General features: G+C 44.9%; 12 protein-coding genes across 12 annotated transcripts in view; 5 read left to right on the top strand and 7 right to left on the bottom strand.

The window, feature by feature from the left end:
- The window catches only part of LOC137900108 (sodium/potassium/calcium exchanger 3), a 15,155-nt gene extending 10,393 nt beyond the window's left edge, over positions 1–4,762 (bottom strand). Inside the window, exon 1 of the mRNA XM_068744164.1 lies at positions 4,660–4,762. Within this exon, the coding sequence (XP_068600265.1) occupies positions 4,660–4,762 (103 nt within the window). The remainder of the gene's footprint in view (positions 1–4,659) is intronic.
- Positions 4,763–11,818: 7,056 nt separating this feature from the next.
- On the bottom strand, positions 11,819–22,973 carry sipa1 (signal-induced proliferation-associated 1). The gene is made up of 14 exons (XM_068744334.1): positions 21,860–22,973; positions 21,165–21,289; positions 20,909–21,097; positions 20,330–20,504; positions 19,949–20,052; positions 18,733–18,890; positions 17,814–18,426; positions 17,469–17,743; positions 16,867–17,038; positions 15,714–15,837; positions 14,525–14,653; positions 13,950–14,010; positions 13,067–13,145; positions 11,819–11,962 (listed from the first exon to the last, which is right to left on the bottom strand). The coding sequence occupies exons 1-14, from the start codon at positions 22,971–22,973 to the stop codon at positions 11,819–11,821; spliced, it is 3,462 nt and encodes a 1,153-aa protein (XP_068600435.1).
- Positions 22,974–35,076: 12,103 nt separating this feature from the next.
- Positions 35,077–42,428, bottom strand: LOC137900362 (histone acetyltransferase KAT5-like). The gene is made up of 15 exons (XM_068744433.1): positions 42,399–42,428; positions 42,252–42,318; positions 41,722–41,790; positions 40,893–41,029; positions 39,715–39,783; positions 38,933–39,103; positions 38,765–38,845; positions 38,206–38,268; positions 37,740–37,988; positions 37,568–37,657; positions 37,333–37,473; positions 37,158–37,251; positions 36,893–37,052; positions 36,725–36,806; positions 35,077–36,531 (listed from the first exon to the last, which is right to left on the bottom strand). Exons 1-15 carry the CDS (start codon positions 42,426–42,428, stop codon positions 36,397–36,399), a joined length of 1,638 nt encoding a protein of 545 aa, XP_068600534.1. The 3' UTR covers positions 35,077–36,396.
- A 3,669-nt stretch (positions 42,429–46,097) lies between these two features.
- abcg4a (ATP-binding cassette, sub-family G (WHITE), member 4a) lies at positions 46,098–52,621 on the bottom strand. The gene is made up of 14 exons (XM_068744040.1): positions 52,393–52,621; positions 49,560–49,677; positions 49,314–49,446; positions 49,188–49,238; positions 48,914–49,059; positions 48,699–48,822; positions 48,499–48,613; positions 48,283–48,422; positions 47,488–47,586; positions 47,180–47,348; positions 47,004–47,104; positions 46,753–46,911; positions 46,460–46,578; positions 46,098–46,323 (listed from the first exon to the last, which is right to left on the bottom strand). Exons 1-14 carry the CDS (start codon positions 52,619–52,621, stop codon positions 46,098–46,100), a joined length of 1,929 nt encoding a protein of 642 aa, XP_068600141.1.
- Positions 52,622–58,228: 5,607 nt separating this feature from the next.
- On the bottom strand, positions 58,229–62,318 carry hinfp (histone H4 transcription factor). Its single transcript, XM_068744041.1, has 9 exons — positions 62,174–62,318; positions 61,347–61,567; positions 60,500–60,611; positions 60,209–60,361; positions 60,055–60,132; positions 59,390–59,510; positions 59,162–59,300; positions 58,954–59,078; positions 58,229–58,857 (listed from the first exon to the last, which is right to left on the bottom strand). Exons 1-9 carry the CDS (start codon positions 62,316–62,318, stop codon positions 58,527–58,529), a joined length of 1,425 nt encoding a protein of 474 aa, XP_068600142.1. The 3' UTR covers positions 58,229–58,526.
- Positions 62,319–63,036: 718 nt separating this feature from the next.
- On the bottom strand, positions 63,037–66,796 carry dpagt1 (dolichyl-phosphate (UDP-N-acetylglucosamine) N-acetylglucosaminephosphotransferase 1 (GlcNAc-1-P transferase)). The gene is made up of 9 exons (XM_068744712.1): positions 66,386–66,796; positions 66,175–66,295; positions 65,884–66,097; positions 65,452–65,598; positions 65,236–65,320; positions 64,948–65,136; positions 64,773–64,860; positions 64,510–64,665; positions 63,037–63,866 (listed from the first exon to the last, which is right to left on the bottom strand). The coding sequence occupies exons 1-9, from the start codon at positions 66,538–66,540 to the stop codon at positions 63,801–63,803; spliced, it is 1,221 nt and encodes a 406-aa protein (XP_068600813.1). The 5' UTR covers positions 66,541–66,796; the 3' UTR covers positions 63,037–63,800.
- A 623-nt stretch (positions 66,797–67,419) lies between these two features.
- c2cd2l (c2cd2 like) lies at positions 67,420–80,510 on the top strand. The gene is made up of 14 exons (XM_068744503.1): positions 67,420–68,211; positions 74,027–74,122; positions 74,291–74,410; positions 74,768–74,878; positions 75,513–75,626; positions 75,751–75,850; positions 75,934–76,066; positions 76,225–76,289; positions 76,507–76,628; positions 76,803–76,974; positions 77,057–77,149; positions 77,404–77,537; positions 78,027–78,240; positions 78,838–80,510. The coding sequence occupies exons 1-14, from the start codon at positions 67,897–67,899 to the stop codon at positions 79,086–79,088; spliced, it is 2,040 nt and encodes a 679-aa protein (XP_068600604.1). The 5' UTR covers positions 67,420–67,896; the 3' UTR covers positions 79,089–80,510.
- A 500-nt stretch (positions 80,511–81,010) lies between these two features.
- On the top strand, positions 81,011–81,585 carry h2ax (H2A.X variant histone). The gene has a single exon (XM_068744030.1). It carries the CDS (start codon positions 81,038–81,040, stop codon positions 81,461–81,463), a length of 426 nt encoding a protein of 141 aa, XP_068600131.1. The 5' UTR covers positions 81,011–81,037; the 3' UTR covers positions 81,464–81,585.
- Positions 81,586–86,311: 4,726 nt separating this feature from the next.
- Positions 86,312–106,848, top strand: phldb1a (pleckstrin homology-like domain, family B, member 1a). Its single transcript, XM_068744332.1, has 24 exons — positions 86,312–86,548; positions 86,892–86,990; positions 87,299–87,422; positions 88,183–88,353; positions 89,728–89,850; positions 90,932–92,013; positions 94,101–94,472; positions 94,543–94,680; positions 95,164–95,292; positions 95,913–96,068; positions 96,142–96,252; positions 96,358–96,441; positions 96,547–96,699; positions 97,982–98,104; positions 98,246–98,413; positions 98,627–98,767; positions 99,388–99,495; positions 99,590–99,665; positions 99,861–100,005; positions 100,206–100,296; positions 101,440–101,586; positions 102,641–102,860; positions 106,088–106,173; positions 106,708–106,848. The coding sequence occupies exons 1-24, from the start codon at positions 86,312–86,314 to the stop codon at positions 106,846–106,848; spliced, it is 4,425 nt and encodes a 1,474-aa protein (XP_068600433.1).
- Positions 106,849–113,783: 6,935 nt separating this feature from the next.
- Positions 113,784–115,693, top strand: atf5a (activating transcription factor 5a). Its single transcript, XM_068744329.1, has 3 exons — positions 113,784–113,922; positions 114,226–115,405; positions 115,507–115,693. The coding sequence occupies exons 1-3, from the start codon at positions 113,784–113,786 to the stop codon at positions 115,691–115,693; spliced, it is 1,506 nt and encodes a 501-aa protein (XP_068600430.1).
- A 2,084-nt stretch (positions 115,694–117,777) lies between these two features.
- stk36 (serine/threonine kinase 36 (fused homolog, Drosophila)) lies at positions 117,778–123,986 on the bottom strand. The gene is made up of 19 exons (XM_068744328.1): positions 123,903–123,986; positions 123,680–123,820; positions 122,968–123,045; positions 122,752–122,882; positions 122,416–122,665; positions 122,192–122,285; positions 121,705–122,104; positions 121,559–121,628; positions 121,334–121,447; positions 121,074–121,250; positions 120,880–120,971; positions 120,729–120,792; positions 120,537–120,647; positions 120,367–120,441; positions 120,157–120,271; positions 119,948–120,074; positions 119,649–119,829; positions 118,583–119,437; positions 117,778–118,332 (listed from the first exon to the last, which is right to left on the bottom strand). The coding sequence occupies exons 1-19, from the start codon at positions 123,984–123,986 to the stop codon at positions 118,183–118,185; spliced, it is 3,309 nt and encodes a 1,102-aa protein (XP_068600429.1). The 3' UTR covers positions 117,778–118,182.
- A 1,946-nt stretch (positions 123,987–125,932) lies between these two features.
- On the top strand, positions 125,933–134,249 carry LOC137900238 (A disintegrin and metalloproteinase with thrombospondin motifs 15-like). Its single transcript, XM_068744299.1, has 8 exons — positions 125,933–126,859; positions 129,161–129,293; positions 129,404–129,571; positions 131,552–131,835; positions 131,948–132,125; positions 132,226–132,398; positions 133,206–133,381; positions 133,463–134,249. Exons 1-8 carry the CDS (start codon positions 125,933–125,935, stop codon positions 134,247–134,249), a joined length of 2,826 nt encoding a protein of 941 aa, XP_068600400.1.
- The last annotated feature ends 5,452 nt before the right edge of the window (positions 134,250–139,701 follow it).

The raw sequence follows: 139,701 nt of genomic DNA, 5'->3' as shown, positions 1-139,701 counted from the left end.
TCGAAGTCGTGGTAAAATATTTAAAAAAAATACGACACAGCTGAGTTTGTCCTCGAATGTGCCTATCCATGTGTTAGTTGGTAATTAAAATGATTAATTTTCTATCAGTGATCAGTAATTCAGCCCTTAATTCTTCCAGATATGAACAAGGGTTCTTATTCGATCATTTGCATTTTGGATTTTAAAAACGACCCTCAGGAAATCAACCAAGCCTTTTTTTCTCTGCAGCCTTTATTTCCATGCAGGGATTGTCCCCAGTTATTTTTGACTTCGGCGAGGGTCCCGCAGACTGTAGTGTCATGTTCCAGGCTCGTACAGATAACAGCATGTTCAGCGATGCAGGCCGCGCTGCCGTCAGCTGTCCCGAGCCATCAGCGCTGAAATCTTTATAGTGTGCATTTCATTCCTCGAGATCGCCGGGTGGGTTTCAGCTTTTAAGGTTTTACAGCAGCGGCTGAGGAACAGGCCAAAGATCAGTTTATCTCTGAACAGTAGATGAAACAAAGATATCCTCTCCACCACCCAGAGAGGACACGAGGCTGTTATTTCTGTCTCCACTGCACCCCATCCTTCTGTCAGTGAGGCAGCTTGGTGTGTGTTTGCAGGCGCTGTAGATGGATCTGCACTGTATTCACACTTACAACCGGGAGAAGGTTGCATCTAGTCTCAGGGAGAAATAAAAAAATATGACATGTATCTATTTTACTTCTTCAGATTTCTCAAGTCAATGACTGAGAACACGAGTGACCCAATGAATCCCTCCGTCACCTGAAGATGAAGCACCAATCGATTAATCACGTAAGACATTTGGGAAAGTTGGACAAGCTGAAGACATCACTTTGGAATTTGGAATGGGCTCGTTTAAAAAAACTCATTTTTTTTGGGCAATATATGCTCAAGTTATTCATAAATGAATTCAAAATCATGTGAAACACTCAATCATTATTGATAATAGCCAGTTGCAACCAAAACAGAGAAAAAGCAACAGCATAAAAAAAAAAACAAGATGCCACATAAATGACTTGCAGAAAGGTAAGATTTCCGTGTAACCTGAGGCGGATCTGACGGCAATGATTTCAGCCAAAAGACTCCTGCATGCAGTCTGGGAAGCCATTATTCCCGGTGCTTGCATTCATTAAGTCAGTACATGATCATTGCTCATCTCCGGAATGCTTGTGATTACACAAACGAGGCTCTTTGATTCCTGTCCAGGAATTCATACCTTCCAGTAAGTTTGAAGCTTCTGGTGTTGCCACATGTAAACAGGAAACCATTTACCCTTCGTAAAAGCTCCCAGATCCTGGTGCCGCAGTTTATTTAGAAACACATATACTTTAATATTTTGTATTTATCGCTGCAAAAAAGCACATTGGAATGAATCTCCATGCTCTGCTTCGATAATGTGAAATGACTCGTGATTATTTAAGGCAGTAAAGAAGATCAATTTGATCTCATTGCAACACACTAAACACGGGACGCATGACCAGCTATCTGATTATTGCTAGTAACAGAAGAATGACTTGAAATCGTGTTCCCTTCAGGAGAGACAAACCACTGTTGATTCCCAAAACAAGCCCAAACAAGACATTTGATTCTGTCAATCACACTTTGACTGGACAGACCGGCTTTCCTCGCGTCTCGCCCCAAACAGGTTGCTGCCTCCGCGGGGCAAGGCTGCAGGCAAGTGGCAGTAAATCTGTCTGGAGCGTTTTAAAAGCTCTGCATAAAAACTAGACAGGACTCACCTGACCTATTATAGTAGTAGTTTCATAAATAAAAGTACCTTTAACATTTCATTGAATCAAAACTGGTTAACTTACAACAATTTGATATTAGATCCAAGTCTGTTTACGATCATTTATCTTCCATCAGCCCCGCGCTTTAAATTTCATGGATCAGCAGATCTGGAAGATTACTCTGATTCAGATGAAACTCGTGGACTACCCCCCCCCCCAAACATTATAGGGATTATCCATGTAGTAATCCTTTTATTGACAGACAAACAAACAAACAAACAAACCAGAATGTCCTTGGCAGAGGTTCTGCACAGCAACACTGTGACATCAGACCACACACACACACACACACCGTACAGTAGACGTCTGACTGGTCCGTCTGTCTAACGGTCTGTTTTAGGACTCCATGATATTTTGCTTGCATTCTGATCAAAGCTCAAGTGATTAAAGTAAAAGGCTGCTAAATTAATAATCTTAGATTGTATGAGATTATTTTGTCATTTTAGCGACGGCTAACACGGCTTGGGTTCTGATGCTACACTCTGCATGTCAGCGGAGATTAGACGGCACTTAATCGTCTCTCTAATGTACAGTAGAGTTAGACTTTGATGTGACTTCCATTGATATATTTATTGAAGTATTACAGGTCTCATTACTCCATTCACATTTTTTTTTAATCTCAAGAATCACCTTTATAATTACAGTAACCCGTATTTTGCTCGAATCCCTTCTCCAAAACAATATAAATAAATGTGATTTTTTTTTGGTGTGTTCACACAGCCTTGAAAATTTAGATTTGTCATTTGTAAGCAAAAAATTATAAATTCTGCATAGTGATTTGGAGAATCTATAATAAATAAATCCTGACGACATGTGCATGTGAAAAGACTCAATAGTGATAAAACACGCACCGCAGGATCATCCAACTCCATAAATCCCAAACCTTTCAGCATCTTAGGTGTGAAAGTTCCAGTAAATAGAGCCAAAAAGAGAGGATACAAGCATGACTCGGCTTCATTCTCATGCTGTTTGTTTTACGTGTTCATAAGACACGGGCCGGTTCCCTCTGCTGCCATACGAGACCCAAAAGGTCTCCTAATATCAGAAGTGAAGTAGCGGCATGTTTAACTTTATGAAACTCTTTAACCTTTAGTCCAATAACTTAGTGCAATAACTCTGTCTATCCAGTGTCCTGTCCAGACGCTGTCATATTATGGGAGACACACAGGATTAATGAGTCTCCTGTCTCTCTCTCACACACACACACACACACATTTCTAAATGAAGCATCAAAACCTCACGATAATCGTCCGTCTGCAACGAAGACATTTGGTGAATTTGGTTAAATGACCACTTCCATCGTGTGGATTTCTGCTGCTGCAGGTGTTTGGTGTTTCTTCTGCAGCAGCATCATTTTTTTCTGAATGACGGTAGTTCCACTGTGATTGTAACAGATTTTTAAAGTGTCACGGTGCTCATTTTGCCAGACGCATACCGGGACGACGGTGTTGGAGCCGCCGCTGTCTTTAGAATCCATAAATGGTTGTAGAACATACTGTGATGTATTTTAAGTGTAACCCGCCTGTCACCGATACAGACAGCAGATCACATGCTTCTCCCGTGCCGTCATATGGTCCGAGTCGAGCGACCTCGGCCTTGGTTCCATCGAACCTCTTCTGGGTGATGGCGCCCTATCAGTTTAAAGGTGATAGGTGAATATTAATGAGACGGCTCGTTCACCAAGAAGCACAGCATAAACTATAGTACCTGCAGATCAAATGCTGCAGATAGAACAAAAGCAAAGTTCACTCATTCATATCAGTATAATCCACACGGGATTACAGGGGGGGGGGGGGCACTTGTGGTGCTGAAGCAGCTGTTGATTGTGATCTGTGGCCGCACCAGTGAAGGTGATGAGAGGATAATGAGCTGGATGGGTGTGTGTGTCAGATGCTTCCTGGTGAGACATTAAAGCACCCGCCTCACCCTCATTACTAGGAGAACAGACGTACTGCTCTAAGGAGGAGGTAACGCGCAGGCGACGCCATATAAAAAAAAAAAGTGATTTTAGTTTATTTTACTGTCACACAATCTGTTAAATTACCATTTACCGTCCTAATTTCCCAGTTTGGGATAAATAAAAATAAATATTTTATCTTATCAGGACCATCAATAAATGAGCTCATGGAAAAATCAGCAGATGTGCTGCAGATTCTGGGAAGCAGTTATGAATGTCATTTAATTATTCCTGTAAAACGGCCCACAACGACTTTATTATCCGCGTCTATTTTCCGACAATCCATTGCAGTGACAGCCTGGGAAAAGGCATAGATTAACGGAGAAGACGGTCTATTCTGAGATCAGGCAAATAGACCCAGAGGAATGAATCATTAACATCTGCAGTCAGAAACAGCTTATGAGATAAATCCAAAGAATGTGTGAAAGAATCTGCAGAAAGTCAGAACTAAACTCATAATCTGTGCCTGCTTCATGCAGTGTGGGGACAGATGGACAGAAGCTGGAAGACAAATATTGACCATTTACTAACAGAGCTGCAGACACACAGAGGACTGTGTGATGCCTGACACAATGTCCAGCACCAGAAAGGCACCTCCAACCCGCTCCACTTTAACTCAGCTCATGGGGAAACACCTGCATGCTCTAATCTAAGGGACCAGACCCTGCATGGTCATATTTATAGCCATAAAACAGAAGATTTGAGATAAGAAGGATGTTGGCCCTTTGCCCTAAACCATAAGAAAGTACTACGTAAAGCATTTTCCAATAGATTTAACTTAACAATTAAACTGATTATTATGTGGATACTTCATATATAAAATGTGTATTTGGCAAAGTCAATAGACTATAGAATCGTGCGCGCAAACGGACGCGCGCAGCCTCCGCGTCTATATTAAGGTCTCACCTGGTGCCTGAATGGCTTGCGTGAACCAAATGACAGCGACGAGCCCGACTGCACAGCAGCAGAACCGCTGGAAAGGCCGCCGGCGCCTCGCTGCTGCTCTCATTCCTCAGCCGGCCGCATGTCCACCAGAACGCATCTGTTGCTCTTCTTCTGACACTTTCTCTGCTCCCAACGAACCGCCGCCTCCTCCAACAGCAGGAGCAGCAGATGGCGACTTGTCTGCCAAGTTGTGTTCCACAAAAAAAAAAAAAAAAAAAAAAAGAAATCCCCGCAGACGAGCCCGATCTCGGAGCTGCCGCTGCCGCTGCGCCGCTTCACTCCGACAACCCTCCGGGGCGCGCAGACCGAGGAGACGCGGAAAAACGCACCGTGCGTAAAGTGCGCGGGCTGAAAGGTCGACAGGAGATCCCACAGTGAGCCGCTGCAACGGGAGCCGACATGGTTTGGAGCTCCGTGTGGGTTTTGTGTCTGTCGCTCCCTGCGCACGCTGCGCATGGCCACCAGGGGGCGACAGACTCAGGCAGTCCCGCGGACAAGCGCGTTTCTGCCCCCCCCATTCAACAAAAAATGATCTGCTGCTGGTTTTAAATAGGTCTAAAATGTTTGTTTAAAGGCTTGATTTTATTCTCAAAGACCTTCGAAACTAAAGACGCTGTCATTGATTGTCTCTGCTCTAATTACCTCCACCCTGCTGTTTGTCTGTTCGCAGGATTATTCGGAAGTTCTGGAATTTATGACACAATTTATGGGATGCATGGAAAATTCATTATTGTGCGATAACAGATAATAAAGATACAAACTTGTACCTGTAAGGTTAAACTGTAGCGGGAACAATTTTGCTCTGCATAAATAAATTTTCTGTTTATTGCAACCGGTCAGCAATTAATAAAATGACATTGTTTTGATGCCTGCATGCACATCAGCGAGGAAAAAACAGTCCTCCATTGCACTACAAGTGGTCAAAATCAACACAAGCTTTAAAGTGCAGCTCTAAACATAACTAATTGAGACCGAGGTCTTCATCAGTGAGAGAAATGGGAATAAACCTTTAAATAAGAGACTTTCTCAATCTCCCCTAATCCTGTGAGTACACAGAAAGTGCCCTCCATTGCAATTGATTAAAAATAGGAAAGGAAAATATATCAACACTGATATATTTTACTGTACGGGTGATTATAATTTTTTGTCTGTGTGTGTGGGGGGGGGGGGGGGCTGCCTGACTGTCTGATTTGGGAAACAAAGGCTGCTTGTCACAAGGAGACCTTCCAGAAACAGGGTGAAGATTATGAAAGACTGCTGCGGTGCTGTCTGCTAATAATCCACTTTAGCGGTTTCCCAGAAAGTACGAGAGAGCATCCAACTCCCTTTTGGGTAAAACTGAATGCAATGCACGGTGGAAGTAGTCTGGCTATTGTCATCCATTAAAAAGGAAGACTTTAAGTCAGATCTTAACGTCAGTAAAGTGAAAAAAAGAAAGTACAATCAGCAAGTAAGTAGTGCTCTGGTCCTTTTCATTCTTTAGTGTTTAACAGCAGAGTTTATGGCTCTGATTAGTTTATCATTGACGCTAACATGACTTGTTATATAAGGTGCATCACTTATTAACAGAGAGCTTGCTTTTCAAATAACGCTGCTGTGTTTTATTGCACAGAAACATGGTAGATATGTGTGTTTTATAACAGATGCACAGATCTGGAAGGTTTTTCATTTCGGTTAAAGTTTTCGAAACCCTTTTTTGTTTTCAAAACACCCATAATGATTTTGTAAAAAAAAAAAAAAGAAAAAAAGCATTGAATCCAAAACTTCCCCAGGGCTGAAATTTAATTAAAATTGCATAAACATTCATTCATTCATTCATTCGGCAACCGCTTATTCCGTCATCGGGTCGCGGGCCAAGCTGGAGCCAATCTCAGCAGTCAATGGGCGAGAGGCGGGGTACACCCTGGACAAGCCGCCAGTCCAATTGCATAAACAAACTATTGGATTTCTGATCTTTAGTTAAATCATTTAAGTCAATGGTTTGACTTATTTATGGCAAGAACAGAGCAGCCAGGCGTCGTCGTGTGAGGTCATGACCTCTTGTTTTGTGGGAAAACAGTGGCCATTTCAAATACGTCCACACACACACACACACACACACACACACACACACACCAGCAAATGGCCTCTGTATTTACAGAACACGGATGAGACAAACTGGTGTTAAGCCCTTGAGCTGTGTGTGACATGTAGCCCCTAGCGAAGACTGCTCTGTGCTCCAACCCCAAATAAAGACATAGGCCATTGTATTGTTGTCATCAGTCCTGCTCACGGTGTCAGGCCTGAGGAGATGAAGCATTTTTCTGTGGCTGGTGTTTAGGAAAGCCTTCCAGAGCACAGACTCCCTGGAAATATTTGTATGATGTTGTCGTGGTGTCTAATGATCATGGAACAAGCTTTGGAAGGTGTATTCGTCTGACTTGTCATGACACAACACAACCACCGCTGAATGGATCGGCAGTGTCAGGAGAGGTTTTCTGATCTGTTACTAAAGCGAAGGCAGCAATAATCTCAAAGCAAATAATCAAGTAACAAAATGTTATTGGAGGTATCAAATGTAAAAGTGGTCAACAGGAAGCTGAATGGCCCCTATCAGTGATTAATTTATGTATGACATGTATTCCATTAATTCCAGTCCAGTTCAGGTTATTAATTGTGATGTGTATGAATGCAGTATTTTAATGTGTGAAGGCCAGATAAATATGGAGTAAAAAGCCTAAGATTTAAATATAATGACTTTTTTTTTTAAAGCAGATGAAAGTCGGATGACATGGTGGCGCAGTGGTCGGCGCGTCGCCTGGCAGCAACAAGGTTCTGGATTGGAATGAGTACTTTTACCTTTACTTTTGCTGAGTTTACATATTCTCCCCACATCTGTGTGGGTTCCGTCCGTATCACCGTCCTCCCACAGACCATAAATACGCAGCAGGCTGTAGGCGAATGACTGTTATCGGCCGTTTATAAACTGGCGACCTGTGCAGGGTGTACTCCATCTGTGGGATAAATTTGATGTACCGGTATATTCAATTTACTGAGCTACATCCTGCAGAAAACCACCAGTGTTGAAATATTGTTTTTCAAACTGGTAATTTGGTAATTCCAAAGTCTCTAGATGTTGGTGATCAGGGTCAAAGAGTCATTTTATGAGGGTCAAACTATCATGGGATGAAAACTAACCGGCCTCGTCAGAGGTTTCCACTCTGATTAGCAAATGTTAGCACAATAACACTAAACCCAGATAGAGAACGTGATAAAGATGGCGCCTGTGTCTGGAAACGTTTTGCTGGTCACACGGTCTCATAAACCCAACCACCAAACCAGTTGGGGATTATTGTCTAATAATTACAACACAGCTTTTTATAGCTGACTGTCAGCATTTTTACATTCCCTGTTGTCGTGCAGCTGACATCAGTCTGGAGCTGAAGCCTCAAGGACGGGACGCGTCCCCTCACCGCATGCTCAGCTGATCCGAGAGACAAACAGGAAGTCAAGAGGGACGGTCACACACGTTTTAGCTCTGCGTGACTCCATTTTGAAAGTCGGAAGATTAAAGAAAGGTTTCTGACAACCTGATCTTCAATAGTAAAAGTGATCGCTCATTCATCTCACTGTCCTTCCTAAGCGAAGGCCATGCAGATGATTTATGAGTTCAGCTCTGCTGATGCATTTTCAAGTTAAAGACAATCCAAAGGCTTTTCCCCGTGTCGGGCAATGACGGCCAAATGAAGATTTAGAACACGAAGCAGCTGGATTGTGAAGGGATGAGTTTTATAATCTGTCCCGCCAGCGCCGCTGCGTTTCAGTTGGGCTGTGGGATTGATTTTCACCTGGAACAAATACCCAACAGATAAAAGAGAAATCCTGCAGCGCTCTGGGAGTCTAGAACCACCGATATATATATTTATTAGCTGTTGGCTGTATTTGGATATTCAATTTGCATAAATACAGAACTACAATGTAAATCAAATAATCCCTCAAAGTGCTTCCTCCTTAATCCAAAAGCCTTGTTTACTAGTTCGTTTTGAAGCAATAATTTCCTTTCTCCTGTCGAGTTACAGCGGAAGCTTCGTGTTTTAAGACTTCCTGTCACTGACAGTCTGTCAGATACACAGATCATGCATCTCCTGCTTCTCTCATTCCACCTCGTAGGCTTTTACTTTCTACGTCTCAGCCGATCTGATTTGGCTATGGCCGGCGTCTGAGACAAATCAACGGTGTCCTTGAAGCTGTTTCCTCCTTGGCTGCGTTCCTGATCCAGCTCGTCTTCAGGGCTCGACTCTGGAAGGAGGGATGTTTCCATGACTCCTTTTTGGGTTTTCACACTTTTAAATACATTTTTATTTTTTAGCACTCCCAGGCAAGCAAAAGCCGATGCCCAAAATATGAAATATTTTATGTCTGTTTTAGGCAATATTTTTCTATAACATGTCCGATATTCTTAGACAAGCTATTAAAGAAAAAATAAAATAAATAGCAAAATTACCATCCCTTAGTCAGTGGAAGCATATGCCAATTAACACACTCATTTTGACTTAAATGTAACATTCCAATGCATCATCATTCATCAGTCATTTGAAGCACCTTTGTCCTTTTAATTTGCTTTTTAAAAAATCATGTATTTGTAGGTTTGTGTGTTCAGACATCAGTGATGCCCACTGAGCTTCACACCAACATCACACATCTATTATTACTGTTATTTCAGATCCCGGGTCACATGTTGCCCTCTATGACTTTACCCTGCACGGCGGATGAAAGACCAGATGTTGTGACGGTCTTGTCGACAATCCTTTATCTGCCAATGAGAACGTCGGTCGGTGCAGCCAAAGACAAAGAAATGAGGTCACTGTGCTGGATTGACATACATTACATTTTCAGGTAGGCACAAAGTCAGAGAAATAAGCCTCCACAAAACACCAGTATGACCAGTCTGACTACCCATCCTGAAAGAAATGCTTCACTCATTAAGGCGCACCTAATGGTGTGTCAAGACCTTATTAAATGTGCAGGAGCTGTAGCTGAATAGCTCAACACTAGAATGATAGAAGAGTCACATTGAGATTTGCAGTCTTTTGTCATGTCGTAGCAAACCTAAATCCACGACTTTCACATTTTCTTTTTCCAACACATCCCTCCAGTTTAAACAGCTACAAGAAAATCCACATTTGCACGATTAATAAGTTACATTTTTATACATACACACATACAGAAGGGAGCTTGGAAGTCGCTTGGCACATTCTCATGCTTGACCGACCTCCTACAATCTAAATGACCATACGCGAGACGCAGTAAAACAGGCCTCCTCACGCCGACGGCTCCCTGTTCAGTCGTGAGGCTTCAGCGTGTACGGGAGACGAAGCAGGAGCCTGCAAGGATTACACCTGCCTGCATATCCATCCTGCAATAGGAGGGCAAACATGAACCCAGTGCACTAAATAACATGGAACACTTCAGCTGTGCATACAGCATCTTCACATACTGATAAAGTTTCATCTGTATATACTGTATCTTAATATGCTGGTACCAGGTATTCACAGTGACTCTATAATTAAATTACAAGAGGCTGTTTGTACAATAAACAACAGAGTCTGAGTGACTGGTGAACTTTTGGCATCCCTTCTTGTCGCTTGTCGTTTCGATGTCGGTGGGAGTCGCGAGAGCTGCCTGGGCTTTTTTTGTTGTTGTTGGCACTGAGGAGAAGCAGTCCAGCTCCTCTGGAAACATTTACTTATTGACGGCATCAGCAGCGGGACGCAAGAAGGTGAGGTAAGGCGGCGTCAGGTGTGGGGATGGGGCGGGGGGTGAGATCATGCCCACCTTCTTCACGTTGAGCGAGACACAACATGGGCAGGTTGAATAAAGTACAAGTGCCCCGTCCAGCGCTGACTTTACAAAATAAAAGTGCAAGAACGACACGGAAACACTCACAAACACACGTCAGGGTGGAATGATAAGATTTCACCGCTACCACTCATACAATTACCCAGAACGGTCACCGTCGACATCGGCCAAACACAAAACAGATTTAAATACAATATTCTGCTGTTAGATCAAGGTGTTTATCCAGACACCTAAAGCTATTCGAGCTGAAGGAAAGAGCTGCCTTTGGGCATGTTGTGGTTCAGGCCAGCAGGAGATCTTCTACAGTATGGCTGCTACAATAGTGAGGTTAGACGAGAACAGCTACGGGCCATCGTGGAAGGAAGCTGAAGCATCTCTTTCCTGCCATTGTTTGCATCTTCAGGAGAGGTATGGCCCTTTTCTGCATCACTGTAATATTCAGACTTCCAGGAGGAACAAACATGCTCAGTTCTATAGATATTTTTTCTTCTTCTTCCAGTTCCTTTTTCGTATTCTATTTTATTTGTTACAAATTTGTCTCATCTCGCCAATGCTCGCTCCCAAATATGCTACGACTGAGAAGTGAGGCGGGAAGCGATGCTCTTACGTAACAGACGCTGCGCTGAGGCGAGTCACGAGTCACAGCATCATCAGCCTGCAGGCTTTTTTACTTCTTGCTGCTTTGTCACAAAGCCTTCCACGCCATCAGCAGGCAGACACTTCATGTACAAGCAACACTACATACACCTGTGTGCATACACACACACACACACACACACACTTTTGGTCATTCCAGATAAGACGCCACCAAACCTACTGTACAGTGTCTCTCAGTCTTTGACAGCCACTTCTTATGCAGATGCATTTCACCCCAGCTTCTCAAGTTTATGAAGCAAGGTACAGTAAGAGATGCCAACACACACACACACACACACACACACACAGATCTACATCCACCCATACGCACATACATCACCACACATACACCAAGAGGAGCACACTGGCCGAGCAAGCCAACGCAGCAGCACGAGAGCTGCCTGTTGTTCGAGATGCTGAAGAGATGCTGAACATGTCTCGAGTTGATTTGCATACTCCTTCGCCATCCAGCAGGTCCGGGGTCAGGCTCAGGATTGACACTGTGGTGATACACAGACTTTAAAGGATGTGTGTGTGTGTGTGTCTGATTGAGCAAATATTCATGATCAAAATAAGAATACCGAGCGTACGAGTACGCCGCGTCTCTTTCTCCCTGACGCGTGTGTTTGCGCGTGCAGCAGCGAGGCTAACAGGGCTTGTTGACGTTGCACAGCAGCTCGGTGACTTTGATGAGGCGAGCCACCGTGCTCTGCGACTCCTCCTGCAGCCGCTGGTTATTCTGCCTGAGGCTCTGCACCTCAGCCTGCAGCACCGCCTTGTCCTCTTTCTCCTGAAAGACATCGGTACACAACAAAACAAAAGCCGTCGCTCAGATCGCTGTGGCAGGATTGGGGAGGGAGCGACAGGTTCAGCGGCGCGCTGGTGGGCGCGCATAAACACGGAGCTGGAAATAAAAGAACGTCTCACTGCAGCGCTGGAAGGCAGTTATTTACTGAATGTTGACAAATGAGAGTAGTTCAGACGCTAAATGGTGTTAGTCTCCGTTTCTTTGGGGGGTTTAGGCTACTGGTTGGATTGAGAAAGCAATTAATCACATTCAGCAGCAATAATTGATTATTTAACAGTACGATACAAAGACAAAAAACTGTAAATATGAGAAAAATAAAAGTCCCATCACACCTGCCCAAAGTACAAAGTCCAGCCAACAACCTAAACCTGGAAGATCCTCAACTTATAAATATATAAAACACTTTAAAAGCACATTTTAGAAGCTGGAACCATAAAGATTTATATTTAATGCTAATAAATTAAAAGTATGAATGAAAAATATAATCCTTCTCTTGATCAATGACTTCAAAACGAATAGAAAATGTTCCATATAATCAGGAGGAAATAATATACCGGCGTTTACACAGGAGTTTACATACACAGAAACGACTGAGCAAAAATCCTCAACACAACGTCCGCCTCTGTGCCGCCGACTGGATGCATGGGCTGAGAAAGGCCGTGAAAGGTGGTAGAAGGCTCCCGAAACACAAGAGGCACTTGATCGGAGAGGCTTCCGAGTTTGATATGATAATTTAACACATACAGTAGAGTAGACAGCCACATGGAAATAAACACAACACAGAAGAACGAGAAGAGGAAATACTGGCACATCATCGGAGGTGTCGTCACAAACACATCTTAGACGAATAGGGATATTGGAATATTCAAATTATATGAAGATATATCTTTTTTTTGTGTGTGTTAAATGCATCTACAGCGAGTCAAATGTACTTAAGGAAACTAAATGGACAGACGTTTTTGTAACAGCAAACAAAAGACTACATCAAAAATAAAAAAAGAGATCCTTTCTCCTCCCTGACGACACTCCAGCGGAGCTCAGTGAATAAACGATTGCAGACAAACACATTCACGAAAGTCAAAGCACCTTTTGCAGATCATCCTGCAGCCTCCTCAGCATGGCTTCCAGCTGCGACACCTTCTCCTCTAAGTGGCCTGGAGAGTCACTGCAACAAGGAGACGCAGCGGCACTCAGGCGAGAGGAAATACTCCACTTTGTAGACTGTAATTGAAACGTAACTGGAGACCAAAGTACTGGCTGGTTTGGATGTCTTCACAGCGTGAATTACTATGACTCACTAGCAGAGCAGTTCTGTGCGAGTGTAATTGTCCCATCATGCATTTCATCAGATGGCAGCAACACATAATGACTACATCCTGGAGATGTGAGACGCCGATATTCTTTTCAGGAAAGATGGTGCCTTGTATTTTTAGCCTTATTGATTGACGGTATGGTCAAGCGTTTTATATCTTTTTTATATTTAAAGCTTGTTTGTTAAAGTAATTAATAACATACCTAGTACTAGGTGTCTGGGGACAGAGATTGCTCTTTGTAAGGGTCACCAGCACATTTTGATTTCTCCTCCCGCCGCGCCAACAGCTCCGACAGCATTTTAGTTCAGTTTCACAAACATTATTTTCTGACTTCTTTGTTTGAACTTTGCTTGAAACAACACGGAGGAGAAAAATGGCGCAACCAAAAATGCTGGAAACAGCATAAATGTAAAATACAATGAAAAGGACTGAGCGTTGTTATTTGAAGACGTCAATGACGGCGTGTGTCTGCCGCCGAGTCAGCGGAGAAACGCCACCACATTGACTCAAACAGTTAGATGTAGCAGGTAAAGTCTAAATAATGGAGAGAGAATGGAGAATGAATGAATGTGTGCGATAAAAAGAAAACAATGGCGACTATCTGCAGAGACATCGAGCCGTCTGCTTCTTCCTGTATGCACCGCGAGACAACCCACCTCTCCTTTGAGTCTCTCAGCTTGCCGTCTCCTGCTTGGGAGGGGTCCCCAGCCTTATTGTCTGTGGGGAGAAATCATCTATATTATTACCATTAAAAATATTGATCATAGAATAATAGAAATACAGAAGATGCTCCCATCTGTGTTTAAAGGGCAGATCTATTAGACTCACACAGAAAAGTCCTCCCAGGTTATATATTGAATATATTATATTGCCAAATAATATATGCATAATAATATTCAGATGATTGGGCATGTCTAAAATGCTGCTTTCCACGTGATCTTGGTACAAGGAAAGACTTTCTTTCAACTCGTCGCCACTGTCTGACTTCTTTCAACAGTGAAGTCAGACAGTGGTGGTGGATGGATGAGGCCTGCTTCGCATTGCAGTTCAACCAGAATGAGTCAGATGTGGTTAAACCCAGCGGGCTGCGGCCACAAAGCTCGGAGCACAATCTTGTGGAAGTGAAGTCTGCAGATGGAAATTGGATCTCTAGCGGTATCTGTGATTATGCCAACTACTTAAACAGCTAGTTTATTACTTTGCATTAACACGCTAAGAAAAAGACACATACAAACACATGCATGAATTAGTGGTTGCTCACCCTCTCGAGACAAAGCCTCCAAAATGCTGCGGCAGGCTGTGGCCAAGTCGGCAATGGACTGCCATTCCTCCTCAGTCGAATCCGTCGTCTCTGAGAGAACTAAGGAGAATGAAGTGAAGATTGTTATTACTACTTAGCATTATTTAAATCAGGGATTATCATTGGTAGGAGGCTCCTTTTCGCAATGACTCCTGGATGATAATCAATTAGCTGTATAAATTAATAAATATAAAGACATCAATGAATGCACTCAAAAGATACATCAAGACAACAAACCGGTCAAGGACACGAGGGACGTCACAGAAAACTCATTCTCGTTCAGTCATTGAGGCCAGCCATTCTACAGTAGCATCAAACCGCCACTAGGGGGTGCTGCTGTATTGTTGAGCACAGATTCTTTTATTTAAGGTAATTTAAAAAAATGTTTTTATTTAAGGTCATTTTTGCATCAGTTAATATGACAAATATTAATACATCAAGACATCAAATATAATGTGTGTGTATTTATATATATATATATATATATATATACACACACATTATATTATGACCTGAGAGATGCTCCAGTAATTTCAAACATCTATTAAGGTCTTGAATTTAATATTTTAGTGTAAAAAAAACCTGCAACACTCTTTAAAGACCCCTTGACTTCCTATGAAAGAACATATTATAAAGCAATCAGAGGCCTCAAAAGCCCCTCGACAAGAATCAGAAGAATTTAACGGGAGGATGAGCAAGGTTGCTCTTACAGCAGTTAAATGATGAGTCGCATAGTCTCAGCGGAGGCAGAGCAGATGGTGTAAGAGGGGATCCTTGATTTGGGGCTGCCTAAAACTCCAACCCTCCCACTACCCATCTGTCCCTCTTTTATCCCAGGCCTGGCAGGGGGGGGTGGCAGCAGAGCAGGGGTGATATTAGATTAGCAGAACAGGGGGGCACAGTGGATGAAAGAGGACGGACAAAGGAGTTGCAGTGGGGAGCAGAGGGAGGAAAAGGAAGAGAGGGGTTTAAGGCAGAAACAAACAGGCAGAAATGATTTTCAAATTTTCATGTCCTGTCTTGAGTCAATAATCAGAATCAGGTCATACGTTAATGTTTAACTCAATTCCTTTCATGTTATTTCTATATTTTTTTAATATGGTTTATGAGAGCCCCTTACTCTTGGTGATGGAGTTATGAAGACTTAAGGCTCTTGAATTTCTTTCAGCTCGGTCCACGCACGACAGTCGAGGAGAAGAGTCACTCGCTGATGCTTTGTCGTCACCAAACGCAGCCCCCGTGAACTGAAGCCGCAGGGATGAAGACAGACTGTCAGAGTGAGACGGAGAGCTGTGGCGACGCCACTGACATTGTCTCACTCCGTCACCTGTTCGTCCTCCAGGGGAACCTCGGCTTTGACGGCCAGGATCAGATCGGGCGTGGCGTCTCTCAGCTCACCAGAGTTCTCGTGGATGCGGCGTTCTCCTTTCAGCCTCACGTTCTCGTACACGGGCCTGTTTGCCGGACAGGGAGGGGGAGAGAGGGACACGACTGCTGAAGCTTTGGGACATAAAAAAAAAAAAAAACAATCCAATCCAGAGGTCAAACCAGAAATTCAAGCACTTAGAGGAGCAATCTCCGAGAGGGCTTAGATTTTTAGATTTTGGTCTGACTGATGTTTGCTGTCCTGCACTCACAAAACCCATCTATCAGAAATGTCATATCCGACGTCTTGTTCCTTTCCGTTCCGCTTTGCCCGACATTAACAAGCAGTCAAATTCATTTTGGTGAGCGACAGAGTTTAAAATCATCCTCATGAATATTTCATCTCCAAGCTGCTCTTGGAAGTTGTCGGTGGAAAACAAAGCAGCATTGGTTTCAAATCCTTCATCAGCCAGACACAAAAATGTCCCGAAGTGTTTCCGCCTCCTTCTTAGAACAGGAAGGCCGTGACTCTCGAGCTCAGGAGGATGAAACAATATTCAAATGCAATTATAAGAAGAGAAACAAAAGCGCTGTTGTTGTTAGCTTGTGACTTATCTTATTATCTGTTTATTTATAATGCCTCCGCCTCCGTGATGCGTGAACACTCACCCATCGCATCTATCCCCAAAAGATGGCCGCCTCTCCAGAGAGCAGCTGCGCGTGAGCTGCGGGGCACTGCCCTCCTGGCTCTGATTGGTCGGTTGGTCCTGCAGAGAAGTGGCCCGTATCAAAGGTAAGCCGGGCGGCAGGAGCGAACCGTGTCTTCTCTCCCGTTCTCCTTTATCACATGACTTCCCGTCGCTCTCTTCGGCCTCCACCTGCACCTCCGTGATATCTTCCTCATCGACTCCATCCGCCTTCAGCTTTTCCTCCTCCCCCTCCTCCTCCCCTTCCCCCTCTTCCGCCTCCTCCTCCTCCTCGTCTTCCCTCTCGTCCAGCACCCAGGCCTCGCCGGACTGATCTTCGCCAGGCTTGCACTCTGCATCCTTTATGGCTTTCTGGTACAGCTCGGAGAAACTTCTGCAGAACACAAAAAAAACCCCCGCCGTCTCCGTGAATCGCTGAGTCATAAATTCATCAAAAAGGCAAAGAGGGTTATATTTATATAAACTTCTATTCTATTCCTTTGAAATCTAAGATCCTCCAGTTCCTGTGAAGAATTATGACATCTTTGTGACAATCGTTTCATTGTTGCAGCAAATAAACAAGTGGGGGGGGGGGGGGGCATCTTTGAACCCTCCAGTTGGATTCTGGTTGTAACTCATTTAAACACTTCTCTTCCTGTTTCTACCCTCTGACTCGACTCGCCGGTGAAAGCAGCGCATTAGAGGGATTGATTGGATTGATTGGTTGTTTTTATCAGCTGGTGTGTCAGTGAGCATCTGCTGCCCCCCCCAACCCCCCTGGGGATGCCCTCATTCATGTTCCATCGCTCCACTCCTCCGCCCACCTGCGAGGCTTCCCGTTCTCATCCGGCGGGATGACGGTGATGTGGATCTTGTGTGCGATGCGGAGCAGCCTGGTCCGCTCCTCTGGGCTCAGGTGGACCAAAGAGTGTCCACACAGCCGGACCACGCGAGCCCACAGCTGCAAGCCTCCGCTCTCGGCATAACCAAACCGCTGCAGCTCCGTCACGAAGCCCTCGTCGTTCATCAGGAAGCCGGGCTGGCCGACTCCGTCGCGCAAGGGCGTGACCTCAAAAGCCTCGCAGCCTCGGGTTACCAACTGCAGAAGAAGGGGAACGAATCAGAGGGTGACGGATGAAGCGCTCCCAAGCCTGGACAGAACCACCCACCTCTAGCCTCTGCACCACCTCTCGTATGTCCTCCGCCTGGCTCTCCGTCACACTGATCGACACCGAGTCTCCACGTTCATAGAAGATATCCAAACTGGGTGTCCCCTCTTTCGTCTCCGTCACCGCCTTCCAGCCGATGACGTCCCTGCAGGAGCAGTTAAACACCACCCTGCGAGTGCACCTCTCAATGAGCACCACCGACTCGGCCGAAACCCCGAGCAGGCACGGGAGCCTGAGTTCTCCCGAATCGCCGTGGCGCGCCCCCCCGCTGCTGACCGTCACCGCCCACACCAGCGCCCCAGCGCTGTGCAGCTCGGCCCCTTTGGCGCCCTTCAGCTTGTCTTTACGCTTGCCTCCCAGGGAAAGCAGGGGGAACTTGGTAGACGAGTCGATGGGCGTGGTGGTAACGTAGTTCTCAGCCAGATCCTTCAGGTATTCCTGCCGGGTGCGAGTTGCCATGGAGCGGAACTTTTCTGACTTCTCTGCAGCGTTTTCTGCATTCACCGCCTTCGCTAGGAGGAAGTCTCTGAAGGCGGGTGAGCGAGGGAAGCGGGCGCCCTTGGGGAACAGTGGGCCAAATAATGGGATGTCTTTCGAGCGTGTCACAGCCACCCTGAGAGATAGAAAGGAGACGTGGGATTATCACAGAGGCGCTCAATCTCTGGCTTGTTTCCCGCGCCGAGTGTTGATTTCCAAACATTTACACAGAATCTAGTGGGTCCACAGATTTGTATTTATATCTAGAGCTGTTCAACAAAGAATGCAGCAAGTAAACCATCTTTACTTTGACTTTTTGATGACACTTCTAAATACTCATAAGACCCACTGGCATTCATTTTGGAGGGGACATAAGACTGTAAAAGCAGCATAAGGTGGTAAAAGGATGCTTGTATTTTTGAGTACAAACAGGAAGTCCGACCTGTAACAGGTTTTGTCAGTGCAGGGCTCGTGAACCTGAACGATGATGAAAACATGCTGGAAATGGGAGCGGATGGACTTTGGAGTGAAGGGCAGGGCGCCTGGTTCTTGGAACACAATTGTCACGATGTCGTTACCGATGTGTCGCTTCCTCAGCAGCTGAAAGAGCAAAAACACAGCAAGGAAATCATTTAACCAGCAGACTGGAGCTAACTGCGTGCTGTGCTTGATATCTGCATGGAACGTAGATAAAAAAACAGATAATGTGTTACCACTATGAAGCAAAATAGGTGTTTAATTTAATAATTATTAATATTACTATTATTGTTATTATGGTAAACCAGCTAATTTGAATGGTTCTAATATTTTTTTTATGACTTTCATTTTTTCTATCTTTTAGATATACATTTATTTTTATGTTGGATGCTTTGGTGTCTTGATTACATTTCAGCCTGGAAACTCATGTTTGACATGTTTACTGCAGGAACAGAACATAATCTCAGTTTGGCATCTGGGCTCAAACCTCATCACTGCCCGCAGACGGCAACCGCCTCGAGGCGTCTGCGCAAACAAGCCTGCAGGTCTCGCTGCATCATTTACTGGATGCAAAGTGAAAACATTTCACTTCTACAAATAGAGAAGCCGCCAATTCATCAGCTAATGTGGAACAAAACAAGCAAAACTAATTCAAATCTAAGATGGAATACATTTAGAGACAGAGTAGCCGACGCGTTCAGTGGAGTAAAATATTTTTTTTATAAAATATATTACATGGCATAACCACACTGCTGCTATGAGCAGTTTAAAATACTGTACTGCATATGGGATGCTCTTGATTCAATATCAAGGAATTCCTACATGGCTTAAATGTAAAAAGAAAAACAAAAAGATTTCAGAAAGACGAAGAAGTTAAATAAAACTAACAAATTATAGCAGCTCCTGCCAGATTACCTGAAGAGTTTTCTCGCTCCCATGACTTGTTCTATTTAAGTCTTTAATCTTTATCATTATGTCCCGTCATCTTTCTTTGCAAGTGACAAAGCAAACAAGCTTAAACCACAGAACGCACCAAAAGCCGACAGCCATCTGATCGGGGCGGCTGCTGGGTAGGACGCCTCCCACGGTGGGAGCGCGTGCCGAGGGGCAGATTTCTTTATGCCATACTTCTTTTAGAAGAAAAGAAATGGTAGAACATGATTCAAATATCCATGCTTTACCTGCTGTGTGTTGTTGGCTGTGTAGGGCAGCATGGTGGACACATGAAACATAATCTCGTAGTCCTGGTAGCGCGTGTAGAGGGAGTGTGTCCCCGTTGAGTCCGCTGCACAAGAACGAGACACACACACACACACACACACACACACACAGATTTGGCTCAATGAGAGCGTCAGTCAGGGTGAAGTCGGTTGTGCTCGTCGAAGGGAAAGCAGGCCACAGATAATCAGCTGTGACTTTGCTGTTTTGCAGGCATTACTCAGATTACATGTGGCTAGATAGCAGTTATCTCGGGCCCTCAGTGGTGCCCTTCAGATAATGATCCTGCAACAAGGTGAGATCCAGCCAATGGGATTCGGGAATGGTGTGTGTTTTCGGCTCACTCTTGTTGTCCAGCTGAGCTCGGTACTTCTCCCAGCCTTTCAAGCGCACCCGCTCCCCGAGCAGGTCCAGAAACTCCTCGAACGCCGGTCCCGAACTCTCGTTGTTGTACATGTCTTCCTCTGAGCTCTGCCCAGCCCGGCAATACATCACCCCGACCTTCCGCTGGAAATTCAGCTGCATGGAGGAGACAGAGAAGCCAAGGTTCTAATCTCATCCTCGTCGTGCTGTTTGATGCACATTTGGTTATTCTAAACGTTTCTATCGTATATGGACAATTCCCATTATTAAAGCTGCCATCATTGCTGTTATCTGTTTCTCTCTCGCCCATCTTTATTTCCTCTCTCTCTCTCAACCCCAACGGTTTGAGGCAAATGGCTGCCCATTTAAATCTGTACACCTGTAAAGTGCCTTGAGATAACTTTCTGTTATGATCTGGCGACATGAAATAAAAGTTAATCAAATTGAATGTGAACCTCTGAGACCATGTGGAAAAAAAACCTGCAAATATTGGACATTTTAAATTCTGAATTCAATAAGTGATGGGTCCCAAACAGTCAGCCGACGCAGCCTTAACTCACCCCCTGTTCATCCAGCTTTAGCAGGGTGTCCCGGACCTTGGGTGAGTTTGAGGCCAAGCGGAGGCAGTGCAAATTCAACTCAGGCATGATGAACTCCAGGAGCCTCTTGGGAGACAAACCTCTGGGGGTCGTGTGCCGAGCGGCAGAAGGTACCGTCTCCTCCAAGATGGAGCCTCGCAGTGTCTTCATCTGAGGAGAGAACCCACGTTCGTCAGATCCACATTCGAACTCGAGTCGACCAATAATGTACGTTTACCTCCGTGGTGCGAAAGATGATTCTGCAATTATACTGCGCTCCGCTGGACCCTTCTTTCTCCTCCCGACGGAAGCTGATGGCCACTGGTCCGAGTCGATCGTCCATGCCAAAGAAATTCTGGTGTTCTGTGAAGACGGCGAATGATAGAACAAATAAAACAGTGACAGTCTTGGGGTGAGTGGACATGAGGGACCGTCTGAAAATCGTTTCCACAGCAAGGCAAGACAGAAAGAGAATTATTAAAGCTATCTCCTCCTAACATATGAAAGCAATACACTACTGTTCTGTGTAATTCTGAAGTAAAAGCTGGTAGACAAATGGTTCTGGCAGTAACTGAATTAGTGAACCGGTGCAGGTTGAGTTTGAGAGCCTTGTTTGCCGATTAAACGGCCTCTCCAGAAGGAAAGCGAACCCCTTTATTACTCATAAACGCTGATATAGTGATCTGTCCTCAAACAATACACCTTCACAAGGTTAAAATCCAGGCCCAAAGTTTGCTGCCCCCCCTCCCCCCCCGACATCTCAGCAAAGTCAGACTTTACCTATCCTGAGGGGTGAAGAGAATTCTCCGACCTCATCCTATTCAACATCTGGAGAACACCGCAGCGTGCTTCCACAATTCCACGTAAGCCGATTGCTGAAAACGCCTCTGCAGTGGCGCCTCATAAGAATATAAGTTGACGATCTTCACGTACCTTTCATGTAGAAATATTTGCGATAGTAATGGGCTCCCAAATCTGCGTACTCCACAAAGTAGTTGCTCTTGCCCTGCTGCTGGACATTGCTCTCTCTGGGCTCCTCCAGGACCGACGCTGCGTCATTGGGTGTTCGCAGGCTCGACCACAGTCCCCGCCTCCCCTGGGACTGACCCAGACCCACCTGCTCTTCTCCCCCCGTCTCGTTGCGAAAATGTGGGCAGCTCAGCAAGAGCTCATTGTCGTTGCCGTCACCTTCGTCCAGCAGCAACGACTGCTCGGGGTCGTCCGCGTTCCCACCGTTGCCTCCGCCTCCCTGAGCAGGCGATGACGGGGTGGCTTGGGAGAGTGGGCGCAGCTGGGAGGCGGCTGAAGCCCCTGAGGTGATGTTCTTTTTGCGTCCGATGCTGTCTCTGTTTGTGGCGGCCTCTGTGAGGTCAAATAGGATGCTCTGGACATCGTAGTGGGCAAAGTGTCGGACCCAGGCTCCACCGCCGATGTTGTCGTATGGGCCTGGTTGAGGGATCGGAGGAGGAACAGGTTTGGTCTTCTTACTTAGACCTTCAGGCTTTGGCGGCTTGGCAGGTTTTGGCGAGTCCCCAGTGGAAAGAGACAGACCGCGAAAGAATCCGTCAGGCTCTGGCGGGTTGCCCTGCAGTCCGAGAAGCAAGAATGGGTCTTTGAAGCGGAGGGCGTTTGGACTCAGGGGTCCCCGGTCATCCGTGCTCGGACCCTGGGCTTGGGTCTGTCTCTCGAGCGAGGACAGGCTGCCATATTCCCTGTGGAGCAGCGAACCGGAGTCTCCCTGTGACCCCCCACCCGCCTTGTCACCGACGGCCCGAGCTGCTTTGCCCCCTGCCTTCCCAGAGGAGTCCAGGTCTCCTAAGGTAACATCACTGTTACTCCTCTGCATGACGTGCCCCCTGCCCACCGACCTCAGTGTCAGACCCACGCGGCTCGGAGCGAGGCCGTCTCCGTCACCTCTATCGCCCTCCCTCCTGGGCGGCCACTCGACTACACCGGCTTCCCTCTTGGGGTCAAAGTTGACCGTGGCAATAGGCGGTCTCATGTTCTGACGCCGAAACTTGCGAATGAAGAGATCATCCGACTGCATGGTGGCCGAGGAACTGACCTCCGCCCAGCCGTCTCGTCTCTGCTCCAGAGCGTCCGACTCTTAGTTAAATCTCTGTCTTGGACTCTGTGGAGTGAAGCTGAGCACAAAGATCAAAGGTTCCCTCTGAGCAAACGCCGTCCTCATTCACACTGCGTGCGACGGCCGGCCTTCCTCAACCATTGGCTTCACGTAGACACGTGTGGAGGTGCCATCATTTGTTTTGTGTCTCGCTGCAGGGGTGGGCTTTTTGGTGGTACTCGTGCTCCTTCCAGCGATTTAGCGGCGAGAGGATCATCACTGGAGCCGGACTCCCTGACCGCTGTTTAAGAGTCTCTCTAACATGGCATCCATTCGTCTGCACTCCTCAGCGCCGGCTGATTCCCTTTCAGTCTGGTCAACTGGCCACCTGCAGAAAAGAGAAGGGTGTCTTTTTCAGCGGAATCGTTCTCATTATCCTGACTGAAAGCTTCACGCCTACATAGAAGCTGAAAAGCAGCAGAGACATGCTTGATGGAGAAGAAAAGCAGGTATTGAATTCCAGCTTTAAAGCCACCAGCAGCTCTGACATTTGTTTTATTGTTGGGTAACCTCCATTATTTCATTATTATTCTTTCCTTTACACACTTTCCGTTCCAGAGTTTCCCTAAATAGTTCCAAACTAAATGCGCACCACATGCATGCTGCACACACTCACAATAGACAGCATTAACAAAGGGGAGGGGGCTTTCCTGGCTCACTGACAGTTTGCCAAGATACTGCACGACTTTATTCTAACCCTCGCATACAGACACACACAAACAGGCAATGCTAGTTTACCCCTGAATCAGAATTTTAAAAAAAAATGTTATTAACAACAAAGGGAGGAATATTGAAAATGACTCAGAGAAGATTTTGTAATAGTCACACATGTATTATTTTGAAAAAGTTGAGTTGATTTAGTGGTTGAAACCGCAACGCTTCCCTGCTAATGTCCGAATAACATTCATGCTTTTAAATTGAAACTGCAACTTACTGGCGGAGGTTCTTTTTCAGGTTCAGATCAGTCCGTTTCTGTCAAGATTTGTTGTCTAGACTTTAACCAAACTGTCGTCAATCTATTTCAGACAAACTGTTGGTGGCTGCAGAAACACACGAGGCCGTTTCCTGTCTCGTTTTTTGTTTTTTTCTTTCCACATGCGTCTCCTCTCTCATGCTCACAGCCGAAGGAACAGGTGATGCAGAGCTGCTACCCACGAAGTCTTACACACACACACACACACACACACAACCCCACACACATACATATACACAATGCAAAATGTATGTGTGTTTGTAAAACAATATTCTACTGATGCCGGTTTTCTTCAGGATCTGTCTCAGCAATGAAGACATGTCAAATTTACTTCAAACTGAATCAACACATTTAAAGCAACAATCTGATTTTAGGAGTAGATCTGTAGCATTCCCAATCTGGAATAGTACTTGGATCCAGATCTGATGACACAGATATCACTGTGCAAATTGTGTTTACAGGTAAAAAAAAAACAAAAACGAATCTGAATTGTTAAAGAATTATTTAAAAAATTTGGCTCCAAATTATAATCCAGGTTCCCACCAAGAGTTAATGTTTGTTCATTTTACCCCAAAGATATGATGAACAACATTCATCACATTTTGAGTGATTCTGCTCACTGACACAGAAGCGCAGGCAAAAGCATTTGGTGTAGTAATATTTTATGTTTGGTGGCTGTTTCATGCAGTGATCGGAAACAAGATGATGCAGATGGTCCCTGAGCTCATTCCCCCCCCCCCCCCCAGGCACTCCGCATTGGATGCAAATGAGCTCATATTGAAAGAAGGATTCAAACTCCACATAAATCTAATGCTACTACAGGATGGAGAGGAAAAGACAATATTATATTACTGGGAACAGGCATCTTTATGTGTGTATGGATTTCAGGATTTCTGAAGCTGTGAGCTCAAATTCCCTTTATTTTATTGACCTAGATTGATTGAGCTGAAAAAAGGGACTCAGAATCAGCCTCAATCAAATCAGATTATGCATGATTTCTGTGTAATTAGTGGAGAAGGTACATTTATTAGCTCATTTCATTCCGCAAATGTTAATATGGATGTTGAACGCAACCAATGGGGCTTCATTTGTGTGTTGTGTGACTTATTATCTCCTATGCGTCACCTGATGCTGTAAAACTAAATGGATTCATTACACACAAAAGCATCTTTTAAACACATCTGAATGGTCCAGGCTCCTCACCCCACCCTGAACTGGTTCCTATAAGAGCAGCCTCTGTGCAGCGCCTGAATCCTGCCAGGGCCGCCGACATTTAAAACTCCGCTCACGTTCCTGTCTGGAAACCTTTAAATGTTCGACATCATTACCCATGAGGGCACAAACGATGTTTCTCTCTCTTCAATCAATCAGTGCATGCATGTTTCACAATGCCCCGAAAGAGTGTGCGCAATCCATATTCTTCACAGCCTCTGAGTGCAGCTTATCAGAATCAGACTCGTTTTCCAAAATCACAAATTGGCATCACGCCGTTCCAAAAACAGAATAAACTTCTTCCAGGATCAGCCGGAAAAGAGGTTCCACCATAGAGACTGAATTTGGACACTCATCACTCACCAGCTTTGCCTACTTCTAGTTTTCAGATATACCTACCCTTGAATTAGTGCTTGTTTCCATAGCAACATGTCAGGTACTAGCCTCTTCCTATGTGGCATCCAATCCATCTTTGACATAAATTGAAATATAAATATATATACTCATCATCCACAGTTAACACGCTTCCTCTTCCATGTACAAAAACAAATTGCACCTCCTTTTCTTGTTAATTTTATGTTTTATTTGTTGATTTTATTTTATCTCTTGTTTTTTATACTCTTGTGCACTTTGAGGTTTGCTTTCAAATATAAAGTGCGTTCAACATAACATTTAGTGTTATGATGTTGCTCACATTTGTCCGAGGGTCTGCTCAGGGAGTTCGTGTGTTTGTTCCCTCTAATAAATGAAGAATTAGAGGGAACATTGATCACTGCAACAGAGAAGTGTGTGTTATAACTTAGAGAAGAAACCCTGAGGAGGAACTGAGAGGATTTTGTCCCGCCACCCTCAGGTTTCAGCCCAATGAATTTGGGAAGCCATTGAATTTTCCGGTGTGAACACTAGTCGCTGTTATTTTATATCCCAACTTAGAAGCAGTGACGCCTTGCATTTTAAACAACTGCAACAAAAACACATAAATGATTAATAAGCCTGATGTTTTCCCAGGATACTTCTTGCTGAACAGCCTCAGGAGATGCTTAAACCAAACCCTCATATAATCACAAAGGGATCATTTTGCAATAACAGGACTTAAGACATTGAGACAATAAACAGTGACGGGAAGCTCTTTTTTTTATTTATAAATAAAAAAAGCTTTCAATACAGCTGATTGTGCTCTGATAGCAAACCTGCATCACTTTTGGTCTGATGATGCTGTATCCCCCGATGGTTTCTAAACTATTCCCATTCTCCGGATCAATGCAAGAGAGATGCACCAAACATGCAGCTGATGCGCTCCATGATTTTATACCTACTATTTGGAGCAGCCTTATCTAAGAACATAAAGAAGACGCTCCTCCTCCGGGTACCAGAGCCAACCTCTCTCCCCAGGAAACTCAATAATGCATGCAGACACCAATGTTTAATCTTGCGTCTCGGAGCTTAAAACTCTCTTAGCAGTAATGATCTCTGCATTATACTCACTTGCTCCAGATAAGCTCGGCTATGTCTCCGTGCCCGAACAATGACTTGATTCACGTGCTGAGCTTCTGCGTCAAACAGCAGAGATGACACAGACGGGTCAGAGCAGAAAGTGAAATGTGACCACACCGTGGAAGCAGCGCCATTTGATCTATTTTAAGGATTGCAATTGCAACCACTGCTTCGTGCACCAGTTTATCTTTACAGTGCCATTATTACTCAGAGTAGATGCTTGGTTTTAAATGCTGGCAGTGCTGTTCACGCCATGTGAAGCCCAGGACAAGGTTGACGGCTCTCTGGTTTGCGCCGTCAGGATGCAAACTGAAGTCAGAGGAAAGCAGTATCATGCATGCACCAATTAAAAGGAAGTTGTGCGCGCTTTTCTTATTTTACACCCACTCTAGTGAATCTGTGTCCTGTGAAACAGGAAGAGATCTGACTTTTGACCCCCGCGAGAGGATGGGGTGTCGTCATTGCTTCCGCACCTACAGCCCCGCTGCAGCGCTCAATGGGCTGTTCTCTAGCAGCAACCCAGAAGTGAGGCTGATTTTGCTGCATTTACTAGTAAAAACAACAACAACAACACAGTCAATTGAGATTCGATCCGTCTCCTCTCCTCAGGTGAAGCTCTAGGAATCAGCTTAACAGCTTAGTGACAATTAGATGCAATCAGTGACGAAAGGTTCCGCGCTTCCTGCCACCCGATCAATGCCATCGTGCTGCAGTGACTCGTCTTTCTGACGACATTGGAAGGTTGGGAAATGCGCCGTGTGGCACCGCATATTAGGCGAGCAGACTGTAGACGAGATGTAGAAACCACCACCAACCTGCAATAATGTTTGTCACTGCTTTTCAGCAAACATTTAACCCAGCAAGTAAGACGCCAGCGCCGCAGACTGCAAGTCAGCTGCTGCAGCGTCATCGCCCCCCCCCGTAGTTAAAAGCTGCCTCAACCGCAAGGTCTCAATCAACTCCTAACAGTAATTGATTTTGTGAAATTTAAAGCCTGGCAGAGACTCACTGTCATTATTGATCCCATGCAAGCCTGTTACTTCTGGGATCAGATTGCATCCTTTCTTTGCTGCAGCATACAGTGCTGCTGTCGACACCGATCTGGAAAGAGTTCATGCGGCTGAATCTGATTTGCAGATTGCTTTCACGCCCCAATCCTCGCTCTTGGCATCCTCCAAACTGTTTGCGAATGTCAATCGGCGATATTCGGTTCCCAAAGGCGCGTAAGGAAGCGTCCGTAAATGCCTGGTACTCAACGGGCCAGTTTCCAAAAGAGGACAACAGTCAAGGTAGCAGGAAAAAGAGGAAGCTCCTGAAGAGGAATCTCGGCAAATGGCAGCCGTTCTTGAGGGTAACATTTGCCAGCGATCCAAATTGTTTTCTGGGACGCGACCGTGTCACAGATGCTGCCGTCACGATCACTTCCTGCTGCACAAGCAACTCCTCACGAATTCACGCCTTCAACATGCATCCTCAGAGCGAATGCCTTTGATCTGATGCTGACATATGAAGCTATTTCCGTTGCCATCCACTCCGCTCATACTTCACAGTTACGTTACAGCATATGGATGTTTCATCGTTATGTAATACCATGTTTACTTCTGATCCATTGGACTCAACAGAGATCTGAATTATCTCTGAGGGGAAAAGCTAAATTCCTCACACCAATCAGCGATCCGACTAAAAATGCCATCTCTGTTTGGCTCGGTTCTGATGTGTGGCGTCGTTGTTGTGGATGTATATTGAGGTCAACACTCCCTCCGGGCTGTGCATTGGGACAAATGATCATCTCCACATGATGTAAACGCTTCCTTTTCAAGGAGAACCGTCCTCTTTTAAACATTTTGCGCCATAAATTATGGATAAACCTCGGCAGACGGGGGCGAGGGCTACCGAGATGTTAGTAATTTATTGGCTGGTTGCTCCCTCGTCCACCAGGAATGCACGCAAACACACAAACCGATTTGTAATCATTTAAACGTTTACCTCTGCGTCCGTTGGTGCACCGATACAGGTGAGGTCACTGTGAGCATGTGACCTCACCGGGGTCTGGTTCTGTTTCAGTTCTTATATATATATATATATAAGGAAGGAGTTAGATAATGAGAGTTGGAGTAACAACCGTGGAACAATGCACAGACAATTTGTTCTGCATTTGACTCATGGCGGACGTATAATCAGTGAACTTCTCCCTTCAGTAGTCGGAAAAAAGGAAGTGCGCTCAGCTACGCTCCCTCTTTAGCATTGATATGTTAAAAGCATCGCTTCCTCTTGTAATAAATAGCACAACTCAAAGCTGATCCAAATGCAGAATTAAGCGCCATTGTTTTCGAACACGGCCTACGCAACCGAAAGCCGCCCCCAACCCATGCTGCTGCTTGACATGTTATTTGCCACGACATAAAGGCGGTGTGCTGCCAGAACATGCTGCTTCCTGTGCATCTGGAAACACACCTTGTGGCAGGCCACGCGTGTGAAGACTTGTGTCTGTCTTTGCTGACAGTATAAAAGCTCAATACATGTGGGACAGAGTGACAGGAAGCAGAGCTGTGACCGCCGTCTGTGTGTGTGGGTGTGTGTGTGTGTGTGTGCAGGACAGGAACTGATCTTCAGCTTCGTGGCTGCGTCTATTTTGTCGAGATAGCGTTTGCTGTTACGCCTCTGTCAAACGCGTTAGCATCTGTGAGGCGGCGGCTAAGAGAAGGCTCAATAATGCCTTTGCAGCAGTCTGAGTTTTTGACCCTCTCTCATCTGCCTCCCGGAGGAAGAGACGTTGACCTCCTCCGTTTCCTCGCTGTCCCCATTGTCTGCTAAAATACAACAAGAATGCACCAGAAGTAACTGCAACACCAACAATCGTCACACTTTGCATTTCTGAAATTAAAGTCTCGGTTTATGGGAGTGAATATTTCCTAATAGCTGCCTGCAGTATCTCCGCGTACGAGTTGCTCATGAGCCGGAGGGAGCAGCAGCGGGGAAAAGGCCACTTACAAATGGTGGCCATCAAACTTAGAAGCCAAATTAGTTCAGCTAATGTCCATTATGGCCTTGAAGGGCACATATCTTTGTCATTATTGTGCTGCAGAGGACCGTCTGTTGTTTTAAACAGCTGTAACGTCTCGCATCATCAACTCTCGTTTCTGCAAAAAAAATTAAAATAAAACATCACAATTTATGTAATTGTTTTCTACCTTTTCCCCACATATTTATTCTCATTTTATGTTTTTGTTTCGAACATACACAGATGTTCCAAAAATATCATCACATGGCATGTCTGCAAGTATAAAGTACATTTACATGGTACAAAAGGAAATTGAGTGATTTTTTTCAGGACTGATCCGGTTCTCTAAAACGTTAGCGTTCGCATGACCGCGTTGTTTTCGGGAGTTTGCTACATCTGAGGCCTTATCTGAGGCAGGCCTCGAGTCATTCTGCACCTTGTGACGTCGGTCAAACTGAGCGGTTTGTGCAGCACGTTAACTGCACAAACCGGTGATGCAGGATGTGGTTGAGAGAAGAAATAGCATCTCTACCTCCGTGTCCCCGTGTGTGTGAATGAAAAGTTTAACAGTTATTATTACTGATGCTGGGTTTTTTTTTTGTCATTGGGGTATAAAACTCCAATATAAATCCTGTAAATATTATTCTAACATAAATGTAGAAGCCCTAGAATAAGACAGCCTAATGTCAGAGGCCCTCTCCTCACCCTTCGGGCTCCCTTTCCTCTCACGGCGCTACGGTCACATCTCTGAGTGACTTTCTGTAGCGCTGCAGCCGTTTGGGATGGTAAGAGCAGACTGACAACGCAGAACCGACACGCGTCGCCTCAAACTGCCATCTCCTCTCACTTCTTCATCAGCCTCTGGCTTTAGCAGGCACAACAAACGGCTTTGTAACTTCCTCCTCAAAGTTGTGACAGAGTTCCCCCAGTCTCAAATGACATTTCGTGCATTAGAACTGAGATCTGAGCCCGTTGTCTTCATGGGGGATATTTTTACACTCGTCTCAGTTTGCGATGTTTTTCTGCCTTTTGTCTGCCAAGCATGGATGAAATGATGCGGTAAGAAGCAGGAAGGCTGCTGCTCGCCTGCCTCGACGCTACTTCTCCGTCAGCTCTGGCACGAGTCGATGGCTTAATAATATAATCATGGTTTTTTTCTGGTTAACGTCATTTCTTATTCTCTCTCTTTATCACTCTGCAGAAAGCAAAATTATTATCCAAAATAGTACAACGTAATTTATTTAAACCGGTGCAAAGCGTCACCCAGAGAACGCAGAATCGTATTTGTAATTAACGTGCCTATCTCCATTTTAAACTCTGAATGCGTCATTGTCTGGCATTTTACTTTTCTTAATCCTTCCGCTGGATGACTAAAGATGACAACAACCAGTGAGCCCTGATCCTCCATTAAGAGCAGCAGCCAATCAGGGACAGGTGACAACAGAGAAGGCGAGCTAAGAGGCTCGCCTCATCGGCAGTATCCCCCCCCCCCCCCCATCGTCTCCAAATGAGAGAGACGATACGATGCTGACTCAGAGCAGAACCAAATCTGTCTGGTAACCTTGCGACTTGTTTATCCAATTGACTGAAAGTCACTTTGTGTGGATTGTCAGACAACTTTTTGTTAAAACTCACACACACACACACACACACACACACACACACACAGGTTTCTGTTTCCTTGGGTTAAGGCCGTCTGACCGACTGTCAGCTCTTTGTTGTTGAGACACCGGGCTGGATCCGACAGATCCGACAGGATCGCAACCTCACCGCTCCAGCTGCGTGATGAAGCTGATAGTCATCCTCACTAGCCAGTGTAAGGCATTCAACGTTACGCACTTCTCTATGGGTCTTTGAAAGGGCGAGCAATGACAACATGGAGCTAATCCCGTGACTTTTAATGATAATGGCGTCTGCTGTCAGAGGTTAATGTCCGTCTGCTCAGGCGAGACCGCTGCCAGACTGACGATGCTGAAGACAGAATGTGTTCGCATCCCAGATTTCACGGCATTCAAACTGGAGCTGAAACAAACACTCAGTTGATAAACTGCAACAGCATTTGGTCCCTGGCTGGTTGAATACTTCACTGAGCGATCACTAAACACCAAACGTTCTTCCGGATCCAGCTTGTCAAATGGGAGTAGAATCAACATCTTTAGGTTTTAAACTATTGTCTAAATGGAAGGAGAAATCTCAGAATCGATCCAACATCTTGTCTCCTAACAGCAGATCCACACAGGAGATCTGGGGAGTCATAGAACTGTCACACAATGAATTGATTGAAGTGTTTAGATTATGCAAAATAATGAAAACAGGAATTATCTGTTGAGCTACTTCCGCAACTGAGTGACTTTCCATCAGCGTGACTTGGAAAAAAAATCTATTATCGCTTCATTAAAATGAGCGCTGAGGTTTAAGTGCTTCTGGAAATGGGAGCCTTTCAAATGGACTCGGTTGTTTTTGGTGATATATTTTGATGCTCGGTGTAAAACCAGAGCTGGAGATGGCGGCGGAACGAAAGTCGACAGCTGCTAAGTTGGGTGACAGGCGGCATAGTGTTGTAGCAGAGAGCATCCATCATTCACCAGAGAGAATAGCTGTAGCCACACACACACACACACACGCACACACACTGGATCAAACTCAGCCCCCATCCCTCCATCATGTCAGATCCAAGAGCATTTTACTGTTCAAAATGCTCTTGGACCGCATGAGGATGAAGAGACATGCGGGTCAGTATAAATTAAATGGGTCGTCCTTTGAGTGCACTGGCTTATGTAAGCTGCTGCTGCTTGTGTGCACCCCCCACCATTACCCCCCCCCCCACCACCACCACCACCAACCAGCTCGCCATCCCTGCCTTTCTTACCCTTCACCAGTCTCATCCACCCCCTGAAACCAGAGCGCCTCATAAACGCACCACCCCATCCTGAGTTAGAGAGCAGAGAGTGCATAGGGGGGGGGGTCCGATTCCGGCATATCTCATTTTCCTTGCCACCTTGAAAACAACCCCCCCGTCCCCCGTCCCCGTCCCCACCGTGACACTCCATTCCATCATTGTCCGTGCACATCACATGCAGCATCCTCAAAACCCTGCTCCCCTTTTTGTTCCTGCACCTCCTTTCTCTGTCGTTCATTCTCTCCCCCCCCCCCCCCATCTCTGAATCCTGCGGCCACAAGCGTTTTCCACAGCAAGGTTTCTCACAATGCAGTGACACCGTTTCCAAAGCGATGTCGGAGGACGCACAATGGAGAGAGACAGGAAAGATGACGGGCGGGTTTAGTGTCGGATGAGGAGGAGGGGATGAGGAGGAGGGGATGAGGAGGAGGGGAAGGGGAGCCGGCGATGAACTGCGACAAAGGTTGCAAACAGGATTCTACAGCGTTGCGTGCCAACGCCGGGGAGAAGGGGCCCGAGCCCACGGAGTGAAAGACATTTTTTAAAGAGATAACTGCACACTTGGTGGGGAGGAAGGGGGGGGGGGGGGGGGGGCGCTAAACTGGATCGTGCCGGGCCAGCGTTCCCCTACCCTCGGCTGCTCTTCCACTTTGTCTCCGGCTGGATTGAGTGAGGTGAAGAGCATGCCTATACAGAAGTATGGAGCACACACACACACACACACGGTGTGCAGAGCCGTCCGTCTGAAGTCATTACCATCAGCAAGAAGAGGGGGGGGGGGGGGGTAAATGGGACGTCTCCACAATCTCAACAGAGAAAAAGAAAAGGCTTACCTCCACATCTCAGCTCAGCTGGACCCTGCCTCGTTTCATCTTGTTCCTCTCGGATGATTCCCTCCCCTTCTCTCCCCATGACAGCATTTTTCTGCTATCCGTCTCCACGGCGAGGCTCTTTCCTCCTCCTCCTCCTCCTCCGTCAGTTCCTCCTGCGTGCTGTTCTCTTCCTCTTTCCAAAAATAAGATAAGGCAGCAGAACGGGCACACAGTTCCCGATCGCGGCGGCTATTCTCTTGTTTGAGTCGAGAGGCAGGTTGATTTGAGCCGTCCTCCTCCCTCTCGCGCTGATTCTATTCCATTCACATCACAGTGAAGCCAACCCCCTCTTTCTCCTCCTCCTCCTCCTCCTCCTCCTCTCTCACACCCACATACAGCCTTATCTGCCCCCCCCCCACCCTGCTCCTCATCTCCCTGTCAGAGAGCGGTTGAGGCAACGGCCCAGGAGCCGAGCTCAAAATGACACTGAGAATGCTTTAAACTGAGAAATGTGCCGAGTCAAGAACTGAAAATGATTTAATTAATCAATCAGAAATGTGACCGATCATATGCCAATGAATTAGCTGACTCAAGGTGACAATATCAATGTGTGTGTATTTATAAAGAGCTCTGTGTACTCCACAAACATCCTGAGTGGAGGATTGAGGCCACAACAAACAATCAACATGTGAGGGTGCAGGAGTTTAACCCCCCCCCCCCCCCTCGTACCTGTGAGTGTGAACGCACCATCCTGCCCCACCAACATTGCAGAAGAGCTGAGGTCTCATCCCGGCCGTGCCATATGGCTGAGTGTGTCATTAGGTCAGTGGCTCAGGTCTGGGGGGGGGGCAGGCAGCTGGGGGGGGCTGGGGAGATAAGGCAAATAAACAGAGACACCGGTTGACAGTTAAACACTTTTCTTAAAACCAAGCGGTGCCTCAACAAGGGTGACACACACACACACGCACACACACGCACACCTTTCTTATGAAGTATTATATTTAGAACTATGCAACTGAGAGACACTAAAAGCACGTGGAATGTGCCGCCAGACAGGAATCAGGATGAATAACGGGAGAGTGTTAGATTAGTGTGAAACTCGTGCGCCGTCGTGCGTGGGGACTGGTGCGTCTCTGCAGGTACACAACAGACGTGTGTGTGTGTGTGTGCGTGTGTGGGACGAACTGCGCTGCAGTTCCAATCAAATGTTGAAGCATGATCAATCACATCTGCCCTGCAGAGGGCGGACTCTTACGTGGTCGCGCATTCCAACTGCTTGCTTACCTTTTTCTGATCAGCCATGAAGGTGAGAGAAAATAAATCGATTGGCTTCCGGATCCTCCAGCAGTGATGCATCGATAAGCACATTTGATCCAGAGCAGTCCCGATCATTACGATGATCAGCTTGCTTCACATTTCTCTTTCTACAAGCACCCCCCCCTCGGCTAATCTTAGCCTGTGGCTTCAACTTTGGTAATTCGATTCTGCACAAACACGCACGCGCTCAGGCAGGAACATGTACAGCACCGCCCCCTTGTGGCTGATACACAAACCTGGTGGGAAATAGTATAGTAAATGCAAACGACATCGCACTGACGTCATTTTTACGCTCCAGGTGACGCAAGCTGCCACACTTTACTTTTCTGCGAGGGCATTTATTTTACAGGACCGATACAGTGACGTCACAGACTCCACACCGAACCAGGGATGATTTCCGTACCAGTTCTCCAGCCTCTCTCCCAGAAACAATATTGCATACAGAAAGTCTTACTTTATAGCCATGTTTTTTTTTTTATCAATTCAAATACCTTTTCATATCAAGCATTCGATCATACTCTCACTTATTGATACACTAAACCATCTCAACAAGGTGAATCTAGCATCCGTCATTTGTGACATGTAAACAGGAAACAAACTGAACTCCACATACCAACGTTCACTCTTCTCCTGCTAATATTGTGCGGCCACTTCACATCAAGTAAAAAAAAAAGACAGCTGTACACAAATGTTACATTCGTTTAACAGTTCGACATGGCTTCTGTAGTCTTTTTACAATCAGGTGAGTTAGATGAAATGTGTTAAACTTGGGGAACTGATTTGTCAGATGATAACTATCTGAGCAATAAATGCTGCCAGGGGAGGGGGGGGGGGGTAGTACAACTGTGGCTGATGGTTCTCAGGAAACACGTTTGTCTTCTTGTCTGGCGTAGAATTTGTTTTCGTCTGCATCCCAACTGTGATTCGACACAGCAGGAACTACAAGCACACGTCACGTTTCATTATCCACTCAGACAGGAACACAATAATAAACGTTGTGCCAAAAGCGGGGAAAACTAATTTGAAAAAAGCAGATTTCCTCGTATTCCTTTTCATATTAACGGTTAAACGGCTTAAAAGCAGCCAAATGTTCGTCCTCCTGTTTTCTTAACGAGGGCTACAATTTCAATCATTTCTCAAACATGAAAAATAAAAAGGAGTCTTGCCAGATGGAATCCAACAATGTCTAAAAATGTCTTTGAGATGCATATTTCTCAAATACTTTGTCACCAAAAAGACCCATGAGAAACCCTTCCATTTCCATCCTTTGTGGTGTTAGATATTTGAGCTGTAGAACTTAAATTATCTATAAATACGGTGTCTGTGTTTCCAGTTTACACAGACACCGTGTGTACTTCCAGCACACCGTCCGGTATAAACAGCGTCTTTTACACAGACGGCGTTTTGTTTTTTTTGGTGACGTCATTGACAGCCAGTCTCATTAGAAATTCACAATATTTAATGAATATTCACAATATGTATGCTTCTAAAGTTTAATCTGTCTCGCTCTTTATTTGAAGTCCTGGTTTCTCAGTCAAACAGCTTGTGGTGGTGGTGGGGGGGGCGTTGGGGGGGGTGATCCACTGTGCTTTCAGTCTGCAACCTGGCAGTCGAGGTGTCAGAACCAGGCCAGGATTTTACCACTTGCCCCTCTTGCTCCAGTCCTTAGGTGTGAAGTGAAGGCATTTTGCATCTATACGCAAGTGTCTCTTCTGCATCGCTCTTTCATGTCCATCCACAATGTCCTCTGAAAGAGTTAGGATGTACTGTCCCTGCAATGATGCCACAAAGACAACATTTTAGACTGGAATGCAACATGTTCGATGATTTGAATTGAAGCCACTGTAGCTTCGTGGTAAATACTGCGCATGTTTCCACACAACCAACAGCTAATAGCAAATGGTTAAAGTAAAAACAGAACGCTACATGCAGACTGTGGGGACGGATTTGGGGACGGCGGCTCACCTTGTAATAGTTGATAAGGTTGAGGTACTGAAGCGTTGAAATGACGTCTTCCTTCTTTACACTTGTGATCTCACTGATCTCACTGGAGGACAGAAGGTGGTCAGGAAACCAATCACTAAACCGCTGAACATTATTCTCTGCTGATGCAGCATCCACACAGTCACATACTTGATGGTGATCTGTGGTCTCTCGCCATTGTCAGGTTTAAGGTCCATTAGAATCTCCAGGATGGTCTGGGACCAATAAGAGCGATAAGACAGAAGACCGAGGTCAGAAAGTGGCTTCTCTGGGGTCCCCGTCTTGCCTTCTACTTTGGACAGCTCATAACCTGAGAAACGTAGCGAACAGACAATTAGAAGTTCAGGGCGGCAGAAAGTCCAAAAACACTGTGATTGGACGGGCAGCATCTGATTGTTCCCGAGTCTGTACTCACTGAACTCGATGAGCAGTTTGCCGTAGCCCCTCCGCTGATAGGGGGGGAGGGTCAGGATGCAGGCAACGTTATAATCTTCAGTAGACTCTTTTTCCTGCACATAGAAAACAACTCATTTAGCTGTCAGTGTAGCCCTTGCTTACATAGGGGACTTGTATTTGCTTCCTTTGTGTACCTTGGAGAAGTAGCCCACTATGTGGAAGCCTTTGGAATCATACTCCGTCATCACATAGAAGAGGAAAGGGTCCGTGTCGTAATACAACGTTTTGTGGTCCAGGAAACACTTTGCGAGTAAACACAGGTTCTGGGAATACATCTGGAAAGACATGAAGGGACACAAATTACAGCGAAGCAATAAAAATAAATACAAATAAAAAATAAATAAATATTGGGACGAGAGATAAACATACTTTGTTTTTCCTGCCGTCAATCTCAAAGAATGATATGGTGCCTTTCCGGTAGATCTCGTTGCCCGGCGGATGCCTGAGATTACATTTTGTCTGTAAAATATTAGACCGATTAGAATGAGAGCAAATCCCCCCCCCCCCCCGTGATCGAAGCGGCCAATAAACTGAATCTTACCAAATGTCTCTGCAGACATTTCAGGCTTTTGAGGTACTTGAGACAGAATTCACAGAGGTAGAGGATGGGCAATGTGGTGAGTTCCTGTGGGTACGGCGAGAAGTACCAGGGCTTCAGTCTGTGACGACCCAGCTCAATACACTCTATGTTCTTCATCCGGGTGACGATGTCGTCGTGACTGCGGTCGGACACCAGACTGCCAGTCATGCGGGGTGCAGACGGGATGCCATCGGAACTGTCCTGGGAATCCTGGTGGGAAACGATGTCCACATGAGACACTCTTGGTGGAGCTACGTGCTTTTACGCATTTAAATTAAAAGTAACGTGTACAATCAAACATGTTGCCAAACGCACTGAACGAGAGTCTGAGGGAAGCAACGCCTCCTTTTCATTGGACCCACTATGGCACGGCTGAATGTGGACAGCGACACACAATCAATGGGCAATAACAGGAAATGAAACCGACCTCTGGTGGCGGTAGGAAGACACTGGCACTTTGAGGGTTGTTGTACTGCAAAACCTTTATCATCTAGCAGAGAAAGACACACAAGTACAGACGTTTGGAAACTAAAGAGGGGAATGAATTGATTCTTATTTACACTGAGCCATGCCAAGAAATAAACATTCATTAGTTGCTTTAAAGAACTGAGAAATAGGAAACAAAAGTCTTTACAGAGCAAAACGTTCTGTTTTTTTTTACTTTTTCATTTACATTGATGTTAAATTTGAGATCGTCTTATGTTAAAGCCTTCAACCAACTCAAATCTAACTCATACGGGCTGAAGCTTTTTGGCTCGCAGTGCCTGCAGAGACAATGAGGAGATGAAAATCAAACACGTCCTTGAACAAAGCTGCTGCAGCTGCTGATGTCGAGTCAAATAACTCCACCCACTATTATTAGTATTACAAGTTGAATTGAAGAATGCTGCACACATTTATTTCAGTGTGTGGATCTCAAAATTAAAGGCATGCAGACTGACGTAAGGTATACATTTGAAACTATGAAGTATAGTGAGGCTATTTACCTCATCCGCCGGCCCACAGTTAGCTTTTCTCTTCCTCCCGGGCTGCGGCTGCGAGGGGACGAGTCGTCGGGCGGTGCCGTTCTATATTAACCAAAAAAAAAAAGAATCATGAGCCAACAATGAAGGATTTGAACTCTACTCTGATGATTACAAGATGATCGTCTCTACCGTCGTGAGGGAAGACAGCTGGTCATGGTCCTCGCGGGACTTGAAGGTGTTGGTCTCTCTCGCAGCAGGAAAAACAGACGCCTGAGAGGCTTCAGCTGAACTTGGCAGGGAGGGCACAGGGGTGGCCGGGGATACCTGAGTCGCCATGGGGACAGTCTCTACTTTCCTCTTCTGTAGCAAACACAAAGTGTCAGACATTTGGCTTAAAATGAGTACAGACAGCCCAAAAACCTTCAGAACATGTTTCCAAAAAAGGATTCTGTGACTCCAGACTGTTGTTCAAGTTTCAATGACACCAATCTAACGATTCAAGCCCAGGAATTCCTGTTCATGACGGAGTCCATCTTAATATTACCTTTGGTTTGTTCACAGATCTGAGGTAAAACTTTCTGTTTTAATACCACATGACATTAATTCAAGTAGGTCGTAATAAATTCTGCTCATCTCCAGATTAAATATAATCCTGGCACTGAGATGCGACAGACACAGATCAACCGAATCCACACGGGATTAATCCTTACAGCTATAAATGCATCTTCGGGGACGGGGTTATATCACACCTCAAATACCAACTGACATGCATAACGTTTAATATTAGCTGATATTTAACATTTGTTGTAGTCTAACTCTGAAATCGTCATATCTACACAACAGATTACAACATTAACACCATCCAGCTTTACAAGCTTGAAGCAGATATGTTTATGAATAGCTGTATGATCCACATACAAGCTAACACCAGGTTGTCCAGTCATTTGAAAATGGGTACATTTAAGTTGTACCGGCGTGGGGAGGGTTTTGCCTCTGGAAGGAGCTGCGGCAGGTTGTAGGTTGAGCTCGAGACTCTTCCTCTGAATGGACTTGAAGGGAAGAGAAGGAAGGGGTTAACTGACATTCATGTTAACCCTCAGGATAATTCTCGGGTTTTAACTGCGTCTCATTAAACAACGCAGAGTTAAAAATGAAGACTTTCTGTGTCTGCTCAGAAGTTTTGAATAAATAAAAGACTGAAAATGGATTGTTCCAAATACAGTAACGCTGTGATACATGAGTATAATTCGTTCCTGGACTGAGCTCGTTACTCAAATCACTCGTATGTCAAATCAATCTTTCCCATTTAAAATAACTGAAAACAATTGAATCCATTAAGGCCGTTGAAAACCCCTCAAATAATCGCTAATAACAACGGAAAGAAAACATTTGCAATTGCTATATCAGCACACACACACACACACAAGATGACACAATAAGTGACATTACAGTATTACTGTAATAAAATGTACTGTTATTATGCGTTTTACCTTCGACACAGATGATAGCGGCTAACGGCGGCGTGCCATGCGGGGAGGAGGGAGGGAGAGGGAGAGAGTTAGACGGCTTGGTACCTTAGATGTACACTTACATAAACCTAGACATACTATTCATTTCTTTAGACGTCTCTGTTTTCCTGATAGCATCCTTCTCTTTAAGGATTGTACATATCGTTGTTGTCCTCCGCTCGTACCGTCGTGCCCAACCCCTTACGCAGACACCGCGGTCACGTTGATCGATAATTTCATGCTTCATCTCCATCGTCATCGCAACTGTCAAAGCACTCGTATGTCGAGGTACTACTGTACTAGGATTCGAGGCTTGATAAAATGAATGTAAAATGTAAATGCCTAAAAAAGGAAGCATTGTTAAAGAAGCACGAAACAAACTTGTATTATTACTAAAGTGTGACCATGTAACATCCTCCTGAAACAGGAATGGCCACTTTAACAATATCCAACACCCGGTAATTAGCATTACCGCTTCAATTCTTGCAGCAATAAGAAATGCTAATGGACTTATGTCTCTCATCTAACAGAAATAGCACCCATTACTCTTCCTTTGGGCCATGATTTACTATTAATAGAAAAGAAATGCTGCCAAAGTTCAGGAGTCTGAGTTAACACTTGATGGTCAATCATCTACTCACCACCTCTCTCTCTGGAGAACTGGGACGGGAGCCTGGAAGGCCATTCTTAGTTGGTGTTTTAGCTTCTTTCTTAGGAAACTGAAGCTTCTTCATATCCAGCCGGTCCCCTGTGACCCACTCATCCAGGCGCTTGTTAACTTGAAGCACAAGCAAGTTTGTTACCAACAAGAACATATGTGCTGTGATTATTCCCTTTCATATATAGATTGTTATATGATTTGTATATTATCATGGATTATATGAGTCACCTTAGAACTGATGCATTTTCAAAGATAAAAAAAGAAGGTAACTAGAAAAGCACTCAGAGAGCGCAGACCTCCTCCGAGCAGCTCATTCCCCTCATAATTAGATTTACACCGTCCACATGGTGATCTGGATCATCACCAAAAGGTTCTAAATTGTTCTTGGTATCTTTATACACCAACCATGAAAAGTAAAAGTGAATCAGAGTTGATGTGTATTTTTTAACAGATTTTTGAATCCGTAAATGGGTTTTCAATGTTCAAATAAAATATTTTTTGCCAACTCCATTCTGGTTCCGATCCGGATGAAATTCGGTGGAGAGACAGATGCCCCCACCCTACATGATCGTGTCAAATTCCATAAACATTGGTCAATAATCAACCGAAATATTGAGGAACAAATTTTGAAGCTCCATTGACTGCAACGCTAACAAAAATTTCCAAAGCGATCCAGAATCCAGGATCTCTTCTGGATCTTCACCAAAATGTTATTAACTGTTCCTGGTAATATTCCCAACATTTCCTGAAAATTTCATCCAGATCCGTCCAGACAGAAGCCGGTGATTACATAACCAAACAATACTCACAGTCAATATAGTGAACATAGTAAAGCTTTCTTGAAGAGACTTCTTTCACACTGAGAATTTCTGCCAAAGCTGCAAGAAAACACGGCAATTAATGGACCTCCAGTAAAGCAGTGGGGATGATTCTGACTGTTGACCAACTGTCAACAGAGTTCCAGTAATTAATTAATACCTTTAATGAACCAAAGTCAAGGTTTCAGAACAATAGCACCAGAAAACGTATATTCTCGATATACATTTATGCTGATATCAGACGAGTTATACACATTTGTATAAATTTTAATGTCAATATTTCGCCTCGTCTTTTATTAAAAGTTCCCCTGAACATTTGCTAGTTTAATTCATGCTGATGAAACACTGGGAATAGCCAACACGTATTACCATCCTCCATAGTGTACAGCTTCATGTGTCCACCTTCGATCTAGTGTTTACGACGCTTCAATCAGAGGCCGTGCCATTTGACAACAACAGCTGAGGTGCGCTAGTTAGCGCTAGCTAGCTTAGCACTGCATAAACAACTGGACAATACTTACGCCATTCGTCCTCGTGTTCTTGGTTTTTACGTAGAACGGGGAGGCGACAGCCCTCAACGATCTCGACCTGTTGAAAATAATACGTTAATGAGCATCCGGACGCTGCACAATGTCAATAAACGGAAACTATATTTCCCGAATACCCACCGAAGATGAGTTATCCGCCATTTTCGTCATCCGTGAGAGCAGGAGCAGGGTGTTGTGGGAAAATGCCGGTCTCCAGCAAAGATGAAATAAACAACAAGATAGATCGCCTAAAGTGAATGTGGGAAGCGGAAACCGGGAAATCAACCCGGAATAAATAAGATAGTGATGGGAAATTCGGCTCTTTTGGCTCAGCTCTCAAAGAAGTACGGAAGCTTATTGCATTCGCTGAAGAAAAAAAACTTTCGGTTTTCCTGAATTTCTGAATTAATGAGATAAATCATTTATTTCCTGTTTTTAGAGGTGTTTTTTTCTGTTTTTCTGAAATAATGAGATACATTTTTGATAAATATTTTTTTAATGTTATTAGAGGTATTTATATCTGTTTATAGAGGTAATATTTTTCGGGTTTTAGAGGTCATTTATTTTCAGTTTTTTCTTAAAGTTATCTCATAAATTCAGGAAAAGCGATTTTTTTTTCTTCAGTGAATGCAATAAGCTTCCGTACTCAGCATATAGTTGAGCCTTTTCTTCTGCTGCTGTTTTTCAGTGTGAGGTCTCACCAGATATCCTGTGCCTTGTGCTCATCCTCTCACAAAGTAGCAGATACCATTCTGAGGCCTGAGGTTTAGTTTTCTTCATGTAATGACTGGTAAATAATGTCACTGAGCAGGTACAAAATGCAAATTGTCTTTATTATAATCCTTGGAACAGCGTTCAGTATATACAGAACTTGCATTTTTTGAGTTGAGAAAACATTAATGAAAATAAACAAATTATATCAGACCCCCCAAAAAAACAAGGAACGTTTTTTTTTTTGGTTGCTAATATTAAATTAGACAATCGCAGCCTTCTGTAGGGAAACACTGACCATTGTTTACCATGCATGATAGAGTGCATTGAAGTCTGGTGGCTCATTACGTCAAACATGAGTGATAAGGCTGAAACAAAAGTTGCAAAGAGAGTGAAAGAGACTTTGATAATAACATGCATTCATCAGCTGCATCACTTCCAGAATAGTGCTTACTCATAATTGCATTTGATAAATAATAAGTTATTTAGCATATCCACTGGAGCTAAATCATATCCGTCAGTAGTGATCGCTTTCATGACCTGAGAAGAGCCACTGGAAAATTGCTCCTAAGAGATGTGATTGGAAAAAGGAAACAAGATTATCCAGTAGGAAATTATTGTGAGTGCCTTTTCATACTGTTTGTAGGTTAGCTCTTTGACATTTTATAATACATCCTTGCTCAAATGATATTTCATATTTTGTAGAAACAATAATTTGTTTTCTTCTTTGGTACCACAGGCCTTTGGGGCTTTCCCATACTGGCTAATAACTTAAGCGCTGCGTTGTTTGGAGCTGTTTAATTACTTTGTGTAGGTTGTTTTGGGTTTTTTTTAGCCATAATAAGTAATTAGTCATACAGTACTCGCATGCCTGCAAAGAACCACTGGCTTTTGATAACACTTGGGGAAGATTAAGACACATAATCGATGTGTTGGAGATCAAACTGCAAGATTTTAGCCATGCTACACAACTGCCTGTTTATCTTTTCCAGAACCCTTCTACATCGGTACGAGGGTCACCTGGTGAACATGCCCACCAAGTAGGGCTACAGAACCCAAGTAACAACACGACGAAAATGAAAGTATTAAAATGATCACTGAAGCATCAGATTTTCCCTTCATTAGTTGGTTATTGCACATAAAACTGGTTAGTAAAATGAAGTTTTTAATGTAACACATCTGAACTGACTGATACCGCAGCAGCGAGAGGTATAACTATTAAACGTCATAATGTTAACTATTGCTATCAATGACAGAACCCAGAACCCCGTCAGAGATTACTGGTCAAGTTTCTGACAACGTTGTTCCTAAGGAGATTGTCAATCTCTTCAGCTGTACGATGATACATTTGGTTGTTTTTCCTCACTCCCTTCCATCCATTACCGTATTTTAATCTACACCGCTGATAATCTCGATTCGATATATTCTAAGATTGTTCAGCAGAAAAGAGAGGCGTTGCATCACCTCAAAAATGGCAGATATACATACAATCATTATGCTTGACGCTGAAATTCAATTTTTCATATATTTCATTCCTAAAGTGAACATGCAACATTCGTTTGCTCTTTTCCCATTATAATGTTAAGCAGCGCTCATCACGTAGATAAAAAATAAATTAAATTTAACTAAAAACACTGAAAAGTGCAAATGTACATTTGTTTACAGCATGACATTCACTGTACAATCATTGGTTATATACTCACACTAATTTATGCATTATAATAAGGATTACTAAGTAGCATAGTTTGAGTAGAAATATTTCATAGCAAGTCTATTGGAAAATATTTGCATTGCGTTGTGACAAGGAGCGACTTTTCTAAACTTGGATTTATATATATATATATATATATATATATATTGAGTGTATGTGTGTGTGTGTGTTTGTAATCATGTGTGTAAATAAATAGGCCTAAACAGAAAAAACTGAAATCATTAGATCAGAGGCACAAAAACTACCCAGCCTGCATTTCAAGTATCTAGCATTGTTTTCGACAACACACATCTGTCCGACATCAGCAAAGCAGAGAGAAAGAGACGGAGAGAGAACAAGAAGTTACTTCCTGTCGTAGATCGAGAAGGACGCAGCTAAAGAGATGCACAATGAGTGGAAACAAGCAGCACAAAGTGTCAAAAGAGAGACACCTATTAGACAAACATCGCTTCTAGAGCAGGATATTGCACTTTACCTAAAACACTCCTATTGCGACCAGTGCAGTTTGACACGGCCTTCTGCATCAGGCTGCTGACAGAAGTGACTTTCACTTTGTGCTCTGTCTTCACTGATCGCTTCCTCAGTTAAGGCAGGAACAAATGCACATAATACAGACATGAAAATAATAATATATCTCGTCACAAAGTGATCCACGCCACTGTTTGATACCTCTCTCAACATTCTCACAAGCATTTCACGGTTGTGTGAATCTTCCTCCGCCATTAGTGGTAGGGCAGAAGGCCTGTGAAAGTGATCCGCTCTGGAACAGCAAAGAAGTTACAGTCATCCACTGGTAGACAGTTTTTTGTAACGTTTGTGTTCCGGAAATAATTCCTGTTCAGGATTTTTGAAAAGGGTACCCGATGAGATCCTACAGGATAATGAGAAGCAGCGTCTCTTTTCACAGTAAGAGTGTCCACTTCTCCTGATGGCAATAAGAGGGCAATTATATGACATGTTGTTCCTGTGGCATCTTTACTGGCGCTCCGGACTCTGATCTGAATCTTGTATCAACTCTTCAGGCACTGGATTTATTGTGATTCCTCATGAACCCAGAGTTCTTTGAAATCAGGGTTAATCCAGATGTCATGGAAACATGCTTTCTGCCACCACTTTGTTGGTCCTTCTGTTCCTGTGTGTGAAGCCTATTTACAATAGCTCCAGAAGGTAATCTGAAAAAATGCTATTAATACTGAGGACAACTAATAATTAGCAGCGGGTAGAACACGATTAGCAAATCATTTTCTAGATATATACTGTACAGGTTGGGTAGTGAAGTAGCACAGCGTTCTGATTGGTTCATGAGCTTTGTACATGGATGTGAAGTGGAGAAAGAGAGACTTAAGTTTTGCTTATTATCTCACTCTGCAGGGATATGTGCAAACATCTGCATCCATCACTGGCTGTCTCTGGATGTCTTAACGCTCTGATTTCACTTTGTATCGGAGGACTAGGTAAGTAGCCAGTCTGAGGACCAAGAAGAAAACCCCCAGAACCATGAAGTCCACATAGAGCTTTGCATCCTCCACATCTAGCAGCTGCAGAACCTCCACCGGCTTTTGGAACTTACACGCCGGGAGCGGACATTCCAGTTCTGATCGATTCATCCCATAGATGGAGAGTATCACTCCCTCAAAGCCGTACCTGAAACAGAACACCGCATGAATCCAGGTTCATTTCAGATCAGAGAGAAGGCAGTGGTCAAAATCAATTTAGCAAAAGACTGTATATAGCAATTTAACTTTTATACGTTTTAAAATGAAAAAGCCGCTGACAGTACCTGACATAGGAAACATAAGAGCTCCACTGTAAGTATTTGGGAATGGTGTCAAAATTGACAAAGAAACCAGAGAAGAGGAGCACAGGTATGGCTGTGACTGGGCCCACAAAGGTCGCCACCTATGGAAGAAGACCTCTATTAAAAAAAAGGTTTCAATCTCAAACTCACAATTTATAAAAAATATTTAAAGTGATGCAGCAGAACCAGATATTATATTTCATATTCAATGCATTCTTCTTGGTATATTACCCACAATGCAAGAGGAAACTTATTTTTTAAAGATTTTTGTTGACCTGCAGAGATGTGGACGCAGCCCCTATGAGCAGCCCCAGCGACTGGGCTACCAGGGCCGTGGATGTGGACAAGGCCATAAAGAGCAGGTAGCGGCCTGCTTCCGGAGGCTGCTCAGTCATCCAGTACACTATACTACAATACATGATTGGACAGATCACCTGCAGAAGATATTTCATTGTGTTGCTCATTTGAAATACGTTTATTGTACGCTTTGCCCAAACCATTGTGTGCTCACTTATCCAAACATTACCTGGAACGGTATATCGGCTACAGTTTTGGCCAAATAGTAGGCCTTCAGGCTGTACCAATAGTTGAGATGTTCCCTTATGAATACTGACATCTCCAGAGGAACTGAGAAACAAGAGCAGCATTAATAAAAAAAAAATCAAATGAAATGTTCACAAAAATCTAGACGGGACGTCTTACATGTTAGGATGGTAGGCATCAGGGCAGCAAACATTAGGAACAACATGGAGAAAAAGAGGAAGCCAGTGTTGTTGAAGACCTTGCTGGCATCGTTCCCAATGTTCAGGTATAGCAGACCGATCAGCACTCCAATACAGAGATGGGACATCACCCTAAGGTGGGTCAGGACCTTAAAAAAAGCACACGATAAGTCATCCAGACAAACCAGAACTCCTACATGTAAACCAAAAACTAAGTTACACCCATCTTTCATGTTAGATTTTACTTGTCACAGTCTGAGGAAGAATAATTCCAAAAGTTGCTTTTACCATGTCCCTGCATATCGTGACGAAGGTCCTTTTGAAGAGGATGCAGAACTGTGTGAAAGTACTGGTGGCAAAGCTATGTTTCTCAAGGGTTCCTGTGTCCTGTGGATAAAGTCAGTGATGGCAAGATGTCAGTTGTTATTTAAGTCAAATGATGAAAATGAAAATGAAGACAGTTCACTTCCTCTGAAAACGCTGTAATGCCAGTATCCATATGCATTCTGCCCTGGTGAGGTTCTGGCTGCGGATACTTATATTAGAGTAATAAGATTGAATACGACAACCAGAAAATGAAAGCATGGACTCAGAGGTTAAGAGAGAAAGCGCGATAATCATCTTGTCTGGGCTAAAGGCTATCGGCTGACGCTTGCAAAGAGAACTATAGCAGATAGAAAGGGCAACAGAGAAAATCAATACACTGATAAAAATGTTTAGAGTGTAGATGGGCAAAACTGCACCGCGTAGGACTAATGACGGAGAGAGCTCCTGGTGGTTCACTTTGGCTGATGCTCTTATCAAAAGCAAATGATCTGGCTGACGAGAGAGAACGAGAGGAAGGTGAAGAGACAGACGGATCAATCGAGGGAAGGAGGAGAGTAAAAATGTGACAAGGAAGGCAGCGTAATCCGGCGGGTGCCAGATTTTAGGTTTATTGCAGTACTTTTGGTCGAGCATGAAATCTCATTTGTTTAAAAAGGAAAACGTTCATCACACTGTGGCTTTGCAAACCTGATTATATCTTTATCCTGTTATCACAATGCGAGGCTATGACATCTAAGAGGAGCTACTATAACTCACGCTGTGACATTGGGAAGGACAGGAAGAGTCATTTTTGTCCCCGGAGTTCTTCTTGCTCTCCTCTGAACACATGCCACCCTGGACAGCCTCAAAAAGCACTGGGTTCAGATCCCCGTACTCCCCTGACGCCACCTCAATGACTGGCAAAGGCAAAGACAAGGTTGTACAATCCCAGACAGAGGTACATTTTATTTGGGAAAGTGTTGCTCGACTTACTGAAATCAGCAGGATTGTGATATGTCGGGCAGTGGAGGCCCAGGTTCTTGAGATAAGGGATGAGGTAAGGGACCGTGCCCTTGTATATGCACTGACCCTGACTGAGGATGTACAGCTGGTGGGAGGAACAGGCGCGCAGAGCAATCAACACACTGAGTCAGAATAGTGTATAAACAGGTGACACTAGCGGCTAAAGTTACCTTGTCAAACATCTCAAACAGCTTGGCACTGGGCTGATGAATGGTGCAAATGATTGTCCGTCCTCCTTGAGCCAGCGACTTCATGAGGGAAACGACCTGGAAGCAGGAGGAACTGTCCAAACCGCTGGGATGGGACAGAAGGCAAGACACAAAAATAATCTGGATTTCTTTTGAGACTAGGACAGACTCACACCTGAGGTTTGGTAATATCCTACCTGGTGGGCTCATCGAAGAACATGACGGGAGGATTGTTGACCAGCTCTAGGGCGATGGCCAGCCGCTTACACTGACCCCCAGAGAGGCAGCTGGTGCGAGTCAGAGCGCATTCCAGAAGTCCCAGAGCAGTCAGGATCTCATCCACCTGAGACACAAACAAGAAGTGGTGCAAATAGCATGTCAATATCTGACACAAAGTTCCTTTTATTTGAATAAAATACAGTGGATTTAATCATAGTGAATAAATATTCTAATAAATGTACCCAGACTTACTAGTTCTTTTTTAACCTGCATGCTCTCATTCAGTTTCAGATTTGCAGAAACCTGAAAGACAGAACATTATTATTATTATTCATCATTGGACTTATGTATACATAGTATAATTTATGATGACATCACCATCATGGCCTCCCTCGTCGTGAGGTGTGGCAGCAGCATGTCGTCCTGCATAATGTAGCAGGACATCTTCCTGAAGGTCCTCAGGTCCCTCGGTCGGCCGTTCACCATGATCTGGCCCTTCATGCCCGTCTCCCTGTTTCCCAACAGAGAACACAATCGTATCGCAACCATTTCCTAAACTCTAAATTAGATCAAAAGGAGGATGGATGGGAATATAGCCATAGAGAACGCCATAAAACCTCTCACCTGTAGCCTGCTAGAATATTCATCAGGGTGGATTTTCCTGCTCCTGATGGCCCCATGATGCCGATCAGCTCTCTGCTGTTGAATCTTCCCGACAGACATTTGAGCAGCGCTTTGTAACCTGACAAAAGAGACAGGTATTTGTTTTATTTCTATCACTGGGTTAAAACGGACCTCATCATTCTAAGATATATGTTACAAAATGTGGGACAATAGTAAAAGAACACCAGTGGACTCTTGCAGCCTTTGACGTCCTCACGTCCTGATTTGCTCACTTGTTGTTTCAGAGCCTGGTATAAGACATTATTTATTTATTAGCTACAGCACGTGTAATAATGTACTCATTAGTAATGGTGTAAATGTGATATGAGATGGAGAAACGTGTCTCTGTCGTCAGTGTCTGAGGAAAGGAAAGAATAGGTGGCTATGAATGAAAGTGTGGACGTGGGTCTGGGTGTCAGGCAAAACAACAAAAAGTCAATCAAATGTCTGTGGCGCCAACAAAAATAAAAAGCCAAGGCATTACTTTGCTTTCCTTGAGTCTTTTTAAATAGGCTGCAGTGGTGCAATCTGCATATTAAGAGGCTTCAGGCTGTTTCCTGACATTTGTGGCACGGAAACAGCAGAAGGACCTTTTTTAGAACTGACACAATTCACCCTTGTCATCCTCGCCTCACCCACAACTCCGCTGTCTGCAGGGCTGCTCCTTCCCTTCGTGAGATGGGTAATTGGTGTCTCGCCAAAGCAGGGAAGAGCAGCCCCCCCCCTCGCTGGCATGTGGTGCATACTGATGATCTCACCCAGTGCCGTAGGCTGAGTAATATAACGGTCCTATCTGTGCGAGGCTGACGGAAGGTCGTGATCACCGTTCTCATTAAACGCACAAAGTGCGTAGTTTACTTCACCGTCCAGTCACTGCACCACAAAGATGACACCTGCTATCATGCAAAAAAGGGTGGCGTAGTGGTTAGCACTGTCACCTCACAGCAAGAAGGTAACGGGTTAAAATCCTATCGGTACAATCTTTGTATGTTCTCCCCGTGTTCGAGTGAGATTTCTCCAGGTTCTCCAGTTTCCTCCAAAAACATTAAATTTAGGTGAATTGATTCACATGTTAAATTTTTACGCCGGACGCCATTCCTGACGCAAGCCTCTGCATTTATCCGGGCTTGGGACCAGCTCAAGGGAGAAACTGGCAATGCTACGTCGACTCTTGCTAACCGTGAGGCTGTCTCCAAATTGTCCGTAGTGTATGAGTGTGTGCGTGAATGGTTGTGTGGCTTAGTGATGCACTGGCGACATGTCCAGGGTGTATCCTGACTCACGGCCATAGCAAGCTGGGATACGCTCCAGCAAACCGCAATGCGGATGAGACGATCGTCTCATCTATAAGAAATATAAAGACTTTCCTGCTCTACCTCCCTTCTTTCTTGGCCTTGTCCTCTCACAGCAGTGCTATTGTGTCATCAGGAGAATACCTCAACGGGAGGAATATACCCCCAACATGAAACCCGGCCTCGGCAGCAGCATTATGACGTTACTACAGAGGGATAAATGGCTTCCCTCGCCCAGAGGAGCTGCAATAACAGACGCAGGCAGAGTGCAGCTCATATATCATCAAACCTTTAACAGTGAAAGGAGCATTTATTGCATTTGCAGTATCTTCCTCTTGTGAAGGTATTCCTGTTCATCATAGACATTTTAAAGAATGACTCACAAGCTGTGTGTTCGTGATTTCAAATGATATTGTGCACTTACGGTTCATAGTTCAAGCTGCCTCTCATCTTCTCTATCTGTCAGCTGCAAACAAGCTATAAGGTCTGAGCTCAACGTTGCTGAATGACAAACGCAAGAGACTCAGAATGAACGACAGCGTAGCCCTAATATAAAAAAAAAAGATCATGAGGTTAGTTTGGACTTATTGTTACCTTATTGTTTAGTTCATATTTTTTTTGTATCGATGTAATTTGATGGATGTGCGGTTGTGGGTTCTGGAAAACTATTTGACTTTCATCAACATTGGTTATAGAATATAAAGCCAAATAAAAAATAAAACAAAATCCAGGCTTTGTTTTGACACGGCCTTGAAACTACACGTATATTCTGATATTAAAAATGATATTCTATTAGTCCTCATCTTATCCAAAATACAGGTCGCAGGTGTTTCTGGAGCCTATCCCAGCTGAATACAGGTGGGAGGCAGGGTACGCCCAGGATGGAACTAAAAGATTCCTCCGTGCCCCCCTGTCCCCACCATGCTGAATATTCTGAACACAACAAGAGCAGCAAAACAGAACCATTTGCAGAGGGTGGTGCCGCTGAGATGACCGAAGGCTGGAGACGCGTCATTATTAAGGGAGGTTATCTGGCGTGCATATTTCATGAGAAGATCAATCATGGGCCCGACTCGCTGCCACCGCCTATCGTCAGACAACACAGGGAGAAGAGAGGCGAGCGGTGCGCCAACCTACGAGAGTGAATTATTAACTATGTCTAAAGTCTGCTGAGCGCAGCAGAGCTTGCAGGCACAACTCCAGCATGGTGGACGTCTGCAAGGGTGTGTGTGTGTGTGTGTGTGTGTGTGTGTGTGTGTGTTCGTGTGCATGTGTGTGTGCGTGTGCGTGTGCTGACTGGAATGGGTTATGTGTCATAACACCAGCGCAGGCTAAGATAGACAGGCTAACGCTGCAAAAAAAATAAAAAAATTGTCTTTGAATGTCAACAAAGGCTTTTAAAAGCCTCCCTTGGAATGTCTGCACTCCAGCTATTGATCGTCATGGTTGGTGCTGCGCTGCTCATCCATCACGGTTGCTATGGTGAACCGGGCATGCAGTACCTCTCCTCCTCCACCAGTGACCCTCCCGGATGGTATAGGACAGCTCGTTGAACTCCAGGTCGACAGCGGAGCGCCGTGGGAGGTGGGAGAAGCGCTGAGCTTCAGTGATGTGGTTCTCCACTTTCTTCAAGTGGGTGAGCAGTGGCGCCTCCTGAGGCCCGCCCCCGGGGAGTTTGGTCTCCTCCATGGGGATGCTGACCGAGCCCTGCTCCAGCGTCCTCTCAGCCATGCTGGAAAGGCTGCAAGAAAGAACAGAAATGTTCGTAAAACAGTCTCACATCGCCATGTCTAGAAAACCTCTGACACAAGTGATTATTCTTTTTTTTCTGAAATTGCCTGAAGCCGCAAATGTGTGTACTGCAAGAAGTATTTCAGGATGGCATCTCCTTTGCTCCTCACATGATCACATGATCTGCTTACAGTTTGTTTAATGGGATGGATGGTTGAATAAGATGAGATTTAGAGTGCGAGGGTCCGGGATCTCTAGTTTCCGTCCTGCAGCATGTTTTGCTTATATACTGCTGATTCACAGGAATTACCTCCTAGACTCAATGTCTGTTAAACAGTACAGTGGCTGCCGATCCATTAGCCTTCCAATAATCTGAGACTGAAACAACACATTATCTCCCTGGGACGACGTGACAGCTGCACAAGTGTGTTGCTGTTTCATTAGTGAAGTGAAAGTCAGCTGCTGTCCAACAAATACGATCGTTTGGTTCTAATTTGAATAAGTTAAAGGGATCATGAGTAAAGATGACATTTTAAAGTCACTGTCAGGAAACTAAGTAGATTATTATGAGTCACTACAGAGGTGGAGTCAATACACATGCCTCAGAATGAAGCCCATCACACAAATAACAACACAATACAGGATTGAAACGTCCATGGAAAGAGTCGAGAAAATGTGTTGTTTTCCCTCACACAGCGTGAATGTTTGCTTCTGTGCAGAAACCTGAATGAAACTTTAATTTTCATCTTAAAGGAGTCTGCTTCAGAATATTCAGACATCAAATGTTTGGGTAGATATAGCCTAGTGTTGTCAAAAAGTAATGGGATAAGTGTTGTGGTGTAAATGGATTGTGCAATACAAGCAGATAATAAAAGAGTGCAACTAATTAAAACTAAACTACATGATCCTGGGGCGGCTCGGTGGCGCAGTGGTAAGCACTGTTGCCTCACAGCGAGATGGTCGCGGGTTCGTCTCCAGCTTGTGGCCATTCTGTGAGGAGTTTGCATGTTCTCCCCGTGCCTGCGTGGGTTCTCTCCGGGTTCTCCGGCTTCCTCCCACCTCCAAAGACATGCAGCCTAGGCTGATTGGTGACCCTAAATTGTCCGTAGGTGTGAGTGTGTGTGGCTGGTTGTCTGTCTCTGTGTTGCCCTGCGATGAACTGGCGGCTTGTCCAGGGTGTCCCCTGCCTCTCGCCCATTGACTGCTGGGATTGGCTCCAGCTTGGCCCGTGACCCGATAGCGGAATAAGCGGTGAGAAAATGAAATGAAATGAAACATGATCCTGCTGAAATGGTTAGAAATTGCCGTTTGAATGTACGGAAATGGTCATAAAAAAAGCACATTTGGAAGCAAAAAGCTGGAGCAGTTGTTCGGGTCCAGCTCTGTTAATCGATATTCCTAACTACAGAAACTCCACTGATGCCATGCAGTCTCATAGGAGCTGCTCTGCTCTGCACATATCCCCATGTGAAGAGCACCAGGATGAACACTGACCATGACTTCTATAGTGACCATGCTAATCCCATTAGCATGCACACAGCGGCTGTCAAACACTAGTCGGATGAAGGCCTCCATGATCTCTCATGTGCAGACCTACAGCCATGAAGAGCGCACGATCCAGCAATAGTACACGTCTCCTGAAGATATGGAATATGGTTATCAAATGTATGTCAGCAGTGGTGCGGTGTTCCTGCAGTGAAATGTCAGGAATGAGTGCGTGCTCTTTAAAAAACAAAACCCACATGAGACAGCATTCAGCAAGCACAGAGCAGTGGGACATTTTAAAGGCTGATGAGTCGCATATCAGGAGACATAAAGAGTAGCAGTGGCTTTACCAGCCTCTGTTGCATTGCACGTACGTGTTTAGTGGGTGCAGGAATGACCAGGTGAGCGGCTCAGCCCTGGTTCTCCTCCTCTCTGCAGGGGGTGAGAGCAACGCGCTCAGTTGATGCCTTCAGATGAAACGGCAGGAGCGCCACACATGAGAAGAAGATCAAACAGTCCGAGTTATAAAAAAAAAGAGAAAAAAAAAGATGTTCACTGTCCGCCACGGCTCTGGAAAAACCCGGATCGGCTAAGAAGCATCATCAACATCTGTCGGGGCGCGGCGCGCGTCGTCCCGCGTCGTCCCGCATCCGCCCTGAGATGAAAATCACGTCCGGCCTCGGTCTCTGCATCCCAGCGGGTCGTCAGGGGAACTGGGTGCCTGTCATGTTGGTCTCCCCTCGGTAACACTAGACTCCCTCTGCTAGGCTAGAGGAAATACACCCGTCCCGACACACGCACACGCACACACGCGCACGCACATCCCCGGCAGCGGCGGTGATTTGAAGTCTGTGTCGACTGGAAGCAGCAACGATGCTGCAGATGCTTCTGTCCTCCGAGCGGCTGGTGCGTCTGTGTGCGCGCACCGATCTGGGGCGCAGGGCGTTGCAGGAGAGGAAGGAACTTCTGATCTTCGCCAAATATTACTCCTGACCTCGTGTTAAAAAAAAATATTGATTGGAAATAAAGCATTTCAAATCAATAACAATAATTGGTAATAGATGTGTTCCAAGACGGTTTTAATGACTGACACTGATCAACAAACTAGAATTACGTCACAGCATTTTAGATCAGATGCATTTTAACATTTAGTCAGCCTCTTCTGAGCCTATCTGGAATACTTTTAGGTGTTAAATGTGAACAACTCAATTAAATCGGGATTTATCTCCGTTGTGAATCAGATGATTTTCCTGTATACTGATAATAAACACGGGCTCCCTTGCTGTGGTTGAACTGTTGCGTGTAAACGCAGCCGTCTCTTTAAAGTCCGCACCTGCGCAGATGCTCGGTGCTGATGCTGCAGTGGCCGGGTTATTTTCGGTAAAACAGCCGGGGTTACTCTCGTTCAAGCGGGCCCCACACGTGTCTTACGTCACCCCCGAGAGGAAATCGCGCCTGCCTCTTATTCAGACCAGCTTGAATCGAGGTCTTACAAGAGAAATGTCTGCCCAGTATATTTGGAATCCTTGTCAAGCAGGGTTACTCGTTGAGATGGGCCCTGCAACACGAACGTAAACCTGACTCCATCACACCAAATGTAAAAGCTTATAAGCCAATAACTTACCAATAGAATCCCAGTCAAGGATCAGAGCCCATTCAAACCGTTATACATCCAGGCCAAATTACTTTTCTTACTGTGTATACTTAAGTTTGCAAATATGAATGGTCTAAAAAATAACAAACCTTTGTCTTTCTTGCCTTGTGAGAGAGCACATGGCAGATGATCATTAATTAATGAAATGATAGGTTACAACGGAGATAGCAATGTCTTTCTATTCATAAACCACACATTTGAAAACAAACACTCATGTTAGTTCTTTCAGCCAACAATGCATGGTTAAATGCAGGAGTGCGGATGTTTTAATATTGCAACTTTATTTCTCATAATATTATGACTTTAGTTGTATTAATTTAATTTTGTTAAAAAAAAAAAGAAACTGCTGCGGAGAATCACCAATGACCGACGGGGTCTCCCTTCCTCATGCTCTCTCTGAGCAACACTTTTTTTGAGGACTCAGATCAGTGATGGTTCTGCTCCATCCTCCAGCTGGAGGTTGAACCGGGGCTGTTCCAGCAGGGTCTGTCCCCTCCCCTCCCCTCCCACTGAAGTTGGAACGACTCATAAAACATTAAAGTCTGAAAGCATGAAAGAGGAACTGGGTGTTTGTGGCAGAGATTTTAATGTGGACGCTTTAACTTTAGAAGCAGCAGCATCATTGTCCTTTTTAAAATCTTTCAAACATAGCATATACACAGTCTGTATATTGAAAAATCATTGTTTGTAGTTCTGCGACCTTAGTAACAAGATTAAGCTTTCATCTCCTAGAAGAAGGACAGATGGACTGGGAAAGAGAACGTGATGTTAATCTCTGTGGTCTCACTCCTCTCTCTATCCTCATCTCCATTTTTAATTCTTTCTGTCTTTTGAACACACAAAGAGATTTCGGCAATTGAACTATCTAAGTCAATTCAACAAACTCCAGCAACAATCATCTACACACAGAAGTAAAGTCATACAGGTGGGCTACTGATATTTATGCATTTACCTCCCAAAAATGAGAAGCTTATCACCAACAGACCTCAATAAGCTGGACGTTAGACCCCAGATGGTTCTAGTTATAAGAGAAAACATCTGTTTGATTCATAATTCAGCACTGAAGTCGTCTGTAGAATGCAGATCATACACTATTTGCATATAGACATCATTTACATTTTAAAGCACAGGATCCACCTTTATGCCTATTTGCCCTGAGACAATATCTCCACATCCTCAGGTTACATCTGTTTAAGAGTTCCATCAGTTATACCTGAAAACTCTGTGACGAAGCGACTCGCGGCATGCTATAGCGCAGTCACAAACACAAGGGACACACTGTGCAAAGAAGCGCTTCCAGCCAGTCTCCTTCTTCTTACAGTTATCGATCCGGCTGCAGCCTTGCTTGGGTGGGCCGAAGTAGCTCTTGTTCGTGCAGGTGGAGTTGCATGTCCCACTGAGCTCCCTCTCGCTGATTTCAACGCGTCCCCGTCTGCACATTCCTAAAAGACACAACGGGGATGAGCCGAACGGTTCCAAGGAATCATTAAAGCTTCGTGTCAGTGGGCTTACTCACTGAGGCAGATGGGCTTTGGGGTCCAGAGGCCATTTGGCTGGCACGTTCTGGCCGGGCTTCCCACTAACATGAAGCCCGGGCGACACGTGTACCTCGCCACTGAGCCCACCCACCAGCCATTACCATGCACTGCTCCATTATAGTCCACGTCTGGCTGTCCACAGTCCACTGTCATTCAAAGAAGGTTGATCAGACAAAGGGATGTCTGTGTCTGGGTGGGGGTGTGTGGTGGGGGGCTGCTATCTAAGGTCACTGCTGTGGCTGTCTTACCTCTGCACAGGGACTTGTAGCCAAGCCAGCAGCAGCTTGAATCTCCACACTGATCTCTCCTCAGCTCCTCGTGCCGGGCTTTACAGCCTCCGTAACAGAGAGGCGCTGACCCAGACCAGTACGTGTCATCTATGAGATCTGGTTCAGGAATCCATTCTGTTTCACCTACAGCAAAAAAAATTTTTTTTTGTCTTTGTCACACAACAAAACTGGACCAATCAATGAAGGCCTGTGCTGTTTAGAGAGGACAGGTGGTCTTACCACTACCTTCCACCTGTTCAGTCCATCCAGGAACCTGAGACACGACTCTTGGCGTGGATGCAAACAGCAGCAGTAGTGGGTATATCCTCAACATGCCCATTTTCTGACTGTAGCGTGAAGGGAGAGAGTGTTAATTCTTAAACTAAGCTCTGTGAGCTTCCTAATCTTGTAGGCGCAGCTAATGCCAATATGTCCCCGGATGTCAAGCAGATGCTCCGCTTTAGTAAAAGGTTGACCTGATTTAAGAGACCTATTCACGAAAGATCGAACTCAGCAGCAGGGCTGCTAAGAGAAGCGTTTTGCTACGATTTGCCGTAAAAGAAATGATTTTAAATTGCTTTTTTTCGAGCAGGCCTGCACTTACTTTTACCCAGCAGGGGGCGCCAGAGAGAAACAGACAGAATCGTTAGACGTAGACGTCGAAATCTATCATTTATTCAAAATAAAGTGTTTCTTGCAACCTTGAACTAGTGTTCTAGCTCATAGCTTTCATCTCAATGGACTTTCTGGTTAATTGAAAAACAAAATACATGAAAACATGTTTATTAGTTGATGCAGGCTCAATGAGGATCACTCTATTGTACACGCTCCTTTATTTACAGGATCCAATTCCTTTTAAAGATTCCTCTCAGTCCAACTCTGCATCTTTGAAAGAGCACAGATGATTATCTAACGTGCGCTGACGCACAAGCTGGATCTGTCCGTGTTTGCTGAGCTCATCAAACCACTTGCAGTCCTTGCTGCTTGGTAGCATCCGGGAGTTGCTGCATTGCAGAATCGTCGCCTGCTTGTAGCAAACCTTCAGTGAGGACATAGAGCACGGTGTCTTCCTGGTTGCTCTCCTCAGTGCCGATGGTTTCATCCTCAGCGCCGTGCTCCTCGAGCAAAACCCCTCTCAACTGTGCTCCATGGGATTCCTCCTCAAGTTCCTGTTCCTCTTCTTCTTCCACTTGCCCGTTTTGCTTTTCCCTCATTAGCTGCTCGGTCAGCTCCACGCTCTCATAGCGGATCAGCTGCAATCGCAGGAAGCCGTCCTCGTGCTCCTTGTACCTGAGGGTGAAGAAGAAACCGCCAAGCGTCGTGACAAAATCCACATTCCAAATTCAGCATGATTGCACAGATTGACCTGTCAATGCAAGAACTCACCTGAATCTGGGGTGTCCAGAGGGCCATTTGAATTGGTGCTTTTTGTGCAGGTGAACAGTGAGGCTGTTGCCCCTGGTGAAGCATTTATCGCACACATGGCACTTGTAGCGCGCTATGAAATTCCCCTGATCATGGAAAGGAGAAAATTAATAAAAACAAACCTCCGTATACGAGCGCACAGGATAAACTAAACCATTTCCCTTTTCACCTCATGCTCTCTCTTCTGGTGTAACTTCATAGTGCCGAGGGAACGAGAGGTGAAGCTGCAGCCAGGAGCATCGCAGTGGAACGCCGGATCGCTACTGTGAGTGTCCAGGTGCTTGCGTAAATCAATCATGTTCTTACATCTGCGACAACGAAACCGAGTCGGTCAGTACTGTGTTTCATATAGCATGATGCTATTTTTGCTTTGCTGTGTATTTGGACCGTGTGATACCTGTATTCGCAGTATTCACAGCTGTATGGCTTCTCGTTACTGTGGCGAAATTTGATATGATTTCGCAGTGAAGACGGGGACGGACAGGTCATGTCACACAGCGGGCATTTGTAGTGGCTCACTGTCGGACAAATGCAAAGACAAACAGGTTATAGCAAGGAATCACCCAATAAAAAAGCAGAACTGTTTGCCGACAAGCGTTTATAACCGTTTATACTAAAGTGAATGAAGGGATAAAGTCACTTAAAAATCACAATAGTCTTTTCTTTACGAATGTGTTGGAAGCGTCGGGGTTTTTAAAGCAACATCTAGCACAAATATGTCTTTGCTATATGATTAAATCAATTATGCAGGGATCTAAACCACTGAATGTTTACCAGTATTTCTGCAAACGTAATTTCAACCAATCAAAACTTTGACTGACTGCTTGACTGCTTGACTGAGTGTGTGTGTGTGTGAGAGAGAGAGAGAGAGAGAGAGAGAGAGCGAGAGATACACAAAAAAAGATCAATGGCAACACCAGTCAGGAAAAAAGCCAGTAATACAATGTGATTTTAATTAATTTGGCTCGGACATGGGCAAGATGCAGCTCGGCCTTTTAAGCCCACCCATTCCATGGGAATAACGAGCATGAACACCGACAGGGCGATGGCGGCGCGACTGACCGTGGTTCCTCATGTGGTCTCTCAGCAATCGCTCCGTTGCGAAGCGTTTGGAACAGTGTGAACACTGAAACCTCTGACCTGCAGCAAACACAAAAAATGAAGAGTTCACATAAAGGTTCATTTAATTTCCATCTTAATCCAGACAGCCTTTCACCTTCCATGTCATTCTGGCGAATGATGTGATCGAACAGCTTGGTGTTGTTGGCGTACATCCCTCCACAGCCGGGACACGCCACCACCTTCTCTTGGGTATGGCTGCGCAGGTGCTCCCGCAGCTTTGGGCGTCCTTTGGCGGTCGCTTCACAATCTACGGGGTGACAGGATTTGACTATACCGCAGTACCGAACAGAGAGGTTTGTGTTAACATTTTAAAGCTATTGGACAGTCTTGTAAATTTCTAAACTATAATCATAATTAAATAAATAATTGAAGTTGATTGTCGCACCTTTCCACCCACAGCGCACTGGGAATTCACAGTCTCCCGCTGGTATATCTACCAACAGGCTATGCATCTCCACGTGGCGATAGAACCACTCTGGGTTGTCAAACGGTGGTTGCTTTAACAAACGAAGAAAAAGGCATAATAATAATAATAATAATAAGAAACATCATGCAGAAATATTTTGATTTCAAAAGCCCATTTTTAAAGATCACATGACCATCCACACAACTTAAAGATACCATATTCTACCCTTTTTCCACAAGTCAATGCAGTGCGCAAACACTTGCATGAAATATCTGACAGTCTTTGGTCAAAATAGCAAAAGGATGCTGCAGGACAGCGTCCGTCATTTCTGTCTCAGACAGCTCTGCATGCTACCACGGTAACCAGTTGGGTGACCTTCTCTTTTAGCACACGCTAAAACATTTTTGCCAATTTTTGCTGGAACATTACCACCCAAAAAAAACTTTATCCACTCTGTTCTTCTTTGACTCGTGCACGAGCCACAGGGAGAGCACGGACGCGCGGAGCGCAGACACGGGCAGAGTGCGCACACACAACGGGGAAGAATGTTTCAATACTTGATTACAGAACTACGCAAACTGCGCAGGACTGGTATAATTTTGCAGTTTTTGGGTCGGTAACGACCCAAAACCACCAAAATATGAGTGTAGAAACACGGGAAAAGTGAGTTTTTCCACAATATGTCCCTTTTAAGGCAAGAGAGACCATTTGCGGTTTGTAGTGTGTCATGTTGAATGCATGTAAAATAATGTATTTGCTTTCCATAAACACTCCATACCCAAAATGACACCCCCTATTTGGAAGAGGTGGCACGTGCCAATCTTACCTCACATTCATCCCAAAGACAAAAGAAATTGTCCGGGATTTCCGGTATGCTGTTGTGGCAGCCAATGGAGCAAGTGCCAATTTCTGAATGGGTGCTAAGCACCTGCTGGCCCAACCGCTTTAGCTTTGTATGATAACAGTGAAAGAACAGATGCCTGCGCAGCTCGTCGGGGCCTTCCACCGAACAGAAACCACAGCCTCTCCAAAGACAGTTTCTCTCCCCTTTGCAAAAAAAAAGCAAAAAGCATTTGCGTTAGTAGGAATCCTGTTTTAAGGCTCTACGCAATATCAAGCTTACTAATACTCATTTGATTTCACTGCAGCACGTTTGGATGTAAAATGAAGCAGTAATTATCTGGTGGAAGAACACATGGGGTTGAATTTACGTGGATGCATGCACATCCTTGGCCCCCCGACTATCAAAGTGTAGTAAAACTGATTGACAAAGTAAATAGAATGCAGCGACTAATGAACACCATTCAGAAACTACAGAAGATGGACAATAAAGAAAAAAGAGACATTTAGGAAAAGAGAGTTACAAAATGACGAGGCGGTTTGTTTTCAATAATACAATCATAAAATAGAACAGGCCCCGTGGTTGCAGAAGAAAATGAAACATTTATAGAATAGAACATATAGCAGGTCATGACTCATTTCCAAAATACTAATGAATACAAAAAACATTTATATACGGATCGTATTATTATTATTTTAATGCAACGCTTCCACAACTCCTAGAAAACGTGGTGTGCTCATAAATCGCTGAAGCTCTAAAAACACGACACCGACACGAACAGATTTGAACTCTTAAGACGAAAAAGTCCTCACCTTCTGCTTCTGCGTCCTTCGCCATGTTCAGGTGAGCCTCCACATGTTTGCAGAAGTTCTCCATCCGACAGAACGTCTCCTGACACGAACTCCATTCGCAGTCCAGTTTAAGCGTCTTCTTCCGCGCCCTTCTGTTAAGCGACATCGCTCAGAAGATGGATAAATGTAGAGACTAAAGCCGCAAGCATCAGCCCAGAGCTAGCAGCTACATGCTAACTAGCTGCTTGTTGTTGATCAGGCATCATTTAACAGCTCGAGAGGAGCCTTTAGCTCACATGCGTCACCCCGAAAATGTTAAGCAGACGACAAAACATCAAAAGGGGCAAAAAGCTCATCTTAAAAATGAGCCTGAACTCAATGTGTCGTCGCTTCAATTCAGAGACGAGCTAATTGTTTAGATCAGTCAGGACAAAGCGGCTCGTGTGCAGCGCTGATATCTGCTCTGATAAAACCCACATTTTAACCGTTCCTAGTATAGTCCGTTCCGCGTGAAGCGCTCTTCTCTTCTTTGCACGTTATTGTGTGCAACATTTTATTTGTTCCCCAGTGCAACAATGACGATCAAGAAACAGGAGTTGCTCAAAATTTAAAATGTTTAACTACTGAAATAAATCCTGAAAATCAAAAGTACAACCCGGATTTGAGAATGTAACGTAAAGCTTCGAAGTTATGAAGGGGGCGTTTCCGGGAAGCGCGTATCGAGGCTTGCTTTTCGCTTAGGGGAGGAGCCAGAAATTAATAACTAGCATGATTGTACACGGCCCACATTCAGTTTGGTTGGCTGACTTAAACGATGATTATTTATAACTATACTATGTATCTATCTATCTATGGATAGTTTTTAATAATAATGACAAAATATCTCAATTTAATTAGATTTTATTTCTGTTTGAATTTACCATCTCAAGAGTGAACAGCTTCTTATTTGCAGATACATTCCTAAACACAACAGTCCAGTGTCAGTTGAGTTCACATCGTCACGTATGCATTGTAACGCTAAAAATCAAAACAAAAAAACAGCTGTGTAGTCAATTCCCAGAACAATCTCAAAGTCAATGAATTCTCCTCCTTTCACCATCCATTTATACCTGAATTAAGCTTTGCGGGAATCCAGAATATGACTTCAGCCCCTCTGTGTATTCTCTCCACCTAATTCCCCGATACCTGGCCGACAAAACGAACCCACCAGCTTTCCCACCCAAGTCGCAGGGACAGAAAGGTATGAGTGTGAATGAAGTGTGGGCGACTACGTTTGGGGTTTTTTTCAGTAGTTTCAACCCATTTTTAAAAATATATATTTTTTTTAGCGCTTATACACAATACACACCCACAAATGTATTATCGAATGCTCGCTATTTGGTAACAGTCAGCCATTGACACTGATTGCACCAAATATCACAACTCATCAGCGATTACTGTACCTTCATTTATAAAAGCAAATAAGAAAATAAACTTTTAACGAACATTTTCCCTCCCATTAATAACGGGCACTTCAACTGTTGATATAGGAAACTGTTCTCCAAAGTGGAATACAGCTTTAAACTTTTACTGCATGTAAAGTCTGAGGCAGAAAAGCATCTGTGATAAAACGTCACATATTCTCAGTGATATCCTGCACCCAGTCGGTCTAGACGTCATAGAAGAGCCGCACCAGATGGTAGCGAATCCCAAAAGCCACGGCACTGCCGATCACCTAGGAGAGGCAAAGAGATGAAGATTGAAAAAGCCTCCATTATAAGTAAACGGAATAATCCAAATTTTTTTCTATCCAGATCACTATCACATTTATTTTCATCAGGATCCATCCAACAGTTTTTCCCTAATCCTGCTAACAGACAGAAAAACAAAGAGACAAACCGTCAAAAAAAATGACAGGAAGTAACAAACCCGCTGACCTGCTCCGATGTGGAATTGACTCAGCTATAAGACGACGCTTGTTAGAAATCTCTAATATTAAATGCACAATAGGTCAAAATGCAACTCTACTCCCTTCTATGAAACCTCTCGACTGTGTCAAATTCCATAAACATTGAACAATAATCAACCGAGACATTGAGGAACAAATTCTGAAGCTCCTGCAATGTTGATGAAAATTTCAAAGTGATCCATAATCAATGATCTCCTATGGACCATCACCAAAATGTAATCAACTGTTCCTGGTAACATTCCCAACATTTCCTGAAAATCCCATCAAAATCCATCTGAACATTTGTGAGTTATCTTTCTAACAGACAGACAAATGGCGGCAAAAATATCACCTCCTTGGCGGAGGTAATAAATAAATGAATGGTGCAAGTTCTGTCAGTGTGTTTGAACAAAAACAATGTTTTTCATACCTGCATGAGGAGCATGATGACTGTGAGGTTTCTCTCATGGACAGGGCCAAGTATTTTCAGTGCCAGATTTATTAAAGTCATATTGTTGCACTCAATAAATTCATCGTCTCCCTCCGGGCCTCTTCGGACTTCTAGCAGCTTCAACAATTCTGCCACCTGTTGAGGGAGAAAGAGATGATCATCATGCTGGGTTCTGAGAAAGCGTGAAAGCGTGCTGGTTAAGTGATCAGTAAACACAGAACGCAGGAGCACCAGAGCATTACCGTCAGAATGAGGTGCCCTAATTTTGAGAGGTCCTTCCTTTTGAATTTAGAGTAGCTCATCCCCAGTTTGCCGGTGTCTGGATTCAACCTTTAATGAGCCAATTTGGATTCGATCAATCGGTATACACGATGAATGACATATATCGCAAACAAAAGGCCCATAAAAGCAGGTTACCTGGGCAGACGGTGCCTGGGACAGGGGATGATATGAAAAAGCTGAGGCAAAGAGTAGAGGAAGTTGACCACTTGAGGAAGGAAGAACAGCAGCATGGTTTTGCTGAAGTGACCCAGGATGCCGACCACGGCGAAAGTCATGCCGGCAAAGTAGCAGAAAGTGTCTCCCACAAACACAGACGAGGGATACCTGTGGCAAAATGAGTGGCGTGTTTAGGGAAGACAGCAGCGGGGGGGGGGGGGGGCATAAACCTCTTAAAAGTGCCTCGGGTTATTAGGTTCAACTTACCAGTTGTGGTAGAAAAGTGCTAAAGTGGTGAAGAAGAACGGTATCATGAAGTAGAGGGAGAAAACATGGTCGTCGTGGTAATCTCCTGACACAAACCGCAACAAACAAAAATCTCAGTCGAAATAGTTTACAGAATTCCACACTTAAAATCTACAATCCAGGGTAGGAGGCGTGCCGCGTGACGCCGAGGGCGAGGAGATCAGTGAACGAAAATACCGCTGAGCTCCACCAGGTTGAAGACGATGATGGAGCCGGAGATAAACAGCGCTTGACCCGACTCCAAGCCGTTGATGCCGGCGAGGATGTTGATGGCGTTGGTGCAGAACACCGCGAGCATTCCCATGTAGACGTAGTAGAGGACGCCTGCGGGGACATCAGACATTAAATCGCATGCGGCGTGAATAGCGATGTCATTTCCTGCGTGACTTCCACAAACGTTTGCAGCACGCCCATCAGCATCAACAAAAAACAATGCACACCGTTTAAGGATTAAAATGCTTCATCAGTCATATTTGAATGCGCTGATATTCGGTTTTCCAGGAGAGAAAGAGGCGTCTCGTCTGGGAATATCTTGCCCTCCCACTGGAGCGATTGTAGTCGGCGTCTAAGGCGGCTGCATCTGCCGTTACAACGGACTGCTCAACATACCCAGATCCAGGTGCAGCCCCAGCAGGGCTCTGAAGGGTTTGGGCACCACGATGACCGTGTTGCCGAAGTTGGTAAAATACACCATGAGCAGTGGCAGGGAAGCCATGGTGGGAAGCAGGAGCTTGTGTCTCCATCGGAGGTTCAGCACATCGTCGGCAAAGCCCAGGAAGATCATGCAACAGATGGCCAGCAGGGCACCAATCAGCTGTACAAGCTGACCACGAACAACAACAACAACAACACAGTTAGGCTGCAGATCTGAGGCGGGCTGAGAGGCATTATCCAACCCACCTCATCGTGAGGAAAGCCCATGCACTGATCTCCCACGAAGCAGCCAACGAAAGGCACCGGGATGAAACAGAAGAGGATGATGAGGAAGACAGTCCCACTGATGACTCCTTGGGACTCTGGACTGCGAAGAAAAGGAGCAGGGCAAGAATCAGGGAATGAAAAGAGCAACATCTTGTCACAGTACGGACGGATATACGAGAAAGTGCCTTACACTTCCTTCTTGGTCGTTTTGTTCAGGTCCATTCCGTACAGCCTGGCTGTGATGAAATGGTTTTTAAAAGCCGGAATGAGCTTCAAGGTGGCCAGGCAGCCGAGGGTCGACATGAGGCAGTTGATCGCCAAAGGTAGGACCGGGACCGTGGGCATGTTTTCAGTCTTTTCTGCGGGTCTGGGTCTGACAGGTGAAACCAGGTTTCCAGCTAATCTGACGTCACCTCCTTCAGCCGATCGATCTTCGAGCTATGGCTATCTTCAGCGAGGTAAAAAAACACGCCATGTCGTTATTTTAGAACAAAATTCATCACCGCGAATCCAGCGTTAAAAGGTCATAGTCATAACTGTATTCCTTAACGTCTCTCATTCCGGGTTATTGGCGCTGTCGTCCGTTCACCGCCTGTTTGTTTTTAACACGTCTGCCATTAGTTTGTCCGTGAAGGTCCCAAATGTTACGGGGGTGGAGCTTCCGGTTAGTGTCTTCGAAATAAAATATGAAATAAAATTGTACTGTAACTATAGCCGGATTAAAACAGAAGCAGCAATGAAATTATATTCTTTGACATATATAATCCGTTGGTTTTATAAAAAGTATATCTAAAATATCAATATATTTGCTGTCTTCTTTCGGGACATATTTTATTTTCTCTTGTCGTCGGCAGTTTACTGTCACTCAAATGAAACGGAAGTGGCATCTTCTTCTGTGGTTTATATTCAGTCGTCCAATCAGATTCGGTCACCTGTGCGTTACAAATATTATGTTTCTTGTATGAGAGGGATTTCAAATTAAAAACCCACATTTTCATTTCTGGCCGCGATATTGTGCTAGTTTATGTAATCATGCTACCAAACACGTACAGGTCATTTTTAGGTTTGCCGAACATCATATAATGTAAGAGAAAAGCAAACAAGAATCTTAAGTGTTTATTAAAGGTCATAACCAAGAGCGGAAAGTACAAAAATATTTGCTGAGAAATGTATAACCACCCACAGCATGTAACATTTATTAAAAAAAATATGTACAATGTTCAGACAATTATATAAACATGCGCGCTTTTCTAAAAATGTTGATGTTAATGTCAGAATTGTGAGACTGAGTAGAATCAGATACAAACTCAGAATCATAACTTTCCCCGGAATTGATATTTAATTATCAGATTTCCAAGCCAAATCGTGTGGTTTTATGTGCTACCTGGTGTCGGGGCAAAACAACCAGGCTCCTATTTCATTTTTCTATTTTATTTTGAAGGCCGTCACGTGACTTCCGTTCGCTGCTGCGGCCCCTCCCCCTCCCAGCTGCTCTCTGACGGCCACTGCCGCTTGCCTGCCTGTCCGCACATCATTGCGATGCAGGGAGAAGGTTCCAGAAGAGACGGCGCTCATCCAGGAACGCACTGACGGCGCGCAGAGGCTCGTTTCTGTTTCCGGTCGACGCGGAGATGGAACCGGCGCGCTTCTCTTTGACCCAAGAGCTCCATCCGGTGACATGAGAGCCCCCGGGAGTCGGTGATGGAGCTCCAGGAGCTGAGCCGGCTCTGTCTGTCGGCTCTCTTCCTCGCCTCCCTGCTCATCGTGCTGGGATGGCTTTCCCAGTACTTGCTGGCCCTGCTGGGAACGCCGGGCAGGAGAGACCCGGCGTGGCTGCGTCCGCCCCGGGGGGTGCGGGGCTTCCTGATGAAACTCCGCTCCGGCTGGGATGGAGGACCTGCATCCGAGGCTGGGGTCGAAGGCTTGCTGACCTCCCTGCTCTCCCTCAAGTCTGTGCGGGATCGCTGGCGGAGAGCCTGGGTCGACGCGCTGAACGAGCACGCCTGCAGACGCGGGGTAAGAGACAGGAGGGGGGGGGGGCTTCTTAGGAGGGGGCCTGCGGAGACACGATGGCAGCGTGGAGAGGAGTAAGCCCGATGGAGTGGGTGTGCAGGCAGGCAGGTGGAGGTGGAGTTGTGGGAGTTGGAGTGTTTAATCCTTGCGTAACGGCCCTCAGAGGCAGAACCGGTGAACACCCACGCCTCGTAAAAATAGACTGGTACCCTGTGTGTGTGTGTGTGGGGGGGGGGGGGGGGGGGTCAATCACAGTGGGAGGAGGACAGAGAGGAATGCTTGTGGTTTGTACCTGAAATCCCCCGAAGCTTGATTTGATTGTATTAAAAACATTTAAACTCATTTGTACCAGGTTGTTGTTTTTGTTGTTGTTGTTGTTGTTGTTGTTTGCTTTTGACAGCTGGCACCTGTTAGAGGTTCTCGGTCATCCACAAGTAAATCACAAATAGTAAAGTCAAATGTTCCCGAAGGCTTGATCCACGCCGTCATTGAACGCTCGTTTCTGGCCCATCCTCCTCACCGGTTTTCATGGAAATCCGTTCAGGATGTGTTTAGTTATTTTTGCATAATCCTGCTGACCGAGGCGCTGGTGTAAACAGAACCTCCTCGTCTGAGGTAAATAGAACAGATGGTTCTGACCACTTGACATTGTGAAGCGTGTCTTTGATCTACGGGCTCTAATGGACGCCGCCTCATGCTGATGGCTCGGTGGGGGGGGCGGCTGGAGCTCTGAAGGCTTCATGTCTCGGTCTAAGGTTCCTCCTCGGCTGCCAGCTCGGCTTATCTCCCGCCCCAGCAACGTGTTTATGGTTTAGCCTGCGAGGTCAGAGCGGAACGATTCTGTGCTCACTGATAAATTAGTCTTTGATATCTGCAACGGCCCGATTGGCTAATCCGTTGTGACCTTTGCTACCCTGTTAGCGAGAAGCCCCATAATGTGGACGTGAGCCTGTTCAGTTACTTCATTTAAGTACTTCACTTGTCACATGAACGCAGACTGTTTATCTGTGATACGGTTAGCTCACATAGCTCTTTCAGTTTGTAGCTTTGTGTGCGTCGTCGCCGCCTCGTCCTTCGGCGGCCCCCTTTAGGTGTGATCAATAACGACTGCGTGACCTTTAGCTTTCTGAAACGCTTCAAAGCCCCGGCCGGGTTGCACTTCAAATGACGATTATCCAGATAGGGGGGGGGGCATGAGGACACAGACACAAGGTGTCACGTGTCTCTGTGTCCATGCGGTGTTTGGTGTGTGAGTGTGTGTGTGAAGTGTGTGTGTGTGTGTGTGTGTGAGCTCACGCTTCACAACCATCTGTCTGCTCGTCGTGTGTTGTGTGTGTGTGTGCGTGCAGAACGCTCCGTCGTGCGTGTGTGTCTGAGCGGCTTGAAGATCAATGATGAGTTTGATACGTTTCCGCTAAAGTGACAAGTGAACCGCAGAGTGACTGAAGAACAGCAACAACAACAACAACAACAACAACTACAGCAACATGTATTGTTCTGAGTCACTAAATAATAAGCTTAATAAAAAAATAATATTAAAGATAAGGCCTACTTATTGATCTTAGCTGAGTGACTGAATAAAAATAAAATAACAAAAGCAACGACAACAATAATAATACATTTTGTTGTTGTTGTTGTTGTTGTTGACCTGACCTCAGAATGCTTGAATATTATTGTTGTTGTTATGATAAAGCTAATAATGTGGCTGGCTGATGATGTCATCTAAGTGAAGACGCTGTAATATAATAATAATAATAATATCAGCGTTGCCATGGCACCTGCAGTGTTTCTACTCTTTGTTGTTGCTCCGCTTTTCATCTCCTCAGAACCCCCGCCTGGAAAAAAAACCTGCTGTGGGACCTCGCAGAAAGTATTAAGTGGCCACAAGCGAGTCGCGTTTCATCCTTCACTTCTCGCGTCCAGCAGGCCGCCGCCGCCTGCCAGCCATGCTGCCCTAGTAAACAGACACTGCAGCCGCCGTCCGCACGACGGCCAGGAAAGACTCGCCTTTCATTCATTAGGCTTCAGCATCAGACAAAAACAGGAGCTTCCCTCGTGCTATGAAGACACGGCTCCAGTGTCATCGTCTGGGGATTAGAGCAGAGGCTTCACGGCATTAGCCAGAGTGCTTCTGTGGCGCTTAAGATTAAGGCTGTCTTTAAATATATGCAACATGAAATCAGCGTATATGTAGTGGGAATGATTAGATTGAGCACTGATTAGCGACTGAATGATGCTAAACTAACAGATTAATGTTCTAAAAATAAATGGAGAACCCTCTCATTGCAGGTTCTCAAATATCAGCATGTTCTGCTCTCTTTTGCCTTTTATGGCATTGAGCTAAGTCTCCCTCGGTCCTGCCGGTCAGATCAGACAACCCCCCCCCCCCCCCCTCGTTATTTCCAGTGATGTTGAATAAACCTGTCCTCAAAAACTGGCCACTGGACTAATGATTGAATTCAAAAGACCCCCCAGTTCAGATCAGGAGATTAATTATCGTTCTGAAGAACTCGGCCTCACCTTAAAGCATCATCGTAACCATCGTCGTTCAAATATTAGACCATCAGAGGACGGTTTCATGAGTGTGGATTTTTTAAATTTCCTTTTTGATCTTTCAGATGTTTTTTTGAAATACATATATTACTGCATTGTGATATAAAGAAATGTATATTCTATGATGCTGTATGATAAGAATATTGTTAGTATATGGAAACCTTTTTTGTTTTGGTGTCAGAAGTCTGTCTCGGAGATGGATTTTATTTTCTCTGTTGTTGTACGTCCACCGACACGGGCTTGTGTTTTTCATTTTGAATGTTGCTCGAGTGTCACTAGTCTCCGTTTTGAAGTTTATTTGGGATGGCATTCATTGCAGAAATCCGGTTTGCCTGCTTTTCTCTGCATCCGACCGAGACGTATGGCAGGAAGCCTCCGAGAGGGATGCAGAAACTGCTCTTGCTTGCAAAAGGTGGTGACTCACTATTTTTGGGTGTTGTCAGAATGTGATGCCCTTGTAGCAAGGGGGGGGGGGGGGTTGCTGAGGCGAACCCGGACTCTGGTCCAGCATCCAAAACAACAAGACTGAGAAAATGCTCCAGGAGGACGACTCATAGGTGGACGAGGTTACAGTGGACAGCAGCAAATAACACTAGGTTTTTGGAGTGGGTGTGTGGGGGGGGGGGGGTCAAAACACGATATATTAGAAGGGCCCGTTCAGGCGTCTCTGGCTGGATTAGACTGAGGAGAGCGGGACTGAACTGCAGCTCATAGTAGCATCCAGAGACTGTGTGTGTATCTGCAGCTGACACATGGCGCCCAAGTCATCATCATCATCACCACGTCCACTGGGCGGAGTAGGAGGAAGAAAAGAGACACAAGTGGTGCATCTGCGGGGGGGGGGAAGGAAGCTCCTTGTCCATTCAAGATGTGGGATTATAAAGATGCTCGTGATTATCTGGAGGCAACAGTTAGCTTGTCTCTCTCTGAGCGTGAGCTGCTGGTAGATGATTTAATGCCCTGCGATCATGCTCAGATAGATTTCCTCTTAATAGCAGCGGATGTTAAGCACTCGGAAGAAATTAAACTGCATCACAGAAGTTGATGCAATTCAAATTCTCCATCCCGTTTCAGTTACTGATACAGATTTCGATTGATTTCACGAGGCAGAACCCCCCTGAGAGTTTTCAATCCGCAGAACTGTCCCTTTTTTTTGCAGGTGAAACCTCTGACGCACGCGACTAAAGGAAAATGGAAAACAGAGGAGGGTATTTCTGGTTGACCCACATGATGTTTTAAAGGCATCCAGCCAGTCGGACCCAAAAGGGGCCGATGCTGACAAACCTATAGTGACACCATGCATGTCCTCAGGATCTGTCTCTCTCTAGAAATACACACACACACACACACACACACACATACACACTCACACAGGAACAGTTGAACAGCGGTGATTCACAAGGACGAACGCACGCTTAAGCTCAGAGCTTTGCCCTCTCCGTGACAAAATGAGCTCTGCAGCTCGTGCCTGGAGGACGTGCAGCGGCGCCGAGCTCTGGACCGAGACGCTGAGAGGCCAGCAGCTGAGAAATATCTATTCAGCTCCTTTTGAATAAATAGAAAGCCATGAGCAGAACTAATTCCTGCTTCATTTGTCATCACGACCATGAGAAATATTTGTGTAAAATGGACTTCACCTCCCCCCCCCTCACCCTCTTTGCTATATTTAGCATTTTAAAAGATGTCATTGACGGCTGACCTCAGCGACACAGCCCTTAAAACAACACACAGTCTGAAGCCTGTAATGAGCGAGCTCACCTGAAACCCTCACACCTGTATTTGTTGCTATAATTGATAGTTGGGCGATGGCCGTTTCAGAAGCGCCAGTAAACACAGCCGGTCGTACTCTGCGGCCGGTCGTACTCTGCGGCCGGTCGTACTCTGCGGCCGGTCGTACTCTACGGCCGGTCGTACTCTGCGGCCGGTCGTACTCTGCGGCCGGTCGTACTCTACGGCCGGTCGTACTCTGCGGCCGGGCGTACTCTGCGGCCGGTCGTACTCTGCGGCCGGTCGTACTCTACAGCCGGTCGTACTCTACAGCCGGTCGTACTCTGCAGCCGGTCGTACTCTGCAGCGCGTCGTACTCTACAGCCGGTCGTACTCTACAGCCGGTCGTACTCTGCAGCCGGTCGTACTCTGCAGCCGGCCGTACTCTGCAGCCGGTCGTACTCTGCAGCCGGTCGTACTCTGCAGCCGGTCGTACTCTGCAGCCGGTCGTACTCTGCAGCCGGTCGTACTCTGCAGCCGGTCGTACTCTGCAGCCGGTCGTACTCTGCGGCCGGTCGTACTCTACGGCCGGGCGTACTCTGCGGCCGGTCGTACTCTGCGGCCGGTCGTACTCTACGGCCGGTCGTACTCTGCAGCCGGTCGTACTCTGCAGTCGCGTGACAGCGGTATTGGTGCACTTGGCTTCCAGCCCTCCTGGCAGGAACAGTGAGACACACACACACACACACACACACACACACACTCTTCAAAGTGTGTTACATCATCCTCCCACCTCTGCCCCGTCTCCACTGTTGCATTGGATGGAGATTGGACCCGGAGGAACGCACGCCCTGACAAAAGGGGATTTGTTTTCTGGCATCTCCGGAGTCACTTGAGCCCGCCCATTGAAGCTTGTCCTCTGGCACACTCGCGCTCGGATCGGAAGCCGCCGGCGTTGCAACGGTTCTGGAGTCTCTTATCTTGCAACTGAGATAAATGCGTCTGTTAAGGGCGTCCTCCAAGCCTAACACTCAAACAGTAAATCATGACTAAGCGTTCGCGGACGGAGCCTCGTTAATGGACGCCGAGGTCCGGAGATCCACCACTTTTACATTAGTGGAGAAGCTTATGCTAAGTTGACTTTCTGGCCTCTGTTGCCACTTTGCTGCCAGCGCCTTCAGGCGTCGCAGGATTTCACGGCGCTGCCTGGATGCAGCCTCAGCAGCATAATAGCCTCAGTCTGGAGGGAATCGCCTTGTAATGATGAACCTTTTGCATGAGAAAATATTTGCAACATTTGTCTTGAGGTACGTTTCTGATGCTGCAAGGAAGGTTTTGGTATGAAGTAATGTGTGTGTGTGTTTTTTTAAGGGTTCGTGTTTGACTGAAGATGCTGACTAATGATTCAGATGGACCGTGTCTAAACGCTCACGTTGCCGCGTTAAAGGCGGCATGATCGCATATTTTATAGGTCATCCCCAAGTTTTTTCATTTTTTTGCTATTTCTCTTATGTAATCTTTCGGGTTTTTTGTGGTGTCCCACTGTTTTCTCCCCCAGAGCTCCATCCATATCACGTTTGGCAGCAGCCTCCAGATACCTGCAGCCTCTGCGATCGAGAGCGTGACCTGCACGGACCAATCGGCACACCGAATGGTAGGTTAGCCTTTGTTGTCCACGATCAACGCAGCCGCCCTGACATGCAGGGATTAACTTTTAAAGCAGGCTTCTATAGTCGGTCGCTCAGTTCATTTGAGTTAAAGCAACATTTAACAAAAGAGCCTGACGCAAGGCGAAGTCGTTTCCCACCTTTTTGCTTGACAGGTTCTGCACTGTAACTGTTGGGTGGACAAAGTGACATTTCCTGTGACAGTCACCCAGCAGTCACCTGCTGCCGTCTCCATGGACACCTATCAGATCGCCATAGCAGCAATGGTGACAAAGGTACGAGAGAGGACATTTCACTACAACTAATAAGAATGTCAGAGCATTGTTTTGTATTGATTACTATTACTTTACGATTAATGACATTCCTGAAGCTTCCTGCCTCGGTGATAATCAGGAAGTGATTTCCCATCTGCACGCCGCTCCTCCCAACATCACGAGAAACGTAATCCTGCGTGAAATCAAAGCACCCGAGACAAAAGCAGTTTCCTTCTAAATGGGTTGTGGTGTTCCGTAATTTAAGATGCAAGAACTAAAACGGGAGTGAACGGAAGCATTTTTTAATACAACAGGATCCCGTGTAACGTCGAGCCTGCCGTTGTTTACCACCGTGCTGCCCCTCTCTGCCTCCTCCAGGTGCTGGTCTGTCTGGAGGAGGTGGAGGAGGAGGGTCTGCTCGTTTCTTGGACTCTGTCCAGGCAGCCTTCATTTAATCTGACCGTGTCTCCATGCAAGCTGCAGAGACAGGTGAGGACATCTGATGTTGGTCCCTCACGCGGTCCTCCGTTCTCAGACTGCTTTTGCCGGCGTTTATCTGTCTGTCGGTTTGTCTGTCTATTAGGGACATAAACTCGGAATGTTCTTGATGAAATTTTCAGGAAATGTTGCGAATGTTACCAGGAACAGATCATTTCATTTAGCTGATGATCCAGAAGAGATCCTGGATTCTGTTGAAATGTTCATTAGCATTGCAGTCAGTGGAACTTTGCTCCTTATCTCAGTTGATTATTGACCGATTTTTATGGAATTTGATACAGTCACGTCTATCTCACCACTGAATTTCATCCGGATCGGAGCCGGATTGCGAATATTATTTTCCATTCCATTATTTCCATATTATTTTTCCAAAAAGGGGAGCACACTTGTGTTTTTGGCCTAATGTGCATTTAATATTAGAGATAGAGATTTCTAAGACGCGTCGTCTTATAGCTGAGTCGATTCTGCATCGGAGCATGTTGACGGATTTGTTACCTCCAGGTTATGTTTGTCTGTCCCGACCAAAAGCCCCAGTTTGAATCTAAATTAGGTTTGTTTAACCCCCCGCAGCCACAACATACTTGTTTACTGTCGGAGCGTAACTGTTGGCTTGCTTTCCTCTGAGGGCTCTGAGGGCGCGGCAGACCTGGACATGATTAAAGGACTTCTAGAGGACACTCTGTTCGACACTCAGCCAGCCATGATCGTCAACCTCAAGCCGTGTGTGTCCGGTCCTCTGGTGAGAAATCAGTGCTTGGCTCGCAGTTACCTTCACGAAAAAGGATGTGTTTCCTGAAATAAATAAATTACTACGACTACATCCTGCATTCAATCGTTAACCCCTTTTCCTGCATGCTGCCGAGGCCTCCGTGGACCATTCATCGCAGAGATTGAACACTGCGACCCAGAGTGTTTCGGTGAGACGCCTACTGCTGCGGCAGCTCGGGGTGACCTTAAGTCAAGGTCGGATATTTTCCATCAGCATTTAGATCCTTTCTGTGAGGCCTCCTGCTGTCATCTCACTGCAATCGCCGTTGGTTTTGCAGGCCAGTGGTCCCGGTCGGGGGAGCTGTGCTGTGTCCTGAGCCTGGATCACCCCTCCACAGAGAGGATGACCTGCTTCCTGTCGAGGCCCAGTAATGCCAGCACGCCACTGGAATGGCGTGAAGACATTTCTCTGTAAGATGTCGTCTGCCTTGTTTAGAACCGCTGCCACTGCGTCTCCATTATTTGCATTCATGTCGACATGCAGCATCGATTAGGAATCTGATAAGACCTGTAACTCGGGTCTGAAGCATTACCCACAATGCAGCATACTTGTTTTCTGTGTGTTGCAGGGAGCTGAGCCAAGAAACCGAAGAGCTGAGAATAAGACTTCTAGAACGGAACGGCACAAGGGAAGGTGAGCAAACCTCATCAGCGGGGAATAGCTTGAGGCTTTAGCGAAATCATCGATCCTTATAGCGCCTTGTCAGCGGTCTCGCTTGAATGGCCTTCGCAGGCGTTTTTGAGATGTATAGCGCGTCGGGTGGTTCTCCCATAGTGGCCTCAGAAATGCGTCTGCAGAGCAGATGTCATGCCGTGAAATATGTGACGACTTTGATCTTAAATCTGGATAGAATTCCTGCCTGGTCATGCTTCCATCGCCCTGGACCCCCGGTGCAAAGCTGCCTCAGGACAACACGTCCTGCCAATAAGCCCCGGCCATGGCTCGGCCCCGAGCGCTACAGTCACAGCAGAGGTGAACGTCAAAATGCACGACACTGCTATGAAACGAAGGGAAACAAAACCTTCCTCATGCTTCCAAATGTGCACATTATTACATTATAGTTCCTTTTTAGGGACTTGCTTGATGTTAGAAAATGAATGAATCGTGGGTCAACTTTGTAAATGAGATTCATTTGATCTCCTTCAGGTGTCGTTTGTAGAAACGGAGGATCCTCGCGTTACCCACAATGCTTTGCCATTTCGCTCCTCACTCACCCCAACCAAGAAAGTTGACGTAGACAGAACCATCATGCCTGACGGGACCATTGTGACCACCGTCACCACCGTCCAGTCCCGGCTCAAAGTGGATCGCATTCAAGGTCAATTCAGCCACAATGTTGGGCTGCCATTAAATGAGGGTGTGTTGATGCAACATTGAGAATGACATGAGCCACCTTACAGGTGACTCCCCTCTGCGTTCGCCTTCCAAAGTGGAAGTGACTGAGAAGAAACCAACCGTCCTGTCCAGCGGCAGAGGCAGCTCCAGCCCCAGCCGTGAGTCTGAGTCTGCCGGGACCGGCTTGTTTAATTTACATAACACATGCAAAGTACGAAAAGCTGCTGTGTAACACGAGATGATAGGAATGCACTTTTTAGTATGCATCATGGGCTCCCTGCAGGTACTCCTAGGGGGTGTATTGGACTTGATTCAGTATGATTCCTCTAAAGGTGTTAAACTAATGTTCTTTATTGTTTAGGTGTATTTAGAGCGAAGTCCTGAGCTACTTATTTGTGCTTTTGTTGCTCAGACAGTAGCCGCCTCTCTAATGGCCTGGATCCTGTTGCAGAGACGGCCATCCGGCAGCTGACAGAGTCCGCCTCCAAGGCAGCTCGGAAGACGCCAACGAAAAGGAGCACGCTGATCATCTCGGGCGTGTCGAAGGTCAGAGAACACGACAATGTCAAATTTATTAGCATGGCGAATTTGTGCTATTAATGGGGGGGGGGGGGGGGGGTCATCTCCCGGTGCCATTTTTTTAAAATTTCAATTAGTTTCCAGTATTTATGGGTTAGGGTTAGGGTTTATGTACCAAGAGCTGCTTTTATGGGACTCTGTAGTACAGTGACATGAATCCATGTGAAATAGGCCGATCTATATTTAGTCCACAATCCCCCCCAGTGGATGACATTATATCAGAGTGAGAGTCCTCTGGCCTGATTTTTTGTCTCAAAATCCTTACACATGTATCCAGTACCTGAAATTCCAAAGTCCAGGAATCGAGTGAATGTTTGATCAATAAGTGCCTATTTTAATTCTAAATATCAGTGTTCCTTTGGTCCTCTATATCCAAGATAACCGCCTTTTTTAATTGTAACATTTGTAAAAAAATATACTGTATATAAATTGATTCAATATCTTAAAACGCATCAGACTAAACTCTCAGAAGATGACTGTGCACTATCGAGTGACTACGCTGCAGCTATGGATGCCGCCATGCATGGCAACAGCTACGGCACGGGGCGTCACCAGGACCCCGAAGAAACAACGCCCTCTGATATGTCGGAGCGTCCGTCTGTGGATGATGTAGAATCAGATACTGGTTCCACTGGTGCCTTGGAAACCCGCAGCCTCAAGGACCATAAAGGTAACTCAGCGGTCATAGTCCGCTGCTTCGCTCGAGCCGTAAACAACATTTTGTTCTAATAGTTTGAAGCCATTTCTAGTGTTATTTTTTTTTTTCATTTATAAAACTGGTTTTACTTTATAAAATGTGAACATTGGTTTGTGTCAAGGATTATGGGGCTATAGAAAATGTATGGAAAGCTAGATCAGGGTTTCCCAAAGTATTCACTCCAGCAACCCCCAAAATAATATTATCGGAGACACGTGGCCCCCACTATCCTCCAAGGTGGTGGAGGATAGATATATAATCATTTTGACTAATTTAATTTCTGGAAATCATCTCCCAACCGCTAGATGCCCACTCCATGAACCCCTGGTGTGGACTGACTCTAAAGCACGCTACTGCCATCTAGCGGCCACACTGCGGCATATACTTACAAAACTGAAGCAGATAATTCCCGCTTAATATAATTTTTCAATTCTGTAAGAAGTGTCTCCTGAAATATTCAAGTCCGCTCATAAAATTAGCATTTTAGTGTGTTTTTTTCAACAGATTCAAAAGACTGCATTTATGACTTCCCAGTTAAATACCATGATGCGTTCTGCCTGCCTCCTGCAGTTGGCTTTCTACAGAGCGGCTCGAAGCTGTTGTTCCGCAGAAGGCATCGAAAGAAGGAGTCCTGCCTCAGTCAATCTCACGAAGACATCTCCAACATGGGCAATAACTCTCCTGCCGCCGCCACCGGCAGCCGCAAAAAGTCCGGCAGCTTTTCCCGACGTCTCATTAAGCGATTCTCTTTCCGCTCGTCAGGCAAATCAAAGGGCAAAACCACTGCTACCAATGGAGGAGCGAGCCCACTGGATAACTGATTATTGCTATGAGGAAAGGACATGGGTCATTCTGAAAACGTCTCAGATGAACAATTAAACCTCGGGGAGGTCAGTCTTTGACAGGCTGAGCATCCCTCGTTGGCTTGTCAACTCCGCACCTTAAGAGGAGGATACCTCTGGGAGGGCTTTTTCCTTTTTTGAAAAATTATTAAATCTTTGAACAATAAATGAAGTAGATTATAACTGATGGTATTGAAAATTAATTTATTTCAAGGAGTGATTTGCTGCTTGATGAGGAGTAGGAGAAACTCCTTACAACATTTATTTTGCCCTGTTTTGAGTTGCAAGATTTCTTTTATTCTATTAAACATGATCTAAAATGCCAGTATGAAGCTGGTTGCACTTTGCAATTTATTTTGGCCCTGGTTGTGTATATATCAATTCTTCTGTGGTTTTTCTGAAAAAAGTGCTATTTATTTTACCCCAAAAAGCAATTCATTACACTGTAAAATAGACATTGCTGTGTTTCCCATGAAAATGTCATTTTAAACACATAGATGAAGTAAGTTAACAGGAATCAGTCTTAATCTAGTCATGTCGTTCAATATTATATCCTAAATATGATATTTATTGTACTTTTTTACTTTATACCGGTACTTTCTGTGGGTTATCTTAATGCATTACAGATTGATTTTTGAACTTCATTCATTTATCCAGATCTCTAATAGACTTCAAACCAGTTAATTGTCATTTCAAAATGTTTTGTTTGAATCAGAAGTCCAAACACATTATAGACTTCAGTTTGTGCTCATGTGGAATTTCCTATAATTATTATTGCAATAAGTTATTACTGTTATTATAGAAAGACTATAACATAACATTGGTTGCGATTTAAACCATTTGCAGGAAATACTGATATGTAATTAACTCATAATCAGTAAAAATTACTGTCTATGTTGTATATTTATAACATGAGAATAATCACACTGTTTCTTTCAGAATTGACCCTCGTAATTTTATGTCACAAAATTGTGACATTGCATTTTGTATTTTCAAATTTGCAATACTGCTGTGATGTTGCACAAGCAATAGATGACGAGATGACAGTAACATGCAGAAGTGCACGTACTAGTGACAAGATATACGTTTTTGGATATTGCTATGTCGGAGAAAATTTGATATCTTTATTTTTATTGTTGTATTTATTAAATCTACAGGTACATTTGCATCAGTAAAGCCTATTATAAGGTAACAGATGAGCCAAAGCTATGAGGATTACTTTATTTACAGATTTTAAAAAAAGCCAAAAAATATTAAAGATGTGAAAAAAGCAACTTTGTTGTCTGAAGGCACAGTTTAAACAGCTGGATTTAGAAACAGCTCAGCAGCTGCAATATATATGATATCAGTTCTTGTATTTAAATTGTTTAATTTATTGCAAATAAATTATTATGAAGCGTCGCTTACAAGTCAGTTCTTGTCTCTGGAATAGTTTTATATCATATTTATCAGTTTGTCTTATCTCTGTATATCGATCTGTCTCAATCTCTTGCTCTACACAAATACTGTGGAGATAGGTGTGACGAGCTAAAGCACGCTTTGCAGTAAAAAAAAAAATGACGTCAAAGATTTAAGCTGGAGGGAAGCTACTTGATTGGTCTGCTATGTCTATGTCCCGCCTCTTTACATTTTACCCACTCACAACAAGAGCCCAGAACAAACAGCCAGTTGTCTGAGGCCAATCTATAAAACCCATCATGATTGGTTTGTTCCTGAACCGTTACGCCAATAGCGATTGACTTCCGGTCCTCTTTGGTTTCTCAACGCTGAAGCATAATTGGCTCTCTTAATTCCAAAAGCCAATCGTATGATAGGGCGGGATAACGCATGGGGTTTATATCCAGGTCGTGAAAACCTTTCATGTTCCTTGAAACTTGCAAGCGCGCTGCTGTGCTGCGTTTTTTTTTTGGAACTCGATTAACTCAAAAATGTCCGGAAGAGGCAAAGCGGGGAAGGTCCGCGCCAAGGCCAAAACCCGCAGCTCCCGTGCGGGTCTGCAGTTCCCTGTCGGCCGGGTCCACCGGCTGCTCCGCAAGGGCAACTACGCCGAGAGGGTGGGCGCCGGAGCGCCCGTGTACCTGGCCGCTGTGCTGGAGTACCTCACCGCGGAGATCCTGGAGCTCGCCGGGAACGCCGCCAGGGACAACAAGAAGACCCGCATTATTCCTCGTCATCTCCAGCTGGCTGTACGGAACGACGAGGAGCTGAACAAACTGCTCGGCGGCGTCACCATCGCCCAGGGCGGCGTCCTGCCCAACATCCAGGCCGTGCTACTTCCGAAGAAGACCGGCCAGGCCGCGCCGAGCTCCGGGAAGGCGGGAAAGAAGGCCTCGTCTCAATCTCAGGAGTATTAGCTTACCTGCTAATCACTTCCCAACCAACGGCCCTTCTAAGGGCCACCCATTCCCCGCGTAAATGGCGACTCTCCTTGATTATCACTGTTTCACGTTTCGCATTCATTTAATAAAACATTTTATTTTGTAAACGTGGTCGCCGCTATTTGTGTTCCAGTTGCCGCTAGGCTAGCTGGGGCTAGCTGGAGCTTGCTAGCCATTAGCCTAGCCTGCATCGATGAGAACATTTGAGGTTGATTCGTGCATTTTGAGCTCTAAAGTTGCTCTTTACAACCGTGTCGAGATGAGATTTCCGTAAACGGCCCACATCTGGATGTTGTCCTCTGTGTGAGACACCCAACGGCTCCAGATGTTGCAGCAGGCTTTCCTGTAAGAGCAAAGTTGATCTCTGATGCATGCAGAACGTTTGTGAAATGTAATCCCCGGTAAAAAAACAAACAGATTTTTGATATAATTCGAACAGGATGGTGCGCCGACGTGTGACCAAGATCAATTGGTGTATCAATATTGGTAAGCGCTATCCATTTCTATTTTTTCCATATTATAGAGTCCATAGTTGGTTCCTATGATGATGATGACGAATATGGTTATTAGATAGAATGTTAGAGTACAAGTACAGTCAAACAGTAGTATGTATTACAGTACAAGTACAGTCAAACGTCCTGTCTTAGGGGAGCATTTCAAAAATGCCCTTGCGGTCTTGTTTCCGTTGGAAGTTCTTAGTACCGGTACATAAATCATCGACATTTAACAATACCAATAAAACTAATATTAAATTGCACAGATGCGAAATAACACATTATTTTGTATGTATTGTTATGTAGTTCTGAGGAGAATCAGACTACAAACACATGGTGTCGGATAAATAGAAGAGAATACGTCTTTATTGTCGTTAAGATTTATTTAAATGAGCAAATCCACTTCATGTACATAAGTAAGTATAACATTTACCAGAGGTGACCCTAATCAGCAATGTAATACAGTACCTCATGTGCTTCATGAAATTTGCCACTAGGGGTCAGCTCCTTCATGCTTTAAATAAAGCTGGAGCGTCTGACACGTTGATTTGTGGATGCTGATGTGTTTCCATTTAAAATCTTGAGGGCAGCTTCCTGCACATGCTGTTCTAAAAGAGGCACAACTCACACACCCTGGGAACCAAAGAGCCCGCTCATTATTCAAGCAGAGGAACAACATCATCGTCCTTCATGATTCTACGTTTGGAATCAAAACGTTGTGGAATTTCAACATTTCTGCTCCAATCGTCACTTTATTTTCTTGTTTTATTTAAGTCGTCTGCACCCAAAATCTCTTTTCCATTACAGGAGGAGAGCATATAAATATTTCTGTCTGCTTGGGCTGTTTTATTAGTAACAAAAGCAAACCGAGCCAAGGACAGCGTGAACCACTGACTTGAGCCTTGACAACGTGTCCAACACCCACACGGGCTACAAATTACAGCCCGAGGGGGGGGGGGGGGGGGGGGTCCAAGTATCCACTGACTGTGACAGCTATAATTTCCTTACTGGCACACTATCAAACTCTGTGATCCTCAGAGTTTATCTGTATAATTCTGCTTTTCTCTGTGTCTGTGGAGAAGCTATAAAGTCACTGAAAGAATCTCTGTAAAATCCACCACAATGTGAAACCAAACGTCGACAGCAAATTCCCAATCCTGACAGGAAGCAGGAGGACTTGGGAGTTGGGAAGAAGTTTTTTATTTTTGAATTGAATCGTTCCACTGACAAGATGTGCATCCAAGTCAGCTCTGGCAATGAGAAAAAAACAAATATTAGCTTGGCAGCATGTGTGTGTGTGTGTGTGCCCGCGAGGGAGAGGGGCTACGTAGGAGATAAAGGGGCTATTGTGATCGCATGGCCCACTTATTTCTCACCCCTTCTTTGTTTGAGGCGGTTTTCATCCTGATCATGTGCGATCGTTTGATATTGTCTTTGTTCCCCATTTAATCTTAATAATAAAGGGAAACCAGAGCAGAGGTCATCTGGTCTCTGATGAGGGTGGATCATTGCTGCCTTTGGGCCTCATCCTATACTATTAATGCACTTTGCTGGATTTACAGGCAGCATTTTGCTGGTCGGAGTGTGTCTGAGTGAGTATATTTCTAACTTGTAAATCCTAAAGCGTCCCTGATATTACAACAGGATTGCATGCAGATTTGGGTTCGCTCTTCTTATGTGCATTCTTGTGAACATGGATGAATTAAAGCAGATGTTGCGCAGGAAACAACACATCTGTTTGGCCCAAGATTAAAGAAAGGGAATGTTTCTGCAGATATCAGCAGCTTTTTGATGCTATTCTGTTACGCTAATGTGTGTGACTCAATTAATTAGACACTTTCACGCAACGGGATGGTGCAACCGTCTGAATCATCACTATACATGGAGATAATCTCTGTCAGCCATCTGTGAATTTCATCACTCGCGCCTCAGGTTGAAGGCGGGTTTTTACCCATGAGCAAAGTGTCCTGTGTCTGTAGGAACTCCAAGGCAAAAATAATGCAGATATTTTAACTCATCACCCCCAAATGTAGCTACTTTCCAAATCACTGATAACAAGACATGAGGCAACTCTTCGTCCCCTCAGCTGTTAAAACCCTCATCATCACTGTGAGGGCAAAAAAAAAAAACACCCTCGGCGAATCAACTCTCTCAGTGGATTCTCTGAGTCCGAATCTCTGGTTTGGTTCGCAGCCTCTGTTTGTTTGTTTTCTCTTTCCTTAGTGACTTATCATCTGTTTCATTTCCTCCACCTCCTCACTGGCTTCCCCTCCATGGGAAAAAAACCTTCAGAGATCAATAGAGGAAACTTTTCCCACTCTCTTCCACTCCCCCCATCTTTGACTGTTCCTCTGGGACATCTGAAAAGATGGCTCTTGTGTGCTTCTCCTCCTCCTGCAAAGCATAACATGTTTCCTTTCCACCATCGCTGCTTCACCGAACACAGCGGATAAACTAATCATTTTATCGTAAAATGTTACTGAACAGTTTTCCCAGAGTGGAAATACCCACACTTCTCTCTGCAGTTTGTTACATCAGTGGCACAGAACTCAGGACAGGAAGTTCCACCTCCTACTCCTGCACTCATTTACTCTCCTCAGACTGTTAACAGCTGCCTCACCAACAGACAGCGGACTGTCACGGTGCTGCAGGTCTGCAGCCTCCTGTGATCATCTGCTGTGGTCCATCGGATCTTTCATTCAGTGGAAAGTAGGAGGTAATGCATCAAGTACTCTTTAAGGAGGAACTGAACTCTAACCCAACATTTTTTATTTTTGCTTTATCTGCCAAAAAGAGAAAAGAAGTAAAAAAAAAGGAAGTAAAGTCAGAGGTCGGAAGGCATTTTAGGAGGCAGTGCTGATGCTGGGTCCCCCTCTGCCTCGGGTCTGGGATGTAACTTTGCACCCGGACAGGGAGGAGAAGGGGCTGGGAGGAGGGAACTAGCAGAGGAGCCCATGAGCGAGTGAATGAAAAAAAAGCTTAGGAGCAAGACATAAACAACAATGTGGGCACTGCTCTGTGGATTCATACACCTCCAGACAAACTCATGGATGTAGCTGCCCGGAGCCTTTGAGAGTGGACAGATGGTGAGCTTTCATGTGTGTGTGAGTGATGCTTGGAAAAAGCTGACTACTGTTTGGCACCGTGTTTGTGACAAGTTACCTGCTTAACTTCACGCCGTCCGTTACAGCTTCATTTGAATTGTGCCTTTTATCCCATTCCAATTTTTGATTCTGCATATATATATACGTCCCGGGGTTTGTCAGGGTTCCCTCTCAGCAGAAATCATGTCTCTTTAAGATGACCGTGGCTGCTGGCGTTTATTTTCAGAAGCTCCTGACAACTCCGAGAGCAACCACTCCCCCCCCCCCCCATAATGACAGGGTTGCAAGTGCTCGGCCCTGCATTTGTGAGCTTTAAGCGATTCTTCGGACTGGGTGTGTACGCTAAATCACTGGGGCCTGTGGGAGTAGGAACGTGTCTGTGTGTGAGTCAGACATCCAGAGACACATTATCCTGCCCACTTTCCTGCCCCGTGTCTGGGTATACGTGGCTCAAAGAGGGTCAGTGTTGACAGCCATTTGGGTTGACAGTAGAGGCATTAGTGGCCCAGTGTCACTGCAAACAGAGGAGAGGGTCTGTTCTCTGGCTCACAGGGTCCTCTGAGACGCTGCACACACTGGGCGTGATTGTCAGACGTGTGTGGTTTTCACCCGCTGCAGTGACATCAGATGCAGATAGAGCGCCCTGCTGTCTCTGCCAAGGCCTAAATCTGGAGCGCAAGGAGCTGCCAATGCGTTTGGACTATTTTCTGCAAGAGTTATACATGATTAGTGATGTCAGTGCAAGAGCGACCAAGAGTTCATGCCAGTGTGTCAACGGGACGATGTGTTCATTTTGTCATGTGGACTGATTGGAAATGAACAGATCAATAGAAACGCAAGCCATGAGGTGTTTTTGATGGGAATGAAAACTGTCTTGTGCATTCCCTTCAAAGTAAAAAAATATCTCAAACGTTTTTTTTTTTGCAGCTGTGCGAAATTTAGGACTGGCAGGCAGCTCCGCCCAACCTCATGAAAACATGAATTGGGTGAATATCTATTGAGAAGTTGGTGTAAATCCCTCCAGAAGAAACTACAAGCTTCAAAAACCATTGAGATTTAGTGTTGAATATTTGTTATTCACAAAGTGACCCATATTATGACATGATCTCTGCTTATATTTGGACCAGGGTAGTCAGAACACACATTAGTTAATAGATAATGGTGTCTATTTCAGATTTCTTGGGAATGCTGAGCTGACAACAAATTGTTGCCATGACAATCAGCTCATGTGGGTGACAGTGAAAGATGTGGATATCAGTGCATCTGCGTTGCTGTGTCTGTTCCTCTCCTCTGATGTGAGGCGTCCAATGATCACACAGCTGGATCCCGTCTCCAGCATCTGTCTGAGGGCGTGCGTGTTTGTGTTTGGCTATATGAGTCACGGTGACTCATCGTGGGCTGAGGAAGTCAGCACTCTGACCTGTAATGCGAACTCCACCTGCAGAGCCTGCTACCTCCTTCTGGTGCATCTCAGAAGGACGTTTGTGATAAAGGCTGCTTCCTGCTGAGGGCGTATAATCCAATCTTTACCAGATTGGAGACATAAATCAGAGTCAGTTTCTTTAGGGATTGCTTTTCCCTTGTTTGTTTTGGGCAGACAATTACCAAGTATAATGGTTTGGTCACATGGGCTCATAAGTGGGGCAGAAGGTTTCTAAGGAAGGCACTGTTCTCATTGTAGTACAACTGTAGTCGCAGTATTCCCAGGGCTTCCGTTCATTCCTGTCTCTCTCTCTCTCTCTCTCTCTCTCCCTCCCTCCCTCCTTCTCGCTCTTTCTCTCCCTTTTTTGTGTGCGTTTGCTTCAGGATCTTCATGTGTCAGATAAAACCGATGGTCCAGCCGACATGGAGCAGATGAGCGGGAACACAGTGGAACATGGCCGACAGATGCGCCAGGTCTTACAGGTGAGTCAGTTCTCGCCTCTGCATCCGGATAGCTGTCACAACCAGGATGTGCAATTATGTGAACTCTGACTTTATTACTCTTCTGAACTTCCAAAGGGTCTTCTTTGATTTTAACAAGCATAACTGGTTCCGTTCAGACAAAGACGGATCTCTGTGACGAATGTATTGCATCTCTCAATATTTGTTGTTTGAAAAAAAAGCAACACAAATTCAGGATGACTTTGACTTTTGACCTTATGTAAGTAACTTAGTAACTTAGCAAGTAACGAATTTGTAACAATATCCTCCAATGGATTTCGTTTGGACAGAGTACTCCTCTCGACCTGATTGAGACCGGCAAGTCCCTGAAACTCCAGGCGGAGCGCCCCCACCTGGTTAGTTTGGGAAGTGGACGCTTGAGCACAGCCATCACCTTGCTGCCACTCCCTGACGGTAGAAACCTTTAAGTTGTGTTCGTTTGAGCGGGTTTAGAACTGGGTTGGGTTAGTTAAAGACAACACTGGGTTGGGTTAGTTAAAACCAAGTCCTTATTTCTATGACATTCATTTTCTAGAAACTCAGCTGTAAACCAGAGCAAATAATAAAATGCTTAGTTGTAAATTCTCAACAAAATTATGCACTTTTGAACTTTATAGATATTTTTCATTAGTCATGAGTCATTAACCCCTCATTAGCAGCGTGTTAAAAATGTTGTTCTGCATAATAATAAGCACAACTTTTCATGAATGACTAACTATTAAAAGGTTGTGATGCTTTATATTCAAACCATGTTGTTTTTGTTGTTGTGCCAAAGTTGCAATAACACCCTCATGTGTGATTGCACTGTATGCTTTACAACAAGCCCAGACACCAACGAAGAAGAGTGTGAAAGTAGCACCCAGAGAAACGTGTGTTTCATGTGTGTGTTGGGTTAAATCTCTCATGCTCAAGTGTGACTGCTAATCAGAGCACAACACATTAAATATCAGATGGCAATAGACTGTCCTCTGATGAGGAAGAGGCCTTTCAACTTCCAGACAATACAAATCCCTGCAGAAGGACACCTGTTTTTGAACATTGCTCTTTGTGGCTCCGCCCGCCTGGCCCTGACTCCTCACCTAACACCCGTCACCTCCGGCTTTCACACCATTATTCATAGAACCACACGAATCCCATGCGGCTGATGCAGAGAAAATGTTTCCTCTCGCTGCAGGGAGAAGCACGCTGGGCAGCGAGGGCACAGATATCCTTCTTCAGGGGCCCGGTGTCGCCGCTCATCACTGCTACATTGAAAACAACGAAGGCACCATCACGTTGTACCCATGTGGACACCTGTGCTCTGTGGATGGCCTCCCCGTTACCAAACCGTATCGCCTGACGCAAGGTAGTCGTCACGGCTAAACGGCGCTATGATTGTTTTTTCTCCTTGTATCTTATGTCTTTTGCGAAGCTAGCAGCGACAGCAGATCAGAGTTTTCACCTTTCCAGTGAAATGTGTAAGGCAGGAGATGGAGGGTGGTGTAGTGGGTAGCGCTGTTGCTCACAGGATGAAAGGGCATGAGTTCAAATCCCCCCCCCCGGGACCTGGGACCTTCTTTTATCCTGCTGTCTACATGGGTTTCCTCCGCGTCCTCCAGTTTCCTCCCAGATGTCAGAACACAGGCGCTGAAGGTCAAATAGTGACTCTAAATTGCTCGTAGTTGTGAATATTTGTGTGAATGGATTTGCAGGAAATGGATCAGACAAAATGTGGCAGATGCAGCAATGTCCCCAGAGGTTGAACCCTGATGATTTCTGTGATACCTGGAATGTCTTCCGAACTAATGTCAGCTTTAAGTTGTCTCTACTGCTAATTAGCGTGTTGATGCGATGTCGATCATGGTGAACGCTGCACTTTGGCATCAGCACGTTACAAGGCAGCCCTGTTAGCATGCCATAAAAAAAAAGAAACAACAGTCCCCCCCCCCCCCCTCAGTCCCATGTCCGTGGGATGCGAGCCAGCAGCTACGCCGGAATGCCATTTGAAGCCGGGTGACCAGCCAGTGTGTGTGTGTGTGTGTGTGTGTGTGGAGGCAGCAGCTGCTTCACAAGAATACTTTAGCGTCTGCTTCATTCAAAGGGCACATCAAGAGATCCTGAGTGAGCAACCAGTGGAGCTAACGTCCTCATTTCAAGCCTAAGAAAAAGGGCTGCAGCCACGCAGGCCTTTGACCTCAAGCGATCAATAGTATTTAGCTTCTTGTGGAATATCCAGAACTGGAAGCACAACTCCATCGCGCGTCTCTCAGGGGCAGCAGCAAGGAATTTTGACCTCCACCGGAGATGCGGGGAAACAAGATGATTTCACTTCTGAGTTAAACTAGTCAGTGAATGTATTTATGTTAAGCTATCAATACCTACTGGACTGTTACTTGCTCTCACTGCTTGATTTATTTTATATTTTTACTACAAATCAAACTAAAATGTTGTTTAAATTTGAGGAACGCTAGAACGAAAGTCCTTCCAGATGCTCACGCCTCTCTTTTATTGATTGTACACTCCTGTCAAGCAGAAAAAGGTTTGCACATTGTTCACAAAGACAGAGCATCTACTGTGGCCTTTATCAGCCACAGCGTGACTGCAGCCGCTGGACCATTGGATTATTTTTATTTGAGCCTTTTTGGTGGGATGTGTTTGTGTCACGCATTAAAATTAGTAATGCTTTCAAACAAAAACAAAAGAAAAATCTGAATAAATGAGCGCTAACTTTTCCTGGCAGGGTGCATGCTGTGCTTTGGTCAGTCTGCCTTTTTCCGCTTCAACCATCCAGAGGAAGCTCTGCGGATGAAGCGCATGCTGCCCGGAGGAACGAGCGCCACGAGGACTCACCCTGCTGGTAAAGGTTTTCAGCTTTACATTCTAACAAGTGACTCGTTTTTGTTCCCACTCACAGCATGATATTAGTGATTATAACAGTTTACACATAAGTGTATGTATTAGGGGTTGTACAGTTTCCTCTGTTTTTGTTCTGGGTTAAGCAGATGTTATGTCATTGATGGATTCCTTTCACCTCAGTGTAAATGTCATTTATCCAAGTTCCTATCAATGCTGAACAAGGAGTAAACGTCTGTCAGAGAGAATTACAATAGGATTACCCTGGGCAGCGGCTTAGTCGGCACTGTGGCAAACGGTTACGGAGATAAATGGCTAATAAATTCATAAAAGACAAATACAAATACTTCTTTCTTTGCAAAGCTGAGGAGATTAGCAGCTTGTAATTTTCAGATTTCCAGAGGAAATGGCATTTGACTAAACTATTGGCCATTATCCTCGGCTGACAGCAGAAATGAGACTAATTATCTGTGGCCTACATTGTGATCTAGTTCAGTTCAAATGTGGCTTTTTGCTCAAAGTGCGCCTTTTTACAGGTACACTCAGACGATGCTCCATTTCCTTTGCAGCCCGTGGCTTGCTGTAATTGTTGCCTTCTGCTATCAATTATACGTTGAATCCATTTCCCTCTGACTTTATTGGTTTGGCTGTACAGTAAGAGCTGCCACACCCTTCCCAGCATGCCTGACCCACTCTTTCCTGACCAGGCCCTGATTTCATCAGCTCCGAATGAGGTACATAGCTGAAGCTTTTATATTTAGCAGCTCCAGATCCCTGTAGGATTACGACACAACCGAGGAGCAAAACATCCCTCCTGCCGGAGAGCGTGGGCCCAAAGACCCAAAGATTGTCGCTAATTAAAAGAAGCTACAGAGACGCTAAGCAGGAATGCGTGTTGTTACTTTTATGGGTTTGTCCTATGATACTGACCTGGGGTCTGGTGGAAGTCAGGACACAGATGTCACAGTACACCCCCACCCCCCCACTGTGTTTGTTTATTTGTGTTTTTGCAACTGTCTTTTCAAGTGTCTGCTTCCTTTATTCAGCTGGAATGCTCACACACACATGAGTGTTTCTGCCTTTCTTTGCAGACTCCCACAGAGTCCAGAACGGAAACATGCAGTCCTTTCCGAGCAACGGCATCTCCAAATCTAACAGCACTGCAAGGAACCTGCAGGACTCTTTAATGCTGAAGGTTTCATCAGCATCGGGCTCGGGGTCTGGCTTTCTGTCTGTTCATCAACCTTCTCCGACAAACATGCCCAATGGGAGGAACGGTTTCATGAAGGAGGACTCGATTTACGAGAACAGCAGCAGCTTTCTGGCCCAGAGCCTTGGCAACAAAGTGCCTCCGGTACCTGCTAGGTCCGTTCATGCCAGCAGCAACCCTGTCCCTCATCCACGGACCTCACTCAAGGTGGCTTCCAGTGGTCAAACGGCTCAGGAGAGCCCAAAGCTTCCCAGAAACGTAAGAGCAGAAGCTGCTTCAAGCTTCACGCCAGCTAGTGGAGGGTCAGGACCCGGCCCAGAAGGCTCCAGCTTAATCTACAATGCATCCCCAATCAAATGTTCCACAGCAGTTCCACTGAGCCCTCGAGTGAATGGCTCTTCCTTACAGAAGAGGTCCCCTAGCCCAATGAGAGACCAGCACCTTGTTCACACGGATGCCCCCCAAAGGCGGAGGACTACAGACCGGACTAGGTCCAGCAGCCCTCACATGTCCAACAGAGGAGCCCCGGGAGTGCAGAGCCCGGCCCCCTCCCTCACCTCGCACGGCTTCACAGCCAGACCCAACGCAGAGAGTCCTCAAGCCTTTCCTGTGCTCAGAGCTCCTGCAAAATCAGAAGCAGTGAAGGCGCGGTATACCCAGAGCCGATCACCTCTCTTTGTGCAGGAGAAGGAGCATGGAGGGAAGCAGTTAAAGCCTTTCCCCACCATGACAGGCCCGTGCACTCTGTCTGGCTCCTCTCCTGGGGCTAGCCCCCCTAGCCAAAGAAAGACCTCTGGCATGACTGCGATGGGATCCGCCTGCAAGGAACAGACGTCTCTGAAACCATATACCCGGGAGCGCAAAAACAGCATCACTGAGATCAGCGACAACGAGGACGAGCTGCTGGAGTACCACCGCTGGCAGAGAGACGAGAGGCTGCGAGAACAGGAAATGGAGAAACTGGTAAGAGATTGTGCTCCAGAAACAACTTCATGGTAGATAGATAAGGGGATAGGGGAGCAGGAAATATTTTCAGGATGAAAAGTTCCTTCCAAATCAGGATGCTGATGGGAACTTTGTGCAGGAAGTCATAAATAAAAATATGCGGCTCTAGTTTGTCTTCCACATCTGTTTGTTTCGTCTTTAGCCAGCGCACCGGCGGAATTTGCAACTTGTATATGCTTTAAATCTGCAGTTATGAATTTCTGCAGAGTAAAGGGGGACGTAATTAAAACATGCTGATGGGCCACAGCTGGATTCAGGCAGGTCCTGTTAGTTTTTATTAAACACCCCATAGTCACAGAATCATCAGCAGAGTTCTGTTTCTGGTGGCCTGACAAAGTCTAAGTCAATGTTTACGCTCTTTTATTTGTGCTTTGACACGCAAATATCTGTAAAAACTTAACCCATATGGTTACATTTACCGTGAATATAAATGAGTTTCCTAATTAAGTCTAAATGTTGACAGTGTAGCTGTCGCCCTCTGCTCAGCGGCAGCTGAATGCACGCTAGCCTCCCAGTCATGTGTTATAAACCGTATATAAACAGGTATTACCTGTGCTACTGGCTGAAACAGAATTACAGTACTTTACTGTGTAGCAGCAAAACAACGCAGAGGACAGACAGAGCTGTAAACGGCATGCACACAGTTAACTGGAGAAGGTGCTGGGGCGGCGGGCGCCATGTCTGTTTGGACATCTCGTCTAAATCTCCTGGCGTGCCGCCATCAGCTCATCTCTCCTGAGCATTAATGGCACCGTCTGCCCACGTGGCTCCAGATTCACGAGGTGAACATTCCTCCCCCCGAGTCTTTAGGCCCAGACTGGAGGACGCTGAATGGACACTATTTTTAATCAAAAAGACAAGTGGATTTGACTTTTGCGGTTGCCCCTCCTTCCCTGAAGGCTCTGTCTTGCTCCTGCCCCATACTAGATACATAAACCATAGGCTGCATACTTGTTATCCATTCTTCAGCCCCCACCACAGTTCATGTCTGACAGCTGAAAGGACGATTGGGGGGATAAGTAATTCCTGGACTTCCATGCCCACATACTATTTAAGGAACCAGAAGGTTTCTGGTAACAAATAGGAGTAACTGACAGTATGCGTCTGACCGGGGCCTGCAGGGGTTCGACTGCTATGCACACAGTTTATGGTGTTTAAGATACTCCACCGTTGTGTTGGGTCATCCGATAGCCAATCCATAAACATTGTAAACACTGAACAGATATCTCACAAGGAAAAGATGTGCTGATTTGTGTTTTTGCTATTTGGAATTTCCACACTAAGTCTGGTTGTTTATCCCATGATGCATCGCCTACTGAAACTGTTTGATAATAGAGATTTGTTTGGGTAGGTAGATCAAAACTAATAAGGCAAATTGCATATGAATAAATCCATTAAAAGATATGCAGATTATATTTTTTGGGAGAACTTTAATAGGTACTGTAGCAGATTGAGTTTCAAAATTACTGCCATAAAATCATTTATTTGCTTGAGTTAAGGACTTTTATTCAAAATGTGCTTTCTAATATGAATGCATTTCCTTGTAAACCAGCATGCACGTCCATTTATATTGAAGACGATGCCTTCTTTTTTTATTCTAGATGCTTCATAGTATCATCTGTAAGCATGCTCTCTGGTCCATAATGACTTTCCTGATTTGTTACAAAGAAAGAAACATACACATTTGCATATTATAGATATGCAAATGAGATGAGAGAGACAAAAAGGTTTTCTTGGCAGTGAAATGAAGGCATTACATTTGGTATGCCTTCAGAGTAAAAAAAAATAGCAATGTGTGTTTAAAAATAAATACATATTCAGTCAGTCCAGTCACAGTTACCTCTGACAGGTTTTACTACGAACTCCTCTTCTGAAAAACAAACTACAGCAGCCTCAGCCGACCCGCTATCAGGTTACAGTCGTCCCGCTGGGGGGGGACAGCTGCCTAAACGGGACAATGTCACACAAGGACACTAGAAGCTGATCTGCAATCTGATCTGTAATGTAGGACGGGCGTGTTTGTGCCTCTCACATGGCTTCTGCAGGAGCGGCACAGGCTGGAGACCATCCTCAACATGTGCGCCGAGTACAACCAGGAGGGCAGCGCTGAGGATGTGAGGGACGGGCTGCTGGGAGCCGCCGTGGGAAACCATTCGGACCAGGGTGCTGGGGTGTCGCTTCAGAGAACGGATAAACTCCAGAGGGCGGAGTCCGGCAGCACAGCGAGCACGCACCAAGAGGTGATGAACACATTCATGCAGCAACGTCAAAAAGAAGAGGAGGCTCATGAAGAGCTGCTCAGCAGCCAGGAGCAGGCCGACCTGGGAGAGGAGAGGAACAGGGTCCTGGCCAGGGTGGATGACCTGAAGCACAGAGTCAGTGAGCTGGAGCAGCAGCTCCAGGAGACCCAACAGGAGGTCAGCGCACAGAGTCGCAGACATTTATGCCGCTTTGGCATTGTGCTCGCTCCATATTTGTCGTCTCCAGGTGGAGATGGAGCAGGCCCTGCTTCAGGCCGAGAAGCAGGCGGAGCAGGAGCAGGCGGCGGCCGAAAGGGGGATCATGTCTCAGCTGCAGCTCAAACTCGGCCAGCTGGACAAAGCCGCCCAGAGAGAGAAGGACAAGGTGGGAGAAAACAGAGTGATGTCCGTTTGCACGTGAACGATGTCCCTGCAATGTCAGTGTGTGAGATCTCACTCCTTACTGAATGCACACACACACACACACACACACACACACACACACACACACACACATCTAGATATACAGTACCTGTGGATTGCACTGCACAGACTGTCTTCTTTAAGAGATCTCTTGCGCTTCAAAAGATGAAAACCTCTTCAGCTGGATGTGAACACCACTTTGAGCTTTGATGCATACACCTTCAAATATTTATCCTACCTGTGTGAAGCACTGCAACCGCTAAACCCACCTGTCTAATTTCTGCTCCAGTCCTCTAATACTTTAACTGCTGCTGCCTGCTAGCTTTTGAAGCTCGCCTGCATGGACCTGAGTTTTTTTGTGATTTTTGTTTCTTTTTTGTTCTGTGTGTGTGTGTGTGTGTGAACCCAACCGTGCATATGTGTGTATGTGTTTCTATGTTTTTAGGGGAGGGCTAATGTGTCGGCTGAGCGGAAGGCCCTGGAAGAGCAGAGGAATGAATGCAATGAGCTGAAGAGGCAGTTTGATAAGTGCCCCTTGTCTCTCAGGGAACAGTTACAGGAGCAGCTCAGCAGGGTCAGTGTTCTCACGCAGCCCACTGGCTGGCAACAGTGAGTTATAACATACCAAAATACCACAGTACCGTATGATGCTCAGAGAAACAGCCACAGCTACTGACTCCGTTTGGAAGCACTCAGAGCGACTCACACATCTGCTGCCCCATCTTAATCTCTGCTGCCCCCTCGTTCTAGGTGCTTGAAGTTTCAAAAGCAATCAATAATTATTGATAACTTCATTAACAGCTTTGCACTAAACGTTTGCATGCCTCCCGTTCACATACTTTGTAGGAATTGATTGTGTATTTTGAACACATCTGAAGAAAATCTCATCTGTGGAACCGGTGGAAGATGCTACTGAAGATCGTTCAAATGTTATGACTTGCATTCTGTTCTGAAAAGGGCTTTTAGCAAATGCTGCTCAAAAGGTTCATTTGTTAGCGATTTCTTTTCAAATTTGTAATTCGTGTTCATCATATGCATGGCACTTGTCATCCAGGGGAATCAACAGCATCAGAGTTGTGTCTTTCTATTGGAATTGTGCAAATGATAAGAAAACGAATGAACAATGCCAGTTTTTATTTGCGTGAATGTGCTCAAACGGTTGTGAATAACTCCATGCATATCTGTGCCGGATAGAAGAAAGACGCTCTGGAAGTGAGGACCAAGCAGTTTGAGGAGCTGGAGTTCTGCCAGCTGGAGGAGGAGAGCAGTTTGGAGGAGAAGAAGGAGACTCAGAGCTCGCAGATCCTTCAGCAGCAGGCCGAGTATCACTGCAGCGTGGCCCAGAGGAAGGTGTGTGTGTGTAAAATAGGATCATTAGCCGATCATTATAACCGTGACATCATAATCTGGGTACGATTCGCAGGAGAAGATGGGAGCTCTGGAGGCTCAGGTGAAGCAGCTGGGGCTGCAGGCAGCTCAAGACTGCGAGAGGATGGCTAAAGACAGGACGCTGACTCTGCAGCTGTTACACAAAGTTAGCATGTTACCGTTATTAACTCTCTATACCGGATATATATGTATATATTCTTTTACTTCATGGCAGTCAAACATTCCAAATGACAAAAGTGTCTGTCTTCAGGAGCAGGAGAGGTTGTGCTGTCTGGAAACGAGGTGCCACGCTCTCACTGGAGGAAGGAGCTTCTCAAACAGCAGCACGAAAGAGGTGAGCAGGGTCATGTGACATGTGATGTCACAACGCTGGAGAAGCACGAGACAAAGAGAACTTCCTTCCAATTGATTCATTAACTTAGATGAACTTTTTAAACAGGAATTTCTCCATATCAGCGAACCCGACCTTCTTAATGTGGACAGTCCTCCTCATAGCCTCTGTCCCTCCTCTGCCTCCTTCTCCTCCTCCTCCTCCTCCTCCTCCTCCTCTCACATGCCCTCTCCTGAACTCTATCCCGTTAGGCTTCAAGAGGTAAATCGTTCTCGGAGCACAATGCATAAAGAATGCTGAATGTTTGCACTGCAGTTTCTACACTCATGTGAAAAAATGAGGTCAACGGGATTTATAACACATTTATTTCCTCTTTTATTTTAACAAATACAAGTGAAATACGCAACAGTGGCACACAATGCTGTTGCTTTGTCTTTGTGCAGAGTGTATGTTTTAGTGCTGGAAAGATTTCCCCTTTTTTTCTTTTCAGAATACATAAAAAAACACAAAACTAACTATCGCGTCTGCCCGCTTTGGATTAATGGGCTTGTAATTTAGACTGATGAAGAATAGATGGAATTGTCAGATTTAGGAATTTTCTCCTTTTTCATTTCCTTTAAAAAAAGAACAAATTAAAAATTCAAACATGTCTACACACACACACACACATCACCTTATCTTTGTATTTATTGGTATGTATGTCATATATTTTGTTATATTTTATATAACTGTGCGAAGCAGGTTAAAATAGTGACCTCATTTTTTTTTTTTTGCCAATGAGTGTACAATAAAAAACAGGCATGATGGTGTGTTAGCAAGTACTGACAAACACTGAGCTTGCCGTGTGTGTTTGTTGTTTTAAGGTTTATAACAATAAAAACTAGGGATGCCCCGACCCGAGTGATCGGAAAAATCGGGCCCGATCGGAATCGGACGTTAATATAGTAAATGTACTTGTATATATGGAGGCTTGTTGGCTGATGGAGCTGCAAAAACCTCTGAATCTGCAAGCGGGGAAAATAAAGAGAACAATGCAGCCTCGAACCCACAACCCTTAGGTTGCAAGATGAGTGTTTTTACAAATGAGGCTGCAACAAAGGCTGGTCAGAGTTCAGGGCTGGTCGTGTAGCTACTATTAGTACAATAGGATGTAGAGGAGAATGTAAAATATTTTGGTATTAATGGCAATATAATATAAGTAGGCTAATAAAAGGTTTGGTGTGGTGTCCTCTAATTAGGAAATGTAGACGGTGACAAAGGAAAAGTGACCAGAAGATTGAAGTCTGTTAGATTCATGAAGACCCCCAAAACATGAAGCTATCAGCTAAGATCTGGCGTAGTGGTTCTGCTTGTGGCTTGCAGAACAAGCACAGAACAAGCAAATCGGGACGTGATCGGGACATCCCTAATAAAAGGTGTAAATGAACGACCGTCCATTCATTTGAAAGATAAGAGCCCACTGAGTTCGGTTTGCTTTGTGCATCTGAGCATGCTGATTTCAGTCTTCGTCCTTTTTATGCTTCTCCACTTGTTTTGGATGCAGGAGTACCTCAGGCTCTCTGATGTCTATAAGATGTATGGGAATGCCTCAATGCAACCTCACTCTTCCTCCCCCGCTGCCCTCCACTGCCTCTCCCTTGCTGTAGCTCCAGCTCTGCCGTGTGAGGTAGACTCCCCCGGCTGGCTCTCTGCCACATCACCTGTTATTTTTTTCCCTGATCGCTTCTCAATGCCATTGACCGTTGTCTTCTCTCTTCCTCTCCTGTGACTGTGCGTGCGCTTTGTGTATCTGCTTGCCTGGATGAAGGAGTACATCACGGTCAGTCAGTTAAGCCAGATCTTTGGGATACAGAGAGCTGAGCCCTCCTCTTCCTCCTCTTCCTCCTCTGTTCCGTCATTCCAGCGCGCTTCCTCTGAATCCACCTTCTCGCGCCGCTCCGCTGCATGCGGTCCTTCCTTCTTTCTCTCTGCACAGGTTTGTTCATGTCTCCCTGAGCGGCGAGGTTCCATTTGGGTAACAGACGGCAACGGTTCAGCGTTTTAGTTTCACTGAACAGTTGCGATTTCCGAAGCAGCTCTCTCAGCTTGATGTTACCATAGCGAATGTTCACCCTTCTCATATTTGCTTGATGCTTCTGTCACTGCGCTGGTCCCCTGTTCTTTGGCTGGATGCTGCTCACCGCCTCAGAGCCAGCCTGAGCTGCACAGAAATGCAATGCCTCCTATTAACCTTGAGCGCTGGTACCAGGACATCATGGCAGCTGGAGAGCCTCAGCCATGTCCTCCACCACTGCCCGCAAAGTCTTTTTCCGCTCGCCGTCAGGGAAAGGTAAACCCCTTTCTCCTTCGCCGCCGTTTGCTCTACCGATCGATAGGTTTCAGTGCATTGATTAAATGCAGCCCAGATGTGCTCCCGACACATCAAACCCCTGAACCTTAAAGACTCTCTAGCGACTCCGCTCGCCATGTTCTTTTGTCCAAGAGAGACTCTAGTCTGTAAAAATGACCAGGATGCCTGTGAATCGTTGCTGCTTCACATACATTTGTAAGCAGCAGTGCTGAGATGTAAGGATTATAAAGAAGGCTAATCGATTCTCCTCCACATCCAGAAAGCCTGACAGGACGGGAGTTATAAGCTAACACAAACGATACGCATCGTAATCCAGTTATCTTTTAGCATTCAGACTCACGCCCGAAGGCTGCGAGGTTAAAAGTACTCAGATCTTTTATTAAAGGTAGAAGTACCAAAAGTTCAAGTACTCATTATTTCATTATCCTCTGGGGATCGATAAAGTTATTTAATTCCCCGGCGTGTGCTAGTGCAACAAATGAAGGGTACTTTAAACTGGCTGTTTAGTCAAACCCACAGAAAACCAGTTTGCAGTGAATCAATCCACTTTATCCTCACATGTGTTTAAATAACGAGCTGATTGCTCTTCCTCCTCTCAGCTACTGAAGTCCAAATCGGACGGCGAGGTCCGGCAGGCGGCGGCGTGCGGCGCTGCAGCCCTCCCAGACGCTTGCTGTGCCGCTCATGAGAACAATGCAGCCACCATGGTGAGCTGCATCAGTTTCACACAGTCGGGCTGCAACGAAGCCTCTTCTGGGTGGATCAAGGTGTGATGCTCCACGTCTTCTTTTTTTCTTTTAGGGGCTACAGTTACTGCTGAGAGAGATGTCAAACCCATTGGACATGGAGCCCAGGAGGCAACCGACTCAGAGCAAAGGTACTCATGTCCCTCGTGTGACAAACATACAGAAGAACAAATGAGGCGTGCATTCTGAATGATGGAAGAGCAACGGAGGCTCGCACGCCTCTGACCCGCTCTCGATTTGATTCGGCTGCTACCAATGACCCGGCTCCATCAACAGAGGGCACTGTAGGTCTATGACGGCTGCCTCTGCTGCCTCCCTCTCCACAGATCATCCTCCCACAGTGCACCACTCCATCCTCCATCATCAGTCGCCACCAAGTGGCAACCAAGCATACGACACCCTGAGCCTGGAGAGTTCAGACAGCGTCGAGACCAGCGTCTCAACCGGCAACTCTGCCTGCACCCCGGAAAGGTTAGAGACTGGCTCTGTTTCCATGGGAACACTCAAATCTGCCCCGTCTCCCCCAGAGAGAGGGGTCAGTGGGCTCATGAAGAAACCTTTGTCTTTTTTCCTCCACCCTTTTCAGTGTTTGGTTTCCAGACATGTCTGTTTACTTTTCTCTTTTTTTTTTTGCTCATCACACACTCCTTTGTTTCCTCTGTGTGTTACAGCGCCGGCGGGTTGGAGGCCCAGAGGATAGAGGAGATGGAGAAGATGCTGAAGGAGGCGCAGCACGAGAAAGCCAGGCTGATTGAGAACAGAGTGAGTGTCGCTGATCATCCGCAGTCGTCCCATTCGTTGAAGGTTTCAACCAGACGGCGATGCAACAAGACAACAAATCAACATCCGTAAAACTGCAAGCGACTTAGCCGTTCTTTTGTTCATCAAGTAAATTGCTTTAGTTAGTTTTCAAGCAAACATCCCAAACCTTTTGAATTTCTTTTTTAAAATGCATATTTCTTCATCAAACACTATAAAAACCTAGTCTTTGGGATTTAAACTGCTGCTCAACGAAACAAACAAACTGAAATACTACTTCAGATCAGGCCAGATAAAATAATATTAGCTAGGATCGAGGCACAATACAGAAAACGGTATTGCTACAGCAGCGTCAGGGCTGAACAAGCGATTTGAAAAGATTAGAACGAATATCTAAAACAAATGTAATAATATCAGCAGAAAAATCTGCTTTATTCAAAAGAATGTTTGCAGATTAACCCGTAATAAAATAAATACATAATGGTATTCTTGTTTTCAACTGGTGGACCTGAATCTATCTGTGTAATTTTGGATGTGGATGATAATAATCTCTGTATTTTATAATCTACACTGTCATTTTCATCTGGAAGAAATATTTACATGTGATAAAACTATGACCCAACTTTTCAACACAATATCTATATCTCATCTATGAACCCCCCCCCCCCCCCCCAATCATAAACCAGGAATATCAGCTTTTATCAACAAACACACAAGGTTCCCTGAAAGTTGACGCACACCAACTTTAAACTGGAGTCTTGTGTTGCTCCTGTTTAAAACACACACACACACACACACACACACACACCTTCCTCGGGGCGATTGCTCAGCTCAGTTTGTTTACCTTTTGTTTTATTTCTATATACTGAAACAAAGCAGGTCGATATGTAAGTTTTTGAAAGCTGCAAGGGCTCGATTTACATCAGCAAAGCTCAAACTTCTATATACAGACTTGAGGGATATATTTTACAAAACCCTGCATGGGGACTTTATTCTCGTGTGTCTCATCTGACACTCGTTCACTTTGTATTGCAATATTTGCCTAAAATTTACATATTGTCCCCATCTCCCCCCCCCCTCCCCCCCCGTTATTTTTCCTTCTTTTCTCTCCATCTGTTCCTCTGTCTCCTCTGCCGATGCTCCCAGGAGAGGGAGGTGCAGGCTCGGCGGCAGATGTTGGAGGAGGAGCGGAGGAGGCGAGAGGAGGCCGAGAAGAGGCTCCGGGATGAGACGGCCCATAGGCAGCGGCTGGTGGAGGAGGAGGTGAAGATGAGAGAGAAACATTTCTCCCAGGTCAGTAGAACAGCGGGAGGAGACAGGCGACGGGAAGAGGGATAGGAGGGGAGGGAACGAGGAGGGCATGGGAGACTTGGGGGGGGGGGGTATGAAGGGAGACACTAAAGAGAGGCTGGGTTTACGGGAAGATCAAAGATTGTCAGAGAAGGGAGGGAGAGAGTGAGAGGAGGAGCAGGGAGCGAATGGATGGGGGAGCAAAAGCATATAATATACACATAATTAAACCTGTGATCTGTACTGAGTATTTAATTACCATTTGTCTCTTATGAACAGGGCGAGTACACAAATACATTCAAACCGTCAGAAGCATCTGGCTCGACTTGTTGTCGCTTTCTCTCTGGAATCTGAAGCTGCTACAATCAATGATTCACATTCATGTAGTCTCACCTGACAACACCTTTTAACATATTTTTGATCAATGTTTTTATTTTATGGAGGCAAATGTACTGTTTTTTTTCTTTCCACTTGCTGAGTCCCTCTCATTCTCTGCAAATGTTTCCTGATAAAAAAAAAAAGACCAGACCAGCAAATGCAGAGTTAATTATTCACATGGAGTATTTAGGAGTGGGTGGAGACCAGAAAAGACCTCAAATTCCTGTGAATACTGGGCTCACATTTATCAAGTGGGCAGACGATCTGTCCACATTTAATCAGGATGCTTTGCTGAATCATGAATAAAAAACACACAAACGCTCGACAGCTAAATCTATAGCACAGTGTTGTGTTTCTGTTTCCCTTCAACGGCCAGAGAATCAAATGTTACAGCAGGTTTACGTCACTTGTGACTTGATTTGCTGGAAGTTTGAATCCCTGCGGACTTGAAAGCAGTCTAGTTTTTTGAAAAAGAAAAAGAATGCCAGGTAGGTGTTGTACAGCCTCATATATTAAAACAAAAAGGAGTCTGTATTGAAACCATAAAATGCAAGAACAGGTTGACGTTTCACAAGCAATCTGACACCTGAGACTTTGCATCTTTTAATTTGGTAATGATGAAGACTCGAGACTCGACTCTGCCCGCTCACGGCTTCATCTGCATCTCCTTGCCCCTCAGGCCCGACCGATGACGCGCTATCTGCCCAACCTCAAGGAAGGGTTTGACCTGCGTGCCCACGTGGACTCATCCGGCCACAGCATAGACACCTGCCCCTTCGTCATCCTCACAGAGAAGATGTGCAAGGGCCACCTGGTGAAGATGGGCGGCAAAATCAAGTCGTGGAAGAAACGCTGGTTTGTTTTCGACCGTCTGAAGAGGAACTTCTCCTATTATGTGGGTGAGGATTCAGTGATAGTTCAGGTAGCCTCTTTTCTAAGAGAGAGATGCAACCTTGAGTCACACTCATCGAAAATCACCAAAAATAATCAGTGATTTTATGGAAATCAGATGGATGGAGGGAATGACACCAGCCTCCAGTTGTAAAGGAGAACTTCTCAGTCGATTCGGTGCCCAGTTGTTTGCCATGAGCTCAGCCAACCTGTTTACTGATGATTTAAATTGTGATGCGTTACTGTACAAATACATGCTGAGGTCAGTTAACTTAGCTTCGTATGGCGTTAGTCCAGGTAAAGTTGGATAGAAATAATAATAACCATGAGCTCAGAAATGAAAGTTAACCTTTGATTTCTATTGGTTTAAATGCTGATCGGTTTTAAACTCATAGGACGAGAAATACAAAATATTAGGACGCAGCAACAAATAACTGGACGATAGATACTATTGTACATCCGGCTTGTCCCGGGAGGCGTCGCCACAGCAAACCAACCATCTCCACTCCACCCTGTCCTTTGCATCGTCCTCCTCCTCAACACCAGCCACTCTCATGTCCTCCCTCATTACGTCCATGTATCTTCTCCTGGGTCGACCTCTAGCCCTGTTCCCTGGCAGTTCCATCCTCAGCATCCTTCTACTGGTATAGTCCCTGTCTCTCCTCTGGACATGTCCAAACCATCAAAGCCTGGTCTCTCTGACCTTGTCTCCAAAACTTCTAACCTTCACTGTCCCTCTTCCTGTCTCATTTCTAATCCTATCCAACCTGGTCTCTCCCAAGGAGAACCTCAGCATCTTCATCTCCGCCACTTCTAGCTCAGCCTCCTGTCTTCTCCTCAGACACCTCCTAGATGACGATATAAAACTCGAGTATTTATTGACAAGTGAGGCGATACACACCATCTTGTGTACATTTGGAGCAACTGAGTGTGATCCATGGAGCCTTAAACACCCCATCTTGCCTGAAATGTCTTTCCAAAATGCGATTTCATCGTATTTGAAGACTGTACTTCAAAGTCCTTTGCAAATTCTACAAAGATACGACCTTAAGGAAAACTTCTCTCAAAGTTACCGCTTCCGTCAAATCTTAGTTAAATCATGGAATGCAGACAGCAGCTCTTAGAGCATATTATTTTGTTCTGACTTATCAAAATGAAGTCTCGTGCTTTAGATGAAAGGACTCCAACCAGTTAGAACTGGAATTTCTGCAGGAAAGGCCTGGACCTGAGTTTTTCTGTTCTCCTAAAGAATGCCCTTTTTTTTTTTGCTGGACTTCTGTCCCAACCAGCGTTTATTATTCACCAGGACCGACACCCAGCCGAAGCTGCACCTCACTTCATTTCCTGCCTTGCTCTTGTGTGCTAAAGCCAAAGTCAGTTTGTACTTTACGTCTATTAGCCTCTCCCCTGAATTTGAAACGGGAGCTGTTGGTTTTCTGAATAATTCACGAGCACACTTTTCAGACATTATTTTACAATCCAGTTCAAATTACATTCCAAGGATATTTTCATTGCTGTCGCCCCTGTTCTCTTTGCCCCCCCCACCCCCGCCCCACTCACTTGCCTAGCCTTTTCACCCCCTTACTCCTGACGAAGATGACGATGATGATGATGGTGATGAAATAAGATGCAATGCTTTCTTTAGATGTGTTTTTCTCGGGGTGGAGGCTAGCTCCTGGCTTGTTCGTGACTAATAAAACGAATCTCACATTTCAAAAACATTTATCTCATTACTAAGCAGATTTGACTTTTGGAAGAGGAAAAGTATAGAAGAAAGTGTCAGATGTATTTCAAAAGATTGCTTTTAATTGTTGCTTGGTGTTTGTTCCTTAGCTGCAAAGGAAGACGCTGAAAGAGTATTTGAACAGGAATGGAATCCAGAAATGCTTTAGGATAGTTTTAGCCTCCCTCACATTCAAACGCCTGCAGTTGAAAGCCCAGCAGGTCCAGTTAGCCGCCTCATCCAAACTACCTACTGCCTCAGAATGGAGCGACTTTAAAAGGCATTAAGATGTTTGGTGAATGATAGATGGGCCACAGGGTCTGCCCTGCCTGAAGGGAAATGCTGAACTGAAAGATCAAATCCGATGGTGAAAAGAAAGGCGAGAGATTTATAAAAAAAAGATCTAGAGAAGTGACTCCCACTCGCAGGCAAAAGGCTAAAAAAAACAAAAACCCACACAGACAAAGTACGACTGAGGAAAACAAGTCAAATTAATAGGATGGTAAAGACTTCAGGCATAGCTTGAAATAGACTTGCACTTTTAATTAAACTTTTAGTCTGACACAGCGCCGCTCATACCTATTCATGGGTTATGTGTCGCCGGGAAAAAGAGGTTTTGTGTCGAGTTCTTTATCGGGATTTAAGTTTCTGTTTTTCCGTCTACAATCTGCTATTATGGCAGGTTTTGTGTTTGTTATGTAAAATAACAGTTATAGAACTATTTAACATTCCTATTTAAAGTAATCTAATTAAGCTATAAGATAGCAAGACTGCTCAATCCAAATATATCACTGGTCACTGTTGAATTGCGCTGATCCACAGGTTAGTTTAGGATTTTACAGAAGAAGCAGGACACATGTTTTAATGTGAAGAGAAAACATCATTTATGCCATTTCAAACTATTTCTCTTTTTTCAGTCATTTAAAAAAAAGTCTCTTTGTAAGTCCTTGTTCTTCCTTAAGTTTTACTTCTCCTGACTCTTAATGGGTTCGGATTTCTGGTGGAAGTCACCGGAATGCTGCAGGATCACATTTACATTAAACTTCATTTGTCAAACAGGGGTTTACATGTCCCTTATACACTATTTCACAAATCTACAAAATATTTACATGTAAAAAATATTGTAAAAAATAATATTATAAAAATAATAAGAACAATATTTTCCTATTATTAAAACTATTAAAAATAATGTTAGTTATAATCAGATATTTTATAATATATGAACTGTGTACTTTCTGTACTCTCTCAGCTCAATATGACCAGAAAGTCATTGGAAATATGAGGCCAAATGATTTGAGACAGAATCGTGTGTGCGTCCACCTGCTAACTAAGAATAATAGGAGATATTTTTTTCCAAAAAGGTCTGTCTTTTTTTAATTTGACCAAACCCAAACATGTTTCCGCTCATTACTGGCTGTCGGTGCCGTCTACCGCCTGGGCTGACAGAGGGCTTGCATCAGGTGGAGGCAGAAGGTGATGTAGCCTAATATGTTTTTATGTTTCCCCGCTCAGACAAGCACGAGACCAAGATGAAAGGGCTCATCTACTTCCAGGCTATTGAAGAGGTTTATTACGATCACCTACGCAGTGCCACCAAGGTAACCAGTGCTGTTTTTTATTACTTACAACTCACAAGTTCATCTATGATTTTAGGTTATTATGGCTGGTTATTATATATAAAATCACAGTGGAATACAATTTAAATAGATTATTTCTAAAATACTGCTTTATCGTATTTCAAAAATAATGATTCGATCCTAAAAAAAACAAAAACATTCACATGTAAAGATCTTTAACTTGAACTTAAATTCATATTGTATTATCATATTATTTTGTATATTGTAAAATTCTGTATTGAAATGACGGATATACCAGTACCTACTTTACTAAGTCGAAATTAAAAACTATAATACATTTCAATTTTCCTTCTGTCAAAGTAAAAAAACAAATATTTTGTTCAATTAGGAGGCATTTTTAAAGGACCAGTCAGATCCTTATTAGAGTGGATTAACTCTGATAACAAGGATTCATTTTCTGACGTTTTGACAAAGGACTCAAAGGAAAAGAAGCGACAGGTGCCGGTCGCAGCCCCTTGATTTAAAACGTCTCCCTTGTTTCCTGTGATCCCCCAGAGCCCCAATCCATCTTTGACTTTCTGTGTCAAAACGCACGACCGGCTCTACTACATGGTCGCCCCATCCCCGGAGGCCATGAGGATCTGGATGGATGTCATAGTAACGGGCGCCGAGGGCTACACGCAGTTCATGAGCTGAGGGACCACCGGGTGACAGATGTGTAGGGCTGCTCAAAGCTGGAGCTGAACCTGGACGGCACACAGACTGATATTCTGTGTGACGGAAGGACATGTGGAAAAAGATCTCGTGAAAAAGCCTGATGCCTTTGAGCAAATGAGGGCTTCATAACGACAGTATGAAAGAACACAGGAGCTGCAATTATGTTCCAGAGACGTTTAGCAACATATCAGTGGCTCTTTGAAGGAAGCGCCCTGTCAGATTGATCCTATTCTGTTGCCGCGGCATTAGAATAACGGCGTAATGAGATTAGCTCGATCGGTTCCCTCCTGCGAAGCCGATCCGTGCATGCAGTGTTATCACTCCAACAGGTGCTTCTTCATCCTTTTGATACGTTTATACTTTTCCTCTTGAGCTTCATAAGTTTTCTCAGATGACAAACTAATCTCTAAAAAATACTTTTAATACATACAATTAAGCATCCACTATTTTTAAAAGAAGTGACCTATTCGTAATGGTTTATTTGGTGCCAAAACTTTGTAATCTTTTGTCAGATTTTTATGGAAACGTTTAACATCAACCTATATACTGACCCCGAGGGGCTTTTATTCAGACTTATAATACAGTATTATTTTATTTGTATTTACATTAATGTCAAAGATATCATATCATATTCGTAAATTACACCCCTGTGATGTTGTAAAAATGCCATGTATCTAATAAATCTATAAATGAATATGATACATCTGGGTTTGTTTGTGATACACCAGTCGCAGACAAATTGGTTAAACTGAGGACATCAAGCTGCAAATCAGTTTTTGCTCCCTTAATTAGTGTTCCTGGCAAACAAGATGTTAATTACTACATTTCTGTAAATACTCTCTGTCCTAATGAGCCCCTATATTTCCATTTCAATGAGGACTTCCTAATCAGACACGTCTTTATTTAGAGAAGAATCAGGTGCTCTCAGTAGTTGGTTGGCTAATTATCTACATAAGATTCTTCATAGGTAAGATCCTAACCCACATACACATGTATTTCTGGCACAGTGCATTTAATTATGTCATGTAGCCCTGCACAAGGTGGGCTACACGAGGTTAAAACACACAAAGGGAAATTACACACAACTTAACAAGCATGATTCAACATGAGGAAATTTTAATTTGTAAAAAACACTTCTCAAAAACAAGTTTTTGTATGAATTTCTCCACGACAACATTTTCACACAGCTGTTCTCAACACGTCCCAATTCAGATGTGTGACATGCAGGTAGATGATGCATGACTGGGTTCATTGGGTGGCAAGTATTTCACAGCTGGATCCTGACAGGTTCACGTTAGATTCACAACATGAAAGGCAATTTTTTTTTAATTCCATGTTAGATTGTGTTTAAAAAATAATGAAATTCAACCAACCAAAGTGCAACAACCCCACGAGTCTGCATGTGACTTTAAATCACAGATGGAAATCTAACAAAATGCTATCCCATGTGAAGTTTCTTTTTGTGTTGAGAAGTGATTTGTAAATACTGTAAATACCAATAATCATTTACCTTCCTGGATGGTCACTGATCTCATCGCTGCGCTCAGCTTCTTCTTCGATTTAGCCGCTAAGCTGCTCGTTGCTGTTTTGGTTGCACACATGACACATCGTCGAAATGCGACACCCCTTGTCTTCGTCGGTTTGCTCGGTTTATACAGACACTGATTACTACGCGGCGTTAACGTGCAGAGGCAGCCCAACAGCGACCCCACTTTTCGCCTTTGTAATGTTTATACATGACAGTGAGGTGCAATAAAGATGCAACACTAACGGCTGCGTGAAAGGAGCTTTTCAGTCTCCGGTTCACCCGCTGAATAATAAACAGGTCTTTAAGAGGGCAGCGGGATCTCATTAATGTAGTGATTGGGTTTGAGTGACACACACTCTTATTGTTGGTGAAATATTAATGAATCAACACTTACTTTCACGCCCCCCCCCCCCCCCCCTCAAGCCCTCCAACCACAAGTTAGGCAGATGGGGTGTCAATTAATGCAGTTTTCACATGTGTTTTGTCAACATTAAAGGAGATATTAACCTCATCTGGAAAAAAAAAACCTGAAGAAAATCTGATGAAATAGAGATATCACTCATCTGAGAGGTTGAACTTAGAGCATCACATGTGAAAGGCTCCCGCTCACGTCTTGCCTGATAAATCAGACATTTAATGGTCTGCATTTCCACATTTGAGTTCTGAGTAATTTAGAAAATTAAAGAGAAAAATATCCTGCCCAACCCCAAACATGCCCACACACACACAGCTGAAAAGAGAAGCTTCCACCGAATGCATCGGATACACCAGCGCCTCTTAATGTTTACTGCTTTGATCAAGGCAATTTAATATGACAGCCGTTAATTCAAAATATGGTACATGATGTACAAATCATTAAAGTACAATACAAGAAACGTGTTTTTGGGTGTTTCATGGCTCAACAATAGCATGAGAAAAACATCCCGAGGGGAAAATAAGGAAACGCACCAGCACTGACCTAATGAGACGAACGAAGACGCAGATTTAGTATCGCAACGGCACCCCAGTGAAGGGTGTTGCTCGTTCTTTACCAGCCATGGAGGTGAAGTGATTTTTATTTCTTAATGCATCCTCCTGTGAATGCTTGATAAAACTCTATATATTAATTTAAGCGATTTTGACACAAGGATGACATTTACTAAATTGTAATGTTAGCTCTTGTTTGCTACGTAGATTCTGAAGAACACTTTTGGAGAATTATTTAATGTATGTTTATTTGGCCAAAGCCTTTGAGAAACATTCTGTGGTGAGGAAACTCTAAAAACACCCAATATGAATGGATAAATCTGGCCCAAGACCCAAACCTCCTGATCTATGTTTGTGTGTGTGTGCATGTACTGGCTGTGTAAAAACTCAAAGGTGATAGACGCCGAGTCTCTGGAGTTTCAAGTGGCTCGACAGGATGAAGAGGAGCAGCCTGAGCTGCGGATGACACCGGCGAACCGCTGGAGACCACAAGAGGTAAACATCTGAAGAACAGAAGTGATGCACGGAGAGCGAGCTGGAGCATCCAGCACAGCAGCGGCACGTTTACGAGCCTGGGTTCATAAAGGCTTTATTGTGCTTGTCACTATTTTTAAACTTGATGAAGTGATTTCACACCAAAGGTACAAATAAATGGGAGTGATCTGGAGGCTGAACACACACACACACACACACACACACAAACATGGACAAATGAGCAACAGCCATTCACAAGTTTGAACTGAACTCCCATGTTTTCATAGCATGTTCAAAGAGGGGCAAAAGTTGAGGACAATAAATTCTGAGAGCGATGATGATGAAATGATGGTGTAACCCCAACTAACGTGCCACACGTGCACTTGGCATGCAGCATCCACTTCTCTGACTTCTGGGTTAAAACACAATATTCAGACAATGGATTTGGGTATCAACTGGTGGACAGCTCGTTAGGACTATGGTGATAAATATCTCAAACGTATCTGAAAACCTTCCTCTGAATTGTCTGGATTATCTGGATTATCCAGATTTGGCTCTGATACTCTGAGCCCATTGGATTACCTAAAGCGAGAGGGAGTGTTAAATGTGTTTTATGGTGTAATTTACTCATTTTTTACCCTTTCCTAAATGACAAAGGAAATAGTACTCGCTAAGTAAGACATTGGAGCAAAGCAGCGGTCATGAACACCCTGGATTCTCTCATGATAGGCCAACAGGAAGCCCTCGGTAGACCAATTAATACACACGGCGAGAGCAGTCAGCGATTTCCTGGGAGACCCTCTAACTTCACCAGCTACTGTCTCAATCCGGTCGCCATTACAACCACATTTATCCGGATTGCATCAGGTTGCCTTTCTGCAAATCTTTCAAAACTTCACTCATATGTTAGCTACCACTCGATGGGACTTTTTGCTGAATTGCCCCTCTGAATAACGGCTGTCCGATTAAACGACTCACACAAACAATTTTTTTGTCAGCTTCTTGTCCTAAACAAATCATTTTTACTCATATTCAATCTATAAATATAGCTTGTGTAGATGAAGAAATGAATTTCCCTCATTCATTCTGGATACTGTGAATACATACAATCAATTAAGCTGTCTGGTTCCCGACTTTCAATCAATATGCAGACATTCTGCTCAGTCTCAGAGGAGAGACGCTGTGTGTCCACTCCATATGCAAATTCAGCAGGACTGGAAATAAACCCATTGGGTTAAAAAACAAACAAAAAAAACCTATAATGTCACTGAGATGCAACTCAGCAAATCAGATGGAGGAATGGCTCCACAAGGAGGGGTGCAAAAAACAGAGTTTAGGTGGAAAGAAAACAGCAGGTACGGAGATTGAGGAGGAGGAAGAGGAGAGAGAGAGAGAGAGAGAGAGAGAGAGAGAGAGAGAGAGAGAGATGCAAATCCCATGGCAACAGCAACCAGAAAACAGGTCTAAAATAGGGGGCATGTCCGCTATTACTATAGCAACAGGAGAACAGTGCATTCACACAGCCTTGGGATTTGCTGAAAGAGAGAAAACAAAGATTTATTCCACACATAATTGTTATTGACACTCTTTTCAAGTAAATTAATTTAGCTTTTGACAGCTGTGTCTTACTCAATTGGCCACAAAAATAAGGCTATTCAAAGTGTGTTAGGATCAAAGTCAACAACAAAGGGTGAATAATTAATTCCCATTATTCACTGAGTGTTATTTCATCCTTTTTAAAAAAAGTTTGATACACTTATTGAAGGGCATCTATTGATTAAATAAATCAAAACATAAAATCAAAACATTATCTGACTAAACAATAGCAACTAAACCCAATTACTGTAAAGTTTGAAAGAAAAAAGATACACTCTCGTGTATTATATTATTATTATTATTACTATTATTACACACTTTCTCTCAAAGGATTTGATGAAGGCAGGTTAAACTGGATGAACTTGGCAGCGCTGACTTCCACGCCCGGTTTGTTTACCTGAAACACGTGCCCAGTCGGTGCAGCGGAAAGAAACCGTTAACGATACAGCGATATGCTGCCTTACCTACAGTAGACCAATCAAATTCCACATGTAGCCAATTCGGACCAATGAGGGAACGGCAGGCTAAGCACGCGCAGCCAATGGCAACGAGCGTGGACCACTGATGCAACGGAGATGCAACAGACCACTACTGAACAACAAAGTGCGCGCCGTTAATCAAATAGTCCCCCACCAACACAAGACAAGAGCGCAAAGTTCCGCCTCTGAACTGCAGAAACTACTACTACTACTACTACTACTACTACTACTGCTACGACTAAATATCAAAAAGTCATTTTTTAAAGAGCAATCAGTTTTAAAGAATTATACACATCCGCGAGTGATCTCTCATAGAGGAAGCAATACCACGAGAAATTACAGGAGCAAAAATACTTTCCGGATTAGCATTTAAAAACGACAGGTCAAGTCGGAACCAACCTTAGTTTTTATGTATCTTCAATAACAACCAGGTGTAGTTATAAATTAGCATCCTTAATAAAGTTGACAACTGTTCACTCTAATTCTGATTTATTTAAATTATGTCGTCATTTCGAAATTAGTGTTTGACTTGTTTTTCCATTATTCCCTTGTAATACAAGAAAAGACAAGCGACCACGATGCAGTGTATGAAGCGGTAGTACTTCAAAGTAACGAGTAACCTTTGAACGGAGTCCGGCGGACGGGGGTGGGGGGGGCGGATGTGGGCGGAGGGATTGTTTCCTGGTGACGCAGTTGGTTGCTAGGTGGGAATGAACATGACGCGTCCTCGCAGGGAGGCGGGCTGCTCAGTTTACAGGTCGAGCACCACAAGGCGAGCAGCTCCGTCCTCCGTTGCGCCGTCCCGGGGATCCGAGCTCGAACATGGCTCTCTGAGTTCGTGTCGTTGCTGGACCCGGTGAGAACTCGTGCTTTGCTTTAGCAACGCACACACCCCCCCACCCACCCCCCCAGCGCTCTACGTTTCCTCTGCAATGATGGAGTAAGTCAAAGTTTCTATCCACACAGCTGTGCTCCTCTGTCGTGTCATAGATTTGTTTTGTCTGCTTTTGTACAACTCTTTGGTTTCTCTGCTTTAAATAATTTAGTATTTTTAAACATTTTCAGGCTATATTCCTTATAGAAGCTTGTTGTTATATTTTTTAATATATTTTTTTATAGTTGCCTTTAGCTCCATGGTTTGGGATTTTTGTTTGCTGTGATAATAATGCGGGTAAATTCTACGTTTTGCATGTTTTCCGATGGCAACATATTTTATTCCATCCTATTTTCTTCAGAGGAAAAACAACAACAACAACGACGTCACGGTACTGTCTCTTTAAGGTGTTGCCAGGTTTCTATTTACAAGGCAATTTATTTTCACCTGCACTGCTCAAATGATGGAACGGAGGTAATCGCATAAAAAAAAAGTAGCAGATGAGCTGCTCTAAAGCGATCTAATGCTCAAGGTGTCTGGAGACCGTTAGCCTGCTTCTTGACAACAGTTGGTCCCGTGTGTTTTGGAGATGTTATCTACATTTTGCTTCGAGACAAAGACAAAAGGACACCGATATGACCTCTCCACTAACAGCCATTACGAAGTTTTTTTTTTTTTCTTTAGGGTTGCTCATTCATTCAAATTCCGTTTTAAGTCATTTACATCTCTCTGTATATGCCTGCTGATATTCTGTTTGGAGACGCACTGCTTAAAACGTCTTGATTTCTTTACCATTAACAGATGGCGTCCCGCTCAGGAACATTCCGAGGGCAGCAGAATGTTGGACCCGATGAGTTTCCTGATTCCTGTTTCTCTTCGCCCTCTAGGTGTCACCATGCCCACCCAGCCCTGCTCTCTGTGGCCCACCTGTCAGACGCCGCTTACTCTCAGCACATGCTCGGACTTGGATTAAATCTACGTACCGGCCGACAAAACGATGGCAGCATCAGCTCCTGTTTGGAGGACTCTTCGTGTCTGCCCGGCAGACCCCCTCACTCTCTCTCACCCACGGGCTAACCACAGCCAATCACAGGGGGGCAGGGGGGAGGTGTCAGAGGAGAGTCAGCACTTAATTGGTGAGTTGCAGCAAGTAGGTTTTTTTTATATTTCTCCCCATTTCAGGTGGGCTCAGCACTGCAGCACATTCGTCCTTCTCGAACAGTAAGTAATAAGCTAGCCACGCCTGCATATAAAAACCTCGCTTCGGATGTACGATCGTTTATTGGATTACGGCTATAAAAAAAAAAAAACCTGCTAATCCGGATAACTGATTTTTTTTCTTTTTGCGTTGACTGGAATTATTTCGCTGTATTATTATATTATTATTCCTTTGCACCAAACGGCATGTAACTGTTGCATTTAATGTCTTTTCTCTACAGGTAATGGTCTGACTGACTGGATGACGGAAGAAGTGGATTTCTCGTCGTACCTCCCAAACCCTCCTTCCCCTCCCTCGTCCACCAATGCCTCCCTTCCGCCTTCGCCCCTTCAGAATGACATCCAGGTGCCCTCTGACTTGGAGGTCATGACCTCTTTGCTGCAAGAGGAACTTGCCCAACTCGAGGACTACTTCCTGTCTGAGCCGCTGCCAGAGAAAGGGCAACGGGTGGGGCGATGCGACAGGGGTCCCCTACCGGCGGGTCCGCCGCCATTCGGTCAGATGGCGTACTCGTCGTACGCCACGTCCAGCCAATCGGAATCCAATCCACTTCTTGTTACCCTGGCAACGGGAGAACTGGACCTGCTGAGCATCTGCGGCGGGCCCATTGGGCGATCCAAAAATCCTAGACACGCCCCGTACAGCTGCAGCCGCCCCGGTGGGTGTGGTAGGAAAAGAGTTTCTGATGGTCTGCGGTTCAGTGACGGCTTTGACAACAGTTTGTTGGGTTCCAAAGGCAGTAACCCGGGCAACGCGGCGGTGACGCTTACAAGCACCTATGGCTGCGTAGAGGAGCAGCAGCTGGTTGGGAAAAGCTACTGCCTGGGCAGTGCAGTGGAGGTCAGGCGATGTGCTGCTCTACCCAAAGAGGAGAAGAATTGCTGTTTCAGTCAAGATGGTGGGAAAGTGGTTGTTGGTGGCTTTGGCTTTGGTGGATCACTTGAAATCCCACATAAGAAAGAGGATCTACTGATGTATAGCATGAGGGAGGTCAGCGGAGGCGCCGGTAACGGCGAGGCGCCGCACGGCATCAAAACAACTACGGAGGTGACCAAAGCCAGCGTTTCTTGGAAATCGGATAACAACGAAGGTTGCTATCCTCCGGCAGCGTCACAGTCGGAGGCCTATCACGGCTTCTTCGGCAACATCGAGGAGCAGGTGAAATCAGAGAGCCTGCAGATAGGGCAGCATGATTTACGCTGTCATTTTCTGGAGGAGCAGAGCCCAGAGTGTATTCTCATGGCCAGGGAAGGTCTGACCTCGGAGTCTTCGGGGCATCGGCAAGCATGCGGGCTGAAGGAAGACCACTGTGCTTTAAAATACGAAGTGGACATCGTTCCAGCTGAAGGCGGCGAACGCAAACAGAAGAAGAGAGATCAGAACAAAACGGCCGCTCACAGGTAATCTTCCGTTTCCACCTGATGATGTTTGGCCGTGATTTGATATTTAAAGATGGCATTTATTCTTTTTTTTATATTTTTTATATTATTATTAAATGCAGGTATCGCCAGCGAAAAAGGGTGGAGCTAGATACTTTGGAGGAGCAGCTGCATTGTCTCGAAGGGAGGAACCGGGAGCTCCGGGACAAGGCAGAGTCAGTAGAACGAGAAATCCAGTATGTCAAAGATCTGTTGATTGAAGTTTACAAAGCCCGCAGCCAAAGGCACAAGCAGGACGCAACAGCGTAACACCGAGGTCCTGCACATCTGAAGAGGGAGCAACAGGGAACATGTCTCACACTTCCTCTTTTTCATGGCATGGCGATGCATGCTTTGCTGTTGTGAGTTGTTTTTTTTGTTTTTTTACATTTCAGTTCAGCACTCTGTCCAATGCCTCCATTGCTTTCACTCTAATCACTTGAACCTGCACTGTGGCATTGCAATACTTTAAATGACAATCATTTTTAAAAAGCTGCCATGATGTGTGAGTCTCGATTATTCATTATGCAGGTCGAATATTTTAATCGCCTTATAGTGGAATCGAGGTCAGCAATAGAATTTGTACCGTGTCACCTTTTTTTTTTTTTCAGTTATTGAAAGCGTCATATGTGTTTGTCAACATGCGGGTTCTCAGACTTCATTCCACATTCCAAAAAAAAAAAAAAAAACCCACACGATGTGGGCGAATTGATGGGACACAACTTGTCCAGGGTGCACCTCGCCTCCAGCCCCCGACGCAGGATAATCAGCGACCGGAATTGGATGGAGGGTGTTAGATTCTAAACACATATTTTCCAACTAAATAAATTTCTAGAGTAATTTGTAGCGTCTCTGGTCAATGAAGTTTCAAATGCTGTTTAAAAAAATTAAAAGATGGGCTTTGAGTGGAAAGAACAAGAGCCAAAAACCATTGTCATCAACCTTAGTAAAAATGTAACATTTTTACTAAGGTTTAATATTACTTTTTTTTTTTAACTGTGTGACTTCAAGTTTAACATAGTTTTAATAGTAAATAGAATTTGTAGGTTTTCAGCAAGTGATCCCCTTTTCCTCTTGCTGAAGGTCAAACATCAACATTCACCCTGCTTTGACAAAAAAATGTCTTCTGTATTTTCTTTTTTTTTAATTTCCCGATATTTGCTTTACTTTTAATGTAATTGTTTTGTTGTTGTTGTTGTTTTAGCAGTTATTGCAAATAATGTCCAAATTATACATTCTGTAACCAAACGAGAACTACTGTACTTACTTTGCACTGTTTGGATATTTTAATGTATTTGTTGCAACTTGAAAAATGCTCTTTTTTTGCATATTGCAAATTGTACAATCTATTTTGCAGCTCAGGATATGCCGTTTGTCCTCCAAATATCAGTGGATGATCCACAGCAGGAGACTACACATTTCTAGTTGTAAAGATCACTACTGTCAACTTCCCAGATTTCCTGGTGAAAAACCTTTTCCTGCAGAACCAATATTCTAACTAGTGGAGTTTTAGCAGCATCTCTGCACACTTTCCCACATATATGCTATCGCTCTCTTGAAATAGGAAATATAGGATTTCAGAAATGAGTTGGAGTTTCTCACTCCTGACTGTTTAAGGCGATACAATTTGTAGGCCTCTGACTGATCTGCACTAACTTTTGTATGTATGGGAGTGTTAGTCCTTCCTGTGTAGGAAATGAACTGTAAAAGCGCATTAGATGATTCTCAGAGGTTTTTGCGGTGTTGGCTTTGCTGTGAGGATATAGTCTAAATTATTTTCCAATCCATTTGTTGCTAAATAAATAACCACTGCTACTGTGAAACCTTTTTATTTATGACAACCTTGGATTTAAACTTGTTTATTTATGTTTGTTCTGATTTTGGAGAGAAATTCCTGTCATGTCTGAGCCTTTGGGTATTTTCAGATCTGATTGGTTAACCAAAATTGTTTCAATGACATTAATCGCTTTGTGATTTCATGTTGATTTAAAAATCATGAATATTTTCTTTGTGTGAAGTTGACTTTCTTTACTGAATAAATAAAATCAGTTCATCAGTTCTGTCTGTTGAGTGTTTTTTCCCCCCTGGAAATAAATTTGTTTACAGATTGCTTATAAACAAAATAAATAATCTGTCAAACTATATTTAAATAATTTTGTCTATATTATAGACAAAAAAGAATCTGTTTTTCAGGAGCAGTTGGATGCTGAAAAACGTGCTCCTAAATAAGCCGACAGCTATTTTATTTATTGTAATTATCATCATTATGGCTCCGTCTCAATTAATTCTCCGACAAGCAATAAATATTCCGACAGCCCGTTAGCCTGGATGAAATCAATTTTATTTAGGCCCACGCGGACTAAATATGCAACATTAAACTAATGTCCCTCAGTTTTACACAAAAGTTTTAAACCTCCGTATAACTAGACACCTTTTATCTTTACTCGCCAATCAATGACCGACGCAGACGTTAATTTCCACACCTCGTCGTTGCCCACATTCACAGAACGAACATTCGTCATCTTTACCAAAGACAGTTTTAACTTGTGGAAATAAAACCCGACCTCATTTTATTCTCTGACCACATTCAAACACTAACAACAGACTCAATTCAAGTCAGAACAAAAACAACTATTCAGATTTTCCTTCTATTAATTAAAATTCAACTTAAGAAACACAAATAATGGAGGATAGGAGCACTGTTTGGTCCTCTTCGCCGTACTGCTGAACACACGGACGTGTGCCACTGCACACTAGAATTAGTTACTGATCACATCGAACTCTGCTGTCGTTCCTCCTGAACTGAACTGCGCTGGCAGCGCTGCCATGAGACGGTGGTAGTCACACTGGGGGGGTCCGCACTGGGAAGCCTTCAAAAGTCTCTCAAGGGCATCAGAGGATATTAGGACCTTTCAATCAAGGACAAACAAAAGGATTAGTGCACACAGTTTTAGAAAATCTTGTCCTTTAAAAATGAAATGACTTTGCATGCTAATACCAAGTCAGAGGGCCTTGAAGAAATCCAAAGGAAATGTCGTGAAATCTTTTCGACCATTAACAAAGTGAAGGAACTCTTTTGTACGACTAACATTGACGTCAGCTAAACTGCGAGAACAGAAACCGACCGACATCTACGCCTCCTGTAAAGTGTTTCGTTACCTGTCGCACCGGGTCCTCCCTGCTGTACAAGCACAGGGTTGCTATGGCAGCCTGTCTCACGGCATGATGGAAATCTGTGCATGCAGCTCTCAGAAGCAAGCCGAACGCACCTTTCTCCAACAGCGTGGACACCGCGCCGTCAACATTGATCAGGTTAGCCAAAGTCTCACAGCAGTGGCGACGCGTCAGGGCGTCGGGATCAGTGATCAGCGGCACCAGCTTGGGCACCGCCGTCCGGGCTTCCTCCAACCACCCGCACCGCTCCTCGTTTTCCAATCTCTGCTCTGCTGTGGAACCAAAAGCACCACCGCGTGGCGTGCCGCCGCCCTTTCCATCGGACGCTCTCATTGTAAGCGCTGCGAGATGCCCCAGCCAGTTCCCGACCGCTCTGATAGCCGTCCGCCGGACGGGCAGGCTGGAGTCGTGGAGACAGTCGATCAGCTTTTGGAACGTGTCAGGTTGGAGGGTGGGGTGTAGAGGGGGGCTGAACGGATTCAAATTTCCCAGAAGTCTACACGTGGCAGCTTTGATCTGGCCGTGAGGGTGAGACAGCGCCTGGTGCAGCACGGAGGCTTCCAGGTGCAGCTGATGGTGAGAACAACACAGGGTTACTTGGGATAACGCGATTAGGAGCCGCTCGGCAGAATCCCAGAGCGCACGCTGCCGCAACAGCTCCAAGAGCAGAGAGCTGGCGGTTCGGATTTGCCGAATCTGGCGGCTCTTCGTCTGAGGTGCGAAAAAGCACGGCAAAGCTTCTCCGAGGGGGGGGAACCACCGATTGGGATCGAGCAGGAGCAAACAGCTGAGCAGGGAGAGCGGCAGCTCCAGCAACGGGGTCGGAAGAGATTGAATCGCCTGCCAAAAGCACGATAAAACAAAAATCATCAAGACAACTCGTCACAGATCAAACAGCTGGCAGCAAACAACACGATATCACAAGAGACATCAACGTGTGCAGCTGCGTGCGCCTGATGGGAGCCCATCGCAAGGCTGAAGCCGCGTTGCATCAGAGGATGTTTGCCGGAGAGGTCGTTACTGGAGCACGGGAAGATGGGAAGAGCCGAACCTGCAGCAGGCTCGCAACAACGCCGCAGCCGTCATACAGCTCCAAGATGGCGCACGCGGCGTCTGAAGGCAGGTCCAGGGCGAACGGAAAGCACAGCAGTTGGCAGCTCAGCAGGTTGACGCTGTGGAGACCCGCGTCCTCCTCCGGTCTCCCGGGACCAGCCGCAGCAGACGGGCGAAGACTGGGAGGGGCAAGAGATGCTTCAGGTTAGCTCTGGGCGTAGCATGCGGCGCTGCTCTCACACCGGTTCGGCACAAAACGAAAACAGTAGGTGAATTATAAAGAAGATGAACGCCAACCAATCGGTGCCCAGCAACCAGCAAAGAGTGTCCACGCATGTGGAAGTGGGCTCAGAGAACAGAGGAGCGCACGAGTACGGATCCTCGGCGAAGACGAACTGCACGGCGCAGAGAAAGGAACGCAGCCCTGACGTAAAGAGAGAACAGAACCATCGGTCAACAACATCAAGAACCGTTCCTCTAACGGTGCGAGTCGAACGCTTGCTCACCATTTGCTGAAAGGAAGTTGCCGTCTGGGTTTCTCTTTGCTACTGAAGCACCGACTTTTTTCCAAAGAGCCGACATTACTGAATCCAAACACGAAGCTCCACGGCCGTTTTCATACTGTTTTACGACAGGAGGCGGGATTAAACATTCAGGCCCGCACCTGGCACGCATCCCAGTGTAAAGACTCGCCGCGCTGCGGTTTAGCGTCTGACCTCTTCGAGACCGTGCAGGAGTAAAGACAGGAAGCCGTCAAAGAGTCCCCAGCCGGGAACGGGAGGCTGCTGAAGCTGGCGAGGAAGAGGAGAAGACGGATCACAAAAAAAAAAAACAACCACTTGGTTTTATAGTCAAATACATAAATGACACCTGAAGGAATCAGCACCTCGTGTGAGTCCGATAGCAGGTCCTTGAGCAAGGCGGTTAGAAGGTCCATATCAATTTCAACATCAACATCATGTTGTATCATTAGAGACAAAACCGAGGCGGCCGAAGGCTAAAAAAAGAGACCACACAATATGAGATACAACCGACAGTCCGACAACAGTCGTAAAACTTGCAGTACAGCGATACTTACTGCCAAAGACACGAGGCCCGGCTGGCTGAGAATGGCGATAAAGGGCTTTGTGAATTCCTCCAGTCTGCGGAAAGAGAACGGTTCAGCAGCGGTCACTCACGCGCACCGCATTCAGAAAACAGCTAAAGCAGCGGGACGGGCGCGCTCGCACCTTTGCTCTTCTATCGCCCAGTCGGGGTGCTTCACCGAGTAGACGCTCAGCACGGCGATCATCTCTCCCAGTGCTGACACGCTCCACGCTTGCTGAGGAGGAGGGCAAGTAAGGTCGAGAAATACTGCTGGAGGAATATTGTATTGACCAAACGGGTTGCATTCGGACAAGAAAAAAAAAGAAAAGAAGAAAACCTTCGTGAAATTTGAACTTTCGACTGCAACAGAGATGAGGTCAAAGAAGACGCGGGGCAGACCGAGTCGCCGGCCGACGAGGCGGGACTTCTCAAAGTCAGAGGTCTGAATCAGGCTGCGCAGGACCTTCAGCGGTTTGTGGATCCACTGAACTTCTGTGATGTCACCGTCTGCTAGCTGGCCCAAACAGAGAGACTGAACGTAAACACGGCTTCAGTGGAGAATCGGATTACGCTCAGTGACAACAGCAATCTGTTTACCTGAGTTCTAAACGCCAGGAGATCCGACTTAAGTTCTGCTATGATGCCGCTGTAGAACTGCTCAGTGGTTGAACTTGAGGATAACTCTTCACACTCGTCCTCGCTGTCAGCGCCCTGAAATATCACAAAACCAGTGACGCCACTGTGAGACCAGATAAACCAGAGACGACGGTACAAGTGTTTTCAAAATGCATGACGTCAGTGGAAAAGTCAGTCAGCACTGACCTGTGGAATCATGAGACTGTCCTCACTGTATCCCTGCAAGTCCCGTCCACTGTCCTCCCCGATCTGACTCCTGCAGAGGAACATTGAAAACACCGGGAACAAACACCGATCTGAAAGGCCTCTTCACGCTCGACATGTCCACGTACCTGAGCTTTGATTTAAAGGGGGGCGGATCCTTTGGCTTGAGGCTTTCATTGCTGGCTTTCATGGCCGTGGGTCTAGAGGCAGCAAAGACATCGCTGGAGGGGGGCTTGGCTCTCGGGGTAGCTGCTGCTGCTGCCATCGCAGATTTCACAATCTCTTTCCCCACGTCATCCTTCTTAATCTGCTCGAGCATCGATTTGGTTTCGCGCCTCACTTTCGCGCCGTCGCGTCTTTGTGGCTTCTCTTTGCGGTTGTCACTCTGTTCTCTGACCTTTCGCAACAATCTGCTCACTCCGGACGCCGCTGCCGTCTTCTCGGACGCTTGGAGGCGTTTCGGGGTCGGCGTGTCAGGACTGGGGAGGGCGACGGCCAGAGGGTTGGGGACACTTTCGTCTGAAGCGACTGTTCCGGCACATCAAAAGCGGGACGGAAACATACATGTATTTGTTGTAAACATTTTCAAATGAAACTGGGATAATCTATCATCACCTAGAACACCACCGGCAACAAAGGGATGGTGCAGGAGGTCCGGCCATGACAACCGCTGCTCAGGGTCTTTGGTCAGCAAACCTTTCAGGAAACTCTGTGAGGGGAAACACCCGCCGTCACTATAGCAACACCCGACGAGCGCCGTCACTATAGCAACACCCGATGAGCGCCGTCACTAAAGCAACACCCTGATCCGACACGACTCGACTGCGGCTCCAATGTACCTTGCAGGTGTCGCTCATACTGTCTGGCCACTGGACCGCCTCTTCCACAATCATTTTCACCAGCTGGCCGATTGAGTTGGTGTAGAACGGTGGCTCCCCCTGGTGGAGCTCATAAAGAATACAGCCCAGAGACCACAGGTCAGCAGAATGGTCGTACGGCTTCTCCGCCACCAGCTCAGGGGACATGTAGAGAGGAGTTCCCTTGATAGACGTCAACACCAAGGTGGAGGCGCTCATGGACCTCGCGAACCTGCGGCACGATCGCATCACACACGGTGGATCTTTGATTGAGTTGATCAATGGCGCCGCTTTTTAAAATAAACTGCGTCTACCTACCCGAAGTCGCATAGTTTCACCACGCCACTTTCTCCCAGCAGTACGTTTTGTGGCTTCATGTCACGATGAATAATGCGATGGGAGTGCAAATAGTGCAGAGCTGAGACCAGCTGGCATGCGATCTCTCTGACCTTGGAGGAGAGGAGTGAAAGAACAACCGTCACATCTATGAAATCTACCCGGTAACAAAACTCTATGCAAAGTAAATAAACATACCCTGCTCTCCGGTAGGAGTCCAACTTCCTGCAGAACCGCAAACAGCTGACCCTCGGCATACTCGGTTACAATCACAACCTGTTGCAATCATATACGAAGTCATGGAATTACAAAATACTTCGATATGATTGGTAGGTGACAGAATTTCAGCGAGTCTTTTGTGCATTCTGTGTGTTTGAAGGAGGTTTTTTTCCTTTCCAGGGATTGTTCTTGTAATGTGGTAGAATTTATCTTGTGATTTGGTGCAATATAAATAGTCTGAATAGATGAAATAACCTTTTTTTTAAAATAAAAATTGGTTGTTCGTGTATATGAAAGAGACTGATGAGACAGTGGCACGGTGATAGCGCTGTTGCCTCTCACAGCAAGAAGGTCAAAGGTTCAAATCGGACTTGCGGCCTCTAAACCAGTGTTTGCATCTGCATGTTTGCCCCGTGTCTGCGTGGATGTTCTCCAGGTTGTCCAGGGTGTGCCCTGCCTCTCGCCTTTTGACTGCTGGGATCGGCCCCAACACGACCCGTGACCCGGTAACGGACAAAGCAATTTAGAAGATAAATGAATGAATGAATGAATAAATATGACGTTTGTTGATTTATTGACTCATTTTATCGAGTCTCTTTTGTGCTTGAAAACACAACATTTAGGTTAATAGCCAGCGTAAAATTACAAAGTAATATGTTAATAAATCGCATGTAGAAAGTACAGAATATACCTTCTCTTCAGTTTCAAAACTGTCATAGAGCTTCACAATATTTGGATGCTGAAGACCCCTCAAAATCTCCATCTCCTTCTTGAGGCTTCTCAGCTCTTTTTCTGAAATGCCTTTCTTTGGAATGAACTTCAGAGCCACAACCTGACGGGCACAAAAGAACAGCCGGTGACACTGGAGTCAAATAACACACTATAAAGCCACTATCCCAACACGAACTGCTTACTTGGCCCGTCATTTTCTTCCTGCCCTTGTAAACTCGACCGAAGCAGCCTGCTCCCACTTGACGCTCAACATAATACGAATCCATGTCGGCCGAGAATATCTCGCCAACTTCACCAAACTGCGAGAGTTGACTTCTAACCGAATATCCGTTATAGGAACGTTCCCGTTTAATAAACAAACATGTCACACGGGCACGCTGCGACTAAAAATGTTAAACGTTCCAAGACGAGACTTATAGCTAGAAGTTCGTCTCTAATGCTAGTTTAGTTCGTTCCTGCGATGTGACGCTACTTTTTTAATGTTTAACGTCAACAAGCCTGAGTGCCGTTTCACGATAGAAGCTTAATTATAACCAATTTAATCTGCCGCAATTTATTACACATTTTAATAGCATTTAAAAAAAAGAATATAAATGTTCAATATTTTATCTACGAACATATTCATAAATGTTTGACAAAAGTAAATACTGGCTTTTCTGTAGACACCACAAAGGTGGGGTCCTTAGCCCAGCAACCAGCGCAGCGTTCATAGCAACAGACTACTGCTAGTTTAGTTAGTTCCTGCGATGTGACGCTAGTTTTTTTTATGTTTAACGTCAACAAGCCTGAGTGCCGTTTCACAATAGAAACTTAATCATAACCAATTTAATCTGCCGCAATTTATTACACATTGTAATAGCATTAAAAAAAGAATATAAATGTTCAATATTTTATCTACGAACATATTCATAAATGTTTGACAAAAGTAAATACTGGCTTTTCTGTAGACACCACAAAGGTGGGGTCCTTAGCCCAGCAACCAGCGCAGCGTTCATAGCAACAGACTGGCAAAACAAAGTTGCGGCTGAACTGACATCATCCGAAGAGGAGAGGGCGCCACACCCTGGATGTTCCACTCGCCACAATAACGCGATCTACCTTCCATATTCCCATTTTAGCAGTTTTATGTGTTGGTTGACCAACCAACTCCCCCTAAATTAATTATTTAGTCTGTCTCTGCCTCCCTCTTTGTCCGCCACCATCTGCCATCTCAGTCTTCCCGTGTCTGTGGTTGAGTGCGCTTGTCTATTTTAAATTTGAGTCTGTAAAAAGAACAAATAAAGTTACATTTACAAGAAGGCCAAGGCTGGAGATTATTATTTAGTGTCACCAATTCGCCCTAATTTGCATGTTTTCTGTGGTGGGAGAACCCGGAGAGAACCCACGCAGACACGCGGGGAGAACATACACAATACAAAACCCCACAGAAAGGCCCAGGTCGGATTTGTAGTTGTATTTTTTTTTTTACGCTGCACTTTAACGAAGGACTCCAGTTCTTCTCTTATCCGCTGGGTGTCGCTCGAGATTCACGCATTGAAACTCACGCGACGTGACATCAAAGCTTTTGTAAACCGCATTAGAATAATTTGTATCGTGTTCACTTCACTCCTATTCCCTCCTTATGCCTCTTAATATCGATGAGCATCGATGTTCCATTAAAGCGTCTTTCTTGCAAATTACAATTAAGAATAGGTTTATTCCTATAGATCCAGGATGATGGTCAAATGATTTTTTTTAATACATTTTTAAATGCCGACAATGTTGACATAACTTTCCGACAGATTTCAATGCACACAATCCTGCAAGTGGGGGGGTTGTGCTAATTCATTTTGTGATGTATTGTGATGATAAGACAGCTTTTCGATTCATTTGTGGAGCCCGCAAAAAAAAAAAAAAAAAAAAAGAAGCCTCAAAACACTCCCCCCTCCAAGGAGAGAGATTAGGTTTCCAATTTTTACGCATGACGAAAACGCATAAAGCCCACAGCATAGGGCAGTGGCGTCAGCAGACACAGGTGGAGAATGGGAATGGGTCATGACCAGGAGGAGTTTGCGCTGAGTGGACTCGCATTGTTTTAGATTCATCCTGCGCATTGCATTATGATCGTCATCCCGAACTGTGGATCTCACCGCTTCCATTGAGCTTGCAGAGCCACCGCCGCCTCGATTCCTCTGTCGGTCCGTTGCATTCCACACCGAATGCAACCATCGTCATGTTTATCAGAATAACCTGTCTCCTCTCCTTCGCGCTCTCGCTCTCTAAACTTGCCCGATGCATGGAAAGTGAACGCTGCTTCCCGATTAGATTGGATAACCGCAACCATGACAGAAAGGATTTTGACAGAGACGTGGTAAAGAAAAGTGTCATAAAAATTCACGCTTTCCAGCAGGAACTAGTGATCGATTTACACCAGGACTCCAATTTCATTGCCCCTTCTATTTCTCACCGAGACGCGCCCTGGCTCTCCAGCACCGACGCCGCCTCTGACTTAAGCCGCTGTTTCTACTCTGGATTTGTGAACTCTGACAGCTACTCTTACGCCGCCCTGAGCCTCTGTAAAGGTCTGCAAGGCGCGTTCGCGTTCCGGGGCTGGGAATATTTCATCAGCCCCGTGCGTAATGACACTGGAAGCGCGGAGGGTGAGCACATCATCCGGCGCAGAAGCATCCGCAACCTGGCATTCAATTCGACCTCTCGGTGCGCAGTGGGCAGCGACGTCAGCCTCCAGGTTGCGCAATCGCTGGAGAAATACAAGCAACTGAAAGATTCCAGCAATGTGACCGAAACGATGCTGAAGAGGATGGGGAGAGCCAAAAGGTTCGCCTCGATCCCCAGGTACGTGGAGACGCTGGTGGTCGCAGACGCGTCCATGGCGCGCTTCCACGGAGATGACCTGAAACATTACCTGCTGACCCTGATGTCAGTGGCGGCGAGGCTCTACAAGCACCCGAGCATCCTGAACTTCATCAACGTCGTCGTCGTGAAGATCGTGATTATATCCGAGGACGACAAAGGACCCAAGGTGTCGGGAAACGCAGCCATGACGCTGCGCAACTTTTGCACGTGGCAAAAAAAGATGAACAAAAACAACGACAAGCATCCAGACTATTGGGACACAGCGATCCTGTTCACCAGAGAGGTAAAAAAAAAAAAAAAAAAAAAAGAGTTGTGTGTCATTGTTCACATCATAACACGAGAGGAAGTGGCATTTAGTGACGCAGAGAAATCTCAACATCAAATATATTTATTAAATCAAAGTAATGACAAGAGTGAACAAAAATAAAGACTCTTTGTGGGGGCATGTTCATGTTTGGGTAGAGGGCGATTATCCATAATGACGCAGGGATTATAACACGGGTCTAACACGCACGCTTCTCCACCTCAGCAGCACCATCAGAGCTTTTGGAGCGCGCAAAGACGTGCGCTAAGAGGCGCTCTTCACGGCCCTTCAGAGGAGATAGTTTTATCGACTTGAAACACGCCTCGGAGTTCTCTCTGCACTCCAAAAAATATTAGGCAAGAGAGACGGTGTGAGAAATGAAGTCATAACCCGCACTGATCTGCGGTGAACTCGTTGCCTCGTGGAATCTGGCCTCCACGGAAGAGTCAGATCAAACCAGCAGATGCATATTTCATAATAACTGAGAATGAATCTGGCCAGGATCACTAAAAAAAAAAAACCTTTTCAATAGTGTTTTCCAACACACACACACACACGCACACGCACACGCACACGCACGCACGCACGCACGCACGCACGCAATTCCTGCTTCTCCATTAGACTTGCCCCTAAGCAGAGGAAGGACAAACAGAGGAATGTAGAAGGGGGGGTCCTCTCTCTCTCTCTCTCTCTCTCTCTCTCTCTCTCTCTCAGATTAGGTCATGACACAGATGGTCTGTATTTTCCATCAAAATAATCCAGACATGGACTTGAAGGTGTCTTCAGGTTTTTGGGTCATCAGATCTTCTTGGAGGATTCATATTATAAACTCTGGACTTAAATACTAGACTTGTCTACATACACTGAGTCATGTAGCTCTAATATGCTATACAAATCTGAATGACAGTCATCAAAGGTTTCAGTATTTAAGATAGTAATGTATCCCTGCCATAGAGTCCAGACTGTGGTGGTGGAGGCTGATGCCTCTGCAGAGACTGATGAGACTGAAGCGGTCGATGGAATGATGGAGTTGATGAATCTGTGCAGGAGTTGGGCAGTATTGGGAAAGTGGAGGGAAGCATGAGAGAACTATAAATTTGAGTTCACGAGAGAATAATATCTAAAAATGCAACAGCAAGATAAAAGGGCAGGAATGGTTTATGTTTGTGAACAGCTGATATCGACAGAAGATAAAATTCTACCTTCTCAGCAAATGAGCAGATGTAAAAAAAAATAGTCCATCTTCAGTTCATTAATTACTTCATGATTCAATATTAATCATATTAATGAGTTATATTGTTCAATTGTTGCAGTTCACCTTGGCTTTCAATGGGATCTTAAGACCTTCATTGCCAGATGTTTATCAACCCATAATGTAATTTGTGTGTTTTATGAAGACCAACTTGAATTTGTGCAAATGCAACCGTCTCTAATTGACAGCCAGAATGATTGTTACATAAAGAATGTGCGTGCAAGTTCATTACACAGATTATATGTGAAGAGCCAGTCTCCAAATGTTTCTGTTGCACCCAGAACACAAACTATAAAAGGCCAGATGTTTGAACTAAAATGTTTACACAAAAGAAACATTTCTTTACTTAGCTCTCTATTAAAAAAACAAACAAAAACATGTATAAAAGCACAAAAGTGCAAAGATAGATGACAGATGTCGGAAGTAGGCCACAGCAACAAACACACTCATTTGTTCCTTCTCCCATGCTTGTCTTGCAGTTTTCAACTTTTTGCACAAATGCTCAGATGTCATCTGCACATGAGCACGTCTGAACTGGATTTGCACAGGCCAACTATTGTGGTTTTGTGGTTTATGCTTAGGAATGATTTGTCTTAGCACTCGAGGTCTTTTTATGCGTGCGTTCAGTACAACGCGGGATTGTAGGGGTGGTGTGAAATGAAACCGCTGATGCAGTTTTATCCGTAATAGCTGACAGCTTTGGTTTGTCTCTTATTCGATGTGTTGTTTATGGGCCGGAAGGTCTCTGTGGGATTTAAATCCCTTTCTTAGGATGTTCAGCTCCAAAGGTACACGCTCTAAAATCGGATTCTCAAACCTTGTGGTGGAAAAATAGGTCATCTGGAAACTCTGCTCCGCCGTGGAAATGCTGTGATTGGGGACAGCTACATTACGTCATAGAAGAAGGTGTGCTCTAAACACTGTTGCCCACAAAAACTAAACTGGGTGGTGGAACGCCTTGTTTAATGTGTGACATCTTCCCTTTGACTTTGACCATCTCAGACAACATTTGTGTCGTGTGTCTATAGGACCTATGTGGAGCGTCAACATGTGACACTCTTGGCATGGCAGATGTCGGCACCATGTGTGACCCCAAGAGAAGCTGCTCTGTGATCGAAGACGATGGCCTACCCTCAGCCTTCACCACAGCTCATGAGCTCGGTGAGTGCTATCAAAAAAATCAACAATACACTTTAGTGGCAGTGCCGTGTTTCCCATAGTGAGAGTACATACGTACAATCGTAGGTAAACATCTTCTGCCCTTTCGACAGGACACGTGTTCAACATGCCGCACGACAATGTGAAGGCCTGCGAGGACGTATTTGGGAAACTGCAGGACAACCACATGATGTCTCCCACCCTCATTCAGATTAACCGCACCAGCCCATGGTCTCCCTGCAGCGCCGCCATCATCACCGATTTCCTGGACAGTGGTCACGGTGAGCTTCCATGACCCAAGATCCGTGTCTCCAACTGCAGACGTGTCCTGGAGGCTTTAGGAGTAGTCCATCGCCGACTCTCCAGCTCAGATCGAGGAAACTGCCACTATAGTCTAACTGTTAGACTATAGTGGCAGTTGGCATCGGCAGTGGATTATAAACCAAACTGTCTGGTTTAAAATTCATTTTGGGCAATGCAGGAACCAGGAAGAACTCTGCTACTTGTAAAACTTTCCATCAAGAGTCTGACAATGTGATTGAAGTGCAATGCTAAATGGGTGGATTACTTCTCAACCGTCTTGGAGGCTGCCGACTGTGGTCAACAAACTTGCACTGGAGTGATGATTGCATTAGTAGAACACTTATGCCTGTCTATTATTCATTCACATAATCAAAACATTCACAATTCTCCTTTTCAGTGGCTCAAATTAGCTCTTCCATGCATTTTTCTTCGGTACTTTTGACATTTTCTTGTTTTGACTAAAAGTTTTTGAGGTAAACAGCCTCCTGATGTTCGGTTATGACTAAAATAGTTTGAGGTAAATGCAACGGAGTGCATCTGATGGCATTTCAGTGTCCATCTATTCCTCAGATGCGACATCTGCAGAGCCATTGACAACTTTGTACTATGCCCACAGAAAAAGACTAGCAAAAAACCAAAAGGAAAAGTATTTGGTTAAATGCTGATTGTCTGCCAAGCAGGCCAGACCACATGACTTGGCCTTGGAGCAATGCTAAACGTTTGTTTTAAAGCCTCCCCCCCACATCTGTCCCAAATTAGAGGGCTTGTTGAGGGAAGAGTCACCACGGTGGTTTGGGTAGTGACGTGTATCTTGTCCAGCGTTTCCCATGCAGGTTTACCCCAAATAGACAAACCTTTTTTTTTGGTGTGTGCTTTTTTTGTTGCCCATCTGAGAGATGGTCTGAGAGGGAAGGAACTCAAACTGGTGCTGAGCCAGACCCAGATGAACATTTTTGACTTGACAGGGATGGATTTCTATCTTACATTGTTAAGATTTGGCTTCACCTGGCTGTCTGCCATAAATCCAAACTTCAAAAACCAGTGGGGAGAAACAAACATGCTGCCACATGTTTTAGGCAGTATTTTAAACCCCTGCCTTTCTCCACACACACATACAGCATCAGTCATCTGTGATAAGAGAGTTCAGGGTCAGATATTTTTAGTTGTTGACCAACTTGCATTGTATGACCAAATATGTAGTGGAAAGGGGTGAAACTGGCTTACCACCGATTATCTTATCCGGCCATCATTTTTATCCGTTTTGAATTTACCAGCAGGATAATAAATAGTTCAAATTAAACAACCCCCCCCATGAGGGTAAAAACAGTCTGTGTTTCCGAGTGATAAAAGAACCCCCCCCCCCCCTCTCCTGGGAACCGTTTCACCCAGTGTCACTGATCTTTCATTTTCCACGCAGCTGGTTGCCAAACTCATGCAATTGTTGTTGTGTTCCTGGAAAGGTCCATTTATTGCAAATGGAGGTCGTGACTTTGACCTTTGCACTGCACTTGCAATGAGCAGGCCCCTTTGGTAAATAGTTTAGTGTAAAGGGCTCAAGCTGACATCTAAAAGTATAGACTTATTTCTGCATAACTTTATTCCTAGAAACTGTTGAACAAGGGGGATGAAACAGAAGATGATACGGCGAGGCTTCACAGCGAGTTAGAGGATGAGATGGGCTTAGCTGTGTGCTGGACACTCAGGCATGTTGTGTCTGTGTGTGGCATGTGGCGTACTTTGTATTGGACTGCATCAAACTGTGCCTTCACTTCCAAGAGCCCAAATCATAAGGGCAGAATCTGTTTACTTACCTCAACCCACAATCCCACCCTGATTAATGGATGCATGTTGAACATGTCAGTAGAATAGCGTGTTCTTGTACGACTGCGTTCTCATGTCACACATGAAGATAAGCTCTGAATCCTGAGATTTACTGACCCCCCACTCCCCTCTTCCAGGGGAATGTTTGCTTGACCAGCCCCAGAAGCCGCTGGTCCTACCGGATATGATGCCAGGGACATCCTACAATCTCGACCGTCAGTGTGAGCTTGCATTCGGTGAAGGCTCCAAACCTTGTCCATTTTTGCAACCACCGTGCAGCCGTCTGTGGTGCACAGGAAAATCCAACGGCCTTTTGGTGTGCATGACCCGGCACTTCCCCTGGGCCGACGGTACCCACTGTGGGGATGAACGCGTCTGCGACCAAGGAATCTGCGCTGGCAAACGGGCCCAACATACGAAGGTAAGGCTCACCCTTTTGTCTTGGTGCCGACAGCTGCCTCGTAAGGGACTTGCCTTTGCTATTTTACCGTCCACAATATGGAAAACTCTTTTTTTTTTCTTTCTATTCCCAGCTGGATGGCCGCTGGGGAAAGTGGGGCCAGTTCGGTTCCTGCTCACGCACATGTGGAGGCGGTGTCCAGCTGTCCAAAAGAGAATGTAATAACCCAGTTCCTTCAAATGGGGGTAAATACTGCCAAGGTGTTCGGGTCAAATACCGCTCCTGCAACCTGAACCGCTGCCTTCACACAGGTACGGGTCATTAAAAACTGCCAACTCTGCCCACTGACATTTTTACCCCTAAAGCCTTCCCACCTCTCACCTTCTCCTCCCCTCCTGCCCCGCCTCGTAGGTAAGACCTATCGCGAAGAGCAGTGTGAGGTCAGTGGCCACAATTTCAACAGCAACCGGATCGCGCCCTCTGTCGTGTGGGTCCCGAAGTACTCTGGAGTGTCCAGCGATGACAGATGCAAACTCATCTGCAGGGCTAACGGCACGGGCTACTTCTATGTCCTAGCACCCAAGGTAAAGAGCAACACCTCAAGTGCTTTTTCTGGGCAAATGTAAAGATTGTGCGATCGGTGAGTGTGAATAAATATCATCCAGCTGCCTCTGGTTTCAGCGCAAAGCGCGAAGGAAAGACTGAAGGAGGAGGAGTGCAGTGGAACTTCTTCAGATAGCAGGGTGTAGCGTGAGCTTCCACAGCAGTGAGACAGAGTTCAGGCTTTCATACATCACGCTGGTTTAGTGAACGCTCAGAGGAAGAGTCACAGAGCTGCTGAATGTTTTAGCCACAGCAATGACCTAAAACTCAGTCCAGAGTCATTTCTGAGTGTGGATATTTTATTTATGGTTTTTACACCTGAGCTGGAGTTTGGTGCAGTCGGTATCAATTGTAAGAGTTTCAGGTGGATCCGGATGAAATTTACAGGAAATGTTGGGAAATTTTCATTAACATTTCAGTCAATGGAGCTTCAAAATGTTGTTCCTTAATATCTCATTTGATTGTTGACTGATTTATGGAATTTGACACAGTCATGTAAGGCGGGGGCCTCTAGCTCACCACCAAATTTAATCTGGATCTGATTCTGAATGAGGTCAGGAAAAAATATTACATTTTAACATTGAAAACACAGTTTACGGAATTAAAAATGCAGCTACAAATACACATAAACTTCGACTCAAAATCAGTGAGGAGAATCTTCTATCTATCAAGAAACAGGCAAATAAATTCAAGCAACAAACTATTATGGTGGCTTTTCTGGAGCTCGATTTCAAAAGTGTACAGTTCACGCACATGAAATGCTAATCTTAAAACTCACCTAATCTCAGGTTGTGGATGGAACTCCGTGCTCTCCAGACACCACAGGAGTTTGTATCCAAGGCAAATGCATCAAGGCTGGCTGTGATGCCAAGATTGGCTCAAACAAGAAGTTTGACAAGTGTGGAATCTGTGGAGGGGACAACAAAGGCTGCAAGAAGGTGTCAGGACTCTTCACAAAGCCTGCGTGAGTACGATACACACTATCATGACAGCCTTTAGAGATCATAACGTCATCATCTTCACCGGCTTACGTTTTGACTCACAGGCATGGCTACAACTTTGTGGTCATGTTGCCAGTGGGTGCCGCCAACATAGACATCCGTCAGCGAGGCTACCAGGGAATGACAAGCGATGACAACTATCTGGCAGTGAAGAACAGCATGGGTCACTACCTGCTCAATGGAAACTACGTGGTGTCAGCTGGCGAGAGGGACATCATGGTGAAAGGCAGTCTGTTGCGCTACAGCGGCACATCTGGCCCTTCAGAGACCCTGCAAGCTGTTAAGCCCTTAGGAGAATCTATAACTGTGGAGGTGTTGTGTGCCGGGCAGATGACGCCCCCTCGCATCCGCTACTCCTTCTACCTGGCCCGGCAGACCAAGGAGGACAAGGCTATCAAGAAGGAAGGGAATGCAAACTCTCATAATAGCGTCCTGGCTGAGAACAGTGTCAACGAGAAGGCAGGAGACACCCTGACAAAGTCTTATATCAAGGAGGATCCTGGGAAATGGATATCTGCAAGCTGGGACAAGTGTTCAGTGACTTGTGGCAGCGGCATCCAAAGGAGGATGGTTCAATGTCTGAGGCTGGACAGTAAGCCGGGCTTGGACTGTGATCCTTCACAAAGACCCTCTGCCACCAGAGTTTGCGGAGACCCATGCCCCCAGTGGCATATTGGACAATGGTCAACTTGCTCCAGAATCTGTGGGAAGGGCTTCAAGAGACGGCAATTGCAATGCAAAACCCAAACTGGGCATTTGCTCCCACGAGACCACTGCACTGGCTTGCGGAAACCGCAGGAGCTGGACTTCTGTAAGCTAAAATCTTGTTAGTGTCAAAAACCTGTAAAGTACACATTTGTTATGTTTGATGTGGACTGAATTGAATTGAATTATCTCATGCGTAAGTTGTGACGGGTGCAGATTTTTTTCCACCCGTATCATTTGACACTTGCTTGGAAGAACAACAAACTTATTGGAATTAGAGTGAAAGGCCCAAATCGCAGGATGAATGCTTGGAAGACTTTTTTTTTCACCATCACTCTGACATTATCCAGGTCAAATGACATCATAGAGTAAGACATTTTGTTGAATTTATTTCAGTGTCAGAAAACACAAAATATCCATTTGCAAGCAATTAATCCAGTTTGCATTATGAGCCTGGAACCAATTTCATTGTCATAACATTGTTAATCTTGCTAGTTCAAAAACTGAGATTAATTTTACAAATAGATCAGCGACACCTTCTAGTTTTCCAAAATGTGATTATTTATTTTTCTAAAAAACCTGTTGATTTACAACTATGGCAAATTAATGTTAATAGAATTCTACAAAAGCCACTGCATCGTGCATTGTTATCTCAAAACTAAGAAATCACATCTGCACTACACAGAACTTTTTTTATTTTTTTTAACTCAGAGCCAGTCTTTTATACTCGAATCAATGGCAGCGGTTTGTCAGCTGCTGCTGCAGCCAGTTCAGTGACATCATCAGACTGCACACAAAATTTGCATAGCTCATGTAAGATGTGGTTTAGCCTGATATCACCTACCCTCACATACACACGCATGTGTACTACTTGCTCCCTTCATTTCTGCTACAATCTTCTCCTTCTCCTTCAGCCACGTTAAGCCATGCCTGTTTGGTGCATTGACCACAGATCATTTGTTATCAGTGAAACGACAAAGCAGAGAGTAGAAGAAGAAAACCTGGCATGTCTGCTGTTATGCTGTACAGGTTGTGTGTTGAACTGGATCTCCTTGTTCATGGCCCCACAGTCTGAGCCCAGCTGTTCTTTCTACACCTTCGCCGAAACCCTACAATTCATTATATTCTGGTTTTGTTTTTTCAAGCGGACACGCCCCAATCCAACGACCTGCTAAAGTTAGAGTTAGATCATGATTTTTCTGGGGGTTTTTCTATCAGCTTTTGCACTTTGTACAGCAAAAGAACCTATGACCTACATGGGCTGTGTTGTATACTATGTATACATTTATTCAGCTCTGTGTGAAAAACAATGTATATATGTTTTAAGTCTTTTTTTTTTTTATGCCGGCATGTGTAATTGTCTTTGAATCAAGTATATTTATTCCAAAAATAAAGCCATTTAAAAAGTTATGACTAATAATTTTCTCCTCTGGTATGATTCAATGTCAATATCAACACAGCCACAGTAAAAAAACAACAACAACAAAAACAGCAACATTCTTGCAGGTCATTCAAACACTTGATTGGATTCACCCATGCCTTAGAAGTGAATTCATACAAACGATCGATCTTGGATTTGCAGATTGTGAAGTCAGCGTGCAAAGTAAAGAAGTCTAATGAATCACCTGTGGTCACATCTGCAGCTGCAGACAGTGACTGGGTGAGATGGGTGGCCTTCATGCCTTGCAGCGATCCACTGTAACCCATAAACGCTGCTTCGTTTCATGGTCAACATTCAGACATGCAACCAAAGCGTTTTTCTTTCCACTGGTTGACGTGGACTCATTCTGCCTGGCTCTGTGTGTTACCAGTCCAAGAATGCAGCTGCATTTGAGAAGGTGGAAATTTTGAATTGTGCAATTTTTTTTGAATGTTATGACTTATGCATGTCTGAGAGACAAAAAAAGGTCAGAATCTCACATGGGGGGGGGGGGTCCTGTGTCACACATTTTCCAACATTTTAGAAAGAAAGTGGTGTCTAAAAAAGCTGCATTGTATGACCTACATAAGAGCAGATCGAGAACCTGGAGAAGAGCCAGTGGAAATATTGATTTGTTCCCCTACTTGCCTCTTGCCAGCGTGTGCAGTCATATCTTGTTGCAGGTTTGAAGGCTTGAGTCATATTCCTTATCAAGAAGAATGTTTGGCTTCAGCAGTGTTTTCTTTAATTATTATTTTTTATTTTATTTACAATGCATCCCCAAACTCTTGCATTCCGTGCCCACACACCGACTGCAGGAGTTAATGTACACTGTAAAACTGTGTACATTTTAAAGTATCGCACACACAGCCATTATAGCGTTCCTAAAACAATATAACACAAAATTGGTGTCGGCACTTTTTCAGTGCAGAAAAAGAAGGGCGGGCTAACAAATGAGTGATTTCTACATGACTGAAACGTATGAGCTGGATCCCAGCCTGGCCGCCAGAGTGGACGGTGGTTAGCGCTGTCGTCCCTCAGTGTCTGTGTGGGTTCCCTTTGGCTTCCTCCCACAGCCCACAAAACGTGTAATATAGGTGAACGGGTGACTTTAAATTGACCACAGATGTGATTGAGAGCTTCGCTTGCTGTTCGTCTCCGTATGGTTCACCCGGTGATGCGCTGGCGACCTCTCCAGGGTGTACCCCTGTTGCCTGTCACCTAATGCCAGCCCAAGAAGGCCCCAGCTCCTCTGTAATCTTGCAAAAGATGGGCAGATATTGAAACTGGATCCCAGTCTTTGGGCTTTGACAAATAATTTTAGTTTTTTTAGAAATTGGGTCTTAGTGAGATTTCTGTCATCACTAATACTAATCCTGCAGGTATTACTAATTAAAAAAAAAAGTGTACTTAAAGTTGTCAACCTTGCTGCAAGAAGTGGCAACTTACTTCCCTCTCATCATTGCATTTACTAAAAATGAAGTTTAAAAAAAGCCACAACTCTGCATGCCTTAGCTCCGTTTTTATTGCTCCACCCTGAATCTAAATCTTACCTATAATTCGTTGACTAATTAGAAACTGGCAAGGCTTCTATAATTAATCACAGTAGGGAGCCCAGTAAGAAAAATGCTCTACCTCGTGTCTTCTGTCCAGTCATCAGCACAGTTTTTTGCTTTCAAAGCCATTGCTGAGTCCGATGGATTGCACACCACAGTCCATTTTATCCAGATAAACTCTTAAAGATGTGCTTTGTACACAGTTCATGGGAATCTGAATGGGTACATGTCAAGGGCCGTTGAGCAACCTCATTAAAGTGCATCTCTGAGGAGGTCTGCTGACTGCAGCAAGAACGAGATCTCTCCGAGCACTGGCGATGACAGAGCCGCAGCTGATCTGCGCTCATGAAACGCTGTTCCAAGCTTTGTGTGGCTGAGTTAAGCTGCGAGATACTTTCCTGTGTGCTTGTGGCTTCAATAGCCAGCAAAGATTATCAACAGGCCAAAGTCAATGGACACATCTGTGACTTCTCTGAACCGTGTTAAAGAAAGCACACAAAAGAAGCTGGAGGAAAAAGGAGAAAACATCTTATGGCTCTGAAAAAAGATAGATAGTAAATAGATGATACATTTATCCTAATAGCAGTACACAAACTGTGTAGTTAGTAAGTCCACTAATTGAGCTTTCTTACCAACTTTGTTGGGTCCAATCTTTAAGACTTTGATACAGACTGAAATTTTAGTTGCGAACCCCCCCCCGGGCCAAAGCCTGGATTAAACTGAGCCTTGGGTTTGGTCTGTTTACTGTGCGAAAGCACTTTTTTGGATGGGTCCAGAGTTGTGGACCAATTGCAGGAAGTTACCGCAGAATGGCGCCGCCAATAAACAAAAGAAGAAAAAAAACATACTAAAGAAGGAAGAAGTTCAAAATGAGCCACGTTAGCAGATGTGGAGGAGAGAAGATGTTCAGAGATGTGATCTAGAAACAAGAACACTGAAAGAATGAAGGCGCTTCCTGCAGGGAGAGAAAGGCGATCGTACGCCAGGAACACGTCAAAAACCAAAAGCACTCCACATCAACCAAGGTCCAGATTCGTTGTTGTTGTTGTTGTCTCCATGTTCAACTCGATGCTCAAAAGGTGGACATTTCTGGATGTAATCGGAATGTCTGGATTTTAAAAGCTCATGGAAATAAAAGGTTGAGTCAAACATTGATAAGAAACGAAGACAGCTGGAGGGAGTATTCTGGCGATCGAAGGAAAGATAATCCTCTGTCTTTTTGTGCAAGCTCGTTTGTGCTGCACGCCTGTGCGAGGACAGGGTCACGGAGGACACTACTTCAGTCAGAGCTTAATGTTTACTAAATCGCAGTACATTTTAGACGAGTAATGACCATTTTGTGAGCCCCAGCATTTAGTGTCAGTTCCCTGAATAGCTTTGATAGCAGGTTACACAAAGCAGACCTCAGAGTTGATCCATCGTGTTCTCGACTTTAGACCAGCGCAGACGCCAGACACACAGAAAACAACTCTTTACCTGTTTACCGTGAGAATAAATGAACTTTAAATCTGCCACCGGAAAGAAAGAGTTGCTGACTGGCGTTTTCACATAATCCACAGTAGTGTCGGTGTCAAGCCACAAATGATACCAACGTTTAGTTTCAGCTTGAGGAGTGGACAGTAAGCAGCGAGCAATCCAACGTGACTCACAGCAACTCCTAAGTTGGAGGACTCGTCCAGACTGTCAGGCTGGAGAGAATATGTAGCCCAAAGATTTGTTTATTTACCTTTGGGGAAACTGAAACTCCTCTCTTGATATAAGTAGGGCATTACATTTTTCTCTTTTCCATGTAAAGGTATTTTATCATGTTTCACAACAGTGACTCCCACCCTTTTTTAGTTTTTAAGCAAAGCAGCAGTTTCTTATCCCTTTGTCAGCAGTTTCACATGTTTATTTTTAGAGGCTGGAAGAGGTTAAAAAAAAAACCCAACGTATTCCCTAGAGGAGTTGCAAACACAATAGGAAATTTTGAAAAAGCAGTTGTCATTTTTTTTTTGTGTGTGGTTCCTGTCTCGTTATTTATTTCAGGGGCTGCAACCCCATGTTGAAAGCACTGCAAGAAGGGAAACCCCTCCCTTTGCTGATCTTCTCCCATGTGGCAATAAAACAAATGTTCAGAGTACAGTTTATATATATATATACTGTGCAGTAATTTTTAAATGTTTTACATTATGAAATAGCTGCAAGAAATGATTGACTTTCAACAGCTGCGGATGAACAGGAATGTGGAAGGAGTGCGAGTGAATCGGTGAGAGGAGTAGATCTGTTGAAAACAAACTCAAAGCAGATTGTGTTGCATTGAAATCATAAATGCCCTGGAAAGTTGTGTGGTACATGTTTTCCTCGAGATACTGATGACTCTGGGAATGGTCTTTATTTAGACAATAAAAAAATACAACCTGGGACTTTATTTGAGTCGCATCAAAACAAAATAGAGTTTTAGGTGCATCAGGTCCCTTCATGTAGTTGTGCTACTTCTGAATCTGAGAGATTAGCATGATTAAGGCAGAAATAAGGATCAAGATGTTGATATTTAGATGAGCAGAAATTGAGAGTGAGAATAGCAGAGTGCAACATGGGCATTTGTTCAAAAACAGTTCAA

The sequence above is a fragment of the Brachionichthys hirsutus genome, chromosome 10 (assembly GCF_040956055.1).
Source record: "Brachionichthys hirsutus isolate HB-005 chromosome 10, CSIRO-AGI_Bhir_v1, whole genome shotgun sequence".
NCBI classification, from domain to species: Eukaryota; Metazoa; Chordata; class Actinopteri; order Lophiiformes; family Brachionichthyidae; genus Brachionichthys; species Brachionichthys hirsutus.
This window is presented reverse-complemented; position numbering and strand designations above follow the sequence as displayed.

What these genes read in the sequence shown, in the direction of transcription:
- sipa1 (XM_068744334.1), bottom strand. Translation starts at nt 22,973, where the DNA reads ATGCAGTCGGATGATCTCTTCATTCGCAAGTTTCGGCGTCAGAACATG. An exon ending in TCATCTTTCGCACCACGGAG is followed by an intron (nt 21,098 to 21,164) that starts GTAAACGTACAT and finishes TTCTCTCCTCAG; the next exon opens with ATGAAGACACTGCGAGGCTC. An exon ending in ACTAATTCATGCATGTGTTT is followed by an intron (nt 14,011 to 14,524) that starts GTATGTGTCTTT and finishes TTCTCCCCACAG; the next exon opens with ACAATAAGGCTGGGGACCCC.
- abcg4a (XM_068744040.1), bottom strand. Translation starts at nt 52,621, where the DNA reads ATGGCTGAGAGGACGCTGGAGCAGGGCTCGGTCAGCATCCCCATGGAG. An exon ending in AATATTCTAGCAGGCTACAG is followed by an intron (nt 49,447 to 49,559) that starts GTGAGAGGTTTT and finishes GTTGGGAAACAG; the next exon opens with GGAGACGGGCATGAAGGGCC. An exon ending in TAGCCGATATACCGTTCCAG is followed by an intron (nt 46,912 to 47,003) that starts GTAATGTTTGGA and finishes TATCTTCTGCAG; the next exon opens with GTGATCTGTCCAATCATGTA.
- hinfp (XM_068744041.1), bottom strand. Translation starts at nt 62,318, where the DNA reads ATGTCGCTTAACAGAAGGGCGCGGAAGAAGACGCTTAAACTGGACTGC. An exon ending in GTCTTTGGGATGAATGTGAG is followed by an intron (nt 60,612 to 61,346) that starts GTAAGATTGGCA and finishes CGTTTGTTAAAG; the next exon opens with CAACCACCGTTTGACAACCC. An exon ending in TCGCCAGAATGACATGGAAG is followed by an intron (nt 60,133 to 60,208) that starts GTGAAAGGCTGT and finishes TGTTTGCTGCAG; the next exon opens with GTCAGAGGTTTCAGTGTTCA.
- LOC137900362 (XM_068744433.1), bottom strand. Translation starts at nt 42,428, where the DNA reads ATGACGAAAATGGCGGATAACTCATCTTCG. An exon ending in TTGACGGCAGGAAAAACAAA is followed by an intron (nt 37,474 to 37,567) that starts GTATGTTTATCT and finishes ATGTCTTTCCAG; the next exon opens with ATGTATTCCCAGAACCTGTG. An exon ending in AGACCACAGATCACCATCAA is followed by an intron (nt 36,807 to 36,892) that starts GTATGTGACTGT and finishes TCTGTCCTCCAG; the next exon opens with TGAGATCAGTGAGATCACAA.
- dpagt1 (XM_068744712.1), bottom strand. Translation starts at nt 66,540, where the DNA reads ATGCCCACGGTCCCGGTCCTACCTTTGGCGATCAACTGCCTCATGTCG. An exon ending in TGGGCTTTCCTCACGATGAG is followed by an intron (nt 66,098 to 66,174) that starts GTGGGTTGGATA and finishes GTTCGTGGTCAG; the next exon opens with CTTGTACAGCTGATTGGTGC. An exon ending in CCCAGGCACCGTCTGCCCAG is followed by an intron (nt 64,861 to 64,947) that starts GTAACCTGCTTT and finishes GGCTCATTAAAG; the next exon opens with GTTGAATCCAGACACCGGCA.
- LOC137900238 (XM_068744299.1), top strand. Translation starts at nt 125,933, where the DNA reads ATGTTTATCAGAATAACCTGTCTCCTCTCCTTCGCGCTCTCGCTCTCT. An exon ending in CGATCCTGTTCACCAGAGAG is followed by an intron (nt 126,860 to 129,160) that starts GTAAAAAAAAAA and finishes GTGTGTCTATAG; the next exon opens with GACCTATGTGGAGCGTCAAC. An exon ending in GGACTCTTCACAAAGCCTGC is followed by an intron (nt 133,382 to 133,462) that starts GTGAGTACGATA and finishes TTTGACTCACAG; the next exon opens with GCATGGCTACAACTTTGTGG.
- h2ax (XM_068744030.1), top strand. Translation starts at nt 81,038, where the DNA reads ATGTCCGGAAGAGGCAAAGCGGGGAAGGTCCGCGCCAAGGCCAAAACC.
- atf5a (XM_068744329.1), top strand. Translation starts at nt 113,784, where the DNA reads ATGGCAGCATCAGCTCCTGTTTGGAGGACTCTTCGTGTCTGCCCGGCA. An exon ending in GGAGAGTCAGCACTTAATTG is followed by an intron (nt 113,923 to 114,225) that starts GTGAGTTGCAGC and finishes TTTTCTCTACAG; the next exon opens with GTAATGGTCTGACTGACTGG. An exon ending in AACAAAACGGCCGCTCACAG is followed by an intron (nt 115,406 to 115,506) that starts GTAATCTTCCGT and finishes TATTAAATGCAG; the next exon opens with GTATCGCCAGCGAAAAAGGG.
- phldb1a (XM_068744332.1), top strand. Translation starts at nt 86,312, where the DNA reads ATGTGGGTGACAGTGAAAGATGTGGATATCAGTGCATCTGCGTTGCTG. An exon ending in AACAGGAAATGGAGAAACTG is followed by an intron (nt 92,014 to 94,100) that starts GTAAGAGATTGT and finishes TGGCTTCTGCAG; the next exon opens with GAGCGGCACAGGCTGGAGAC. An exon ending in GCAACCGACTCAGAGCAAAG is followed by an intron (nt 99,666 to 99,860) that starts GTACTCATGTCC and finishes CCCTCTCCACAG; the next exon opens with ATCATCCTCCCACAGTGCAC.
- c2cd2l (XM_068744503.1), top strand. Translation starts at nt 67,897, where the DNA reads ATGGAGCTCCAGGAGCTGAGCCGGCTCTGTCTGTCGGCTCTCTTCCTC. An exon ending in AGCACGCCTGCAGACGCGGG is followed by an intron (nt 68,212 to 74,026) that starts GTAAGAGACAGG and finishes TTTCTCCCCCAG; the next exon opens with AGCTCCATCCATATCACGTT. An exon ending in TCATCTCGGGCGTGTCGAAG is followed by an intron (nt 77,538 to 78,026) that starts GTCAGAGAACAC and finishes AAAACGCATCAG; the next exon opens with ACTAAACTCTCAGAAGATGA.
- stk36 (XM_068744328.1), bottom strand. Translation starts at nt 123,986, where the DNA reads ATGGATTCGTATTATGTTGAGCGTCAAGTGGGAGCAGGCTGCTTCGGT. An exon ending in TGCTATCGGACTCACACGAG is followed by an intron (nt 120,442 to 120,536) that starts GTGCTGATTCCT and finishes CTTCCTCGCCAG; the next exon opens with CTTCAGCAGCCTCCCGTTCC. An exon ending in TCCTGCACGGTCTCGAAGAG is followed by an intron (nt 120,272 to 120,366) that starts GTCAGACGCTAA and finishes GTCGTAAAACAG; the next exon opens with TATGAAAACGGCCGTGGAGC.